Source organism: Patiria miniata, unplaced genomic scaffold (assembly GCF_015706575.1).
Source record: "Patiria miniata isolate m_02_andy unplaced genomic scaffold, ASM1570657v1 HiC_scaffold_8, whole genome shotgun sequence".
NCBI lineage: Eukaryota > Metazoa > Echinodermata > Asteroidea > Valvatida > Asterinidae > Patiria > Patiria miniata.
This window is the reverse complement of record NW_024037075.1, coordinates 7,004,499-7,132,243: the sequence shown is the minus strand read 5'-3', so window position 1 is coordinate 7,132,243 and position 127,745 is coordinate 7,004,499. Positions and strand designations below refer to the sequence as shown.

Below are 127,745 nucleotides of genomic sequence, written 5' to 3'. Positions count from 1 at the left end.
TTTATGGAATTATGGATTTCTCGAAATTTCTATGCCTTGACCGTGGGCTCAGGTTTTTGTCAGTCTTACATTTGAAGGCCGAGGGAAAAAAAACTCATTTGGGCGTGCTGTCTGCGCACATAAAAATTATACAGCTTGACGCCAGTTGTCTTTTGAATTGACCTTGGCGCGCAAATGGCGACAGTAAAAAGTTAATGAGACCTTGGTTTGAACTTGACACGGCACATGCAAGGCCTTGTCTCATTACGTCTTTTATAATGTACAATGACTACAATATATTCCAGGAAATATGGCGGCCCAGATCTTTGCAAATATTGACAAAATCAATTATCCCCTGTACGCCCTTGCACAAGGGAGAGCGTTCCTACTAATCACTGGAACTATACAAGTTCGTTCAACTTTTCCGATATTTGTATCTTTATTAAACTCTGATAATTTTTAGTCCTACTGCCTCTGCCGTTCATATAGTCTTCTCTTTAACGACCCGTGCTTATACTAGTCGCTATTAATACCGTCAGACCGTCATACTATCCTCAAACACAAGATAACATGTTAGCAAATGGAAAATGTCTGATTTCTCACTTCTTGAAATTTGCTCTGGTTTCAGAACACCATTAGGCCTAATATGATCCAAGTGTTGGCCATTATTCCTACTACAAACGTTCACTTACTTAAAAAAAAAAAAAAAAAAAAAAGTTACAATTTTCCAGTGAATTTGCTCTCTGATTTTGGGTCTTATTTTTTTTTATCAAGCTTCAACTTTTTCCGATGGATTAAAGTCCGAAATCGTTTTAGGTCTGATACCCATCTCTTCTGAATACGAAGGCGTAGACCTATAACGATGATGTAAGCGCGACACCAGACGACTATATATCGATGTCTTAATGTATATATGCATGTATTCGCGGGGTGTTTAATCCTTGAAATGTACCTTTGTGTTCCATTTAATTAACGTAATTCTTAACCTTCATATTGCCATTGTAAGGGCGTTTTGGTGCATTGTTGGTTTTAATGCTGATGCAAATTTCCATTTGCAAAGCTGTCATGTCGTTCAAGGCTTCAGTTTCACATCTGCTTCAGCATAAAACGTCAGCAGAATTTCAGGGGTTTGCTGTGGTTATTTTTCTGCTTTCATTGGTTTATTGTTGTTCAGTACTCAGACAATGAGAAAAGTTGATGTGGAATTTTTTTAATAAAGCAGAATTGGGTTTTACAATTTGAAGAGAAAAACCTTAATCTAAACAGTGTGTTCCTAAAGTGACACTACAGCAAGGGCGCCATCAGCTGTCAGGGAAACCATGAAGAATTTTGAATGTTTTAAAAAGTGCATTTTGCAACAATAATCACCAAAAAAGGTTGTCTTTACAGTTTTTACATATTTTAGAGAAATGGGTATTTGCTGCATTTATTTGGACTCTTTAAAATAACAATGAATAGAACAATGCATAAAATAACAATGAAAAGAACAATGCATAAGGTAAATACGACCATTCATTCAGCAGTAATTATTCTCTTTTGCTCCATGGGCTAAGGTACCCTTTCACTTGTAAATCCACTGGGGCATGTTTCGGTGTCACATTCGGTCATCGGGGGCTGTGCAGAGTTCGCCCGTCCGGGTCCTAAAATAGACCGGCCGTGGATTGAGCCTCTCTGGAGGTGACACGGATGGCAGATGGAAATGGGCTAAAAGCCGTACTTGGCATGGCTGTTGCGAGCTGGAGATGCTACACATGAATATGATGCATACAAACCGGGTGCTGCCATTTGCGCTCCCATCCTGTTCTTGCAGGTTTGAACCAACAAGAGGGGTGACTGTCACGCGAAGGGAATGCGACCCACTATAATGCTATCACGTTATGCTAGAAACTTGACCCCTAGTTGCCACTTCATGCTGTACAGGTTTTCGACCTTTCTGAACCTCATACCCGCTTTATACACGGGGATGCGTAACCATAGCAACCACAGCCCACATTTAGATTTTTTTACAGTGATAAATGCACTGCCCCACTGCCGTTTGTTTCCTGAAAGCAAACTGAAGATGCGACTTTAGGTGATGTCGCGTAGCTCTTGCAGGTGTCTCACAAAGCACGGGTCCTATTATCGAGGGCCTGATAGGGTATAGATCGTTGTCATTTGTGCTTTTTTTGTCGTTAAAAGCAACAAAAGTGCTCAAAATCTAAAGACGGATGCTTAACAACTAACACGATGACGTTTTAGCTCAGTGAATTCTGTATATTCCGAGAAAACAATTTAGGATCTCGATTTAAATTCAAACGTTGCCAAGTCATGCTTTGAATTGTGCACAAAATCAGCATCCGGGACACAATCGTTCAGCCGGCGTGTGCGTCGTCTCAACGCTTGCGCGCATCCATTCACAAATTCGCCGAATTACAAACCAACTACTAATTGAAATTTCCAAAAATGTGTCACTTGACGCATCTTTGGAAATGGCCTTCTTTTATTGTTTTGTTCAAAATGTCAGCATGCCGGAAGGAATAATTTAACAGGGAGTTTAGTGCAAATGATCTACTCTATTAATGCGCTCACAGCAGCGTCTGTGGAAAGTCTATGAAAACTTTCTGTTGGGTCCGGGTATTCTTAATTGGTCCGTTCTTTGGGGTCATTGGTTCGACCTAAAGTGAACAATAAACTATACAGTCATTATCATTTTAATAAATACAAAAGATTTATTTTCGGTTCATTTTGTTGTTGTTAAAGACGAATACATTGGTCGTTTGACGGAATATCCAAATGTATCAGCGTCACAAATAATTCGTGCAATTATCTTCAAACGCGTCAATGGAAAATGTGTCTTAATTTACGCTTAAATGGGTTTTATCGTCATTATCCATACGTCGTAATTTCGTGAGACAGTTTCCCGGGGGGGGGGGGGGGGAGCGGGGAGAGGCACATAGCGGTGGTTAGGTGATGACGCCCATACAGAGCCCAGTCAATCTGCTTGAAATGTTTACAAATACCAACTTGAAATTTGCATTCCTGCATCAACGTTATCCACTTTTCATTATACACGTATTCTGCTCCCTATGACGTCTGCAGTGTCGTGCCGATTGGCCTGGTTTTTAGATCCATAACAATAATGTGTACCGTTTTCCCTGCGGGTTATTTATGTAACAGCGGAGGCTCTTGCGAATCTCGGTAGCCTCAATGCTGGCTCAAGACCGGTGATGAGGGGGTCATACATGACTTGCAGTACACACAAAAACATCCGATGTAGGGCAAGAAACCCTAGCACTGGCTTTATCCAATCCATTACCATGATTACGCAGAACGCATCGCTCTAAAGGCGCATCGATGGACGCTTTTTACTAAAACACAATCAAAGAACTTTTTGTGAAATATAGTTCAGGTCCGTTTTAAAACTAGTCAGAACATGATATCCCTCTAAACGGGAGAGAGTTTTTTTCACATCAAAGTCCCTTTTTACACAAAATGCTGAAAATAGCAATTGTGGGCAATATATGCTGATTATCAATGACTATATTCTGAATATATACATGGGCTTCGGTCATCTGGTTCCGTTAGAATAATCAATCATTGTTAAAAGCCACAACATTCTCTTCATGGAAGATTTAACATTTTGAACTACCAACGAGATGATTCTTGCCAATTTCTTGCTGTGGAGGGTTTAATTTTGCAAAAAGAATTACACTTAAATAAAAGTCAAAAACAACAATAATAACACAATTCATTATAATTTGTATTTGACGAATAAGTTTTGAAGGTTGACCATCAAATTTGGAATCGCATGCATAGGCCTAAACAAAAACCCAGGGGAAATGCAATAAGATAATAATGTGTCTTGATTTAGATTCCTGGGAAAACACTTTTTGGGGAATAAAGGGAAACTGCATGAAAATAAAAGAGGCCGACAAAGCGGAAGGGTCCCGGAAAAACGGTTTTAGATTGGGTCCCTTGGCATCGTAATATGCGCTCGACGAAGGACGGATAAACGAGGCGTTGACGGAAGATGACCCGACCCGCATGACCTCCTGACCCGAGGTGTGACACGTTACGAAGAATATTTGGATACTTGATTGGGCAAAGGTTTCCATTGTTTGAGGTAGGTGTAGATGGATGGAAAAGCCAATAAATTGGGCCAGGATATCAGGATGGTGTTTCTATTTGAAGAAATCAGTTAATGAAGATGTCTTGATCCATTATGATCAGCTTTTCCTTCCTTTAAAGATTACTTGAAACAGAAACTGGAACTGGAGTATCAACACGCGTCTAAAATTGAACCACAGAGGTTTGGTTACATTAAAATTAAAAAAGAGAGCAAAAAGTAGGCCTACCCGCCAGTTGAAAGCAAAGTGTACGCCTATTATGGGTATAATCTGCAGTATGGACATCAACCTCCAAAATTAAACTATACCCGAATGTACGTATAACTTTGCTTTTTAATATAAAAAACCAAATACTCCTCTGAGACTTATGAAACAAAACGGGAAATGGTGTGAGTGCCCGCAAGGGAAACATCCTGCGAACGAACACTAAAATGAATTCAGAACACAATTTATACACATACCAATCAAAACAGACAAGGCAGGTTGAGTAAAGCAGGTCCCATGGCGTTAACAAAATCTGTTTGATTGATTCACAATGGATATTCAATTGTCTTGTCATGCATCTGGTCTACAAAATGGGCCCGGTTTGGCCTGCCGCCCATTCATTAGATCCTAAACGATAGCACTACAGCCAGTTAATCACAAGTGACAGTCAGTGGGGGAGTAAGTCCGTCATCAGTCAGTGAGTCAGTCATCAGTCAGTGAGTCAGCCAAAGACGACACCAGGTTTGGCCATCGATCTGCGACCATCAGGAATCGATTACAGGAATTGAACTTTAAAGCACTAAATAATCGTACATAGTCAAGAGTGAATCTAACTCAACAAACTTAGTCACAAAAGTCCGTAAAACGTAATTGTTCATGTAAATGACAAATCTAGTTATCCTCACTTGAATAAGCTTCTTGTGTGCGTCGATGACGTCAGTAGTAACGAAGCGTAGCACGTCGTTACAATAGTCTGGTAATATGTCATGAATAATGCTGGAAACAAGTTTGCATTTGCAGAGTCAGCAATGCTAGGGGCCATTTTATCTATATACCGCGTCGCCGAACTGTTCAGGTGTTGTCTCTCTGAACATGTAGATAGCAGTCTTGAAGCAGAATTGCGATTGTATCATTAAACAATGACGCTGCACCGAGATGCTATCGCTGCAGAAATGAGATACGAAGATAGCCTGGAAAGATGGTCAACAGTGACAGACAGACATTATGTGCATTGAGGTATCGCTATGAGGGTTCTTATGTGCCAAGAAAAAAACTCTCGAAACTTAATTAGTTTTGTTTTATTTATATTTTAAGAACTAAAGATCAACCACTTCACGAGGTAAATTTGATTGTCTTTCGAGCACAGTCTTCAGGTCCCATAGTATAACTCCATAGATTCCACATCCGAAGCTTTGGCTAGGTTTGTACAGGTGGCTTATTCTATCTTGACAAAAAATCGTCAAAAGAATAACAAGTGTTTTTCGTCACTCGACACGTGGTTAGATCCGGCGTTTACTTCCACTTCCAACTTTCTGAGCAGGATCTCCATGTGTTTTTGTTTTAGGCAGATGGTTATTTTGGAGTCCGGATATTGGAAGCCCAAGCTACGGTTGACAGAAACCTTGCTCCCCCTCTCTCGCAGGCGGCGAACGCCTCGGGCCGAATTATCGTAACATAATCCGCGTTTTAATTTTTCATTGATTACACAATTCGGCTGCCATGTATTCCCATGGCAATAACTGCTGCCATAACTTGATTAAGCTATCAGTTTCGGGATAACCAAGGGTTTTCTTGAGAGTGAGCGAGCCCAAACTCTGAATGCACTTCACCGATATATGCTAGAACCGTGGATGAGGATGCACGGATGAGGGAAATAAAAGGAAAACGTTCTGGATGTCACCACTCATCACGGGTTTTCTTAAAATCTAAACGTTATCAAGTTATATCTGCTCCGTAGTTACCCCGGCTATAGGCAAGAGAGTCAACTATTAAGATTTGATAAAAAAAAAGACAAGACTTTTATACATGTCTGTCACACAAAAAGACACATTGTTAGTAGTAGAAGTACTGTCGAACTTTTGCAGAATGTTAAAACTACACAACACTTGCTTCATCATTTCTTGGGAATGATGAAATGCACAAAAGGTTCTTAAAACATTATCTTATCTCTGTAAAAAGTTATCCTCATCAAGAACTTATACACATAATGTTTTATCACAGACGTAACTTTACACTGGTGAACTTAATCGTGTATTCCGAACGCGGGGACAAACACTTGTCAAACACTTGTGACAAACTCTAAACATGTAAAGATGTTGCATCGAACAGACCAATTTATTAAGCATAAAGGGGAATCGGAAGTGACACATCCCTGCACCGTGATATTACAGAGAAGTGTACACAATGATCTACGACTCGGCTGAAATCGCAAAGACGAGAAAACACACTGTAGCTTGTTTAGACAGCATCACTAGGCCAAGCTATCTCTGATTGATCGAGAAATATAACCCCTTTGTAAAACGGAACACTAAAACAAAATACGGTCCTCTTTTTTGCATTTTGCTGAGCACGTGCTCACCGATTGCATAAATATTTATCGTGGTTTATGGGGCGATATATGTCACACGCTTAAATGCCTGAGTGATATTTGATTAATAGTATGTTATAACTCAACCAAACCCTATTAATAGAATCGCTGCTATCGGGGGTAGATAGTCATAAATAATGGTACCACGTTCGTATACGAGGAGTTTGCTCTACATCCTTGAAGTCGACCGTAGCTTTAGAAAAGGTCAAAATAATAAAAGCGCCATTCGTGTGAGATGGACCGTAGAGTTTAGGAAATTTCATACATGTTGACAAAGGGTTAATAATTACGACAAAGAGTGTCGGGGAAAAGATTTGTTTCGGCAATTTGATTTCTCTTACAATTTGCGATGTTTGCTAAAAAATACAGCCAATTTAAAGCACAAACCTCGAATATATAAGATTATTCTGCTTCCGCAATTGCACTTAATTATGCAGTGAAATATTTAATGTCGCCACGATGGTATACCTTATAGAAGATACGATAGAATATAAGAAATCCATATTTTCCCGTATCATAGTGTCATATCACATATGTGCATCAAATACTCCCATAACCATGCTTCTGGCATTTCTACGCATTTCCTGGGCCGATGACCCAACTTAATCAGATTGTGGACAGATTTTGTAACTTGCGTTGGAATAAGATGGTACGTTACGTCAACAAGGCAATCACTTTACGAGGAGAATCTTCGAAGGGAATATGTACATCAAATACCCTAGCCTAAATATATTCTTTTATAGTCTAGTTTATCAGATTAAAAATGTGATTGTTTTCAAGATTGGGACCAAACGATTGCCCCAAAAGTTAACAAGACTATAGTCAAGCCTAATAAATTAAGTTGGCCCATTTGGTCTAGGGACCAAGGTAGTCATCTCAGTTGTGGTTCAAGGCGAGGCTTAAGCACGTCTAAATCAGAATAAGGAGTTTCAGGTTGGCCCTGTGGGACCAGCAAAATGCCTAAGGGTTAATGTGACAGACGTTAGTATGTGCTTCAAAGTTGTAACGAGTCACTGATTTTTGTGACTCGAGTCGAGTCGAGTCATTTTAAAGAAGTGACTCGAGTCGAGTCGAGTCATTAGGTCAAGAAGGTCGAGTCGAGCCGAGTCGAGTCACAGTGTGTAGTCGAGTCGAGTCGAGTCGAGTCAAATGCTTAGAGTCAATTCGAGTAACTAATGTTTGAACACTATATAACAAATAAAGACAACAGTTAACAGGAAGTGAAACATCGGTCTTATAGGCTTGGCTTCGGGTCTACAATCCTGGCCAAATCTCGCTGGGCCCCCAACCCCCCGGCCGCCGTTCAATGTTGTCTCTCATTCCGCGATGTGTGCTCCATCAGCTGGAGAGAACAACATTGACCGGGGAGCGGGGGAGTTGGTGACCGTGGCAGGCTCAGGAAGTGTCCCAACCATTTTGGCCAGGGTTGTAGAATTGTTTTCGCTGATCCCTGACGTAAACCCAAATTGCATTATACAAAACTTATGCTTATTTAAAAGTGGGCATGTTTCAATTTAATTTTTTAAAGGAAAGCATAAATTTAGCCGGCGTTCGAATCCAAGAGCTTAATAAGAAGTCACCCAAATACAATGATGAAACAACGAATTGGAAAATGTGTTTAAAGTCCAGTTCCTGAATAGTATTTTGTTCGTTCCAGAACCACAAGGTGGAAGTCTGTGAATATGTTTATACACGACAAGTGGCCGCTGTACCGTATTGTATTCGCAAAGCGACGTTTAAGTCATTGCAGATATTTTTTTGGAAAGGTCGGCTTTTATTTTTGGGACTCGGGTCTTATTAGCCTTCGCTCGAGTCGAGTCGACTTATTTTTGCTCACAGTGACTCGAGTCGAGTCGAGTCATTCACCCATAGGAACTAAAGTCGAGTCTAGTCACCAAAAATTGTGATTCGAGTCGGACTCGAGTCGAGTCATTGACTCGAGTCATTACAACTCTGATGTGCTCTCCCCAAGAGTATCTTGTTTGGCATGTACGTACCTCTGTCCATAACACACCGCAGGAGGGTGATGGATAAATAATAGATTAACCTTCAAATGTTTTGATTTCCAGTACCCTGACCTTTCATTTAATGTTATCACTGGACATGGTTGAGTAGGGAATGGAGAAATAGCACCTCCTACCATATAGTCAAGTCCTTGCTCCATCCTCCTACGGGCGTAGATAGAAGGTCTTCCCTTGTCCTTTACTTTAGTCTAACTTAATTAAGCTTACATGCACTTTCCTGTGCATCAGACAATGAAAACAAATTAGAGGAACATGACACTAATGGGCTTATTATCTCTACCTTTAAAGACGTGGGGCGGAGCTTAGATTAAACGTTTTCCTTCTAACCTTTCATTCTATAACTAAATTCCCACCTGTTTGCGAGCGTGTATGGAACTAACTCAAGCTTTTAATCAAAGATTTTAGTGCGTGTATATAGGGGACTTATACCATTCACCACCATCACTTCTCTCAAATGGGTATACAAGTTTGCTTCCTTATTTCTCACCAAAGATTTTAGGGACCTGTGCCCTCTGCCCCCAATAGTTTGGCTACGCCACTAGCACACGTACCTCGCAAACCACATGTAAAATGTTGTTTAGCTTCGATGAAACATGACTAATTTGTTTGTATAAACACGATTCCGACAACAATATTTTCTGATCTGGTGATATAACAAGTTAAGTGGTTATACATCATGACCGACTGAATAACTGGCCTTCCCGAAAACGGTGCATGTTCTGCTTAGAAAGTGTTAAAAGATCTTGCATATTGCCAGTGACGTAGTTTACATGCAAACATAATTCAGACAGGAAGGCTGGGGGCGGTGTTCATCGAAACACCAAACAATCTCCCTGAAATCCAAAGAGACAACGCGAAACCACCGCAATTAAAAGCAATTTTGCTTCCATACACAAATTTTTTTGAGGGGGGAGAGAGAACAACAAATAGTAAAAGTGCCAAAGTGAAAAACATAATTGACAACTCTCGGAATTTGGTCGGACGTAGGGCTGATATTTTATTTGTCAAAAGCGGTGAAGAATGGGCTGGCGATCCCGACCCCCGCGAACTGGCTGAATGCCGCGCGACTCGGGGAGAAAAAGGCGGCGTTACACGGGGCCGACGTTTGCGGGGTACGCCGTGGCAAGAGGGGTAAGGACTGCCTATATTAATGTCATGCCGAGCTGATGACTGGAGGCGTTTTATCTGTTAACCTTGACGTGTGTGGTGATATCTTCATTGATTCGGACTTTTTTTGTTCACACGAGCGGGGCTATATCGCTGTATAAGTGCAGTTGCTGGGTTTACTGTACAGAACACTAGTAGGAACATCCCAGGTCGGACAACAAAGCGTTAAAGCGGTAAGTCGAACTATTTATTTTACTATAAAGACAGTAGAATCAATTTTAATTTCTTACTTACAGAATAATTCAAAAACAAAAAAATGTGCTATGTTCAGAAGAGGATAATGAAATAATTATAATTCTGTTTGTCAGAAAAACATCGCTGTTAAACAACTCACCTTTTTCAAGTAATGTTTAAGCAGGAATCAGTGAAAGCTGCCATTCACAATGACATTGCAAAATTATACATGATTGTCAACAATAGCTTAACCGATTCCTGACGCGATGATATTAGCGAATGTGAGTGAAAGAATACGTATACATGATCACACAGTGTTATCTCTTCCGAGACAGGCTCCGCCACCTGTTGTTAATCACTTCTTACATTAAATTCAAATTTCGATGAGATATGCGGTTGCACAGTTCTCTACTCAGTATATCGGTCCAAATTATTTTAGTCCAGCTTATAAGAATTATTACGGAGCTGTGGCCCTACAGCAAGACACTTTACTTCAATTCTCGATAATCGATTGCGGAAACCGCTGCTTAATCGAAAACGCACCTGTCACTCGATAAGCTCGGTGTCCGAGTTGTGAAGACGTGTATGATAGTCGCGGGTTCGATTCCCACCAAAGTGTGCTTGTGGATTATTCTCACCAGCTCAATTAAAGCAGTAAGCATTGAGTGCTTTATAACATGACGTCGGGGAAAGGGAAAACCAAAATCTGTTGTATTTAATGTCACACATGCACTAAGGCTTTCCCAATGGCATGCGATTTGACCAATTTAATAAAACTATGCGTAATTCAATTTTGGTGTTACATCTTAAATACAAGTAGCGATATGTAGCCGAAGGGGTTCTTGTTGAACCAGTTGTCTGAATACATTTCTCCAGGGATGTGTTCAACTGCGAAGAGCGCAAATGTGGACAAAGTGAACGATTTACTTTAGATGTTCACCTAATAGATCGCGAACGTGGGCAGCATCTGCGCACGTTGTTCGCGTACAAATGGAACTCGCCCTCAATTTGTCTTACTTGCTCGAAAGGTGAAGGAAATACCCAAAGCTCGCGCATAGGCGTTTGTAATGTTTTAGTCCTAACACCCAAGTGTGTCTTGTCGGATGAATTATCCGCGAGCGTTCACTAGGGGTCTGTGATGCAAGTGTGTATACTATTTGTTAAGAGGAGAAACACTGGTACGCCTTATCACATTATGTCACTGCTGCACAGCAGGTGCTACGCTTAAGGCTAAGATTTGACAAGGAAATATGGTGTGGTCTCTGTAGAATCATCTACAGCCGAAGTCACTTCAGATCATGTAAGGACCCACATACGCGTGGCTTGCTGCCAGGCAGGATGTATGGTTTGCCTCGATTGTCAGGTCTTAATAAATGAGATTTGAGTCGTGATGCTGTGAATTCAGAGCAGTGGATTCCGTGCTCGGGACACTGTATAAACAAGCTCAATCAATTATATAAACGGATGAATTATGAAAAACGGAATAGCTAAAATATTCAAACTCAAGCGTTAAAAAAAAAAAAATTGGGGGAGGGTATACAGCTTTCGACACAAATGTATCAAATAATATTTTGTCTGTTTCTATAGGAGTTTGCCAAAAAATCAAAACTAAAGTGCCTTCTAAACAAAATATGGTTAAAATGTGGATAACACCCTTTTCATCGTGACATTATTCCCAAGTTTATCAACCGGCTTTCGGTTCCAATGGATCTATGAATTACAACGATCGTTAACAATCAATAAACTTTTTTTTAAAAATCATTGTCAACACGCGTTAACCCGAACTAACAGGCACATTGCTGTTGAAGTGCACGGGGAATTCGAACCAGCAATCTTTAACCAAAAACCCACAATATTATGGGAGGTAAGATGAGAGATTTCTGTCGTTTCTTCAGAAATTATGCGATCTTAAATTTGTGTTAAAACTAAAGATTGTATTAAAAATAAAAGTTAAAAAGTTACAAACCAATGTATCTGAGATAAATGTGTTTTGCAGAAATTGGCGTGGCTGATTTTCCTCATGTAAAAGGCGAATAGGTGCAACGTCATCTTTCAGTGAAATTATCAGATTGAAGCATCTCTAGACATCCGTCCACTTGAAAGTGTATTTTCATCTCATTGAGTCACTGACCTGAAAGTTATCTCAAACTCCACGCACTTCCCCCGCTCTGGGGCTAATCTACGAGACTTGTCGTTCTAAACCAAAGTACGACCATCTGCAATAATGTAACATTTTCAGAGACAGTCGCAACAAACATGACGGCACCGGCTTTTGAACCCCACCCATGGGCGTCGCAAGGGGGGGGGGCAAGGGGGGCGCTTTGCCCCCCCCCCCCGGAAAGGCCAAAAAAAAAAAAGAGAGAGAAAAAAAGAAAAGAAAAAGAGGTGCGAAGTCATAGTGGTGTAAATGTAATGAGTTGGGGGAGCAAAATGTCCCTGCCCCCCTCCAAAAACTGAGAAATCGAGAATATGTTGAGAAATACAGGATTTTTTGCGGAAAAATATGTTTTGCCCCCCTCTAGAAGAAATCCTGGCGACGCCCATGACCCCACCCCCCCACCCCCACCCGACATGCAGACAGCCATGTACTGTGAAACTTGACAGCACTTTGCAACTTTGATGACAAGTTTCGCACCAAAATTTGTCAAAGACGTCGATGAGGCCACGAAATGAAGATGACTCGCTTATCCATTTATGGCAATCCTGCAGGTATTTTTATCTGGGATGTACTTTAAACCAACAGGGCAAATGTTCCATTTTAACCATGTTCCATTTATCAAGGTTCTATTATTTTTTTCTATTTCGCTCGGGGTACAGACTGTCTCTATGTTCTGTCAGCACATTGGATTCACACCATTTACGAAATTAGTTAAACTCCTAACAGTATTAGCAACATGCACTTACACGAGACTGTCAAATTACTAGCCACACGGAGAGAGGTTAAAGCGGAGTTGCAACGGAGGTTCTAAATAAACTGAAATAAAAGAAATATATATATGAATATTAAAAGAAAAAGAATCTAGCACACCTTTACAGGGATATGGTCATCAACACACCCAACGAATAGGTAAAAAAACTCTTGACTTCAACTGTTTATTATTGATGTAGCTGTGGTGAGTTTGAACATCTATGGGATTCTGCAAGTGCAATAGTAAGGCCATTGATATACTTTCTGTTGCGAAGATCTACCATATCATTCTCCCATTTGCATGTGAACATTTGTTATTCCGTCCAAGCATCTCAAATCAAGCACGACGTATTCGAGTGCCTCCCCCTCGGAAACAATCCAATCCTTCTAGCCTAGCAATCTAGCCGAGGATCTATGGCACTCCAGACGAAACTCAAGCCAGTCAGGCATAGTACGATCCATCTATCAGTACCATCGATCATCAACAGAGAGGGACAAATGTAGACTGGATCACGGCGCTGCAAAGCCGAAAACATTACTTAGCAAATGTCATTTGTTAAGCGACTAGAACAAGGCAGGACTAGTAAAGCTGGGCCCAGAGCGCTACAAAAGTATTCAATTGAATCAGAATGACTACAAGTACAAGTCTGCACATTAAGCTGTAGTGGTATTACTCCACTTCCGCCGTTCGCGTGAAGACTTGACTTATTTATTACATTTCTTTACCCAGGGTATGCCCGAACAGTTTAACACTACAAATGACTACACACATGTACAAAATACAATACATTACAAATACAATACAACACAATAAAATAAGATAAAAGCATATGGGATTACTGCATGATTGTAAAGCAACTAGTATAAATATTGTTCAACTATTACAAAGAAACATGTACAGTTTGAAACAACACCGCTTACAGACTTTCCTAAAGGCCTTTGGTGAATTAAGTGAACACGAAGAATTTGGACATTTCTTGCGACATCGGAAAAATATATTTCTATAGGCCTACATTCGCTGATTACGGGGGGGGGGGGCGAAAACCCGTGAAAAACCCTTTTGGGAGAAAAACGGGAAGATTCCCATCCGGCTCCTTATTATTGCCTACACATATCATAAAGGAACACGAAATAAGCGGCGCCAGACTTATGCACATGTGGAGTAGATGCTGCATGACACGCAGTGAATGACCACCAGTGTAATTCACAAATGACAGTCACTTAGTAGGTCAGTCCGGTACAAATCGGCGAAGAATTCAAGAAACAGTCGCCAGCAGTATGCCATTTTGGCTAGTAACCTGCAAGTATTTTGCTATGCTAAGTACATTACTGATCCATTTTCTACTGGTACGCGGGATCGTTACTATTTCCTTAGCACTTCAAAACACTATTGCTCGAATTTTCCCACATTCGAACATTAAGTCATAATAATTGTTGCTAGGCATAGTGTACAAAAAAATGGAGTTAGTCACGTTTTACTGCAGAAAACAGTGTTAAGTGCTTTCGTTATATCGAGGAGACGTTGCACTCCCCCCCCCCCGGACGCGAATTTGCTGTCGAGCTCTTTGATGGCTCAGTTGGATAATGCCATGGTTTTGAGATCGGAGGGTGTGAGTTCGAAACCACATTTTTCCAAAGGGAAATAAAGTCCGAATTTCATTTGGTTCGAATTCATTTCTTTTTTTTATATATTTTCCCCTCATGTTTTAGGGAAGTAAAGTCCAAAATCTCATAGCGCACACCCCATTTGCTTAGGGCCTATGTCGTTTGGGGAAGAAAATTCGCCCCTGATAAACATAATGTTCATTATTAACCGGACTAATCACCAATTGCAATCGGCAGGTATGGTTGTTGGAATCAATGTTATATGCTTTACTTTCGATCAGTCACGGTCACCCGTGTACTTGTCTCCCTCTAATATAATGATTTGTCCTCGCCTTTTTCCCTTTTTTGCGCTGATTTAACAGTCACGAATAGAAATTAAATTTTAACTTCTCTGCTCTTAATGTGCCCATTATCAAAGTCGTCGTCTGGCAAATAGAAACTCTCTTGACATCGCCAAACTCTATGAGTGCCGTTAATGCATTTTGAGATGCATTGAGGAATATCTTGAGAATTATTTCAAGATATTTGAAAATCTGCTTCAAGATATATGAAACTCCGCTTTAAGTTCAAGATGCATAAAAATCTGCTCCAAGATATCTTAAAATCTATTTCGAGATATCTTGATACATGTATCTTGAAACGGATTTCAATATGTCTCGATTTGGATTTCGAGATTTCTAATTATGACATGTAGCAGACGATTTCGAAATATTTTGAAACCAATTTCAAGATATCTTGAAGTGGATGTCGAGGTTTCTTGAAAATGGATTTCGAGATATCTTAAAATGGATTTTCGATATATCTTGAAATGCATTTCGAAATATCTTGAAATGGATCTCGAGATATCTGGAAATGAATATGAAGATTTCGGAAAAATGGATTTCGAGATATCTTGAAAACATTTGGAGATATCTTGGAAACCTTGCCAAAATGTTATAGATATCTTGGAATAAATTGAGAAACATTGAAATATTTGGACATATCTTGGGAAATTATTGGAAATATCTTGAAGTACTCAAAAGCTACCGCTTTAATTTGAATAAGTGTCACTAAGCGCGCCATATAGAAATGCTTACATTAGTACATTACAGTTACACTTATAAACTTGTACCTTATGCGTAGTAGCCCTTTTAGACTAGAGGGCAATGCCCTTGTTTTGCTGAGATATGCATGAGTCAACCTTGTGTGCATTCATTGTTACCGAGTTAAAACAACAAGAGATACCCTCTAAGATGGCCGCTGCGAATGATGTCTATAACGTTACGTCAGTGATGACAAATGGAGCTATTCCGTTTGATTTGCTACTCTGTTATCTTATCCGTCCAAATGTTTTGAAGATCATTCCGGGTGAGTGGTAAGATGAATAAAACCGTTACAATTTGAAAGGACGGGTTTAACTGTTTGTTACTGAATGCACTTCTAAAGAGTGCAAAAGTGATCATAAATAATCTACCCTGCGAATCGTCACCACAGCAGTTTGCACCCGCAATTTGACAAGACCCACCCTCTAACAAAACCCACCCTCCCGCTCCCCAAAACCACAAATCCAATGGCACCGCTCCAAAAATAGCAACCCCTGTCAATACCGATCAGGTACCGGTCGCTAATAGGACCCAAATCGCCCACCAAAAAAAACATCGGACCCTGGACCGCCAAGGGGATTTATACTGGGTGTCAGGGAAAGTTCAGCAGGGTGAGGGTCGCATTGAAGTTACTGGTCTTCCTTGCCTGCCAACACAGCGAGGTTGAGTTGTCTTGTAACGGCCGCTGGCAGGTTGTCCAGACACTTTATAAAGTGCAGTACTCCCTCATGGGCGTATCGTTTTTCCCGACGCTTGTCTCACGCTAGGCAACACTCGTTAGTGATGCGTAGCGACGGGACGCAGGTGAAGAGAAGATGATGATAAGCATGAATGATAAAGGCAAAACATACAGGATCATTAGCTTTCATGTATTATGTCCGTTTCCAATAAGAACACTACACAAAATCCAAAGAAGAATGTTCAAAAACCTGACTTGTTGAAGTTTCAGCTCAGTGGATATTTCACTATTCGAGAAAACAGAACAAACATGCACAACCTTTTGATCATGAAACACGATATCGTCAATAGCACTCCTTATTTCAAGAAACAGTCGACTAACTGATCGTTTGAAGTCACCTTCATGTCTTGTTTTTTTTTCTAAATGACGGTAGGCCGGATGGAATAATTTCACGGGATGTTTTGATACCAGTTCGATCTTTAAACGATTTACAACTTATAATCTGAGCTTAGCTGAGGGAATTTTCGGTTTAATAAGAAACAAGTAAGAAAGGGATAGGACCTTTTTAATGGTCCAAGCAGAGGGGGCCAGCATATTGCCCTCTTTGTACCTATCTCACTCGCTTGTGACTACCTTTCACTTGTAGGCCGGGCAGTGCTATTGTATGTGATTACCCCGTAATGCAAACGAATGGGATCAATCCGGCCGTTTGTAAACCACATGCATGAAAACACTTGCAGTATATATGGCCAATCTGTATCAGTTTACAATTATGTGCAATCTTGGACAATCTTTTCTACAATTTCCTTGTCTTCTTCTCCTTCTTTTTTTTTAATTAATCGTCACCGATTTGAAAACATGCCAAAACATGGAGAATATCCGTGACATTAACTAGGGGACCTGCGTATTTTCTAAATAAATATTGTATGAACCTCAGTGATGTCACTCGATGTGCGCATTGGAATGAACAGAAATGCACATCTAAGCCCTGCAGTTACATTACCTTGGTCAGTTACAAAAACCGAGACAACCTGGCGTCCTGCTTACAGTGCCTGAAAAAGTGTGACTTTTACTTAAAGACACGAGTATTATGTACGGTAGAGGCTGTGAAGGCTTCCAGTCACGCTTCCTACGCGCTTTTGTGCGTACATGTGTTTCCCCGCTGGTCTACAGTCTTGCAACAACAGTCATCGCTTCAAAAGCATATCCACTTATTGAAGTCCGTGCAAACCCTGAAAAAGACATGCACAGTTCAATGTCCAGAGCATCAAATCGTACATCTTAGAGAATCACATCGTAATCACACTGTAGCTTACATCCCGAAACACCTTTTTCATGTAACACCTTTTCATTGTCACAAATACGTATTGTACAATAGACTTTACCTGTTCCAAGTACCAAAATGTGAAAGCGTGTAAACCAATGCACATCGTCACCACATTTATAAAATATACAGCGAATTGCGGATGAAATTGTTTCACAATGAGTGTCAAAACACGGGATCATACCAATAAGAGAAAGGCGTGTTTTGTAATTGGCGGCCATAATGAACTGCTTTTGTAAGGTCCCTGGATAAATTTGTGCTGTTTTCAATGGAAAATGGAAATAATTATTAGATTATCCAACGCTTCCTCCTTGCGCTGTTACGAGGGCCCACGGGAACGGGCCGAGGAAATGTTATAAGGACAAGTGGTTTGTGTTACACCGTGTAGGCCATTTTAAAGGGCAGGGATGCTCCTCTGTTAAAAAAAAAAAAAAAATGTGTCCAGAGTTTAAAAACATTTCTAAACACTTAATAATTGTACCCACTTTTTTCACTTGTTTGAATCCACCACATGTTTGGGTTTACGGATGTCTGTGACATGTTTAGGTAGACGACGAAAGCCTATTACTAGTTCAAGTAAAACTAAAGTAAATAAAAATGACTTATCAGGTTGAAGTCGAACAACAGGCTAAACTACACACGTCTATCATTCTTTTGTATGACCTGTCTCAGTAAAACGACACTTAAATAGAAATTTGACTTTTTATATAAGTTATTATAGATGGCACTTAAAGTAACTAGCTTTCATACTTTGCAAACATACTAACCATACCCATGTGCACAAAATTGGTTACAAAAAGTGTTTAAACCCAGGCACCGTTTTTACGGTGTACGTTTTGCACTGTGTCATCAAAGCGGTCAAAAGCGTCAGTGACTATTTAGTTGACAAAACTTTGCAAACTTAGACGATTATTTTGAAATGTTGACGATTTAAAACCGGTGTCTCGCGGAATAACGTGTTGAATGCACGTCCAGTGCTAGGAAGCGTCTCGATATTGCAAATGGATTTACATCTGAGATACAAAGCAATAATTGGTTGTACTGGTATAACGTTAAAAAGGACGAATTATAATTAAAACTGTCCAGGATCATAAAACTTCATTGTCAGAAGTCTCAAAGGTTTGATGTGTGTCTGGCCTCATGTTTTAAAATTATTCTAATTGTGGAAACTATTGCAAATAATGGAGCTAGGCCTATGTTGTGTAAAATTGAATCTGTGTGCGCGAAAACTGTGTATTCGGTTTCGTTATCGAGGGAGTGAAAGGCAAATCCCAAATTGTAAAATTTAGCAATGTTAATAAAACCTCATAGGCGTAGTTGCTTTATTCAATTTATAGGAGGCAATTTAACATATTGATTGCTCAGACAGTAGCAAGTGAACAAACAAAGTGGAACCAGTATCGAAGGGCCATTTTAATCCAAGAGGAAGGTCGGTATTAAAGCCAATAAGATAAACCGTCAATTAGACTTGTTTTCCGATGATGACGATTATTGGCCAATAAACAAAAATACCATCATCGAAAATTAAAAACAAAACCTCTCAGCGTTCAATAAATAACTTTCATCATACAGCTGTAAAACCAGTTATTTTGCGTCTCCTGCAAATTCGAGATAAACTACCCGTTTTTTTCCTGAACCGGAGTGTCTCGTCCACCCCCCCCCCCCAAAAAAGATTATAAACATAGGTTTTCCCGGCTATTTTAAAATGTTTTTCATTCCAATTCACCAATTCTAATATTTAAATTGTGCCACAAGAATTTCAAATGCTTTTAGTGAAATCAATTGAGTCATTTATCATTCAATTTCAATGTTTGGTCGACCTATTCAAGTACTCGATCAATAATATTCGTCAATAGATTGAATTCGTCTCAGCTATTGGCCATTGACATCATTCAGAGATCGAATTCGTCTATGTCAATCAATTTAAAACTTGTGTTAAGTAAATTAGTCTGGTGTGTGCTAATGCACATTCCTTGCGTCCCCAAGCAGAATTCGGCACATTCAGGCGCACGATGTTATCAGATCAAGTAGATGTGCTCAGCTCAGAGAGCAGTTACCAAAAGACAAGTAAATAGATTGCCAAGAACAACAAAACATAAAGTACTTTTACATTTTGAAACGAATAAAACAAGTGTTAAATTGAAAGAAGGAAATGTCACAAACTGCCATCACCCTTAGTTCCCCGTGTAACATGTGTGCCCAAAACTGAGCCTTGCGTATTTTAAGAAGACAAAATCAAAAGAAACAAACAATAGATTTATGAAGAAACAATGAAACACAACAAGTGGAAATTATTCTTATCAGCGGCCTGTATGCCTTCTACTGAAGATGTCACAGTGAAGTATGACGAAATTGAACAAATGATTAGGATTAAATTGCGTGACATGACGGATTTGTTTTTGCAAGAGCAACACTGAAACAACTGCATGCAACGATGTACAGATATCATCTGGTACGCCAAAATAGTACAGGACAAAATGTGATGGAACAAAGGGGAATCGCCTTTGTTCTTGGTTAAGAATGGATTGTTGTGATTCTGAGATAAGTTTTCCCCTACTGATATAGAATTACAATGTTGCAGCCATCTTGGATTTCAAAATGGCCCCACTTTGAGTCATATTTTGCTCAATATAAAATTGGGCTATGGAATCGTATGAGGTTCATTTAAACCCATGTTTTTTTATGAAATTTAAGTGTCAAACTATCAAAAGATGGCTACCATCTTGTATATTTCAAAATGGCCGCCATTTAAAACCTATTTTGCCTAATACATTGGGCCATGACAGTCGTGTGAAGTTTAGTTTGGTGACAAACCCCGTATATTTGAGATAATGAAATAAAAATAAAACACGATGAATGCAGTGCTATACAAATGGATGGCAGCCATCTGGGATATTTCAAAATGGCCGCCACATGGCACATTGAAAAAAATGGAACTAATGCAGTTCCATGTCAGTACAGCCGTGTAGTTGCGAAGGCGAAGCGTGGCCCGTTGATAGGCAAAGTTAATCCGATTACGTACTTAGACGCTATAACGGAGCAGTGAAATTCATGCACCCCCCAAAAACAGGGCTTTTTGAACGTTTTGTTTCTCAGAAAATAGTATGATTTAATTGTTAAATTATAACGGAAGAAGAAATTCTAAACTTCATGTCAGTGAAAAAATCGCCGTCATCGATGCCGAAACCACAATACTGGTTACTGGTTACTGGTTAAAGAGGTTGTGGAATGCTCGAAGACATTTCCGTCATTTTCGGGTATATGTAGCCTAAGGTGTGATGAAATAAAAACGACTATTGTTTCTGTCATAAAATGAGTACAAAAGGTACTTTTGAGAGCTGTTTTTCAAGTCCTGTCATGCCTGTTTCGACTCGAACGTGCAATTTGTGTAAAAGTCGTCGTTGCGGGTAGCAAACAAAACACAGTAAATCGTGACGTAATAAACAGGACTCCCGATGCAGAGTAGCATATACGAGTCCTGTTTATTACGTCACGATTTACTGTGTTTTGTTTGCTGCCCGCAACGACGACTTTTACACAAATTGCACGTTCTGGTCGAAACAGGACCTGAAAAACAGCTCTCAAAAGTACCTTTTGTACTCATTTCATGACAGAAACAATAGTCGTTTTTATTTCATCACACCTTAGGCTACATATACCCAAAAATGACGGAAATGTCTTCGAGCATTCCACAACCTCTTTAAGCTGACCCTCAAGTCGGGAAGAAATCGTTCGAAAACGTAACGAAATCTATTATGTATTTATATCAATGTATTTATATCAATTTCTTTCCGAAAGTTGTTATTTCACGAGTAGTTGAACACTTATATCATCTAAGTAGGCCTATATTTCGAGTTTTACACCTTGAACGATCTCCAAGGAAAATTCGTCGAGGTTTTTGCCGACCAAGCCCTTGTGCATGGTTTTCAACAAAGATTCTATAGCGCCGTAGGCGCTATGGTTTACCGATTTCAACCCTGCAACACAATGACGAAGCGCATATTAGCATATTCATTAACGTCACTCTGCGTGACTTGGCGTGGGTCTCGGTATCGACCAATGGAAGCCGGCAAGGGGCATATTTACTAATTAATAACTCGTGAAGGAGGCTTTTCTGCAATGATTTTTACTGCACACTATAATGGATAGGAACCGTATTAATATTCGTGAGGCTTAAAAAGATTGACAGATATTGCAAACACCGATGTAACAACTTTTAAAAATGCACGTAGCCAGGCCTATTGTTCCAATTCCAACGAAAATCAATGAACATATCACAACGATTTTAAGTACATACTTGGATCATTATAAGGGAAATAAATCCTGAAAGTTGCATGAAGATACGGTCTTCCAAACGGGAGAAATTAATTTTCGAAGATTTTGCCCGACAACGTGAACATGTCTGTGTGCACAAGGGCGGATCCAGAACACAATTTTTTTTGGGGGGGGGGGGCCAAACAAATTTTGGTCCCCACAAAAAAGTGGGTCAAAAAAATTACGGCGTGGGGTTCGGGGCCCGCTTAAGGGCCCCGAAAAAAAAAAGATTCTAGATGCTCTGTGGTGCGATCTGAGGCAATTTCTGACCACTTTAATCAATGTTTTTTTGAGGAAAAGATGGTGGTGTACTCATTGCCTGCCTTTATTGCGATGTCACTTAAAAAAAAAAAAATTGGTTTCGTTTGGGGGGGGGGGGAATGGCCCCCTTTGCCCCCCCCCCTGGATCCGCCCTTGTGTGTGCATGTAGTTTCATTCAAAATAAAGTGTTACGTAACCTTTAGAAATCGCCCTCGCAGCCACACGGACGAGTAGGGTTAAATCTATCTCATAATTACAAAAAAAATCCTTTCTTTAGCAAAAAAACATACAAATTTACATTTCGTCTTCTACTAAAATAGCCACCAAGTTTCCATTTTGGCTGGCCCCAGAGGTCAATGGCGAATCTAGGGGGTGGGGTGGGGGGGGGGGTTAATGGGGGTCATGTCCCCAATAGTATTATAGCTAGTACAGGAGTGTACACGAATGTTTTCTTTTTTAATCTATGCCTCATTCCTTTTCTCTCTACGGATATGTGAAATTAATAAAAAGAGAATAAGAAAAAAAGGAGGAAAAAGCGCCCCCGGCGTCAAAGGGCCAGCCTAGTGTTCTCTTTGACTGACTCATTAATCTGGGCAGTGGTATCATATAGGATTACCCCTTAAATGCAAATTACTGAGCTGAATCAAACTAAATTTCGGGTTTGAGTTCTTCCAAATTTTGCAAAAGAACTTGCCAGAACACGAGACGCTTACTGGACACACATTGTCAGGCTCAGAAAAAGGGATCTTCGCCTTTCTCACTTAGCACAGGGAAATGTACATTTAGTGTAATTTCAAGCTCACTAACATCTAATCTCATTGAATACCGGTACTGTCACAAAGAAACGGGGAGGCATGCAATATGAGGCATTATACGCGTCCCCCGGAACCTGTCCGAAAGCACTTAACTAGGCTCGTCAAAAGGCCGCAATCATGTTGCGCATGAGCGGCCGCGGATACCCCTACAAACCCACAGGGAAATAAAAGATGCACTTTGGTAAGCAAAGTGTCTATACAGTTGAGGGAAAAGGGGATGCGACCGTGTAAAACCGCCACCTTCGCGTTTGCTTTTGCTATCAGGCGGGAGAAACAGCAGGTAAGATGAAAAATGGTACTCTTTGGATGAGGGTACAGCCCCTAGAGGATGAATGAAACATATGCGAGAATGACCAAGACGAAAAAGAAATACTTTTCAAACTGCAGTCGTGCAGGATTTGGGGGAAAGGATGTAAAGTTTGCTAGAAAGATGGCATTTGAAGTATGATTTGCAATGTCAACACTGAATAACCGATTGCAATACGTTGCTTATTGGTTCATAAACCCAAATCAAAATCCTGATCAATACTAAAGCTGCTTCTGTAAGAGTGACTACAATTCAAAATATCTCAGCTGCACAAAATCGAATGTAATTTCTGCATAGAAATTGAGACATCCGTTTGTGTAAGATTTGTTTGGGAAATGGCACCCATTCCTTTGTCTCCTTGTCTCCAAAATCATAATCGTTTACAATGGTTTCATAAATTGCCTAGCTTACGTTGCATACTTCGATACCTCAAGCGCGTTAACATTTCAAGTTGACGCCTTTTTTGGACAGACGGTGAATAAATGAATGAGGTTATTATTTTTACCCGAAGTGTTACGGCCCAGCGGTTGCAGCAATTGTCAGACATCCAATGCAGACGATGAATCATTAAGAAAATCTCCTTCCAACCCTAAGGCCTGCCATGGGGCGCATCGACGCAATCACGTGTTCGGTTACGGCAAATCAGTGCGTGGGAAACAGCTAATTAATCAGTGTCTTCCCGCGATACATGATTAAGTCTCGACACCTCCACTGATACGTGTTTATTTATGTTAATGATCCCTGGTGATCAACACCAAAAGTGCAAAGGAACTGTTGAAATGACGAAGGAGAATGTGTGTGTAGGTTGAAAAGAGTATCACGCCAGACTGAGAATGAACAGCTTATGGACATCAGCAGCTAACGAGGAATGAAGATACGCGTATTTTATAGCCAATGTGCAAATGCGCAACTGATAATCATTTGAAAGCAAATACGAAATATATAGATTCAGATCGTTTTTTCAAATCTAACCTTTAGGGGATTTTTTTCGCTGCCATGTAGCGGTGTCGCTGCGTATATGTAAGAAACACAAGACAAATTGGCCACCCAACACTGACAAGTTGCCAGCGGCTGAAGCGGGCCCAGAGTAATGGGTGCAGTGCTCTTACAAGATTGCCAATTTAGCCGGCTCAGTTATTGGGTGATCTTGATCTCTGCAGGAAATATCATATTGCGTGAAGTATTAGACGATGGTGGTGTAACGCGCTCGTATATCAATTTCATTACTTGGCGTTTACTCAGCCCTACCCGTGTGTTTGCGTATGCAATTACTGGGTATCTTTTATCTAGCCTCGGGGTCTATCAGACCCCAACGTCCCCTCTCAGCAGGTACTAGAGACACCACTTCTCTGTCTCACCATCGAGCTATGGTTTTACTAAAGGAGGGAGCGGCGGAGGACTTTTCATCAACTTTCTGTCTTTCACTGTGGGAAACCTTAGTCTGTGTGGTGTGTTAGGCTATATCTCTGCCCGACACGACCAGGGTGCGCCTTTATAAAGTGATGTCAATTTCCGTGGGGACTGGTGCAGGATATCACGTAGGCGCTTCTGCTTTTCCAAGAACTAATGACAGCAGTTTCTTTTCTCCAGAGAACTCTCCCCTTGTTTGGGCAGTCAACACAACTGCAGACTGTGGTTAAATGAAAGGCACCATTTTCATGAGGCATTCTAGTTATTTCATTCTTGCAAATTGAGATCGTTTCGGCGGGACAAATAGGGGGGGGGGGAATAACATGAGTTGGTGTTTTGTGAAATATGTTGATGTCAACTAAAGACTTCATGAAAAGCTGCAACATATAATTTGAAGTTTGTTTGGCGATCACCTCCTACAGACTCGCCTTGTCAAGAGAAGCAACCCCTTTAAGCCCAAAGCGAAACCAACAAAAACAAAAACAATACGCTAACACAGAGCTAAACAAGTATTTGTGGATTGCCTTAGCTTTTGTGCTAATTACTTGCGACCTTCTTGAACAAAGACATTGACTATGGGGAACAGTGGTACATGAAAACATTGCACGGCTTTGGAAAGCTTTACCGTTCAGGAAGCACAAACTGTCGGAACTGACAAGGCTACGCGCTACATCACCACCACGTAGCATGGAAACTAGTTTGTATGGAGTGCAGTCGTATCAGAAAACGAACTATTATATATCAAACAGTTCACCCAGGCACTCCTTTACTTTTCACTTTTTAGTAAACCCAGCTGCTGTCGATACGATATTTTTTACTGCAAAAGCATAGGTTGGCTTTAAAGTTATTTAAACAAGACAAGGCAAGCCTGGTAAAGCTGGTCCCAGAGTACGCAAAATTCAATTAAATTGATGCATAATGGCTATAAACTGGATTGACCCATTCATGGGCGTTACGGGGTAATACCATACGATAGCACTGCCCAGCTCCCAAGTGACAGTGAGTCAGTGAGTTAGCCAGGTACAAAGAGGAATATAGGTTTGCCTGCTGAGTAAGCATCCTAATTCTCGTGAGCTTCGCCTGCATAGTTTCATATGACTAGACAAATAAAAAGAATAAAAAGCTACAGCAACAAAATACAAGAAATGATACAGAGGCGAGGTTTATGCCAAAAACAGCCAAACCGTGAGGACGATTCATACTTGTATTGTTCTTAGCAATATAAAAAAAAGTGAAACTTCAACCACTTGTTTGAAGAAAAAAAATGATGGTATCCGTTATGTGGGCGGGAATTGATGTGTGTGCGTCCGGAACGCATCATCCGGGTATGTGTCTTCGGCTGAATGTATAATATCTATTGGTCATAGGATCTACGTTGCGTGCATACCTTGACGACATTCTCAGTGTCATTCTGGAAACTCTATTTCAGCTCAGGTTCCTTTGGATTAGAAAGACATGCTTGCTCCTAAGATGTGTAGGTGTGTCAGGCTGACCGTTTGGTAATGACATATATGCCTTGGCATGGTGGATTTAGTAGATTTCCCATCGAAGTAAATGTTCTTTTAAAGAAATAATTACTGATGGCACGAATAAAAGTCTACTACGCTGGCCCTAGAGCTGATTTCAGAGTGCACACGATTCTTCTTAATTGATTCAGATGACTAGGTCTTTTCATTCATTTGGTCTTCATAATAGGCCGGGTTTAGCTCTTTGACTTCCTGGCTCACAAGCGTCAGTCAGTCAGTCAGTCAGTCAGATTTGTACAAAGAGGACACTATAGTATGGCCCTCTGGGACTAGCAAACATTCTCTTCGGAGACACTGTCACTCAGCTTGACTGGGCACTTAATCAAGTGCATTAATTAAAATGAACAACCATCTGTATTAATGACGATCGAGTCCATAAATAGGATATCATTCTCAACGAAGAAGGTCGAGGGCAATCAAGCAAAAGAATCACGTCTCCCAACAAAAGAGAAAGTCAACCGATGAAATGATCGGATCCAGGTCCTTTGAATATACCATCGGCGGGCAGGTGTGTCTCGTTCACCAAGGTAAACCGTGTGGGAGTATGCTCGATACGTCTCCGGACACATAACACCTGCAACACGCTAAACTAGATTTCGCCAAAATCATGTCGATTTTTCGTCGGTATCTTCCTCGCCAGCCAGCGAGGTCCTGAACAACACGGAAGGCACGCCTAGAAAGCTGGTACCAGAGCACACGGTTTTATATTCAATTGATTCACAATGTCTTTTCACTTGAAGTCTTTTCTTGTATCTGGCGTACACAATGGACCGACTTATCATATCAAGGGGTAATCATATACAATAGCACTGCTCGGCTCTCCTCACCAGCCAACAGTGACAGTCAGTCAGTCAAGTCAAAGGTTTGGCAAACATATGCGTTGGTTACGGTTTACAAGCACTCAAACTCGTACTCAAAGAGTTAATTAGTTGTTACGTTTCCAATTGTTCGCGTACTGCAAAGACGAAGGTTTGCTATGTAGGGGACATTAAACAAAAAAAAATAGCCTTACTGCGTCACTTGCTCATAATTACTTTTACAAAATTCCGAATGCACTGTATTATTCTTGAATAAATTTTAAAAAACCTGGTTCATGTATGCACTACAACGAAGTAGATACATTTTTATGCATAAGTCATTCATGTCTTGGCACAAAGACAATACAGTGTAACATTTGAATAAAGAAAGAAAAGAAACTGCGCGTGCAGTGTAGGCGCTGGTCAAAGTTCGCGTAGAATCGTCCCACTTAGGCTACAGGTCTGACTCATTTCTGGGGAAGCCCGCCATTTACAGTGATAACATAATGCGCGACACGTACTCGACTCCTGCATTATGCGTGAGACCCTTTACCCTCTTTCTGTCATTCCAGGCCATTCAACCATGAACCAAAATGTATCATTTATCATCATGGTCTACGTGCATGTTGCACCAGTCGGGGGCACTGCCAGTACTTTTTCCGGCTGCTTTGACGAAACTCAAACATATGATTCAGAAGCTTCAAAGCTCTTAAAGTTGGAACCTCGTCGGCTAACTGGCGTGCTCTGACCTCCGTGGAACCATTATTTTCCAACTTTTTTGAGTTGGTGAAGTTAAAATAACAAAGGTTAAGGTTAAACGACAGAAATGTCTTACGTGCACAGATTCCTAGGCATAACACACACAATCACGTAGGTATGAATACATATACAAATACGCAACAGTGAAATTTAATCCAGATTACCAAAAATAAAGTCTACACATTCTTCACGTTTTAAAATGAGTTTGTTTAAATTATTTGAAGGCAGTACGGTAATTCATTTGATAAATTAACTATATTCAGAATAATGGGAGGATTATGCGTTGAATTTGGGCTTCGCTTTGCATGCACTTTAACTTGTAGTATATGGAGTGATTTTTTTTAAGCTCAGGAATGAAAAAAAAAAGGATTTTAAGTAGGATTTCAATAACGACAATTTCTTGCTGAAATGTTTCATCATATTTCTTAATGGTGTTGGAACCCCACGTCGTGACTCACGAGGAAAGCTAAGTTGATTAATATGCACTGAAAAAAATGGGGATAGGCCTAAACATCAGAATTGTGATAGACTAACCGAAAGTCAAAAAGCTATTGTGGTCAATAAGTTCAGCCAACTTATGGTTTATAATACTGGACGCTGATTTTGCGCCAACATGCGACAAGCCAAGTGACACGCGCACACGAAATCTTCGCCAAAAATATCCTGCATGGTTGAACGTGCAATCTAATCTGCCTTGCCGTACACCTGACGGAAACCCTAACCGACATGACATAAAAAGCCGACCGCCAATTAGGATCCCAAGAAGGGAAATATACATTATGGAGGAACTAGGTATGGGTTGCAGTGCCTGGCGCGGTGACGCTATGGTTCCGTATTCGGGGTATGATATCATTGTTTTGCAAGGCGGAAGTGTCAGGAGTCAGCTGACGAAATAATTGAATTAGCCGAAAACAGACCTCGGGAAAAAAAAGGCTGTTGATAAAATAAACATCCGTATCAATTTTTTTTATAAAAACTGGTGCGATGTCACCTTTGCGAATAATCACGGTGTTTTGCAGGATTTGTTTCATTTCGACTTGAGTGGGATCGTTTCGAGCAAAATTGTTTTTTTTTACGGCTTGTTGCGACAACGTTGGTAATACGGTAGGTGTCTATATAGGAGTAACTAACGTTTGGTATAAGTGATTGAAAACCAAACCTGAATTGTAATGCTAACATTTTGTTTTAAAGGTTATAAGAGATATAATTTGTTTGTGAAACGTTAAAATCGCAATGGCTATTTCGATGCATTATGTATGGCATTTGGCGTTAAATACAATTTGAGACCGATACGGTAAAAACACACATTAGCCAGTCAGATGGATAACAGCGCTGGCGCATCTGCATATTGCGCCTTCAGCAGAGAAAAACAAGCGGCAACACTTTGGGACGCTGACATTTCAATATTTGGAGGCAAGGTGTTGGGTTGCAAGTTGCAAGGCACTAAGAAGTAAGCCAGTTTGACATCTCCATTGATTACTGTTGACTTTGATTTTCTCTCCACGTTACCAGGAGCTCCACCTGTTCAACATGGCGCCTACGAATCACACGCTGGCCACCATCTTGCTCTTGTGCTGTGCCCTGTCCGTGGCCCTGCTCCCTAGCAGCGCCGGTAGGCTGCAGAGCACATGCGCAGTGGGGACCACCTCGATCAGGATCCAGGAAGAGTTCGTGGACGAGGATGGCGGGGAAGTGGTCTACTGCAGGGGCACAGCGACGGTCAACAAGTGCGAAGGGACATGTATCTCACAATCGACACCGAGTATTGTGTCACCAACGGGATATTCAAAGGTACACATTCCAAACTTTGATCATAGTCCCAGCGTCCCGATCCCTTTCCAATTTATTATTGGTAATGGACAATACACGGGTGTACTCTAGGAACAAAACTATATAATTTAGCTGAGCGGTGATAATGGAGTGCTCAAAGGGTCACGTGCTTAAAAAGCAAATCTATCTGCAAGGCAATTTGATGAGATTAGTTGTGCTTTACAGGTTGATTGCATAAACCACACCAAAAATGCGGGAAATATCAGTTCGATTAATCTGTTACCGTCCAATATATGTATTCGGCAGAAACGTATACCAAATCGAACCGTTAATTGTTATTGCACATTCAACTGCAAATTGGGCCCAAGACCATTATGTCGTCAAGTACATAGTAATTGCTGAGTGGATTTTTACGAGGGGAACCAGTGACCAGCAATATAAATCACATGACATTTTGGCTGGTAACCTATTTTTCGCTGAGCCAACCTTTTCCGTGCTTTACTGCTCATTTCTTCATTGTGCTTAGTAGCTTTGTGAATTTGCCTCAGGTATCGACGCAAGGTGTCGGCATCACGGCATCGCGTGTGAGACACATACGACCTTGAGCTCGAAAGTGATTCAGTTATTCCGCTGAAGTTCTCGCGCTCTTAAGTCACCCTTACCATTTTGACAAGGTGTTTCCACCTGCGTGGTAGTCATGAGTGTTTATAGCCCTTCATGAGTCTGGAAAGCTTTCAAAGTCTCTTCACGTCTGTAGCGTATACATGTAGATCTTTTCGTTGGCGCCGTGGTACTGTTCTCGCCTTCCACCTTATCCAATCCAATCTATAGATAAGTGGTGTGAGTTTTCAGTCCCAGCCTGACTCCCTGGGTTTCCCCTGGAATCTCATTTCTGGTTGCCTATCCATCCCATCTCTAAAACTGCGCATTTCACCATTGTCATCTCACCGTGACTTTGTTTCAGGTTCTGCGAGCTACTTTGGGGAATCTTGAAGATGAAAAGAAAATCAACTTTTCTTTATCATTCCATCACACATTTCAAATGTCAATTGTCCCTAAAAAGTTTTCGACATCAGACTGAGAAAGAAACAAACCAGAAATTGACGAATTGAAATGCATTCCAATTACAGCAGTTTTTGATTTTGTTTCCTTTAGATATACAAACCGAGGGGCTAGATAAACGATTGAGGGAAATCAGAAACGAATAAAAAAGTCAATACATTTACTCTTGCAAGTACATTCTGAACGCAATGCTGTCTTCTATTCTGCATTGACGCAAGTAAACTAGGCATTACGACGTCAATGACATTAAAAGAAAAGAGAAACGCACACTTCGCACTTTCAGATTCTCCTGAGAAACTATATGAACCTCAGAGACCTATTAGACATGGCGTGGGGATACGAGTAGTGTAGCGAGTCTATGTGACTCATGGAACTTATTATGTAATTAATTTAAGGATGACGTAAAAAGCAAGTGCCATAGGGAGTGTACTGTGTGAAATTTGTTTTTGTATTATGCATGATGTACGCTTCTATAGACCCTTTGTGTTGCGGATGTCTCACAGGGTGTTCTTCGTTAATCTAATTTTTTAGCAATGATGCACATGAATTTACTCATGCCTGACAAAGCGATACAAACCCACTGCCCCTAACACCGCCTTAACGCATATAAGGTCTATTGTAAGTCACAGGTTTGGCGGATTTTTTTTCGGTACTAATGGTAACTGAAGAGTAAAAGCAAGATATCTGAATTTGCTTGCTAAAAAAAATTGATAAATGTCAATGTTGTTGATTGTTCGTTTCTCACGGGTGAATATAGGCCTAATCAGGATGCATGTGTCGTCGACCGGTCTTCAGTCCAAACTAATATGTTTGTATCATGTACTCATATAGGTTTATATATTATCTGCTTTGAAAAAATATCAAATCTGAATAACTGAGATGACAAATCTTGATGTGGGGCAGGTGAGCATGATACTGCAGGTTTGTAAATTTTGGCTTGGGCTTTCGGGGTAAACTATTTCGCGTAAATCGAAAACAAACTCATCCAAACTGAATTACATTATTTTGATATTTCCTTTTTGTGACACACGATTACCGCCAAACTTCCTGATTGTCTCCTGGAGGAGATGATAATCCACTTGATTCTCGGAAGCACGTCCCACCTAAATTGACTGTCTCGAGTCTCTCTTATAAACCATTGCCCATTTGGCGTAAGAGGCGGCACGTGTTCGCGCTGGCTGTACCAACACCTTTGGGTAACAGCGCGAAACCCATATCCACTGACCCACGGATGCCGAATGCGCCCTTAGAGGTATATGGGCTTATTTAGGTTTTTGTGCTTTCTTTTTGTTTGAGACGACAAAATTGCTCAAAATCGTTTTAAAAGGTGTATAACCATTAGTCTGATGGAGTTTCAGCTCAGTGAATACGTTTTTAGAAAACAGAGAAAACGTGTGCACATTTTGAGGGATGTCTTGAACGCGGATTCCGTTGCTAACTATTGTTAAAAGTGTCAGGGGCACCCTATTTTTTGAGGGATGTCTCGAACGCGGATTCCGTTGCTAACTATTGTTAAAAGTGTCAGGGGCACCCTATTTTGTAACCACATTTATTATTAGTTCTCTTCCGCATCATGGCAATGCAGGCAACATCATTTCACAGCGTAATTGATGCCAGTCCTATCTTCACTTTGAGCCTTAGTTTCTGTTATTATAACATTAGGTATAGGCCTACTACGTGGCTTCCAAGGCACGCAGATCGCCCAAAATGTATGCTTTTGATTGTTAACTAACATATCTGAAAGGTCTGGGTTACACCCAAAAATCCACATAGAAATGTTTTACATTTACGTACAGCCTGTACGTATTTCAAGCAATAAATTAGTCATCGATTTGTTTAGGCCAAACCGTCAACATAAGACTGGCGCCGCAAAAAAAATGTGTATCATGTTAGTGAAAATTCAAATGTGATACCAGGTCCCACGCTATAGTATACAAATATTGAATGCTTTATCTCGTGGTGAAGTAAAACTAGCCTCCCGAGGTGATCCATGGACCATTCTATTTTCCCGAGGCGAAGCCGAGGGAAAATAGAATGGTCCATGGATCACCGAGGGAGGCTAGTTTTACTTCACCACGAGATAAAGCATTCAATATTTGTTTTATAACACTTCACCCACAGATTCTGCTTGATTTTAATATTTTACATTATTTAAATCTGAACACAGTTGAAATAAACTTCAATGTCAATACAAAATTGGTGGAAAATGTATTTCTCTCTTAAAAACTAACCCTTCACGAAATGTTTGAACCCAAGTCTGCGGCGCGCTCTCTTTGGAATAATACGCGCTACGCACAACGCGCAACGCGCACACCAACATGCATTTGCACACAAATACCGCGCCGTGGAAATAGTACTTTGGTTGCTAATGGTATAGTACTTTGGTTGCGATGCGCATAGTACTTTTGGCCGTGCACAGAAAGATAGCAAAATTAGAAAGTACCATGTGACTCGCTCTCGGCCAATCAAGACACAGAATCTGTGGGTGAGATGTTATAATAGAGACTTACACACACTGATGATCCTATAACGCACACGCGTTTGAACTCATTTTCGAAAAGAAACGTTGTGTAACAGGAATGACGACTATCGCTCCAAAGGCGGCGGCCCAATGGGGACCAAGATTCTGCATAATCTCTCTAAATATTATACAAATAACGAATGTTTGTGAGTGCGATGGTAAGAATAATTTCATGAGGTGACAGATTGAATGTTCTATTCCACGAGGCGAAGCCGAGTGGAATAGAACATTCAATCTGTCACCGAATGAAATTATTCTTTCCATCGCACGAACGTAAAACATTCGTTATTTGTTTTATACAACACCTGAATAAATTCTCGTCATTTGATTGGTAAATTATAAACTACAATTTATTTTGATTTTAAAGATGTTGAACTACCCCTTCACGAAATGTTTGAACCCAACGCTGTAGCGCTGGCTCTTTGGAACAATACGCGCTACGCTGAACGCGCACACCAGCATGCATTTTGCACGCAAATACCGCGTCATGGAACAAGCGCAAAGTGAAACGGTATAACGCATGGGTATAACGCATGGTCGCACCGTGCATTATACCGAATAATAATATGTCACGTGATCTACAATTCACCAATCAGATGACGGGGATTTATTCAGGTGTTGTATAAATTATTATTTCATGAGAAACGAATTTTAAATCCCAAAAGGACGGATTCTGGACGACAGTGTTCCTTTAGGCATCCATGCACACGCGCGCCGCTCACACTTCTTAGGGTAAACAAAATAGAAAGGCGCTCGTATAGATGCAAATATTTGGATGCAATTTTTGTGACGCAGTCACGCAACTCAGGTCAAACAAATTGCAAAGTTATTTCTTCGTGCTCGGTCTAGTTCGTGACAGTTCGTCTAATTTAGGATTAACTGAATCCTGACCTGTGTACGATCCCGGTTAGAGGTGGGTGTGTCGGCTGTTGGCTTGTCTTCAGTATTATGTTGACAGCGACCATTGACAAAATCTACGTACACTGTATATCACACTGCACGTTTCCAAATTAACTGCATTAAATCTAACGGTATTTACCACACCAAACTAATGCCGCCTTCATATTGGACAAAACAAGAAATTGTTTTGTATGCCAATGTACATACGTGAAAGGTTTATTTCATTGAAGTATTTTCCAAACTCCAACATTTTCAAGGGTAAAACTTTCACTGACATACGAAACGTAAGCAAAAATAGGTCGAATGTAATATGACCTATTGACCTAAGCCACAGATTAAGCCTTTTATATTATGAAAGGTTATCTCAGAACCGAGGCTTCGAACAGAATCACTCTGTATGCCAATGGGAGTTGAAGAGAATTGAACAGAATTGGACTGCATTGAATTTAAAAAAAAAACGTAGTTTTTCAAACTTTTAAAGAGGCTTCGTTTTTCTTATTTCGAAAAACAAAAAGAATGGTGACGTCACCCCTGCGCACCAATGCAAAGCACAGAATAATATTGTTGCAACTTAAACCAAACACCTTGTCCGAGAGCACTAGTGTAATGGCGTTTTGTCCCCGGGTTATGACGTAAATTTGCCAGCCGTAATTGGTGATTGTGATCTGGCCATCTCTAAAGTGGCTATAAGCAATAGTTCCCCGCGGGCATCGAATCGATCCTGCAACTTGAGACTGCGTACGGGTTCAGACCGACCACCACGCACAGTAAAGTACGGGCCAAAGAACTGCGTGCACGGACACTTGGCGAGCAAACAACGTACGTAGCTTGCAACAAGTAATGCTAAATAAACGCAATGTAGTATAGTTCAGGGAACAATTACCAACTATTACAAGATAGTATTTAAGTTGTCATCGGAGTTATAGACGTGGGCAATAAAGGGCAATATATGAAAATACAAAAGCGTGACTTTTTATCGGAATTTTAGTGAAAACACCAAGGACAATTGTAGGCTATACAGTGTATGACGCTTCGCCCATAAAGACACGCAACACACTGAAGAGCAATTCCAGCGCTTTTAGGGTAATGCCCTCGACACAGCCAACTATTATCTAATTAATGATTCAGAGAAATGATCCTAAAACTCCTACATAGTCTGTAATCTCCTTGACCATAATTACAGGGTGAGTAAAAAAAAAACAACCCAAATGTCGGGACCATTGTTTTAGTAAAGTTCTGCTGCATGTAGCACTTTCAAAATCTAGGATATGAAAGCCCAATTCATAAGGTGTTTTTTTTAGTACAAGAATCATTCAAATCACTCATGTACTTTTCAAGTTATGGAGTTTTAAACACAACCGCCGTTTAAGGTTCTGTCCATGGATCAGTGTTCTTTCAGCAAAACGAAAACAAATCACATATTAAAGGATGTGTGTGAATTGTTTTCGTTTTGCTGAAAGAACGCACACCTTTTTTTGATCCGTGGACAGAACTTTAAAACGGTGGTTGTGTTTAAAACTCCGTAACTTGAACACTACACAAGTGATTCGAATGATTATTGTACTAAAAGAAAGCTTATGAATAGGGCTTTCATATCCTAGATTTTGAAAGTGCTACAGGCAGAACTTCACTTAAACAATGGTCCCGACATTTGGGTTTGGGTTTTTTTTTTACTCACCCTGTATATGATGGATGTATAAGATTTGAAAAATACATTTTCCGATTAATTTACTGAGCTCTTAAAAGCTCTGTCATTGGCCTTACATACATGGAATTGCCCAAAACGCCCGTAGGCATTCGCCTGTTACCAGTTACCAGTTAGGCAAAAGGGTAGATTGATTTAGGCGTGGGTGGAATGTTGAGATGAGCGTAAAATGGCCAGAGAACAGGGCAATTAGTGAGCGGTGATTCTTTGAGCACACTTTGCACAAATCGATCGTATTTTCGTCCGGGCGAATGTGGTATAAAAGCGAAACCTACCGGGACACATTACCAACATCATGCTTGTTTGGGGCTTGTGTTTTGACTTGGCTATGGGTAGACCGCATCGCCTAACAGTAACAACGAACATTTTCACCACCTTTGTCCACGGGCAAGCTTCTATGCTCTCACAAAGTGTCGTTGGTTCGCTGTAATAACATCAACCTTTTTGACATGCACATTGCATCCTGCGTATGGATGACAAACATTCAATGCAGTCTTTGCACAAACCTATGGGGACAGTGAACCAGTCAAACTTGAAATAGTTTTTCCTCCAGTATTTTTCCAAAATTAAATGATCAACATTTCACCTGTTTATGCAGAGAATATAAGAAATTCAATTTGTAAATAAACTTCAGTTTTTAAACTTTCAAAATAAAATAAAGAAATCATATTGAGACATCATTCAAGGTACCAGTCATCAGGCCCAGAGGTACGATTCTGATGATTGGTCAGGCGTGCTCGAAATTTTGATTCTGATTGGTCTAGATCGGCACGGACATAGTCCATACGTTATGAAGCTGGTATCTAAAAGGGGATTCCCAAAACTGTCTTTATTCTGCCAAGCTTAAAAATGATTTTTTTTTAATAATTATATTGACCAGATGCATGAAAAGACTTCCAGCAGCTAGCAACCTTTGTACCTGGCTGAATGACTCACTGACTGAATGACTCAATGACTGTCACTTGTGAACCTGGCAGTGCTATCGTATAGGATTACACCCATTGCACCAATGGATGGATTAAATCCAGCCCATTGTGTTGACCAGATGCATGAAAAGACTTCTAGTGAATAGACATTTTGAATCAATTTTTTTTTATTTGTGGGCTCCGGATTGAGGCTTGCCTAGTCTAGAAACCACCCGCTCTCCAACCCGTCACTGGTACCCATGTAGGCCTCCCATGAGGAATATATGCTTCACTTTTGTTTCACTGGTTTCTATTTTACCCACGACAGGATTGCAGCTGCTGTCGGGAGGAGAGACTGGTATCCCAAGACGTAATACTGACGGAATGCTACGACAGCGCTGGTAACGCTCTATTGGGCCGGAGTTACCCAGTACAAGTTCCCGAGCCAGACTCCTGCCGCTGTCAACGATGCTCGCTTTAACGCGGTATTATACCAGAGTGTCGGAGAAAGGCCCATTTAGGAATTGGGGGAAAAATCTGCCCATTTACGAATAATACCGTGCCTGATATTTTGGGGTTCGTCAATTTCCATTATCATTGTCAATTTTTTTTTTTTTAATTATCTCCCAGTTATTATTTTCACCTTTCTTCAACTTGATGAACATTAATATGTCGAAAAGAATTATGTGCTTAAACGCCTCTTAAATGTAGAAATATGGACGAGTTAGCTTACCAAGCAAAGTTAGACTAGGAAATATGACACTCTCTCGAAATATGTATCAAAAGCAAGGAGGTTTTTTCTTTAGTTTATCTCATATGGATGCGTTTTGCTATTTTTGTGAAATTCTAAATGGGTCTGTTCTCCCAATAAAACTTACCGACGATTAACACGACCGAGATACTGAGTTCACCTGTCAAGGTAGAAAGGTGTATAATTTCATCTGTCAATGGTTGATTTCAGAGGGGGCTGTTTGAATAGCTGAACAGCCAACAAAATGGGGTATTGTCTATAAAAAAAAAAAAGTAGGAACTTCAAATCACATCACAGAAAAGGAGAATGTGGCAAATTTTGTCTGAGAATTTTGCCTCTAATTCTCTATCGTCTTTCCTGTAATATTTTTCTAATCATATACCATTATTTATAGCCTATTTATTCACTAGTGATAATGACATACCAAAACTGTAGCTAAGAATAATGATTCAAAGATTTTGATTAAAATGCCTATTTAAGAACTAACTAAGTATATGTACATAAATAAATAGTTGCGTGTTTAGCGACAGGTTTAGTGTGAAATTTTGACTTCTATGAAATACGGACTCATTGGTTGCAATGCGCACGTTCTAGTGAACATAATTGGCACAGTGACAGGTCACGTGTGAGGGTTAAAGTCCATATAAGGTAAATGGACCAGATTTCATAAGAGTCCAAATTTCACATGACACCGGATTAGTTACCTGAATGGCATTGTCAGTTATGGAAACTGCCTGTTGAAGATGATAGAGCATAAAGCAATCTGGACAGGATTGTCCATGTGGTCCCATGTAAGGGTGGGAGCATTGTGCCAACTATTGTACAAAGTAACCACTCCATGGAGATTAGTCTGAGCAGTAAGTTGAGACAATGCTTCCGCCATTACTGGGGGCCACTGTGAGTGTACAGTGACTCTGGGCCCGGATTGCATGGTCCATGGGTACGAACAGAATGGATAAAAAGGTTGGTAGCATAATTGGTTAAGTGCTAGAGTATCATGGTGGAGAATGATTGTTTCTGGGTGCACAGAATGCAGTAGTACAAAATTATAGCCCTGATTATTGTAGTCGCCTCTTAAATCGTTGGAAACGAAATACTTTGCGAGCTAATGTATCACTGTAGACTGCACTGTAGCTGTAAGCTTTGACGTGAACGTGAGGTGATGTTATCAGTGTTTAGTTATGGACTGAGAGAATAATAGAGCTTGACAAAAATACATGATATGACTTTAAAAAACAAACAAAAAGGAAGTCAAACAGAAGAGTTATCCCACGTACCTTAAAGATGACCGATGAGTGATAAGTTTAGTGAATTGATAATTGAGGCGAATGGAAGAGGAAGGGAAGGAACTGAAGGGGAGGATAATTGAAAGAGCTGTTCGAATGAACAAGAGTAAAAAAAAAAAAAAGTGACAAGGGAATGTAAAGGACCGGGCGTGTTTAAAGAAAAAAATGGAGACGGAATGAGATGTATACGAAGCATGCAGAAAGAGAAATTTGGAATGATATAGCAAGACAAGGCAACTTTAGTAAAGCTGGTCCCAGAAAGCACAAAATACTACTGGCTATTCAATGGAAGTGCTTTCATGCATATTTGGCTTGTTCATTTGGGTTACGGGATAATCCTATACGATAGCACTGCCCGGCTTACAAGTGACAGTGAGTCAGTTAGTCAGTGAGATAGGTACAAAAGAGGACACTATAGGCTGCCCCTCTGGGACCAGCAAAAATTGGAGTCTAGAAGGAGGTGTTACAGAGGGAGGAAGTTTGAACGATCAAATAAAGAGAATAAAGATGAGATGGATGTGGAAATGAAAGTAGCACACCACGAGGTTGATCGTGGGAGGAAAAGTGAAAATTATTTTTAAGTAAAGAAGAACACGTTCAATTTGAAGAGTTGTCGTTCATTTGCCAAGCGTTTGCATGGAATTCATCTTTTAGGTCCGAATGGCAGTTTATTGTCTTGTCAGTTACATGTGTATAGATTTTAATGCTGTAATATCTTCCATCTGACAATTAACGACATTTGAAACTAGAAAGCACTCAGAGAGCGCAAACCTCCGCCAAGGCTGAACAATTCCCCGCCATTATAGTATTGTCAGTACACCCAAAAGAAATACTCACATAAATGGTGAAGAATCGTTAAAAAGAATCCTGCATCCAGACCCAGGTCCGGATCACTTCCAAAATCTAATCGATTTGTACTTGTACCAAGGAGCACCCCTAAAAGAAATTTCACGCAAATCCGTCCATAACTTTTTGAGTTATCTTGTTAACAGACAAACCAACCAACCAACAAACTAACCAAATCCGATGAAAACATACCCTCGGCGGAGGTAATGAACGTGTTTGTGATGAACAGTCGAAGGAGAGAACTGGCATACCTCTTTGCTTGGGAGGATACTTATGTGTACAAATATTAAAAATGTGAAAATCGTAGGAAACTGTTGGTTTCTTAGGTGGCTTAAGAAAACAGATATGGTACCACGGTCATTGTTTTAAGGTACCTATAAGAAGGGCCTGACTGTCCTTTCTTAATCACCATAGAAGAATCATAGTTCGTGCATTTTGGAACTATATCGATTTGATCAGATGCCTATTATTTAATTTAATGTCTGTTTCATAGAAACAATTGACGAAGAATTTGTCAGTTTTATTTTGAAAGTACCGATCTTAGACAAAACAAACAAAAGCAAAAGATTACACCAAGGACCTTCCTCAAACAGAAGAAAAAAACAATTAAAATTGCAAATGAAATTGATGACTTAATAATGATGTTATAATGTTCTTTCAAGCTTCATAATAGCAGTTAAAAGCATGTTTTGTTTATTAGAAGCATGTAGTGAAAACAAATAAAGGAAGAAAGAACACATTCATTTAAAACATTTTGTCAAACGTGTCTGCATTAAATTTGTAGCTCATTATAGGTTGAATAATGCACATTGTTAAAAGATTTACATTAAAGCATCAACAAATATTTGAAACCATTGGGTTTTTTGTTCAGGTTATTGCTTGCGTCACGTGTCATTTAAACAGGTGTAACTTGACAGGTTTCTGTTGAGTTTTACAAGTATTCATATTTTTACGTCAAGACGAGCAAAGCTGTCTGCAAATGCAAATCTCACCCGACTTAATTGGACAAGTTAAACTGACATTGGACAGTAACTATTTAATTGCATTAAGATGCTGTCATTGAAATAAATGTCGCGGAGTTTTCGAAAAAGCAACGGCACGATCACACTCGCGGTTGCAGTATTTTCAAATCAAATTATACAATTAATGGAATATTGTCTTTGGGAATAAAAAAAAAAGCAAAATCGACTGCTTGAAGGAAGTTTCCTTGACTTCTTGAACCTAAGAACCCTGTGGGACAAAAACACACAAGGCACAGCGGTTGACGAGGAAACGGCCTGCCGTCAACATTATTCTGTTTGATCCAAGACAATTTTCGACCAATTTCCATTGATCGGTGCACCAATTGCAGGGGCAGCGGTTTCGCAGCTGCCGCGCACAATTGAGTTACACGCGGTCGACTACATTGGCGGTAACGAACCCCATCAAAGTATGACCACACCATTACATGGGTCATTCTAGCAAGTTAGGTCCAACGTGTTTCATTTTTCCTGTTCCTGTCACCTCAGAACTTTGTATAATTTTTCATTCAAGTATCATTAGAAATTACTACAGGGTGAGTAAAAAAACACGGATTACAAAAAAGGTAAGTGAATTGTTTTCGTTTTGCTGAAAGAACACCTACCCTTTTTTGTGATCCGTGGACAGAACTTCAAAACGATGTTTGTGTTTAAAATTCCGTAACTTCAAAAGTACATGTGTGGTTTGATTGATTCTTGTACTAAAAGAAAGCTTATAAATTGGGCTTCATATTCAGATTTTGAAAGTGCTTCATGCAGAACTCTGCTAAAAAAAAAATGGTCCCGACATTTGGGTTTCGTTTTTCTTTTGTATTTACGAAAGTCCCCATTCAATTGCGAAATCACTGCGTTAGCTATTGTACAAAGCAACTGCCCCGTGACGGATTCTCTGAACAATACCTGGCACAATGCTTTCGCCATTGAAGGGGGCCTCAGTGAGTTTACATTGATAATGTGCTTGCTAATGGTCTATAGTCATCCTGTTGTGAAGTACTTTGAGACGTGTATTAAAGCGCTATGATAAGCACCGAATGGGTCTTTTCATATGCTTTCACGCTACCCCGACGCCCTCTCCTCACAACTCTACCAACTGCTCCGCAAACTTTCACATAATAGGTAACCTATACTACAATGCAAATATATACAACTAAATGATTTACAAATACAAGAGAGATACTTGAAGTATGCCTGCTCGAAGCTAGAAGTACCCAAGGCCAAACCAATCTGGTCAGAAGTGAGCTTGAAATGAATGGTTTTGATCGAATCAAATCAGGCTCAGTGAATTCGGATCCGATATCATTGGATTACTTTGAGATCGAATGCTATAAATACTATTACCACATCAAACATGGCTGAGCTGAACAATCGATAAACGGATACACTGCCTCTGTCAAAGTGGCAGCGCAGAGTTAAAACACTGTAGCTGTACAAATAAATGCCATTAAATACCCCAATCATACAAATCAAATCAAATCATAAAGTGTCCAGAGAAGACCGACACTTGACGGAGACATTTCATCAGACGACTCTAAAAACATGGAGAGATAGAGAAAAAAAAAGCCCACTCGAAAAGCTACCCCGTTCAAACAACGGCACTCGAGCAAACAAACTAATTAAACGTGGACAGGACTAGGGAGGTTCGTCAGGGCCTGGCTGGGGCCGCCGTTTATTCACCTGCCCGAGGAGCGATCGGAATGGAATATGACAAACAGACAAGGTGGATTGTGGATCCTGATTCAATTTGGAAAAGGTTGTCAGCCGCCGCCTTTTTCCAAACTGCGGCATCATTTTTGGTACATTATGTGCATTAGCCGTAGAATGTGTTGTGCACAAAGTAATCACCAAGACATGTTAAAATAATTTGAAAAGTGTCAATACTAAACGTATGAAGTACGATAGTGAACCAAATATTTTAGGCAAAAGCAAATGTCTGATAATGGATTTTCAAGACACCTTAGAATCAATTGATTTTCGTCGTTACTTGGTATTATTACACCGCATATTATTTGAAGTCAATTTTGACATTAAAACGCAAACAAATCATTAAATAATATTTGAGGTCATGTGACGACCACTACTTTCACATTTAAAAACCGTTCTATTGTAAGCTAGATGTTAATCACTGTGATCTGGTTTGGTGGTTTTGTTGGTCCAGAGGGGACATTCTATTGTCCTCTATGTACGTCACTGACGCACTACCTGATGGGCAGTGCTATCGTATAGGATGGCCTCATTCCCGGCCCATTGTGCACACACAAATGCATGAAAACACTTTCATATTGAATCAATTGAGTAGAATCTTGTAGAGTTTGGGGCTCACTCTACTAGGCTTTCCTTGTCTGGTTACGGGTACCTGTCGGTAACGTAAAGGCTGGCATGACGTCACAGCTCACAATGTTTAGTTGGTCAAGACCCAACCTCGTCCCCAGGGTGTCGAGCAGTACGCGCCCACCACTACCTGCTCTCTCACCCTGGTATTGGATCATTTGTATGTGCAAAGATTTTTAAACACGTATGCAAATGAGGAACAGTCTGGTGCCTGGATATGCGTTACACATTAGCGTTTGTTTTTGTATGCGGGGTCTGGGGTAAAAACAGAGTCAATTCGTAGCAGAGCGAGCACGGCGTGAGTTACGAAAACACGATTTTGAAATCAAACTGTTACGATCTTATCGAGACAACATGCAGTATCATATTTCATATTAATATGAGCAAATTGTAAAGGAAATTAGTATTTTCGAGAAGGCGTGGACGAATGATCGCGAAAACACGTACTGCACGTTGTGAATAATAGCACCAAGTACACGATAAAAATCCATTACTAGCCAATTGCGGTATCCAATCAGGATAGAGGAAGAAAGTTTCCTATCCAGGCTTTACTATTGGAAACGCGGTTGGAAATAAAGTAAGCACTGGGGACGAGGTTGGTCAAGACCTTTTTGGTAGGAGAAAGTTAAAAGCATTTGTTTTTCTTTTTCATTCCCGTACTTACGGCTTATCAATTTACTGCTCAAGTCGGAGGTAGGTAACTGTCTTGTTACATGACAGTTTGCTTGGGGTGAAGCGTCCGTTTCATTAAAGTGGCACAAAGTCTGCGAACGAGCCAAATATGACGTATGTTTTTTGCATATTCGTGCAGCGAGGTTCCGGCAAGTAAAGCCGTGTCGGAATTACCTGGCTACAGCTTGAAATTACACACGCGCCTATGTAAGCCACTGCACATAATAGACCCGTGTGTGATATCCAGCCGTAGCAGTAGCGTATCCAGCTTTTGATGTCAAGGGGGGCAACCGCACATCCGCGCCGAAATGTAGGCATGTTTTTTTCCTCTGGACACTTGGCCTCCGTGAAATCAAAAAGCAGGGGGGGGGGGGGGGGGGGGGGCTAGGGCTGGTACCCATCTTCCCAATGGGGGCGCTCTTCAAAACTGACCATTATTATGTATACTGGGAAATATATGCCGATTTTCACGGCGCATTGTAATGGTTTTCGACCTGGTTTTCTTTTTGGGGGGTTGATGTCAGAACTCTCTAACCAATTATGTAAATACTTACTGCAAAAACATTATTCAAAAACATCCGCTAGGGGGGCAAGGTGCCCCCCCCCCCCTCTGGATACGCCACGAATGTTGTAATTCGTGTCCCTTCTAGGATAATTCTTCCGCGCTAACTTTGCCGTCCGCACCGTTTTTGTCGGATTGTCGTTGAACGAACTCATGCGCATATGCGATAAATGTAGATGGCGCTGAGTATAGTTTTCCCATGCGCCAAGTGACGGTCGTCATCTCTTGCCAATGCCAACAACCAACGTTCAAAAGGAATTAATTTGCTTACGCTATCGACTACAATTATCCCGTTTTATCGGGCCTACGTGCATTGTCAGATTGGCTTATCGAAACCACATGGCAGAAATGTTTAATAAACACTTTGAAGTAACGCCCACTTTGGAAATTGTTTTTTAAAAGTTCTCTTTTTTTCGCGGAAACTAGATACATCATGTAATGGCCTACGTGATCTATATCATGCCTCAACGACTTGAATGTTTAATGTTTGCACCACCTTATCAACAAACATTATCAAAGACAAGGGCTTTGTAACGACCATTAAATGCGGTTATGGTGAAACTACGTGATGGGTGCATAAAGTATGACAGAGATTTCATGTGACTTTCGGGTTCCTTGTGGGGGGGGGGGCGGGGCTGATATTAAAGGATGTTTCAATTGAGGTGTTGTCAAGCCACTGAATATCCGGAAAATGTGCCGATATCCACGGAATAAATATCATCCCAGGTGCTTAAACTTTACCGAGCACAGTCGGCAAATTTAAGGCTCACTGCAAAATAATACAATCTTGCATCACCTTTCTGGCTAAATGGCACCCTCTCAAAGCTAATTAGCTTTTTGGATTAAAATTGTAAATGTTTTCCAAATTCAAAAAGGTTGTGTAAAACAACCGTGTGCTAACGAAATGTCGGCGTTCCCGTTCAGAATGGATGCAAGATGCATCAACTGAAATATTTGGATGCTACAGCCGGCGTATGCACATGTCACCTGATATGTTTTCGAATAACACATCTGCAAGTTTTTCCTTTCCTTGTTTTATGCCGGAATATCGACGATGTTCGCCTCATCTGTTTCATAAAATACCACGGGGTTGTCTCGCTTGCCCGTCGCGGACGCTGTGTCCGCGTAACGTGTTAGGCGCGCGGGCCACCTGGTTTTTGCGCTGCGGGGCGTAAATCCGATCCCTTTCCCATCGGCGTGTGAGCGGGGAAAAGGGTAGCCTTTATTAGTTGAAATTTCCGACGAGGATCGTCTGTATACGGTCTTTTTGAGTTGGTGCCGGCACATTGTTGGTACATTCGTACGTGGGCGTCTTTGCTGTTCATTTCACGCAATGGGCCCCGCCCACGTCTCACCTGGCTAAATACTAGCGTATTGAAGGTCGGGTGTGGCAACGTATAAGTGGTGATGCGTTGATGTGGTGATAAGGCGATGTGAAGCGAGACAATTCAGATGATGTGACGTCATTAATTTCCAGCAGACTTTTCATGGGAATGCATGCATGCCACTCCCAATTTTCGTTTATTTTAATGACTCTTCAAACCAAAGATAGCATAATCCATGTAGCATATAATTTATATCTTTTGAATACGAAAGTTTCGGAGTGATGAGAATGTAAACCTTAGTGAGATATGCATACCTTTAAGAAAATTTAATAGTGAGGCAATAATACTGGTGGAAAACAATTCCATGTTCTATTTACTCGTGCTTATTCTGATTCAAAATAAACATGAGCCAACTTGTTACGAAAATACACAGCAAATTTAACAAAAATACTCTATTAGTTGCCTGCGTAAACATATAATTGCGGACTCAAACTTTTTTACAAGCGTTATCTATTTTCGAAAGAGACATCGAAGGAAAAAAAAAATCGGCCCCATTTATGAATGGAATAATATTACTTTACAAATTATAGGTATTGTTTGCAGCCCGACAATAATTCAGTACTCGTATGGTAGACTGGTTTCCGCCCCTATCATAACCGAAAATGTAGGGCCGGGAACTAGTCTATTCGCAGAGCGGATCTGTTTTGTTCGTAAAAGCAAATAAATATTAAAGCCTTTTTTCCAGATGGTTGCAGATACCGAAAATATGGGAAAGTAGTGTATTTTTGTTTAAATAAGGTAGAGTGTAATTCATAGTAAGCAGAAAATAAAAATCGAGTTTGTTGAAGCGCACTGACAGTACATCTTAATTTATTTATTTAAAAGTCCTCACACGTTTCAGTCTGAGGGTGTTTATGGCAAAAGGGGAAAAGGTGAAATAGCAAGACATATAAGGTTCTGAAAAAAATCCAAAGCCGAATACTCTTAGTCCGACGTAAAGCGCCATTAATGCACGACTTAACCTCTTGGAAACCATTTGGCCGCTTTCTATGCATGTTAATTTGACGGCGAATCGCGAACAACCTGACCGAAGCATTTATCTTCCTAACTGATTTTATAGGCTTTAGTGGCTTTTGACGTGTAACCAGTCAGTGGACGGTATTAGTGTCTCCAATCTACTCCTCCTAGCTTGGGTTTTCAGCCGTCAAAGCGGGAAAAGCAAAGTGGACATGTGGCTCTTCGCTGTCCAGAGTAATTGGGAAATATATCAAGGCGATGACAATGACACCGTGAAGTGTGAAATTTTTGTTCCGTAAAAGACGGACTCGTTGCTTGCATTGCGCATGTCTTAGTGGACATAATTAGGACAGTGGCAGGTCACGTGTCCATATAAGGTAAAAGAGACCATATTTCATTGGGAGTCCAAATTTCTTATGACACCTGTCTCACAGTCCGCAGCCATGCAGGAACTTAATGAGACCATTTCGAACTCACATCATTAATCGGTATAGTGACACCTTTTACGGGGCATCTTTATTGGTAGGATGTCGATTTGTACATAAAATATTTTGATGTTTTTTGTCACGCGACACAGTATCATTGCCATGTTAATTTCGCATGGCCAAATAAATCAGATTTCTTACAACAAAGTCATAGATTTATAGCTTTATAGTTAAAGATTTATAGCTTTACTATATAATCTTAATTTACAACGTCTCTTTACATGACAGAAGTGAAACATCAAAATTACAAGCAATTTTAAAATTATCTTATTTAAAATAATATATTGACCCTGTAAAACGGTGCGATTGATGAAAATATAAAGCAATAGAACACGTTTCGCGATTAGTTACTCAAGTACTGATTTGGACTGTTATATGAACATTCATATAACATTGACGGAGTACCTTTTTGAATTCAATTTAAACTTACATTTATTTCCATACCAAATGAGAAATATAAGCAGAGAATACACGAATAAGTAAACGAATAAGGTGTAAGAGGCGAACATATAGGTATGGAGGCATCCTCTAGAAGGCTTGTGGCGAGATGCCTTGGACGGACTAACACAAAACAGAAACAAGCACAAGGACACATGGACAGTTGGACCAAGACAAAACCTAAGCATTTTTTTTATTGAAAGGAAAAATAACAATTGCTGAAAAACCAAACGAGAAGCGAGCTATTGTTATATATTTTCGAAATACATTGCTTTAACAAGTTTTAAGAGAGGTATTCGATTATACACTCAACCAAAAAAGAAAGTCCCCCCTTCCATTACTTTTATGTCTAACTTAAAAACTACTGAGCACCTCTCGCTCAAATAACGACTACTCAGTACAGAAATTCCTTAGCAATCCAGCCATACTCTTTATTTGGCCCACAACAGTGATAATGTGTACGAATTTATGCAATTTATGACAAATGATACAAAAATCAGTTGCACTTTTGTATATACGTGCAAGTTGTGGTTCACACTCACCTTGCACGTATACAAAAAAAGGTACCATTTATCATATAGTGCATAATTTTGTACACATTATCAATGTTTTGGGCCAAATAAAGAGAATGGCTGGATTGCTAAGGAATTTCTGTACTGATCAGTCGTAATTTGAGCAATATGTGCCCAGTAGTTTTTGAGTTAGACAAAAAAGTATTAAGGGGGGACTTTCTTTTTGGTTGAGTGTAGCTGAATCCAATTTCGTCAGCCCGGTGGGATTGCAAGTTGAGACATACGTTTGAGGGGGAAAAAAATCGAACTTCTATTAAATATTCTGAACGATATTTACAACACACACTAACGATATTTTTTTATCTGCTATGACTTTTCCAGCTGCAGTTGTAGCGCAAGCTTAGAGGCTTCAAACAAATGAGGTGCACGCCTGTTTTCTTAAAGACAAGTTGGTGTTCATATTTCCCCTCTTTAAAATTTAGGTTCGTTGATATTATAAGAAGCTTAGTTAATATGTACAAGTAGTCCGAAGGCGCCCATATTCAATTTGAAATAGGCATCGTGAACCATTTTGATCGCTATATTCAAAGATAGCACAGACATTTAGGGCTCATCCTGCCAGCAGAAAATTCTTAGTTACGCCAGAATTGTATGATGTATATGATACCCATAGAGCAAGGAACAGTGCGTATTCCTCGCTTAGGATAGGCAGTGACGTCAAATTTGGCCCTGCACTGGTCCTTACTGTGCATATAGAAAAAGTAGCCCACAGCCAAGAATGAGGTTCAGCATTATAGAGGTAACACAGTGGTGGATGCAGGATTTAGAAAGTCGGGTTGCTGGGGTGTTGAAGTACAAGGTGTTTTTTTTTTCAAGGTGGGTGATGAGACGTTGCAGTCAACGAACAACGAACAAAGGCCTGAAGTCATTTGCAAATTGAGTGATAGTGTTATGCAGGGAACTTAAGGAAACGAGATATTTTCTAATATGTAAATTACTTAACATTGGTCAGTCGGGGATGGGGTGGTTAGCAACCCGAATCACCCCCCCCCCTTGACTCCGCCCATGGGTCGTGAGCTTTTTACCAATAAAGGCATTATGTTAGTTTTGGCCTTGGTATCAGTTGGGGAAGTAGTCTGTTAATCGGACCACCTCCGGTACATCCCCAACGCTCATCGTGTTGCACGGCCGGCATCTGCAGTCCCGTACCAGCCGCACCTCCGCGTAGTGATACGGCGGCAGTCGCTGCGGGCAATCGAACCGGACTCTGACGGTGCGGTACCCAACCTCCTGGCAACACTGGCAGGACCGCTCTATGGAGACGTAGTCCCTGGGTGACACGCGGGCGTAGGAGAAGCAGGTGCCCCGACAGCCGTAGAGGGTCAGCCACTTGGGCCGGCAGCCGGGCTTGGCATCCTTGATGAGGTGGCGAACCGTCAGCTTGCGGCACATGCTGGTCGTCGTCTGGGAGACGGAGCAAGCTAGGAGGAGCAGGAGGAATAGGGCGCCCCTTACGACGATTACCATGGAAACGGGTCTCTGATGTGACTTCATGCTCTCTCGGGCTCTGGGCCTGCGAAAGATAGATTTTAGTTACTGCGCGTTGCGAGTAATGCGAGGTACGTAGTTGGGCCAAAAAATGATAGATGCAATGATGGTTTTCAGTTGTGGATCTAGATGGGTAGGCATTGCAACCCCCCCCCCCCCCCCACCCCCAGCGGTTGACTAATGTTACGATACTAGTTATTAAAATGGGACCAAAAATAATAAATTGAATGCTGAAGTTCCTAAATTCATTCTCATCTCAAATTGCCTTAGAAAGCAGGAGAAAACTTATCGTAGATTTCACCATATTCCGTGGGCCAAGCCCCGGACCCCCCTAGCAGAGCTTGCCTTTGGCACTCCTTCACTCATCCTCCCCCTTTCATATAGACACTCCCCCACCCCGTTTCCTGAAAGCTAGATCCATCCCTGATGTTTATATATCTAAAACAACCGAACTTACAGTAAATATTTAAACTTAGAATTGATTTCCTGTGTAACAGTGTAATATATATTCCGATAGTTCACATTACCGTCTATTTATACCAAAACATGAATTTCATAAACAAATCGACGAGCGACACGAGGAAGAATAAAAAGCCTTACCCTCCTTAAGTGCGTAAGACGCGGTCGAAGTCTGAACAAAGGTAGGCAGCTGAAATCCCAGGGTCGCAGTTTGAAACGTCACCTCAGATACGGAGGCTAATAAGAGTATCTTTCAATGTCTATACTCGACTCCCTGCTTCGCTTCGTAGAAAAAAAGCAAGGTGTGTTTATAAGGTGGGTAATTAAGTTGCTACATTATCGATGGTGATGGTGTGGGGCGATCTTTGAAGGAGCAGCTGCCGCTAGCAATAGACGTTACTTCCAGCTAATGCCCGCTCTGTACGCCTCTGCACGGCCGGAGTGGCTGACGCGCATGCTGTACGGACGATCCGATCGCCTCCTTCCGGACGAGTCCAGTTATATGTGCAGGTATCGACGCCGCACGGTTTTCTCTTTAGTCCGTGCAGTCCATATAGACTCGCCCCAAGTCGGTTTCTATAAGTGTCACTTGAAATAATCCGATTCCAAAGGCACTTCGCGCGTTTGAAACTCATGATCATTGTTTTTGGTCAACATGCCACGTGGCCAAAAGTATGATCGGGGAATGGCGTCACACGAATCTGGCAACACAGGGGGGGGGGGATACATCACCGCTACATTTGTACAAGTGTAATCCAGTTCGATCGCAAAAAAGCCACTGCCGAAATTAATTACGTCTGCACCGTCAACAAACGATTACGTATTAATGTTGCGACAATATAATATACCCGAAAGAACCGGGTAGACTGGTCCCAGTGCGCACAAAGTTCTACTCCGTTGATTCAGAATGAAGTCTTTTCGTGCATCGGAAGGACAAACTGCGTCGGATTAAGCCCATTCATTGGCGTAACGGGGTAATCCTATGCAACAGCACTGCCCGACTCATAAGTGTGACGGGGAGTGAGTCAGTGAGTCAGTCAGTCAGTCGGTCAGACAGTCAACGAGATAAGCACAAAGTGAACACTGGCATGGTCCTCTTGGACAAACAAAAATGTATTCAATTCGCAGAGCACGTAAATTTGCTCTCGTCATACACCACATGTAGGATCAAGTTACACAGTTAACAAGTGAACACAGCTCAGATCAATGCTAATTCACTGAAGAATAACCTAAGATCCCATCAACTTTTACAGCTTTCTCAAAAGTTGATATCTATAAAGACGACTATATTGCCATTTAACTGAGCCTTGCCTTGCAGGAAGTGGTCGATCCAGCATAGTTTCAGGGTCAAAATGACACTTCTTGATCTTTTTGACTCGGAAACATTGGCAAAATTGTCGTTTTGACCCAGAAAATGTCATTTTGACCCTGAAAAGCTGACTAGGTCAATATGACCCGGAGGTCGAGGGTTCGAGTCCCGTCAGCACAAGCGTCCGATTGTTTCAAACACCTGGATAGAATGCAGTATTACAGTGCTAATAGAATTATGTCTGTTAAGTGTATTACGACTCTCCGCGCATGGAAAAAAAGAAGAAAATGTCATCAAAACTCATGGATCAAATGGGGTTTTGGCATAGACCAATATGTTACATTAATACGACTCTTTCTAGTTTCTCCAGTTATTGATTTTGTCATTCAACTTTTTTCCCCTGTACCATTTTTAGTTCGCGAAAATATTTACTCTGACTCTACAATGTTTGTTCCGAGAACTAACAGTGATGGGCCGTAGCTTGCGCCGCTGACGCATATATTGTTTGGAAAAAAAATCAAACAAACATCAAATTTTTAGCAAAATATATATGCTTTCAAGACCTTGCGCGGAGACTTGTACATGGGAATTGTCCATTGAAGAACACTGTTCGTGTATTCAATTTAATATAAAGGGGTATAAAAGGGGATGACGTTTCTCTGCAAAACAAACTATATTTGAATTTTTTGTGCTGGTTCCATAAGGGCCAGCATGACTTTATCTTTCTAGCCATCGCATTGACTGGCTGATTCAATGATTGTCATTTGGGACTTAGACTGGTATAGGAGACTGGTGAAGAGAACCGGGCAGTGTTATCGTATAGGAGTACTCCGTACCGCCGATGAATGGGCTAAATCCGGCCCACTGAGTACACCAGATACATGAAAAGGTTTCCAGTGAATACTGAATAGCCACGGTTGTTGAGTAGTATTTTGTGCGCTATGGGATCTGCTTTATAGGACTTGCCTTGTCTTGCTTTGTGATATTACAGAAACAGAAAACTCGATAAACGTTCACGATTGTCACGGGGTTTGGGCTCTACACAAGCAAAATAGCGCCGTCACATAATTTGCTAGGTACGGTCAGGCATTATGGGCAATGTACTGGCTTTGTTTTTGCAAAGTTAAGCAACAGACAAAAAAGGCCAGCGATGCAGGTAGATAGCCAACGTTGAACTGTAACAAAACGTTCCCAGCAAAGCAACCCATTACGGATGTGATTTTGGCTTTTGGAAACTTTTGATCTGGGCCTAATTGCAATCAGTGTCCTTTAATCTTCCTATCTATGTGAACGCATTTAACATTTCTTATAGTGTTACACATGGTTTTTCCATTCGGAAGTTCTTGATAAAGCGAATTATGACCATGTGAAATAATAATCTTCAAAATGGATAAATCATTAGGTATGAAGGTGACAGGGCTTACGTCTTTGACGCTTCGGGTTTTCGTCTCCGTGTTTAAAATGATTATGTATTAATAAGGTTCCATGTGCATTTCGTTATGCTTTTCAGTATCATTTAGACAAACATCATAGCAAAGAGTTTCTAATGATGAAGCTTGAAATTCCATGGACCGGTTTCCATTTGACATTTTGACATTTGACTGAAGATTTTAGCGTCCCAAGGAGCAATACCCAAATTTAAGATATGTAAAATATTGCATTAAAGTAAACGGGGAGAATTGAAGTCGAACAAGACTTTGTGCACAACCCAATGCACGCAACAGTTTGACATTGGTGTGCATGCTTTGTAGGGCGCCACCTTTTGAAATAACACAGGCCAGGCTGAAGGGTCAACCTGAAGCTTTTTTTCCCCTCAAAATCCCGGCTTCGTCCGCGGCTTCACCTCCAGCTTCGAGGTTACTTAGAGGGATTTAGTGACCAAACCATAGACATATAAAACCAAAAGGACAATGAATGATAAACCTTGCTATCATCTAATTGTTATTTCTGAAGTAGAACAAGGAGCCTTGCATATTTAGCGAGAGTCCCTAATCTCAATGCACTCAACTCTCCCGGATCCGCATCTGAAACGAAGTCGAGGTTTCGGGGAAAACACACATAGAAGTGCTTTCAAAGAAAATCACAGGAGAAAAAAATAAAGGCTGGTAATTAAAAAATGGCATGAACTGTTACACCTTAAAGGGAATTTACAACATTTGATTTTGCTGCAATTTTTTAGAAATAAATGGATTTGGAGGATTAGTATGCTATAGCAAATATTGTTAAACTGACTTGTTTCACGTTTTGGGCTTGTAGATGCTGGAAAAACCAAGAAAACTAATCATGTTCTTGTACTCTGGTTCCCTGACCCCACTTAAGATGAAAGAGAGCAATGAATAGACTTTGGGGAATTGTAAGGTCAATGAATCAGTCTAGCAGGCTTGTACCCCTTATCAGGTGTGTAATCAATTGCAAAGGAAATGCAGAATAACTAATGAAAAATTGGGGGCAGTTTTTGAAAAAAGCCAGTTTTCGCCAACACTGGTCGGCCGACCAGCGTTGGAAAAATACAGTTTTTCTTGCAAATGTCAGCACACCAGGAGCCACGATTTTACAGGATGCTTTAGACTGTCAATCCCTAACAATTCAGTAAGGTATTTCGTGATAATTTGATCATTTTGTTTTTTGATGTTTACAAATGTTGTATCTTCCCTTTAATAGTCAGTGGCGTAGCTACGGAGGAGGGGGGGGGGGGCGTGGGGGCGCACATCCGCGCCACCCAAGTTGAACCCCACCCCCCCCCCCCCCCGGAAATTTTGACCCGAAAACCTTGGCAAAAGTGTCATTTTGATCCAGAAAAGTGCCAAGCTTAGCCATGACAAGCGTCAGGTAGTATACAACTCAGATACCGGATCAAAGTTGACCACGGGGCTTTTTGGAGTGTATTTTCCAAAATGAAGGATTGGTTATCAACTGCCTTTTGCCCCATAAAATTTAGAAGAGAGGTGCGGATTGAACAGTACGCCGACAACCTCTTTCTTTTTTGAGGTAGGATCGTTTGCTTTGGGTGCATTTGTTTAATTCGTTTAAAGCAACAAAATTGATCAAGTTTCAGTTTGGAGGTTACTATTCATTTTGAAAAAACAGTGAAAAACATAAGCACGATTTTTGTGTCGTAACTAGCTGGTTTCCGTTGCTGACGTACGCACGTAATAAAGTGTGCCCGCGGTACTTTTTGAAAGCCAATGGTAATTACTTTCTTCCGAACGATAGCTATTCAGGCGGGATAATTCCACAGGTATTTGGTACCAGTCCCATCTTCACTTTCAGCAAGCTTTTTCTCATTAAATTGGTAGGCTCTTTTCCGAGTAATGACCACTGTTCCTATACGTGCATTCAATGCTTCATCCCACAGTAGTCTCGGCAGAACAGCTATAGAGAGCACTCACGGAGATATGTCTCAGGATAAGAATCAGTTACCATAAATAGAAATCAAATCACAACCACACAAATCCAGTTCTGTAATTAGTAGAAATTACCCTTTCAAAAATATCTCAACACAATATAAAAAAACTCCCTGGTGTGTAAGTGTGCACATTCTCCAAAATGTCAAACATTGCAACCTCTGGGAGATCGTTTCCGGTCCAAACCTTAGAGCCGTAGGACCCCATTGCAATTAATAATGGACTGGAGTTCACAATCTGAATAACCATAGAGCAAGGAAGCGCCAGTCCTGGGGCTACATGCTATATGGGTAACAAAGCGAGATGGGGGTGATTAATCTGCATGTGTTCCACCCATGGGAATGTTCTTCCGCTATCGGCCTGTGGATTTTGACGGATATGTCAAATACCCTCAGGCTGTCACAGCCCGACGGATTGATGAGTAAGGTCGGGACTTATGAAATGAGCGATTGCGAAGACGAAATATAACAGTAAGAATTTCTGACTTTTCTGACAACTTAGTTCGAATGTTATAAAACAAAAGCATGAAGGAATTTCACCACTCGTTGAATGTTATTAGTTGGCGATGTTTTACTAGCAGTTTGTCCAATCGTAGTTGGGTGGGAAGAAGGGGGTATCGTGCATCCTCGGAAATCAACTTCTAATCAACGTCTGTAGATAAAAAATAAATGAGTACAAAACGATTTGCTATGTTAAAAAAAATATCCCAGGTATTGTTTTTATGCAAATTAGTGCCGCCATTACCGAAAAATCTATTTTTCACTATATCTTAGCCAATATTGCAGATAACTGAACGAATTAGGTGCCTAAATCCATGTTTTCAAGGTCAGAGATCACAATAAAATTATTCTGGAAGTGACCACATGTGTCTGTGGCATAGGAATATGCAAAATAGTGCCGCTAATACCGGAAAATAATGTTTTTGGCATATCTCGGCCAATATAGCACATAACTACACAAGTAAGGTGTCTAAACCCATGTTTTGAGGGTCAAGTATCATTAGAAGACCATTCACGAAGTAACTACTATGTGTGTCCTAGGCAGGTAAATATGTAAATTCTAAAGTGCCGATTTATCAGAAATTTGATTTTTAGCCAATATCTCGGTCAATATTGCACACAACTACACAAGTAATGTGTCTAAACCCATGTTTTGAGGGTCAGGTATCATTAGAAGACCATTCACGAAGTAACTATGTTATCCTTGGCAGGTGAATATGTAAATTCTAAAGTGCCGATTTTTTTTTAATTTTTAGCCAATATCTCAGCCAATATTGCAGCTTATGTTGACAGATGGTTTTTGATAAGCAGTAATGATCAAAATTGATTTTAAACCATCATATTCAAAATAAACTGTAATATTGGCTGAAATTGAATAAAATATTGGCTGAATATCACATTTGTTATAAATCGGCACTTTAGAATTTACATATTTTCATGCCAAAGACACATATAGTTACTTCGTGAATGGTCTTCTAATGATACATGACCCTCAAAACATGGGTTTAGACACCTTACTTGTGTAGTTTTGTGCTATATTGGCCGATATATGCCAAAACATGATTTTCCGGTATTAGCAGCACTAATTTCCATATTCCTATGCCACAGACACATGTGGTCACTTCCAGAATAGTTTTATTGACACCTTATTCGTTCAGTTATCTGCAATATTGGCTGAGAAATAGTGAAAAATAGGTTTTTCGGTAATGGCGACACTAATTTGCATAAAAACAATACGTGAGGCATTTTTTGAATTGTTTAACATAGCAAATCGTTTTCTACGCATTTTTTTCTGATCTAAGGACGTCAGTTAGAAGTTGATTTTCGAGGGTGCACGATAACCCCTTCTTCCTACTAAACTAATCGGTGATCCGGCGCGAGGGACAGTTTGGGCTCAGAGGCTCATTGTACAACTTATGAATCAGCGATAGGAAACCTGATCCAAACTCGAATAGTTGATTTCAAAAGTCGGCAGTTATTATACAGCAATACGTTACATAGATTAAATATTCATATCATTAATTATTGTACTCGCTGCTTAATATAGTACCCCATTACATCCGATTTTCAATGGTCTATATTTAGTGAATACATGTATATTTTGTTTTTCAAAATTAAAGGGTCCGTGCAATGATTTTTTTCTTAGGAACACATTTTGTGCATCTTTCTATATACTCCTCTTAAATGTATGACAACTATTTGACATCCCTTCTTTATTAATTTTATTAAAAAAGTGCACTTCTTTAAACATTTTAAGTTTGTATCATACGTGCTTTTTCAAAATTTCGATTTTCTTTTCCGAACGAAATTTAAAGAAATATAATGTCCTGTTACAAAAAAAATGCTTCTTTGTTTTTGCAGGCCTTTGTACAGTTTTAAAAAGTGGTTATAAATGGCGCGCTTTGGTTCAGAAATGGCGCACACTATTCAGAACGAATTACGAGCGTCCCGCTCTTCATTCAAAAGTTGAAATTGAATTGATTACTTGTCGTGGCCCGATTTTTTTCGTGCGATGTCTCATTGGAAAGCTCATAACTATAATGTAATGCTAGAAAATCATCGATTTGAAAATCTATTTTCAAGCTGCAACACCCAAAAAGCACTATACACCAACTGTGACCGGCTCCACAAAAAAGGGTATTATGTCGCAAAAAAGAGAAATGGAGTTATATATGTGGTTGGAAAGCCCACAATGTAAGCTTTCATTTGGTGTATAATAGAGCTCCATAGCCCCTCCCGTTCTGGAGATATGACGTATTTGCATATTAATTACTTCCTTAGAGTTTAAATTACACAACTGAGAAAACAGGCTTTGAAATAGCTGGCTTTGTTGTAGAACAACAGAACGATGCACACAAAATGGTTGTTTTTTCCACTTTGTTCATCAAAATCAACATTTGGGAAGGAAATCTGAAACTGTATAGGTATTAAAGATGTCACTTTAAAATTTTTAATTCTTTTCCGGACAACTGAGGGCGCTGTTGCGGTGATGTCATTTCAGGAAGACACTGTTCACTTTGGGGGTTTTCTGTTCAAATTGTGAACCCAAAATGTGTTCATTGAAAACATTTGTGAGAAACCTTTGCGCATTGGCTTGCTGCCGTGTACTAAAACAACAACAAATCACCAAATTTATGACAGCAAATTTCCAAAATTCCAGCAACTTTTTTGTGCTGAAATAGCTGTAACATTGAGGTTTCTGCCTCGAACGACATCACAGTTTTGCTCCGTAAATATGCAAATTATCATTAGCTTAAAACTAAAAGGGCACCAAAATACCTTGAGAATGGCAAAACGAAAATTGAAAATAAGACGATATGGAACACAAAGATGCATTTTCAAGGATTGCATAACAAATAATTACATTGTATCGGCCCTTTAAAGTCGCATAAAAAACTAAATCGTTAATAAATATGCAATTTTTAAATACATCTCTGAAAATCGCCAGTCGAAGTATATCCTTAAAAAGACTAATAACAGATACCCTCCCCCCAAAAAACCCTTCGTGATTGATGGATCCATGGAGGAATACAAATTCCCCCACGATGGCACTAACAGCTTTCGTAGATAATCGTTCAATACTGATAGTTTTACAACTTCCCTGCGCGGTTTGACGTCTTCTTCTCACTAATAATCAACGCCGTTTATACCATCTTCTGCTGCTACTTTGATGTTGCGCAATGTCCAATTGCCAAATGGATTTGTCATATTACGGTCTGTTTACGAAGGCTTCTTCTTTTAAGTACAGTGAGTGAAAGCCAGTTTATTTTTGTTAGTTAAGTGACCAAGAAGGAGGTTAGTAATCACAGCTTTTTTGTTTGTTTGGGTTTTTTTCTCAAGTAAATCGAGTGAGTGGAAAGTGGGCAAGTTTATGTTTGGAAAGTGTCCTGAAGGATGACATAAATCAAACTGTTTGGATTACGAAGGCTAGGTGTATGCTTCTCATTCCTGCTGAACCGCCTGGTCTATAAATCATAAAAGATGCGTACGTGTTGAAAACCATGCGCGTCTTTTTGCAAAGTTACGTCTTGAATAACGTAATTTTAAACTTATGGACGTTGCATGTGAGTAGTTTAGGTCGATAGTTCAAGCTTACATCCCGAGACTAAAAAAAAATCGTATGTAACTGACAAAATTGTCGAGTGATGTAAAGTTAAGCATCGGTGACTTATGTTTTCCGGGAACACTTATAATTCACCAGAGGCTGATAATCTACAGATTAGACTTGGAGTATGCTACCACTGTAAATATGTTTCGATTTAATGGAAATTTTAAACATACAGATAAATTCGTCATGGCGTAGGTGATGAGGGACGCACTGACGGTCCACTGAAGCAGAACTAGAAGGAAGTTATAAAAAAAAAATAAGGCAAGCCTAGTAGTCCCAGAACGTACGAAATTAAAATCATTCAATCGATTGATTGGGAATGTTTTTTTCACTGCAAGTCTTTTCATGCATCTGGTCAACACAATGGGCCGGATTTATCATATCATGGGGTAATCCTATACAATAGCACTGCCCAGCTCTCCTCACCAGCCGGTCACAAGTGACACTTGTGAGTAAGTCAGTCAGTCAGTCAGTCCGTCCGTCAGTCAGGTACAAAGAGGATTATATGCTGGTCCTTCCTGCAACCATGCAGCAAAAAGTACTTCATTTTGAACATTGGTAAACCACACCCTGTCTCTCTGCAAAATTGTGTCTCGCAATAAAACTTAACTGCATTTGTCACGGGACTGGCTGCAAAGTATGCGGCTTCGAAGGTTGCATCATGATGCTAGGCGTTTAGTTACATCCTCAATGAGATTATGACAGCATCTTCAAAAGATGTGCCATAGAAAGCATCGATTCCTGATCGCCCGTTCCTGACATTGTACCTATGTACACATCTTTTTCATAAGTAAAAAAAGAAGAAGCCAATCTTACATGCTTTAAGCTTTTTATTAAGACGGGTAACAAATTATATTTCGTTTTGTATCTTTTATCTCTTCCTAGGGAGTACCAATTGCCACTACCTATTTTCCACAAGCTTAGGGGTTCCTGATAACTATTTTCTATCTTCCTAAGGGGTTTTATGATGCCTATTTTTCATTCTCCTATAGAGGGTTCTTCTCAACAGGAGATTTCAGCAGGGGTTTCTCTAACCACTTTATATTTTGAAAGCTCTGGCAGGAGCTTCTACATGTCACTTGGTGGTCGGTCGGTCGGTCGGATGGTCTGTCTGTCTGTCCCTAAAATTGACCAAAAGTATGGTGTTCCATATGTGCCATCGGCGTCGCATTTTTAAACTCTGGCAGGGATCATTTTGATCGATTTCATGCAAGACTTTCATACAAGACTTCTTTGCAACACGGCCAGAGCTTATTGTCCACTCGCACTTGCGCTGACAACATCTTCGTCGAAGGTGCACGCCATTTTGTGTAGTGGTTGGACGGTATCCAGAAGGAGGAAATGTCCCCATAAGGTGGGCGGGGTGCCATTTTTAAGCTCTTGCAGAAGCTTCTACATATCACTTGGTGGTCGGTCGGTCGGTCGGTCGGATGGTCTGTCTGTCTGTCTGTCCCGAAAATAGACCAAGAGTTTATTATTTCTCTCTTACTTGGCGACAACACTTTTCACAGTAGAAAATAAAACCATTGGAGAAGACACGTCGTGTATTGATACGGGTATTATACGACGGGAACATCTGGAAACTTATTGCCGAGGAAGATCATCCCGACCGGGTGGGTTTCGACCAGGAGTCATCAGACATCAAGATGTCACTCATTTGAAAATCCATGGACAAAAGGCTGTCGACAGAGACAACACCCGGGAGGGGGACAAAACGAATAGAGTGACAACAAATGTTAGGGAATTGCAGGGAATGGGGGAAACATAAACAGGGAAAGAGAGTGCTCTTTGTGAAACTAAAAAATGCTCAACACATTAAGTAGGGGTGCATAACGTCTACAGGGGCAGATCCAAGGATTTTTGCAAAGGGGGAGGGGGTGTCATAAGCATGATCAATGCTGAAATGTAGACAGCTTTTTTCCGGACAATTGGCTCCGTATTAATCGATAGGAGGGGGGGGGGGGGGGGGGGGGGGACTCGTACCATACTTTCAATGGGGGAGCTGTTAAAATCTGACGATTATTAACAGGACTATATTAAAGGATGTACAAATTCCCCGTAATAATTTACATTATTACAATTTGTAATAATGTACAAATTCCCCGTATTACCCGTGCACAAGGCTCTCTCCGTATGTTTTGCACAGGTGTATATTAATACCAGTTTAATTGTTTTTGGGGATCAGAGCGGGGGGGGGGGGAGGGGGGGTAAGAGCCTTATTATTTTTATGAATTTCTATTGAAAAAAAAAAAAATTTGACACAGCTGGGGGCCCAAGGTTCCGCGCCTGGTCTAACTTGACGTTTCAGCTTGAATACTATATGCATTTTTAAAGAAAATACAGGAAATGCACAATTACTGGATTCCGTTGTTAACACACGTAAAAACTGTTGCCGTGAGCACACTTTCTTGAATCAATTCTATTGTTTTCTTCCCAATGATACCATTTCATGTGGAATCATTTCACAGTCCTTTCTTCACTTTGAGCAAAGATTTTCTCGTTAAATCGGTAGCTACGTTTCCGTGTAACTGCAAAATGTTCCTTAAGTCCCGGGTCAGCTTCGACGCAAACAATGGTCAGATTGGACTTGACACTTTTCCGGTTCTAAATGACACTTCGCTGAGTCACTTTTCTGGGCCATCTGACCCGGAAAATGTAATTTTAACACACAAAAATGTGTCGTTTTGACAAAGAACAGTATCAGGTCAAATCTGACCCGGGACTTTTATGAGAATATCAAAGTAGACGACGGTTAAAAATGAAACAGCCCGAACTGAATCCAACAGGTGTTATTGTTTTATAATTGAGGAATTAATTATTTTGTAGAATGTACAGTCCCATTCACAACACAGGCATCTTGAGAACCTGATGCTGATGATATACTACGAAGAGACTCGGGAGGGAAAGTGAACCACACGTGAAATCTAACCCCACCACTCGAGCCTCAAGCGGCCAAAACAAAAACGACATTTGATGGGGGCTCTGCTGGAAGTTCAATGCACGGGGGTCCTCCGACTCCGGCAGAAATAACAAAATGGACAAACAGCAGGGGGTACTTCAGTCGCTTTAGTGATGGGGCCCCCGTTAATGGATTCCCGTGTTTGGGTGAGTTGAAGGAAAAGGGCATTAGTGAACAAGTCCTCGGAGGTTTTTTTCTAGGACAAGAAAGACTATAGGAATGTAATGGACCACTTGAAAAGGGGAAAAAAGATTTTGGGGAAAAAAATATACACTGACTTGTACAAGGCATAAATTATGTATATATACTTAAATCAAAACTCTGGACACAATGTTACCGTTACTTGAGTTGATGACCTTGATAAACAGGCAAATCCTGTTTAAATGTTGTGCATGAAGTGGAAAAGTGTAGACTTCGTATATATACTATATAGTCTGGAATATTTAACAACTGGGTAGGCCTCGGGATTTGTTGCAAAGACATGATATAGGCTATGTGACAGGACTAATAAGGGGAGCCTCCTCAAAAACGTGTACTCCAACCCCCAACTCCCCCCCCCCCCACCCCAAAGCGATTCGAAACCATTGCCCTCTAACTCCGCCTTAACGCATTAGGTCTATGAACCGACATTTTTAAGCTCTGGAGGGGCTTCTACATGTCACTTGGTGGTCGGTCGGTCTGTCTGTCTGTCTGTCTGTCCCCGAAAATTGACCAAAAGTATGGTGTTCCATATGTGCCATCGGCGTCGCATTTTTCGGCGTCGCATTTAGGCTCTGGCAGGGATCATTTTGATCGATTTCATGCAAGACTTTCATGCAAGACTTCTTGCAACACGCCTAGAGCTTATTGTGCACTCGCACTTGCGCTGACAACATCTTCCTCGAACAAGGTGGACGCCATTTTGTGTAGTGGTTGGACGGTATCCAGAAGGAGGAAATGTCCCCAAACGGTGGGCGGGGTGCGATTTTTAAGCTCTGGCAAGAGCTTCCATCACTTGGTGGTCGGTCGGTCGGTCGGTCGGTCGGTCGGTCGGTCGGTCGGATGGTATGTCTGTCTGTCCCGAAAATTGACCAAAAATATAAATCTATATGTGCCATCGGCGTTGCATTTTTTCGCCAGAGCTTATTGTACACTCGCACTTGTTTTTTACAGAGTCACTGTAATCCGGATAATAAGCTACATTGTGTCAAATCAAGTGTGGGGTTATTCAGGGTAACAACGCTTGTCGAGGGAGGAGGATATCTCAGTGAAACTGGGTCGTCCAAGCAACCTTTCACCAGCACAGCAAATACACGTGGCGCGTCTGTGTGCCGCATTTACGCCACACAGAGATCAAGAAGTTGATACCCCAGCGGGCCCGTGGGTAGATGGCCGGCCGATAAGTCACGTCGTCTGACGGTATCATGATGACTGTACATATCCCGGACTGCGGGTGACTGACATCACCCTGTTTTCCAGAAAAATACGAGTCACTTAAAAAGGTGCTTTTTGTATTAGGCCTATTTTGTAAGTGGCTGCAAAACCGCATTATTTTGTGGAACAGAGGGGAGACATACGTGACATTATGAACGTAGCCCAAATGATGCTCATCCTCAGTGGGTTCTATTCATTGTGCATAATGTTTTCCAAGTTGTTGCGATTTAAACCCACTATCAGCGGCATAGCCAGGGTTCCCATCTTAGGGAGCGCTGTTCAAAACCGAATTCTTGGTCATTGTCAGGCACAAGGTATCGCTATCCACGTTCCAGGTGAAGTTCCAATAAACAGCCAACAGCGAAAAACAGGGTTTTCGCCCCCAAAAAAATGAACAATGGGAACAAAGGCACTTTATGCCAAACCCTCTAATCATAGTCTAATTTCAGACTAATTTCTACACGACATAAATGAATAGGCAAGCCCGTAAGAAGCTGCCACCATTGTAAATATCCGAATAGACAGAAAGTCAGTGAGACGTTAATAAGTGTATCAGTTTAATGAGGTGGGCTTAATCTTCTGCAGTGGTGTAAATCCGTGTCGGCAAGTGGTGGTGTGGGGGTGGGGTCCAACCCCCCAACTTGCCCCCCGTTCAAAAAATGTGGGGGCATATTCTCCCCATCCCCGGGATTTACGCCCTTGCCCCTCTGAGTCCAGCAAAAAGTAAACATTCGAAGCTTTTCCCCTTCGCCATAAATGCGAATATACGTATACAACATAATTCATGAGTCTCTCAAGCCTACTATCACGCATTCAATTGATATCAATATTTGTTATTTGCACCTGTTAATGATTGCACCCAAAACCTACTTGCCAAGAAAAACACATGTATTATTTCTTTTTTTTAGTAAAAGTGATTTTTGTTTTATAAACCGAAGTTAACAAGTTCATCTTTATATGTTTTAAGTTGCACATAGTACGCGCTTAGCCATCGTTGACTTTTCAAAAGACAGCAATTTCGAAACAAAACAAATATTTGGCACCATTACACGATTCCACGACTCAAAACGATCATGAAATTTCTGAAAATATTAAATTAATTTAACAAAAAATTGATGTCAGCAAATTCAAAATGAAATCAAATTGAAGGGAGTGGGGATTACTCAACTACGATTCGAAACCAAACTTATTAGCGCACACCCCGAAATAGAAAATCCGGGTAAGTAAACTAGCGGACTGTACCCCAGGAGACGGATACAAACGTCATGTTCTCAGCGCCGTGTCACAGACTCCCACTCGCCTAGTGGCTATTTCCTTGTTAACACGGCGCACACCACGGGCCGCATTGTAAGCGGGAAAGCAAACACCCTCGACTTTGTCACGAGCATCTCACAACTCGTATCATTCTTTTTTTTTCCCCCTACCCGTCTCACTCAAAATTAAAAATCGTCCCGCGTGGTATATTGCACCTGCGCAGATGACGATGCTAGGTGACATCATGTTCCGTGTAAGTGACTCTCGTTCATAAAGTGGCCGCGGTACTCGCAGGGTATAAGAAGCGCTATTGGCCTTGATCGTGATGCTATTGCATTTTTTTCTACCTTCACGCCAAGCGATAAAGTGGTGTATCACCGATTCTACGCAACATCGCCAGCCAACAAGAAGGCCCGTGTGGTGCGCAATCAGTAACAGTCTCCAACACACAGTACATGCGAAGACACACATTCTGACTCGGGGAATGGTTATATCTCCAACGTCGGACTCGGGAACTTGACAGACGACACAAAAGGCATCCCAAGTAGCTTTTCATTTCCAAGACGACCGTAGCATTCTGGGAGGATAACATCGAGTGCTGAGCAGCCGGGCTTTAATTTGAAGAACTTTTGAGGTACGTTAACTCCATTCTAAGTGGCTTCTTTTTTTGTGTCTGTGACAAATTCTTTAGCTGATGATCCCGCAATTAACATGAATATTATTTATTTTTTTTAAGCAAACAAAACACATGGCGGTTTCAAATAGGTAACTACTAGGAAACAATACAATACTAGGAAGGAAACCTTTACTAAACAAATAACGCAATATGTCGAGCATGAAAGTTCGTTTCGACCATGTATCATATATTGCAGATTGTATTGCAATCGAGCAGTAAACTTGAACAATTATTAAATAAAGGAGATATTTTATATATAAAACCAGGTGGATCAAGTTGTGCGTATTCAAGGTCCATCCAGTCGTGATGAGGCAAAGTTTATGAATACACTTGGGTCACCATCTAACGGCTGAGCTTTATCTGGCAAATAAATCTAAACTAAAGGACTAAGCATAAGGCCAAGTAAAAAAAAAAAATCAGAGTCCCCGACCGCTTCCTTTTGGAGGCCCTCTCTATTTTTCTTTTTTCTTTTCTTTTTTTTTTACGAAAAAATGATAACCTTTAAACAGTGACATCATGTTGGCCTCTTTGTCTGTTGCATCTACCCCATATTATGACGGAGGTATGTTATTTCCCGAGTCCAAGTGGCGGCCATTTAAAAAAAAAAAGCTGGCGGCCATCTTGCAAAATAGCCCGGTCGGGCGGTCATTTTGGAGGGAAAAAAGGGCCTCCTCCTTCCTTTTTTCCAAAAAGGCAGGACGCTAAACATTTGTTATTTATTTGGCCTGATATGTACATTCTGGTATGTTTATAACATGTTTTGCAAGCTTTGTTTTTCGAAGTATAAAATTACGCGGTTGATCATTTTTATTTTAAAGAAATCTGCATCGCGAACTAGAGAAATGCTAAATAATATATTTGTGGCAAGCGGAATTTTGTTTGGTGGTCGTTGCATGCATATACTAAGTTTATAAAAAAACACCAGTGGGGAGTTGTTACCTAAAAAGCAGTTTTGTTGTTTTTTTTAGTCGATAATGCGACGGTGAGGAACCGTCGTTCAACTGAAAAAGTCACCTCAATTTGCAAGTGATAAAAGGGTGTCTATAGTCATTGTCATATCAGATAACCGAGCTTGAACCAAAATCCAAGCTGCGATCATATAGCGCGATATGCAAATATCTAAGAATCGTCAATAAGTAAAGCATTTGTTTTTATTTTGCAAACAATTTATGGGCCGTTAGTGCTTCTAGCGTCTCTCGACAAATACGCGGTACCTATATAGCGCAAGCTGCTTTTCCCTCGAAGCGCTGCAAATAATCATGTAAATGTCACCACCAAAAGTGAACTTTTCACGTCACGATAATAACTTCAGGGTCATCCAAAGAAAGACCCTATAGGGCAATTCGGGGTGTTTGTTGGGTATACATAATTGTCCAATAATGTTTATTTTTACGTGTTGATCATTCAAAACAAACTGTTGTTGGGTCACACGTTTAAGGAACCCCCAGGAACCTCAAGGCACATATTGACATTTATTTCTCTCTTGAAATGCTTGTCACAAAACGCGTGCTTGTCAAAATATGCCTGCAAAACATCATAGGTCACTGTTGAGTTCTGCCTTCAACTTAAAGGTCATCTACTACAAATCTGAGCTTTTTTCTCCCTTTTCTCAAACATTCATCGCTTGCAGGCTTTCTCCAACCGTTGACCATGGAGCCGACTTCTCATCAGAGCCCGACAACGGCCTCGACGGTGGTAGTGAAGTGCGCCCTCATCGCGTTGCTGCTTCTGGGCCTGATCAGCCAGTGTTCGGCGGCCACCTGCCAGCGGAGGGGGTTGAGCCATCTCATCTCGCACGAGGGATGCATGCCCCGCCGCGTGCCCTCCTACGGCTGCAGGGGCTCTTGCACCTCCTACTCCCGCGTCTCGCCTACGGACTACACCCAGATGGAGCGGTCCTGCCAGTGCTGTCAGGAGTCTGACCACCAGGTGCGCACGGTATGGCTTAATTGCCCAGCCCTCTTCCCCAACACCCGGATGCAGGTGGAACTCAAGATGGCCATGTCGTGCAACTGTCGACCGTGCCATGGGCTGTCCGGAGTGCCGGCCGAAACCAGGCTAGAGGACCTTCTACAATAAAGATGGACATCGGACAATCCCTGAGGACGATTTCCGTAGAAACTGACTGTACTAAGTGTAGGGTATGACTCCAAGAATTAACCGCCAAGGGCGTCCGAGCCTTGGTATCAGACAAACCCTATAATTTCAAACAAATTAAAATCAAGAGTGTTAGACTGCAAGACACCGCTTAAGATAAAGACAATATGTTTTTAAAATGATGGCCATTTCATGGCTATTTTAATTGTAACTTTTTTGCCCGTTTCTCTCATAGCAGTACTATTTCACCATTTTACTAGCGGTAGTTTATCTGAATACAAAACAAAACCAAAAAAACACCACAAAAAGAGACTTTCCACACCTATTTCAGTCCTTCAAGAACCATGTCCCCTATAATGGTGATATCAAGAGTACAAATATTTGAATGACAAATTCTATATATAATTGTATCACAGCAGAAACTGTTATGAAAAGACAAACATTTTCTTGAAATATAGCAGCTATAGAAACAGGGGGGAAATAATTACTAAGAGTACATAGCTACGTCGGTCAAAAAAATCACTCAGCACCGAACTGAACATGTGCCCACGAACTGAACATGTGCCCACTAAAAAAAAATCAAATTTGTTTTTAAATGAAGTTTAGGCCTATGCCGACTCTGGCCTTTGTGAAGAGCCAGTGGTCATGTGGTCAAGCTGTCTGATGTTTCACAAAACGATTGCCTGTATGATATCAAGTGTAGGTACATAGCGAATTGTTTAGCCTACGACCCATTTGTCAATAAACCATTCTAGTGTTCATACGCTCATTTTCGTGCAATTAAACACACAGCGTGAGACATTATACCGCATTTTCTCAAAGTTACGACTTCACATGCTCAATTGTATGACGAAGATTGCGTATAAAAGTAGACAAATTAAATATTAGTCGTTCCCTTTTTGACGATTATCCAGTTTTCATTATAGCTACTAAAGATTGTAAAAAAAAACAGGCGTTTTCTTGCCAAATACAAATACAAAATATCAGAATACCAATGACTGTGCAATAATGTTAGCCGACACTAAAACGAAATACGAACATAAGCATAGCAAAGAAAGTGTGGAATTGCAAAAGACATGTTGGAAACATGACGAGACTCACAATAATTAGTAAAACCAGACTGAAAGTCTGAAACATGTTTGGTTGAGATGTGGACAGAAGTTCACTTTTACTGCTCCATGATGCGAAGTGTATATTTCGCAGAGGATGTTGAAGATAGCGTCATGGATTGGGGTATTTATTCAAGGACAATTTTTTGAAATGATTACTGGAACTTTGTACTTCACAATATTATTAATTAAGTGCACATTTTGCACTAATGAAGACGCCTGCACAGAGTTTAGCTGCATCTTTTTTGAAACACGACCTGTAAGCTACTAGTTGGTTATGCTATAACGCTCATGCACTTTGCACTGTATATTGCAAAACAATTAACAAACAGCCTGGCAGTATGGATGGAATAACACCGGCAATGACCGTTGGTAGAAGAAAGTACTTTTGAAGGACGTTAAATGTATTATCGAGGTCAGGATGTTTATAACTAGTAATTTAACTAGTAACTAAACTTCAACCTGCTTGATATAGTGCGAATCTATCGCACAATTTTTATCACGACTTTTAAAATTGGCTCTCACTTTGATTAACGCAAGTTTGTCGAAAGATTCCGTTTAAGGTAATCATCGGTAATTGATAGTAATTTAATCAATATATCCGACCTTTTGGCGGATGCGTAGTTTTTAATTTATATGTGAGAAAAAAAATTATATATTTTTGTGGAAATCGTAACATGAACACTGTGCATGCAGTGGGTGCTATTTCAATTGATGTACTATAAATATTGTATAAAAATAAATGAATGAAACGACAATTAATCATTTGACAACGGCAAAATGTACATTGGCAGTTATTGACTTAGTAGTAAAAACAAGCATGGTGGTGGGATCGACCAATCACAAGGACGGAAACTATCTTGTCTGTTTGCTGGTCCCAGAGAGCCAGTCTATAGTCGTCTTTATGACAGACTCATTGACTGACACACTGACTGTAACACTGACTCACTGACTGGCCAGACTTGCTCAAGTCTCTCACTGACTGACTGTCACTTGTGAATTGGACTGGTTACCTATTTCACTTGCTAATTAGACTAGTGCCGCTTGTTTCATCCCTCATGATACATATGAAGGCAATATATATGGGCGGATCCAGAACGCAATTTGGGGAGGGGGGGGGTAAAACAATATTTGGTCCCCCAAAAATTGGGTCAAAAAATTGTGGCAAGGGGTTCGGGGCCGCTTAAGGGCCCCGATTTTTTTGGATTCTAGATGCTACAATCCCGGCCAAAATGGTTGGGACACTTCCTGAGCCTGCCACGGTCGCCCACTCCCCCGCTCCCCCGGTCACCCACTCCCCCGCTCCCCCGGTCAATGTTGTTCTCTCCAGCTGATGGAGCACACACCGCGCAATGAGAGACAACAATGAACGGGGGCCGGGAGGTTGGGGCCCAGCGAGATTTGGCCAGGATTGTAGCTCTGTGGTGCAATCTCCGGCAATTTCTGACCACTTTAACCAATGTTTTAGAGGAAAAGATGATGGTGTATGCAGTGTCTGCCTTCGTTGCGACGTCACTTAAAAAAAAAAAACATAAAAATTGGTTTCCTTTTTTTTCGGGGGGGGGGGGGCATTGGCCCCCGTTGGCCCCCCTGGATCCGCCCTTGATAGTATAAGTCTCAATGCAAATGGTGACAGTGGAGTTTTCATTTCTACCATGTTACCACTGCAGCCATATTCATCGACCTTTTAGCAATTCTGAATCAATTGAATAATGTGGTGGGTTTTTTTTTTGGCACTTTGGGGCAAGCTTTACTAGGCTTACCATGTCTTGTTATGAAAGTTGTTTTCACACAGAGTGCTAAGCCATTCATTAGCCCATCGCCATGCAAGGGCGGACGGGGGGGGGGGGGGCAACGGGGGCCACGCCGCCCCCCCCAAAAAAAAAAAAACGAACCCAATATGTTTTTAAAGTGACGTCGCAATTAAAGCAGACACTGCGTACACCACCATCTTTTCCTCAAAATTTGTTGTTAAAGTGGTCAGAAATTGCCTCAGATCGCACCACAGAACATCAGCAGAATCCAATTATTTTCGGGGCCCTTAATTAAGCGGGCCCCGAACCCCACGCCGTAATTTTTTGGACCCACTTTTTGGGGGCCCCAAATTTTTGTTGGCACCCCCCCCCTCAAAAAAAAAGTGCGTTCTGGATCCGCCCTTGTCGTCATGTGGATGATGTACAAGCCAATTTTCGTTTATTCTTTACCGTAAAAAGGATAAATTATTTATTTTCCGTATAGAGATTTGAGAGATATCTGTCCCTTACAACTTCCGAAAGAATGCAACTAACCCTCAACACCCCCCCCCCCCCCCCCATGGAAGTCTACAAAAGAGGGGGCACCTCTATAGAATATACAAAAAATAACTGGGAAAAGTAAGGGGAAAGTAAGATTGGTATTCGCTCTTTTCACGCTTCCGCCATGGGCATGCAGAGCCTCAATCTGGCAAATTTACACAATAAATATAGCCGGTTCCGTGATTCCCGTGGCGGGGTTCAGATCACTGAACCAGCTATTTTTTATTGTGTACAGTTGCCAGATCGAGGCTGTGCATGCCCAATGGCGGAGCGTGAACTTCACGGGCTCATACTAGTCTTTTTTTATATAATACATGTAATTAGGTACTTGACACAAGAGGGGACCACTGCACTCGTGATGACTTGTGAAGAATGGACTGCAATTAGGCCATCAGCCTCGGTCCAAAGTTTTGGCCACCGGTATCAAATGAGGGGAATAATCGTCATAGCGATTTTGGCAAGGTATACACCTCCAGAGTTGGAAAATATGTGATAGCATTTAAGCGGTGGCAGCTTTTTGGGTGTTTAATATCACCTTTTTTTCCCCAAAATGTCCATCAAAATGCTTGTTACTACTCTAGGGGCGGTATTCCTTGCGCATGCGAACTTTAATCATGTATGCCTGATTTGATACTGGCCAAACCCCCAGGCTGATGGCCTAAAATGTAATCCTGTCATTGGGTAGCTACAGTGTAGCACAATGAATCATACTCCACATTATGGTGATAAAAATACGACCGCTACTCTTAAACATCTTTACATCCTCTCATTTCATTTCGACTCTTATAACAAACTACTTTTTAAAGAAAACAATTCGACCGGTTCCAACAACCTCGGTTGACTGTAAATACAGCTTTACAAAAAAATATCATAACATTAATCCTTGCCTAAAAAAACCGCAATAATCGCCAAGAATACAGACCAACAGGGAATATCAGAAATAACATGGCGACGGGCGACGGGCGAACTACCGTCTCGGACCCAACCAAGCGAGGAAAACCGCCAGAAACAAAAAAAAAGATTTGCATCCGGACTCCGGAGAGACGAAGCGGCGTGAAGAGCGACTCTTTGCCGGCGTCTAGCGCGACTGGCCCCCGGTGAGCCGACGGCCGGAAGCCCCAGTGGCTGTGGTTGCTCGTAATTAACCAAAAAGTCTATTGGTACACGCATAAACCAGGCAGAAACCGTGCTTGCTAATTCGATTTTAATGAGGTATTATGGACAACCTCTAATGGATTCCGTGTAAATCAACTTGGACAGCCTTCCTGTCTGCTTCAAATGATGTCTTGGATTGCGCATATAGCAGCAACTATCAAATACCCTTGAGGCGTGGTTTCACTCCACGATACTCCCAACTTTAACACACTCAAGAAAAAGGTTAAGTTAAGTATTTCAATTTGATTCAAGTCACTCACTGTATATCACACAACCTATGAAACACAACCCAGTCTCCTGACGACAGATAAAGTATGCTGTCCGAAACGTTGAGTTCAAACCGTTTCTTCTCAGAACCATCAGTCACAAACTCACAAATTGATAAAAGAAAGAAAATTTCACATGGGGGTCTCTGCAAACGGACCTTAATTGATGTTATACCCTCACCGTGCAAACGTTCCATTCTTAAAATCTGAACACAACCCAACTTCAGCCACTTGCATGATAAGACAAAACATGTTACATGTAGGGTATGCTGGCATGACGAGGAGCGGGTCCAGAAATCAGATTGATCGAAGGTACGTAGGAATATTGATAAATACCCGGAAAGGGACCTATCGATTTGATGAAAAGCCTTGCTCGTAGCTCAAAGCATAGGATAGGACTGGTACCAAATGCCCTGTAAGATTATTCCGCCTGAAATGGTATTGTTCGGAAGAAAACAACCATTGAAGGTGGTTTGAGAAGTGTGCCTACTTTTCACGAGCGTTAGAAACGGAATCCAGTTACAAGACCCTAAAATAATGTTGCATATGATTTGTTTTCTCAAAATGTGTCATCTGAGCTGAAACTTCATCAGATTAGTAATGAACCCTACTTAGGAGTTTGAGCAATTTTCTTGCTCCATACGAACAAAAATGCACATAAAGCAAATGATCCAAGGTACCCATAGGGATACGAGGGACACCATAGTTCTTCCTAGTGATATACAGACATAATTTGTGAGTGTAAAAGTCCATACTTTTGTGAAAGGAAACTTAGGCAACTAACACTAGGCCTAGTATCAGTTCAAACCTTCCATTGGTTGATGGGAACACAAAATAAGTTAAAGAACCGCCCACCAGCTAAAGGCTGTCCACCAAGTTACCAACAATGCACAATCATTAGCTGTAGGCCTATATGGGGGCTATTGCAACGTTTTTGAAATAACCGATTTACCGAAATAGGTAAAATACCAACACGGGCATAAACTTCGCAATCTATCCGCCAGGTTTCTTACGATGCAATTGATATAAGTTGTACCCCATCCTACAATTAAAGGGAATATACATCATTTGCTTTTGCTGTAATTTTCAGAAATGGATGGAATTGGGGGTTTGGAAATATAAAGCAAATATAGCTACACTGAATTTTTGGAGGTTTTGGGTTCGAAAATGCTATAAAAACCAAGAAAAACGATCATTTTCCTGTAGTCTGGTTCCCTGACTCCATATAAGAAGAAACAGAGCAGTTTACATACATTGGGGAATTGTAAGGTCAGGGAACCAGTCTAGCTGGCTCGTACCCGTTCATAGGTTTGTAATCGATTGCAAACAAGTGCAATGGTCAATTGGGGCCAGTATTTGAAAAAAAAGCCAGTTGTTTCCAACGCTGATCGGCCGATCAGCGTTGGAAATTGATACAAAAATAACACTTTTCTTGAAAATGACAGTATACCAGGTGCCATAATTTTACAGGATGCTTTAGACTGTCATTTACCAACATCCTATTAAGGTATTTCGCAAAAACTTGGTAGCTTTATTTTTCGATGTTTGCAAATGTTGTATATTCCCTTTAACTACTGTATTACGCCTATAATATACATGTATCTTCATTTTTTTTCATTTTAAAAGTGTGCCATATTAAAATACCCAACTAGGGTCATAATGCAACTTCGCTAAATCCTCTGGCATTTTTCTCATTAGGGAACTTGGTGGAGCTGCCAAGGTTTTCAGTAATATATACATCCATCATTTTCTCTTACCCCCACACTCCAAATGTTAGCACAACATCCCGAAGCAGTGAGTGGGTGCGTATAAATACCTTGATTACTACAATACCCTTCAGTAAAATTACTTAGTTTGTTTTTAATAAGAAATGTGTTTTTAAAGGTAAACCTTTTCGCTTTATATTTATGAATATGACGTTTGGCGCTGACGTTCGATGGTTCTAATCTGAAAATAAAAGCCCGTAGCCTTGTTGTGTTCCAACCATAGACATATAATAAAACCTAGACACGACATTTGCTATTGCGCCTGTGAGCAAATTGCTGCGCGTATAGAATAACTAAGAAGTATGCGCGTAAATCGAAGCCATATGCATGACATTCGCACATCGCGTAATTAAGCCGCGTGACGCAGCCCGTTTTGCTCACAGAATTTACAACGTAAAAGCAGATATAATGTCGTGTCTTGGTTTTATTATGTCTATGGTTCCAACTCTTCGACCGCGCACAGACAGTCATTGTTGAAGGTAATATAATAGGATCATTTCCTTTTTGTGTACTTGTAAACACAATTACTAAAAATCGCAGGATACATCTGACCCATCATAAAAACCTGGGCCGAATTTCTTGAGTCTGCTTACCATTAGCGAAAGATCCCTGCTTACCGTAGCAGAAAATTCTGTACTTACGGTAAGTGTGTTTCACGGGTCAGCGAGGAATTTTGGCTTCTGCCCATGTGTACATCCCGTAACTAAGGATTCTGTACTAATGCTACAGGGTTAGCACAAAATGTTTATGCTAGCGCGGTTCGGCACAAAATGGTGACCGTAAGCGCGGAATTTTGTGGTTAGCAGAGCCATCATTGGGTCGCAATGCATGACAATTTATTCGTCCAATGAAGTAACCATTCTGAATCAATGGAATGGAATTGTGTGCGCACATGGGGCCAGATTTACTACGCTTACCTTGTCCCCCCCCCCCCCCCCCCATTTCCCCTCTGCAAGATTCTAGGAACAGACAACGTAACTCAGACGAATGTTAATGAGATACAGCACAGAATGAAGAGTCAGGATTTATTCCACATTGCCGGAACGATCAGTTTCACTTTCAATTAAAAACTGCGACACCGAGAACTTCCGAACGCACTCGACGGGAGAGGAGAGAGCTAGATCAAGAACGGGCGATACACCGGCCAATAACCCCGTCAAAAAAGAACGACTGATCTCGGAAATGAATGCAACTTGAGTCTTTGCTTCGTCCTTTTTAACTTCCAGAGAGAAAAACACGTAAAGCTAAGTAAAGCTGGTGCCAGAGCGCACCAAAAATCCATGCAATTGATTCAAAATCGCTGAAAAGTTCGCAGAATAAGCTGTAGTGATAACTTGACGGAAACGAAAAACACAGTCTCTGTTCGCAAGAGACTTTACGCAATGTACATGTATCATGAAAGTACATAGGCCGAAACAATTTTTTAAAAAGCGGTGCCCGACTAATGGACATTTGGTGTAGTGTTAGTGCTACATGGCATACATGGATAGCCTTGTAAATCTGTCAGTGAGATAACAGCCTCGACTCCATAGGCGCGCGCGGGTTCTTCACTAACCCCTGCTGCACCCAATTTCACGAAGCGCTGCGACGCGTCGCAACTAAAGTTACGACGTGTACAGCCTCGACCCCAGGGGCGCGTGCTCGCTCCTTACACTAACCCCTGGCTGTGATGATGACGTAAATGACACTGAATGGCTATTCACAGCGTACTGCGCGGGCATTTCGAAGATTGCACGCCGGGCGCGCCCATAATGCGCTCGCGCTCGCGTGCTTAGCTTTGCACGTAACATCACGTACGAAAAAACAATTATGATTCAAAAGTCGCGAAGCCTGTACGATATGGATTATGTCAGCCGCGTTAATCGCTAAAAAAAACACCTGTATCTGTGGTTGTAAAGGCACGAAAGGGGTACGTACATTTAATACAAATCTTTGCTAATTAACACAACGTCCAAACGTTGTGTTTGAAAGGATTGATTCTTCAAAATCAAAACTTTTAACATTTTAAAGATGGCGCCGGCACGTAAAACGGATAAACTGCAGCCCTAATTATAATGTACCGTATTTTGGTATATTTAAATTACACAATTCCAGGGGTTACGATCGCGCAAGCCGCAAGGCATGATGGGAAACAACATGGCGCTGTAAGATCGTACCCACAGGGCACGAGGTTGCGACGTGTAACACGTCGCAACTCGCAACATGTCGTATCATCCATTTCACGAAAGTTGCGATGTGTTGAACGCGTCGTAAGTTCCTTGACAACGGCTTAAAACACATCGCACAACACAGGTGATTAAGTAGGGATCGACAACCCACAACGTATGAAACAAAAACCATACTGGTCCAAACAACAATAATATGAACAAGTTCATTTGTAGTGCAATTCCATCTTTGCACAGCAGGCGAAATTCGATTCGAGGAATTTAACAATACGTGTATCTGACCACACCAAAAACACTTTCTAGACCCTACATCCATTACCACTGCGACATTATACCATAAATTAAATTCATATCAAACTCACTATGATCACCACAGGTGATTTTGAGGGTTAATATGCGACAATTTCCTTTGTCTGTTCCTTTGATTTGCTGGTCACGAAGGGGCCAACCTATAGTACTCTTGATACCTGAATGACTCTCTGACTGACTCAAGGACTTTCACTTGAAAATTAGACTTGCTTAAGTCTCACTTTCGCCCTTAAGTTTGAAACGCAAGTGGATGGGCTAATTCCAGCCCCTTTGGTATGCCACATTAAGAAAGATTTGTAGTGAATAGCCGATCTTAGTCGAGTGAAGAGAATCTTAGCTTTACAAGACTTGCCTTGTCTTGTTTTGATATTCCGATAGTTTCACATCACATCAACGGAACCAGGTAAATACAGGGCGAGTCAAAAACACAAAACCCAAATGTCGGGACTATTGTTTTATTGAAGCTCTGCATGTAGTACTTTCAAAGTCTAGGATGTGAAAGCCCAATTCATAAGCTTTATTTTAGTACAAGAATCATTCAAATCACTTACGTACTTTTTTAAGTTACGAAATTTTAAACACATCAACCACCGTTTTAAAGTTCTGTCCACGGATCACACAAAAGGCGTGCGTTCTTTCAGCAATCCGAAAACAATTCACACACATCCAAGTGTGATTTGTTTTCGTTTTGCTGAAAGAACACTCACCTTTTAGTTGCAGAACTTCAATAAAACAATGGTCCCGACATTTGGGTTTCTTTTTTTTTCACTCAACCTGTACATAGCTTTACCATTACATATCTTTTTGACTACAAGTACAGTTAATAAAGTCACGGGATGCCAAGTAGCGGCCTCGCTTTGTCTTGAGGAAAGAGTGGTGCACGCTTCCAAACAACTTTTTAAGTTTCTCGGTATAGTACAGTTATTGATTAAAGCAGTTCTGCAGTCTTCTCTAATGACATAAACAAAAAATGATAATTGTTTCTTATTATTAAGAAATAACTGGAAATATTGCAAAACGGAATACACATGCCGATCTTAGCTTTTGACTTGATTCCCAAGTTGGACTTTTTTCATTAAATCTGACATTTCGTTCAAGAGTTTATTTTGTGCAATATCACAAATACACGTACAAACTGGCAAACCTATTTTCTTAGCTAGATTGATCTATATCAGAACGATCTGTTTTCCCCATCTTCGTATTCCTCGAAACTGCTCAGTTGTTATAATCAAATCAATTGTGACATTTAGACCTTATTAGCCCAAATAACCACTTGCTTTATTGCCTCGCTGTAATGCATATCATATAAAAGCTTATTAGCGTAATTGCCCGGCACTACCCATTATTACGTTTTTGTGCATCTTGTTACTAGAAAAGAACTGACATCTACTCCATTGCAAGAGAGCTTTCCTCAGAAAGAGAGCAACGGAAGTTCATCAATAATTTTCAATTGACTGAAGACGACATTTCAGTAGTCTAAGCACCCGAATGCAGGGCACAGTACTCATCGAGATGCTAGGATGCAATGCGGATATTTTCAACACGACCTGTCATCCCATATAATTCAAATTTGAACACCACAAGGCAAATCTAGTGAAACTGGCCCCAAGGCACACAGAATTCTATTCAATTGATTCCGAATGGCTATTCACTTGTATGAAGTCTTTTCTACATCTGGTTTACACAATGGGCCGGACTTCGCCCATTACGGGGTAATCATAAATGATAGCACTGCCCGGCTCTATTCAACAGCCAACAATCTAGGCTAATAATAGTTACAAGTGACAGTCAGTCGTGTGTCGGTCAGTTACAAAGAGGGCTACAGGCTGACCCTTCTGGCCAGCAAAAAGACTGCTCTAGATTTTGCAAGAAGTAGAACATTACACGTTGGGAAATTCCTGTCATTACGACAGGCTTGTAAATTTCGTTCAAGGACGGGGTAGGTGCATGAACAATCTTTTTTTGCTGAGGAAATAACTATATCGAGCTGCGCAAAAATGATTAAGGTCTGAAAACATTACCGTATTGGGTTTTATTATTATTATTATTTATTCGACCAAAACAATACACAATGAACAAACCCGGTATGAAAAACAAAAACTAAACAAGAATGTATGAAAGCTACGAAATACAAAATAAAACAAAATAAACACAAAAGACGACACTGTATAAGTGTAAGTGTAGGGGCCAAAAAAACAACGCATAATATGAAATGAAAACATCCGAAAACAATATATAAAAAGAATATATGTGGGTCAGGGGTCACAAAAGTAAATTCAATTACTATTACCCACAGGTATGTAACCCCGCACATATTAAGCAGACAAACGCAGACAAGAACAAAACAAGGTACAAGAAAACTTTATGCATGAGTGGCAGCGATTCTAACAAGTCAGCCTATAGTGCTTGTCCAAGAACGCACAGAATTCTACTCAATCGATTCAAAATGGTTGTAGTGGTCCACGAGATGCATGGATATCAAAAATCCACCTTCACAGTCCGCATGGAGACTTGACTTAATTATTGCCCCCACATGAATCATGAAGGTACATGAAACAAGCGGCGCCAGACTAACACAGATGTGGTGTAGATGCTACATCACTTATGCAAGCCTCTTCGAGCTGGTCCTATAGACAAGTCTATAAAACTGTAAGTCGCAAGTGACCGTCGGGGAGTGAGATAGGTAACCAATTCACAAGTGATATTGAGTCAGTCGGGGAGCAGGTCAGTCAGTCAGTCAGTGAGATAGGTATAGAGGCTATAGGCTGGCCCTCTGGGACCAGCAATAACCACCACTGTGTATACATGATTTTGCCAATTCTGCTCATGCAGTAAGCGGAAGAACTCAGCAAAGCATCAAAAGTTTGTGTCACAAATCCGACCCCCACCACCACCCTCGGTAAATTTAATCTCTAACTAGCCTAGTTATTTTGGCGAGCCAAGCGTCAACAATCTTCAACTTACGAACAAGTTGGAGGTGACGACGTTCGGCAGGGTTTAAGAATGACGTCAAAAATAATACTAATAACACGCCAACGAAGAAAACATCCTTCCCGTTTGAGGAAGTTGCCACACGCCGTCGCGTTCGCTAATTGCAAGAAGCGCCTCGGGGGTGGAGGCTACGTCATAGTCTCCACCTCGTGTCTGAAACTGCACTGCACCCCACAGCAAATCAATCGCGGCAGTGATTTATTTATAGCTCTGCATTTGATAACGAGGAGAGAAAAATTAAACGTGAGTTGGCACGAACAACAACTTATCGGGCCAAGCCAATTCGGGATATTTTCGCAAAAGTTATCCGGGATTGATTTCAATCAAGTTCATATTCTACGAAACAGTCTACGGAAAAACAGAGGACGGGAAAACAAGGTGACTGTTGTCACTGTTCAAAATGTTATCTCATGAATTTCCATATAGAAAAACAACAAATTCGCCTACTAAGAAGAAAATGACTCTTTAAAATAATGGTGGCCCAGATCTTTGCAAAGAAAGAGAAATGTACAGCTCGATATAGGAAATCTGCTCCAACGACAAATACCCTTTGAATATTAACAAAACAGGGTGCAGATAAGGACGTTTCTGGGAAACATCTCGGACAATTATTCTGATCAGATAACCTGACAACAGATAACAGGGTGAGGGGAGACTGGCAGCGACAAAAATACCGCCAGTGTAGGTGTAAGAAACAATTGATGAAAGACCACAGATACAATAGATAGAATTAAATGAGGGAACAAATTATTATTGATCTATAGCCAAGCCCTCTCATATATCCTTCAAAATCTACCGGGAAGTCTTGGAGGATTTTGTAGGATTTAGAAAGCTGGGTCCCAGTAACTGTCATACATACTTTCATAAGCCAAACAAAAAGGGCCTATGGCCTTTATCTTATCTTTGTAGACTTTCCCTTGAAAATTTATTCCAAACTTTGCCTGTCACTTCTTGTAGTTTGGTGAATTTAGTATGCTAAATGCAAGAATGTTTTCACTTTTGAACGTTTGGTACTTCCCTTAATAATCATGCAAACGCATTATAGTGTATACGACATTTAAAAGAGATGTACAAGCGGTCAGTCACCCCATATTTTAATGGTTTGTGCACCTTATTTTTTGTATGCCCCTTTTCATAGTGCTTTTCATACGCTGAAATGCCTGATACATCACTAGAATTTTTCTTGATTTCATTAAGCGTAATTGACATCGACCCATGATTGTTAGTTCTTCAGCTAGACGGGGACGTGACAAGCTGGCTGTCGCCAGTTATTTTACAACTTTCTCCCCTCTCTGTCCTTCACTCGACCGAGAGGCAAATTAATTTTACGCAAACAAAGAGACGGAATCGAAGCTTTGCGTTTTCTGTTGTTGAAACGGATCGTCCTCAAGGCGATCTCAAGGGAGGAGAGGCGCTATCGTTTCTTTGTGCTGATTGGAAAGTTGAAAATGTCATCAGTACACGAGGAAATACCAAACGGTTTTTGTGGAGAAAAATATTTTTTTTCACAAAGAGCAGAGTTTTTTGATGAGAATTAAGACGGAGAAAATTGTTCTCAGATAAATCAATTAGTTCTCGCAGGGTAGAGTAGTTGCCGCCTCCCTATCACAATTAATAATGTAGTGACTGGAAACCAGCCTACTCGTAGGCAGCGCATGTTTGTGTGCATTACAGTAAACCAAAGTAAAAACGTATTTTCAGAGGGTTGAAAACGTCTTAAATGGAAGGAAAAAACCAAAACGTTTAAATAAAATATATATCATTTGAAAATTCGTTAGAACAATAATCGAGTATGTTGAAGAGCACGATCACAGCAACTTTACCGTTTCAAGGCAAAAACTATCGGGCCCCTGGCCTCCCCCGCATCGCCATAGATTATTCATGGATGGCTTCTTTACACTCACGAAATGTCAAGCAAGTGAGCAACAACGATCTTGTAACTTCACACCAATTGTCATTGATTATTTATGAAATGAAATTAATAAAAAAAAAAAACCGGCGCAGAATAGCCTTGAAATCCGAGCGGACCGGTTTAGGTTTCCGGGAATGTGTTTGTATAAATGGCTGCACCTAAAGATCAAGTGCTTATTAAACCACGCTGTCAGCCCTCTTGCGGCCTACAATATCAGACAAATTTGAGTTTGGATCACCTGGGGAAAAAAGGTCGCCTTTATACCATTCCGAGAACCTTATCACCATACACCCACGGAGGTCCCCTTTACTGGCGAAAGCATTGTGCCAGCGCCACAAGGCTATGCAGTTGCTTTGAATAATAGCTTGATTTCGCCATTGAAGGGCCTCACTTTGTTCAGTGATATATGATCGGAATTCGCTCTTTGCACGCTTACGTCACAAGCATGCAAAGCCTCGATCTAGCAACTTTACACAATAAATAAAGCCGGTTCAGTCAGTCATGTGGTTGCGAAGGGCAATTTCTAAAGGTTACGTAAACCTTCATTTTGAATGAAACTACATGTGCACACACATGTTCACGTTGGCGGGCCAAATTTGTTGAAAATTAATTTCTCCCGTTTGGAAGACCGTATCTTCATGCAACTTTCAGGATTTACTTTCTTCATAATGGTCCGAGTATGTGCTAAAAAGTTGTGATGTGTTCATTACTTTCGTTGAAATTGGAAAAATAGGCCTGGCTACGTACATCATTGAAAGTTGTAACAGTAACGTTTGCAACAGCTGTCAATCTTTTGAAGCCTCACCAATATTAATAAGATTCCTATCCATTATGGCGTGCAGTAAAACTTTTGAGAAAAGCCTCATTCACGAGTTATTAAACGATTAATATCACCCTTTTTGCCGGCTTCCATTGGTCGATACCGAGACCCACGCCAAACACGCTGAGTGACGCTAATGAACATGCTAATCTCCAATAGGCCAACCGTAGCGCCTAAGGCGCTATGCTGAACAATGCATGTGACTTGGGTCGGCAGAAATCATCGTCGAAATTTTCCATATGGAGATAGTTCAAATTGTAGCACTAGCGTTTGCAACAACATATTAAGCTGAAATTCGGAGTATACCTAGATGACATAAGTGTTCAACTACTCGTGAAATAACAATGTTGAGAAATAAATATAAATACAGAGATTTGGGGAAATTTTCGAACGATTTCTTCCCGACTTGAATGTCAGCTATACCAGTAACCAGTATTGACGTTTCGGCATCGATGACGGCGATTTTTTTCACTGACATAAAACTAAGAATTTCTTCTTCCGTTATAATTTAACTTTTCAATCATACTGTGCATATTGTCTGAGAAACACAACATTCAAAAGGCCATGTTTTTTTGTGGTGCATGAATTTCACTGCTCTGCTATAGCGTGTAAGTACGTAATCGGATTGAGCTTTGCTTAACAACGGCTAACGCTTTGCCTTAGCAACCACATGACTGCAGTGATTCCCGTGTATACACGGGAATCGCTGAACCGGCTATATTTGTGTACAGTTGCCAGAACGAGGCTCTGCGTGCTTATGGCGTAAGCGTACCAAGAGCGAATGGTCTTCATGTACACCCTCACTTTGTTCAGTGATACTATGTGATTGGGATAGTCGGTGGTCTACATGTATATATGTACATGTATTATGTAATATACCAAGTCACTGACATTTCCAACAATCCCCAATGCTATATTACAGACACGCAAAGGTACTGTAAGAGTTATTGCGGTAGCCCAGATAGAGGTAAGCTCTACGGTGCATATGAAATTTAAACACAGAATAAATGTGAGATCCACAAGGCCACTGGATCACAAAGTCTCAAAATGCAATTCTCGGTTAAACTCGGGTAAACTACAATAGACCCTGAAGTGTAATGGCATGATAAAAAAATCCCTTCAATGGCCCACCCTACAGCAATGTAGGAAGATCAGCAGACTCACACTGTTTTACCGCTCTATTCATCAGGAAATTGCAGTTGATATCCCCACTACAGTAACCCGGTAGAAAGAACCCAAAAGAAACGACCAGCGGACTGGAGTGAACTTCCCAATGAACTACAACCAAGTAGTCAGCCAAACATCTTCAGCCAAATTCAATACAGCCCAAGATAGGCAACTATCTTCAGATTTAGTGCTTTCAGTTTTTCATCCCTGCACGGTACTGGCATGAATGTCAACTGGACACTGATGCCTAGTAGTCAAGATGTCTGTCTGGCCAACTTTCTGCGATTCTGAGACAGTACATCACCATACCAAACGTCACAATTTTCGACCACACAATCAGCAAGAAAATAGGCTTTCAAGCAGACCCAGGTGACAAAGTAGAACAGTACGATCAAAAATTTAAAAATTTAAAAAAGACAATAGTAGGACATAGGACGACAAAATCAAGATACATGTACAAGTTTTGCAGGCTTTCAGGAGTAGTTTTTTTGTGGATACTCACCCATGTCCACAGCATCACAAGACTCATGTGGCATACTCACAACACTTGTGCTCCATCCTCAACTAAGCTCTTGGAAGTACAGTTGCAGTACTCCTGCGCCCGAGCCCTTCATTGTGGGATTTATATACGACAGTATGTAACACTGTTATGAAAAATATTCAATGAGATTTCATTTTTCGAAGTTGTGGGACACAAAAAAAAACTAGGAAAAAGAAGAAAAAAGTAGGAATTTCAAGAAAAAAGTAGGAAATGTAGGAACAAGGTGAAACAAAAATAGGAGAAAAGTAGGAAAAGTAGGAATACTTGACAGCCTGAGAAAGTGACACACGGCGTGATCAGCCAAAGTTCCATTAAGGGCACTAAACAGGCTAGAATTTAAAATGCTTATAATCACTCATTTAATATAAAGAGCCTAGATCTTCTACTCTTTGGAAGCTAACTGTCTTGTCTAATCAACTGAATTGTTAATCTCTTTCGTTTCCAACTATTTTCTACTCTATGGGAAGTCGGACATGGAGAATTTTATTATCATAAAATAATGGTCGGTTTTGTTTTCTACGCGTACATTTTTGCTAAGTGCACATAAATGTAAAGAAAGCATTTTAATTGTAGCAACATATCTTATTTAGAGGTCACAGACAAACAAAACATCACAAAACAATAAACTTAATATGAATATTGATCTAAATACAAATAAAAGGCAAGTAACAGCCAAGCAACTCAGGGAAACAAATTTCAACAAATGGAAATTTAATGACATTTTCTCAACAAAGTATAGTAGTACAAAAAAATAAAAATCATATAAACATGAATAAAATCATAAGATATCTTTAACAAAATAACAAGTACCATATAAATGTTGATCAAAATGAATACATGTGAAAAATAGCAACAAGAAACATGGAAAACAAAGTAGTTTGAAGAAATTCCTCTATTAAAAAGTGGAAGATAACTATAATCAAATGTGATCCAAGTTACTTTGGAAATAACAGTTGCAAAATGACTTTCGTAGATGATTACAGAAGCCAATTAACCTAAGAGGTTTCATGTTCATGTAATTCAAATGTCTGTGACTGTATGATTCAAAATAGAGAGAAATCATTGTTTCTGATAAAATTGAAAACTGTCTTGACAGTGAGCAGTGATACCATTGGGTAACCAGGAAAACAAATCTACATGTAGATGCTCCTTAATCTCACGTAGACCTCAAAGCTAAGGTACACGTATATTTCTGCCAAGAGTCAGTTTACTCCAACTGGTTATTTCAGAATCAGGGTACATGTTATCATGTAACAAAACATAACTAAATTAACAACTAGGTTGCAGGTTGAAACCCTGCTCCAGTCAATTTCTTTGTTTATATTTGAATTTTATTCTATTTTAATGCACCTAGTTGTTTCCCTTTGTGGTGTATTTGAAAAAAAAACTACAAAGTCTGTTACAAAATAAACTATGCTTTGGTATTTCTTTTTATCAAACCAATATACCCTGAAAATGAATGAAGAGGAATATATTTCAAATACGAGGAATGAAGATTAAGGCACTTCTTTGGCAATCAAAAGAACAATTGCAATGTGAATAATTAAATCCAGCAACAACTTGAACAAGTACTTCATTCCTAGGGGCGGGACAAAAAGATGACTATTTAATGTTATTTTTTATGGTAAAAGCAACAATAACCAAAGCTCTGTTATAATGTAATGCTGGGCGGAATGTTTTTAACCATCAATTGGCTGAATGGTGATCTGCAAAATTATTACTAAACTGTTTACCTCTAATTAAACTTTTAAAAAAATATTTAAGGCAAGCATAAAACTGAACAATGCATAATACACAGAACTTGGTCATCCTTGGCTTTGTTAAATACTGTATAGATTTTACATCGGACAAATGCAGCAAATTCAGGACTCAATCACTTGTGAACATAGACCTAGATTCAACCATGGATCCTTTACACAAGGATAAACAAATTCGGTGAGACTCGGCGCGCGACTGCAGTCAAATTTCTGATGGGTTTCAACGAGATTTCATGTAGGCCGGCGCCAGCTGTGGGGATTCATGTCGGGATTAATTGTTCTACATGTTCTATTTGTTGTTCTATGCGCGGATGCGGCATATCACGCATGTAGACAATCTGTTCCGTACATTTTGTACACGAGCTCAGATGAGTCGTTTATCCCTGTAGAGGATCCGTGTTTCAATCAGAGTAACTTGTAGAAGTAACACATCAATGGCAGATCCAGGATTTTCCAAAGAGAGATGGTTAAGGTGTCAAAGTAAAAGATTTTTAAAGGGGGTGCGGCAGTCAACACATGTAAGACCGAAGGCCTGAAGCAGTGAATCAAGATTTGCTACAATGACGTTATACATGGAACTTCAAGAAAACAGGGGTTCTTCTGTTATGCATCTTATTCACTTTGGTCAGTTAGAGGGAAGGGAGATGGATGGTTGGCCACCCCAACCAGCCCCCTTGGATCAGGGCCCAATTTCATAGCACTGCTTAACAGTAAGCACAAAAGTTGTGCTTAACAGAAAATCACGCTGCTGCCTAAGCACTATTTCATGCTAACGGTTGCGCGCGCCTGGAGATTTGTATTGTTACGTCACAGATTTAAGCAAAGTTTTCTTCTGGGGTTAAGCGTGCTTTTGCTGTGCCTACTGCTTAACAGTACCTATGAAATAGATGGAGGCTCGGTAAGCACAAAGTCGGCTGTTAAGCAGTGCTATGAAATTGGGCCCTGTCCTGACATTCCTGTTCCAGGCTTCATTGGCAGTCCCCGTCCTCAACACAACAACTACTGCTCACCTTGTGTGTCCAATCCAGGTCTTTCACTCTCTTCATCCCACTGCATCCATCCCCTCTACTTGGCTGAAGTGCCTGGCACCATGCCAGACAGGTCCATCAGTGTCTTGATGTCGTTGATGCGAGCTTGCTGTCTCTCCTCCGTGGTTAGCTTCTTGCTGAAGGCCCTGGCCATCAGCTTGCGTTTCTTATCCTGGAGCTCCAGCATGCGCTCCTCTACGGAGTCCTTCACGACAAACTAGGGTTGCAGATGAAGAAACAAGTAACTATTATACACAGACACAACGGCTTTTCAAAACTATAAAGTTTTCATGCTTATCAGTTCATTTAGCCATTTGATAGCCACATAACTTTTACTTCTGTCTGTACCTGTTGTACTTTCTTCAGAGGGCCAGCCTAAATCTTCTTTGTATCTAACTGACCGACCGACTTACCGACTGACCCACTGTCATTTGTGAGTCAGGCAGTGCTATCTTGTAGGATTATACAGTAACGCCAATGAACGTGCTGAATTGTCACTGTGTAGACCAGATGCATGAAAAGGCTTCCAGTGAATAGCCATTAATTCTGAATCAAATGAATAGAAACTGTGTACTCTACAACCAACATCACTAAATAAAATTAAATCAAATATCTGAAATTATCAAATTATTGAAGCCTTCTTTTTTTTCATTTGCCTCAGGTGCCATCGGCTTTCTCAGTGATAAAAAAAAATGCTGCGATAAAAATGCCACAGGCCAGTTGTATAATGGTGCAGCATCTATCACTGTGCTGAATGATCACCATTTTCTCAAAGGGCTCTTAGCATGTATAATGATATCCATATAAACTGGCCTTAATTCTTATCAAAGCAGTTCATCTACCACTTTAATACAAGAGTGTAGTCAGCCTGTGTAATGGTTCTGACCTTAGTGATGATAACATCTTTGGTTTGTCCCAGCCGATGACAACGATCAAAGCACTGATCTTCAGATGCAGGATTCCAGGCCTGAAAGAGTCATATCAAACACGACAAGACTCAAATAGTCAAATTACCCTGAAAATGGGACAAGAGCAGCATCATTTATTCGTTGAGTCTTTTTTGCGAACAGTTCTGTTTATTTGACCTTAAAAACGTGCATGCCAAATCTTAATCAATTGTACTTTTCTGGCAAAGAGTGCTTTCTAGAATTTCCTGCTGTAAAATCGGGGGCCTTCAAATAAGAATTTTAAGTAAAAAATGCCACAAGAAATAGTTAACTAATAGAGTCTTTTATATTAACTTCCGGAGACCCAAAGTTTTACTCAATAATATCACAGTCATATTTCTTCTGTATTTGGCACCTTTCTATTTCAAAATTTATAACGACCTTCATGGTGATATGCGTCAACTAAATAAAAGTGGCAAATTTCTTTGAAAAAAAACCCTGCATAACTGGCAGCTGAAATATTGTCTTAGAATAAGACCACGATGTCTTGAAAGGTGCCGATGTCTTTGACCAAACAAAGCAATGCATTAAATGTTGCCCCTTTTAAGTTAAGCAATGTGGCATGGGAGAGTAAAACCTGTTATTGCCCAAGTGCCCAGTTGGGGGGGGGGGGATGCTTAATGCATCAGCCTATTGTGTACATGTGTTTATCACATAAGGGGCTTACGGGATCTAGCAGATACAATCTGGATGCTGCGGTCAGGTTGATGCCAACGCCACCTGCCTTGAGCGACAGCAGAATGACGGTGGGTGAGCCAGGCTTGGGATTGCAGAATCCCTCCATTGACTCCGTACGACGCTTGGCATTCATGGTACCGTCAAGACGCACAAAATTGAAACCGCTGTCTCTGTTTTGACAACCAGACATGGATAAGGCATTACTGAAACGGCATTATGTTTGTTGAAGTGTTTTTTTAAATGACAGACTCTACTGCAACATATTTATATAATATTGGATGGCTTTGAGGTGGATACAAGAATATATTGCATGAGCTATGACAATATTTTTGACGAGGGCAATATTGTCATAGCGAGTGCAATATATTCTTGTATCCACCGAAAACAAGCCATCCAATATTATTATTATTATTTATATCAGGCTGACTTGATCCGCAAGTAGCACAATTCAAGACACTGTCTTCATTACATCTTTATGTTTACATCAAACGTTTTGAAGCTGCCACTGTAATTGTTGACAACAGTGCGCGTATACCTGGCCTTCTGCGCGCTGCGTGTTCCGTGTTCGACGGTACGAGCGTGCTACGCTCTGTTGAGTGGTTGACAACTGTGACTTTCTATGCTCTTGATCAAGCGGGAACCAGCTAAAATGCCCGGATGATAATATTGTTATTGTAGTCAACCGGTTACTTTAGTCATCCGGGAACTTTTTATGACAGCATACAATACGCTGATTTATTTTTACCACTGGAAGCCTGATATAAATAATAACGCATGATATCGATACCATACAACTGTTTCAACTTAGGATGCTGAATTTTTATATTTTTTTTTATTTCTTTGTTTTATTTTATTTGTGTTTTTCTGTAAATTGGTCATGACTTTCAACGGAATAACAAAGTTCTGAGTTTATATCCCAAAGTACAGGAGATAAGGTTGGTAATGTGGTACTTCCAACAAAGACCTGGAACCAATTTCATAAGGCTGCAAGCACATATTTTTGCCAACAAAAAAAACTAATTTACTCAGCAAAACCACTTTCCTACGCCCACATCTCTTTGTAATTCTCTTTGTAACTAGCTTTTTTTTCCTTTTCTGCTCAGCATGCCAACAAAACTGGGTACTTGTGTTCCTAGCAGATGCCTCACCTTAGAGGCTTCTCGACAAGGTCTAGCAAGCTGGTGAACTGTGAGACCACTATACTCTTAGTGGACGGGTCCTTCTTTCGTTCTTTGATCAGGCACTCCATCATGGCATCAACCTGCACAAATAACAGGTGGTAAACAAGACGGGATAAGGGGTCATCTCACTGAATATCTGAGATCAGTTGCTGACAACTTTAACTGTAATAGTCTCATTGCTTCAGGAATCGGTTGCAGGATTTGGGAAAATTTCCTTGGAATGTTCTCCCAATGATGTGGTAGCATTGTTTACAAGCTGACTCATTGTGAGATGATTCCAGCAAAGTTGGTCAGAATCCTGCAACTAATACTCGATGTTATCGGCCTACTGCGGATTACTTGTCCTCAACTCGTCCCAGATACTTCTTCAGATGAAACCTATGCAATGGACCAATGCAACGGCCAGTGATTCATGTCTGACATCAGTGGACAAATGCCGAGGAAAGAACCGCTGCGCCAACCTGACTCCCCTAATGGCTGACTGGATAGCAGCTGAAGACACACACAAGCACGATACCTTAGCACTGGAGTGCCAGTCAGCATCTACAGCCTGTTTCTTGTCTTGCTGGACCTCTCTGGGTACCTCCACCAAGGTCTCTTTGCTGATGTTGCCACGGCATAGAGGACACTTGCCACCAACCTGAACATCAGTCAGAAAGGGAAAAACATAATAATTGGAGGTGTCCAGTGTTAAAATAATAGACTGATTCATTAACCCTGCACCATGGTGTTTGATCAATGTGTGGCACTTTTAAAATGAGGAACCGGACAATGTTCTTGAGTAGATATCGGCAACAAATTTATTCTGTATTGGCGAAGACAGAAAATGACAAGACAATGTTAGCTGGTCTTCGACAATGAGTGAATGACTTTTAAATATTTACAAAGCATTAATAAAACTAAACGAAAGGTAAATAAAGTGCTTATTACATTAACTTGACTACTTAATGATCGTTCTGGACAAAAAATGATAACGATATGTCTAAACAATTACTTCATATTTCCCGCCAAAACTTTCGCGGGCTCCGCCATATTGGATTTTTTCCCGTTGACAAATCCAAGTTTCAAAACATCGTAAAATTAAATGAATGCATCATCTACACTATAACTAGATCTAGTAAATGAAAGTTTGACGTCAGTGCCGATGATTAAAGACTATGGATCCGCTAAGTTTTGGGCTTTAACTTATAAGCCAATCTACTGGAATTAGAAAATACAACATTTACGACCTTTTAGGCAATGGAAATATTAATCAAAAATAATAATGAAATACTAATGAAAAAGCCATGATTCTTGTCCGATATGCATGTACAAAAGTCTGACATGCCTGCATGTATGTGCGGGACTAGAACATGCAGTGTGGCATTGATAGGGCCCATGTAATGCTGCACATGTGCACAGTAGGCAGGGTTTAATCCATTAGCAACTGGACTACACAGTATTACACTTATTTACTGAAAAATCAATAAAACCATAGAGTGCTCAAGCAGTTTCGAACTATTAGGGTTAATGTGACTAAAGGGTTAATGGATCAGTCTATTTCAAGCTAATCACCAAGTTTGTTTTGTTTACTTTTAAACAGTTCACGTCGGAAGACGTGTATACATGCAAACGTTTTGCGGTATTCGGAACGGATGATGGATAAACACACAACGAGCGAGGCCGGAAATATCTGTCAGCGACCCGCTTGCAGCGAGCGAGGCCGGAAATATCAGGGTGTGCTACCCGCAGATGACTGCCTGCACACGTCTGGCATCGAGGTTCGTAAAACAAAACAATCCCGCGCCTTGGTCCGGTCAATCAAAATAATAGCGGCACGAAGTGGTTAAAACCAATTCACTTAATGAAAAACAAAACGACCTTCAAAATGCCATTTTGTAAGTTCAGGTCAAGGTTCAGGGACAAGATTGCAAAATTACAACTGACAATTTTAGAGGAATTTGGCATGCCAAGGGAAGATAAAGCTCAGCCCCATTACTTTCAATGGGGCTCGATTGCCTTAAAACAGTTAGCACAAAGAATGTAAAAATTGGTTTCCTACACGGCATTTCAGAGGATATCTGACTGTTCCACAGAAAAACGCTTTCAGAGTTGGGTTAACTGGCAAGAAAGGAGACGGCTGCAAATGAAAAAAATCTCTTACCCCAGCAGTAATGACTTCATTGATGCAACGCATGCAGAAGACATGTGCACAGGGCGTGATGACTGGTCCACAAAGAGAATCCAGGCAGATACAGCATTCCTAATCAACCGTAAAACAAAAACCACCAATTCACAACTGTTTTAAAAACAGAAACCACTCATTCATTCAAGGTACATAACCGGATCACTTGCTCTCTATGCATTGTTTTCATTTGAAGCAACAAAAAGGCTCAACATTAAATAGTAGGGTGCATAACAACTAACCTGTTGAAGGTTTAGCTCAGTAGCTACTATACATTTTAAGAAAACAGAGAAAACGTATGCACATTTTTTGAGGTCATGTAACTGGCCTCTATTGCTAATTCATTCCATCAATAATTGTTTATTTTTGAGCAAAACCATTTGGTATTTGGAAACCTGGTGGAATAAATCCACAGGGTATTTGCGTATCAGCCCCATCTTCACTTTCAGCAGGATTTTTCACATTACATTAGTACATGTAGGTGCTTTTCTGGGTAATTACTAATGGAGAAATGACGTAGTTGCTGGTTAAAGGAGAATGTATGTGGGCTTTACTCATGAAATGAAGCATATTTTGGCACCTACATGTGAAGTAGCAGTGCCTTCTGTTCATGACTTTTGCAGGCCTCGACATTTAGGAAAAATGGGGCAGGCCACATTGGCCTAAGTGTTATCAGAATTTCTTATTTATTTTTTTTCCGTAAATTTTGCGTGTGTTGATTTTAGTGGATTGTGCAAACCATTTTCCGCCAAAATTAATTTCATTTGCACTTTGAAAGCTATCAAAACGCCCCTGAAAAAGTGATGAAAACTTGCCTTAATTAATGTAAAAATATTTAACCCTAAAGGGGCCGGGTTATTTTGACCATCTCTCAGCCGGGGGGGGGGGGGGGGGGGGCGGATTCCGCCCCCCCCTAAGATCTCGGCCATCGAGTGACGAAAAATTTTGAAACTCCACACATGCATAGAGCAACTCTTCCTAAACATGCCCAAGAAATTTCATGACTATAGGTCAAAGGGTTTTGGAATTATGGCTAATTAATTATTCATATGTATGAATGGCAATTCTGCTCGATGTACACGATGTATATGCGAAAATTCAGTTTTCACGGCGCGTAGCGCCGGAAAATTTTTCGCTACGGGCCAACCCGTGGTCCGATTTTTATGTTTTTGGTATCAAAAGATGCGCAAAGCTCGAGGCTAAAAAGTCATAACAGCTTGGGTCGCGAAAAAATTTTTTTTAGAAGCTATCGCGGAAAATGTTGAGGGGGGGGCGGATTCCGCCCCCCCCCCCGGCCCTTTTAGGGTTAAGGTGGATGATTCTTTAAACACACCACACTATGCAAAACGTTAGTCACGGGCAACGATTGTATAACGCCACGCCAACTGGCCAACACAGTAACACTGTATATCGCGCAGAATCAGCCAGCAATGAACCACATGCTGTGGGAGAAAATTTTGAGGAAACCCGCAATGCTGTATCGCTTCAAGTACAAGCGGTACAACCTCAAAATAAATACATGAAAACGGAAAATATTTATACAGAAAAGAGAGATCAAGTTCTGTTAAGAAACTTGCAGATATCTTCTGTCTGTACCAATGTTTGCTTGCGATTTTTATGTCGAATTCAACCGTGATTGACACTATTATGTCGGTCGTACACTGTTCCTGGTCTTTTCATCATCACTTTGTTCTAGTGCGCAGCGGAAACCAGTCTATACTGATTGCACTGTAGTACTGATCAGCATGCATGCTGCTGATGCAAAGGTAAGTAAGTAACTTGCTGATCACGTCAGTCAACAAGCGCGATAGAGGAAAAAACAATTTTTCCTTCCACATTTAGCAATTGTAAATGTTTTGTACCGTTAAGTTTTGGGGTCTGTTAATGTTTATTAATCAATGGTACATAGTGTCGTGAATAAAAAAAGCATGCTGGCCAAATTGGTCATAAAATGTGCTTATTTTGAAGGGGCATTGCGGCCTACTCAGAAGGGCATGCGGTCAATGGCCGCGGTGGCTGTGGTTAATGTCGAGGCCTGCTTTTGCATTTGTGTCCTCGAGCAAGACACTTTACTGCAATAACTAAGGCGCATATCTCCCTATCTCACCTCATCTGCTCCCTGACTGAGCACAGCCAGTAAGGTCTCAACAAGCTTCTTCTTCAACTCGTCCTGCCCTTCCCCTCCCTCAGAATTCTCAGCTAAAAACATGGAGAAAGAGATTTTGATTTTCAGTGCCTGTACCCACAACTATGTTTCAATATTTGCATAGAATGCTCAACACTGAGACCATATTTTAAGAAATTTAAGGAGTCTCACAGTTTGAGATTAGAAGACCTTTTTCACGATTTACAAAGAATCGACAAAGACAGGCGAGGAAGTCCATAAAAAGTTTAACAAGGATTTCTCTCACACACATTTCTCTTGTTTGGACTTATAAAACTACTGAAACAGTATACAAATAGTGAATGTTTGTGAGTGCAATGGCAAGAATAATTTCATGAGGTGACAGATGGAATGTTCCATACCACAAGACGAGGTTGAATGGAACATTCCAACCGTCACCAAATGAAATTATTCTTTCCATTGTACAAATGTGAAACATTCATTATTTGATTTATACACCACCTGAACAAATCCTCGTAATCTGATTGGTCAGAACCGCCGAAACTGTGACTGTGCAATGGAACTTTCATTTACCTTGAAATGGAACTTCTATTTTTGCTGTGCGGCCAGGCTGTGCATTGGGATGAATAATTTGATCAATGACCAATCAGATGATGGGGATTTATTCAGATGTTGTATATTATCCACATATAGACTGGCAATGAGGTCACTAGTGCATGTCTATGCGCCCCGAGGGACTGTGAGTGACCAGAAGCGGGTCCTATTTCCGGAGGCCTTCGGACCCTCTTCTGGTCACTCACAGACCCGAGGGGGGCATAGACGTGCACTAGGGACCGAATTATGCCAGTCCATATGTGTTTTATAACTCAACTCTGTCCAAAATATAACATAAGAAAAGAAACCTTTCAGGGTTTTATTATTGAACTGTTTTAATTCAACAATTAATTCAAGCAATTAAACTGTAAGCAATTCAACAATTGAAGGAACGCTTTTAGTTTCCCTAGATTACATTTTTGAGTTTGAGTTTTGTCAGAGGGCGCTGTTACCAGTCAAAAATTTGTGAGTATAGTGCCTGATCAGGCACTATACTCTGAAAAATACGCGCACGCGATGTCTCGACGCATGTCTAGTTCACGCTGATGCAAGTTTCATACACTAGCCCATATTAGTGAATCACACGTGACCGTGTTTCAGCCAACCAGGATAAAGAACAAGCAAGAGGTGTGTTATAATGATCATTATACAACTGTCATTTTTAGGCTGTTATCTGCACACATTTCAACAATTCTACATAGCAAGTACAAAATTCAAGCAGGAAAAAATGACTGCTCTAATTCCTAATATTGCTGGAAGTTCATTGGGTGTAACTTGAAAAGGGCTGAAACACTTAACGATGAAACACGCATGTCTAGTTCACGCTGATGCAAGTTTCATACACTAGCCCATATTAGTGAATCACACGTGACCGTGTTTCAGCCAACCAGGATAAAGAACAAGCAAGAGGTGTGTTATAATGATCATTATACAACTGTCATTTTTAGGCTGTTATCTGCACACATTTCAACAATTCTACATAGCAAGTACAAAATTCAAGCAGGAAAAAATGACTGCTCTAATTCCTAATATTGCTGGAAGTTCATTGGGTGTAACTTGAAAAGGGCTGAAACACTTAACGATGAAACCAGAGTGCAAGTACCTTCCTTGAGAGCAACGGCTGCTGCAATGAGAGCTGGATGACAACACAACTGACGCAGGCGCAACAGGATGGCCAAGACATTGCCATAATTGGTCAACAACGTTCCTGTCTTAAAATATCTGCCAAGAAAGTAAAAGTAGCATTTCAGAAGCATCCATGTGATGTGTTTTTGCAAAATCAGACAAGACTGAAACTCCATTATTACTGCAAAAATCCCCCTCTTTTTAATAAATTGAAAAAAACTTGTCCTGAGTCCTATGGATGATTTGTATCCAGCAATGTGAAGATTCAACGACAATAGGCAATAAAGAGACATGAAAAGGACACTTGAGTGGCTGTTGTGCTCGTCAGCAACTGACAAAGCATGATGTCAGTGGTGACAAGGAGTATACCACAATTAAATAGGTCAAGCTTCAGGGGCCTTTTGCATTGTTTTTAATTATAACATAGGAATTATTAAAATATTTACATGACTTAGGTTATAATATTGAGACTGATATCTTAGGGAGATATTCCCAATGACTTGTGCACAAATAAAAACTCAAAAGCAAATAAGAAAATGTCAAAACAAAAACCCTTCCCATGGCCCCCATTTCTAAATACTGTGTGCCGGTTATATTTATGAGCGTCAATTGATATGGGGCGCTGGTGTGTTTTGCGGTAAGTATATTTTTTTTAACTGTAAAAGGCTTTTAACCTGCTAAAAGGATGTGAACAATGAACCGTCATCAACAAAAAAAGTTAAAGTCAACAAAAAAGTGGCACCTGACAATAAAGCGCCGCAACTTTACGATAAAATAACATCACAGTTGTGTGTGTATGTGCGAAATTTTTTCTTCAAAATATTCAAACTGGCAAAAAGCTATTTGAATATTTGGTTGATAATCGAATATTTGACTATTTGGTAGATACGGGAAAGCAATCTTGTGCAGAGAAATGTTTAAATAATCAAATAAACCACAAAAGGAAATCGACTAGGTACATTTAAATAATTTAAAATTTGAATACAGAAATTGCTTAGAGTATGGTTTGAACCTGCAACCTCCAGATTACCATTCTACCAACCATCCATTCAGCCCTATGTTGGCGGTTCCTGTTTTGTTAATGTATTTGTTCATGGGAAGTAGTCAGAAGCACTTAATGCATATATACCATGTAGCTTGGGAGCATGCCCAAAATCAAGATGCTAGCAATGTTAGCAATGCTGCAAACCTGGGAAATGGCAAACAGGGATCACTCAGAGTGGATACAGTTTTTTAAAGGCATGTAGGATTATTTGCTTTTCACGCATGTTGTTCGTTTCCAATTATGATACCACTCAAAATCCAAAGAAGAGTGTTCAAAACCTAACGTGATGACATTTCAGCTCAGTGGATATTATACCTTTCGAGAAAACGGTGAAAAACCATGCACAACCATTTGATCACGAAACACAATTTTGTCTGCATATCTATTTCAAATGATCGGTCAATTGAGTGATTGTTGGAAATCACCGACATTTCTTGATTTCTTCTAAATGACAGCAATCCAGAAGGAATAATTTCACAGGGTGTTTAGTACCAGTACGATGTTTAAGTAAGATTTTTGATACTAACTTGGTTGGTTACTTTTGGGATGAATGCAAATGATCCTATATGCCTTTAAAGACATTTGAAAGGTAGAATGCTGAGAACTTACTTGCCAATGGCCAGCTTTCCTTCCTTTGCCATGCTGTCATACACGGCTCTCTCCTCTGCAGATAGCTCCACTTTCTGGATGAAGACTGTCTTGGCTGGGAGGTCAACCAGTAGCTGACCTTTGACCTTCTGGGTCTTGGTGCGTCGCAGGGCAAGCTGTTCCATCAACTGGGAGATTCGTCTGTCATTTACATATACAAGGAATTTTGATATATTAAGGCTCATTAAACCCTGCAATTTGTGCCTGATGAGACTTCTTTTAAATTTAAATTCTTCAAAAGGTGAGCCCAAAAAAACGAGAATTTGTTTTTTGAGTTTTCTCCCTTGAAAATTTATGGAAAAGTGACAATTTTTTGAAGATGAACTTGAAAAATACAGAGTTGTAATCAAGTCAATCACAAGTCAGTCAGTCACAAGTCAGTCACAAGTCAGTCACAAGTCAATCACAAGTCAATCACAAGTCAATCACAAGTCAATCACAAGTCAATCACAAGTCAGTCACAAGTCAGTCACAAGTCAATCACAAGTCAGTCACAATTCAGTCACAATTCAGTCACAAGTCAGTCACAAGTCAATCACAAGTCAGTCACAAGTCAGTCAGTCACAAGTCAGTCACAAGTCAGTCACAAGTCAATCACAAGTCAATCACAAGTCAATCGCAAGTCAATCACAGCTTAATCACAAGTCAATCACAACTTCACAAGTCAATCACAAGTCAAATCACCAGTCAAATCACAAGGCCAAAGTCAAATCATACGTAACAGAAGAATGCCTTTGTAGTAGTTCATTTGAATAGGTTGTTGGTTGACTTGTGATTGACTAATGGTGAACCTGTTATGATTCGTAATTGACATGTAGTGACTTGATACAACTGTTTTTGTCAACTTTTCCAATACATGCTGTTGCCAACCAAACTGAACGGAAACGGCTATGAGAGTACAAGCACATGTCACAGGATGAGAACACAAGAGTAATGTAAAAAATAATGTCAATATTTGTCATTCTATTTAGTTAGATATCAATGGGTCTTGATGGATAGTAAAGATGAACACATGAAAGAACCCATCACATATTTATTTGTTGGTTAAAGGAGATGAAAAACAGCTTACGCCACAGCGGCTTTGTCGCCCTGGTTGATAGGTCGGACGATGGTTCGCTGCCACCACATCTTGTTGGACTTGAATGGTTCCAGGCCGAGGAAGGATATCAAGGCCCACAGGTCCTTGATGCTGTTCTGAATGGGGGTTCCTGTCAAAACATGATTACGTAATAGACTGACATGATACTGCGTTTGTGTCTTTGAGCAAAACACTTTACTGTAGAGTTTCTTTTAAATTTTTCAAACAGTGAGATATTGATAAAAAAAAGAACTTCTGGAAAAAACTATGAAAAAAAGAGAAAACTTTCATCATATGAACTTGGTAAATACAGAGTTTAATCAAGTCAATGACGATTCAATCAGAAATAAAAAAAAGCCAGTCAAATCATAAAGTCAGGTTACAAATTAAGGGGATGAAGAATGACAGAGGAATGCCTTTGTCACGGTTCATTTGAGTAGGCTACATGTAACTGGATATGGACTAGTGATGGAACTGTTATGACTTCCGTCTTGAGGCAAAGTAAAAATGAACACAATTCAGAGAGAAACAAGACTCCTGAAGCACTATTACTTTTCAGGCAAATTGGGAAGGAGAGTTGTACTATTTTTTGGGAAGTTTTAAACGTACCTAGCATACGACCTTGCATGAATTTAGCTAAAATATTGCTAACATACCTTCGATTGTTTTTATGAACCTGTTCACACATGTCACAATAACTAGGCAAATATGCTTAGGAATGGTTTTCTATAAAAAAAAAAAAGGCAAAGTTTGTAAATGTTCCCACCTGTCAGTATCCACTTGCGCTGTGCTTTCAGGTCCAGCACGGCCTTAGTCTGGAGAGCGCTGGGGTTGCGTATGATGTGACCCTCATCCAAGACAATTCTCAACCATTCGACTTTGTGAAGGGGACTGTTGCCCTACCAAATAGAAAAAGAAGAAGTAATATCAGCTTCAAATTTATTGGCTTTATGCAGCCATTCAGGTAAGGTCTTGGGTACGAACTCTGGAGTATTCTTCAGAGATTTTGAGAAAGAAAAACCTCGATCCGACAAACAAATGCAACAATCATCATGTACTTTACAACAGCGGCATGCACTTTGCTATGGAGAATGGCGTGTTTCTTGATGTTTGATACCTGCTATAGGTCACGTGACTTCGTGAGCGCAATCGGTCAATTACACTTGTTTAAGTCTCAGCTTGGCTCAAAACTTTGACTCAGATCTGAACGTAAATTGGTCTGGCACCAAATTGGTCTAGAACCAGCTATTTCCTCTAAGGTACATGGGATCACTTGCTTTTTGTGCCTTTTATTCACTTATGTCTGCATTTACTTTCATTTGAAGGAACAAAAATTGCACAAAATCTTGAGCAGGGTGCATAACAATTAACCCGTTGAAGTCTCAGTTGAGCAGATACTATATGTTTAAAGAACAAATGGAAAACCTATGCACAATTTTTTGATCCAAAAGTAGATTCTGTTGCAAGCACTTTTGATTAAGAAAAGTTGACATTTTATGTTGAATTGCGTCATAATTCTCATTCAACTGACTAGTGCATGTCATGTCAAAGTCCCAGTGGATGGGTAATATTGCAGTATGTGTATCACCCACTAGAGCTCTAGAAAATGGTCACGAAACACCATCTACATAGAGGCCATGGTCTAAACCAAACAGCGTCTTACCTTCTTGGTTTTATACTCATGTGCCAGGGTGTTATAGGTGGTGATGACTACATCTTCACTGACCAGCTTAGTATGGCTCTTGGCTCTGTCTGCGCCGTAGTGAGTGTACACATTCAGGTCAACGTCAGGTCTAACATGTTCCTCGAATTGATTCTATTTGATAATAAGGGAATAACAGTGTGAGGAGCCGGTCTTCACTGCGTGATAATGACCAGGTGTGGGCGTGACCGCTGTTAATGGACCGAGACGAAGTCGAGGTCCATTAACAGGTGTGGGCGTGACCGCTGTTAATGGACCGAGACGAAGTCGAGGTCCATTAACAGCGGTCACCCCCACACCCGGTCATTATCACGCAGTGAAGACCGGATCCTCACACTGTTATTCCCATTAATAAATACCTTTTTAACGAAATAAACAGTTAAAATGCTCCAATTTTGTGACTTTCTTTCGGCGATATTTCCAGACTTTTTGTGTTCATGTTCATGGGCCATATTTTAGCTTAACAGCTATAACGACGTAAACTCAACAGAAACTGCTGCCGTAGCGAAACAAATTACAACAATGTTTTCATATCTTTACCTGATGGAGGAAGCTGAAATCTCGTTTACACAGTCCTTGTGTCCGGAATTACAAAGATGCTTGGTTTAGGAAAGGTAAATATGTCGGTGGGTGAAGTGTTCAAAGAAAATAAATCGTAGATCTACACTTTCGTCGTAAACATCCTCAGTATATACTGCACTGCTGTACGATGTCGTTTCAAAACTTCCTTACGCGCGCGCGCGCACGCATCCCTAGCAACTGTGTTGCGTACGCGCGTCAGTCTCACGCGATGGGGGTTGAGCGCATGTGCAGTGCTCTATTGTTACAAGCTACCGCAGGACTGTTACTATATTTTGACCAATCATTGGCTTGCATGGGGCTGAACGGGGCTGGATCAATGCTGGTTCAGGGGCCATTTATTCGCTTGATCTTTGAAGCCGGTCCATTATCACCGTTAATGCCCGGCCACGTGATCGAGTCTCGACCAATCAGAAACGATCAACTCCCCAAGGTATTTATTAATTGTCAATACGAAAAACCATTAGATTAGCCTTCAAGGCTGTCGAGCTAAACTGTAGTACGCCAGTAACACTTCAGATACACATACACAAGTGTATGAGTGACGTGGTTGTCTTCATTTTCCATGCAATCGAAAAGGTTCCCACGAAGTCGGCGAGTAAAAAATACGGTAAGAAACTTTGTAGGTTCCCTCTTTGATTTTGCACACATACAAAAAATTGATTATCCTAAAAAGGAAATGGTCAAATCTTACTGTACATACAGAGTTAGAAAACCAAACTGGCGCAATGTGCACAAGTACCCCCTTTGTAATTACAAAAGAAATGGGGAAGTCCACTGGGAGGGACAAATGAACACCCTGTTGACGACACCTGACGCTCACACACAATCAGTATAAAATTAGTTGTGCATACTTAGCAATGGTTTATACACACATAAACCATTGTGCGAACGGGGTTTGTTCCCCCTCCCCCGCCCCCCTCTCCAGTTGGTCTCCAAAGTGATCACAAGGCACCATCTACGGTTCAAACATGGGAACATAGTCAGGGACTCGGAAAAGGACTTGGCTACAACACTGCAAAGGATGTACTGAAGTCCAGACTCACCAACCAGTTACTGATCACAGACAGCGGACATAGGATAAGGGTAGGCCTGGGCCCCTTGGGAGCAAACCTACTGCCATGACTTGAGGTCCCAGTCAGGGGCTGAGGTTGGAGTGCTGCCAGGGGACCATCGCAGGTGGTGACGGTGCAGGTTGATGCCACAGCGGGCACATGTTGGCCCAGGCCTGGTAGAGTTGGCAACTTGGGAAGACTTGGGAGTTGCATGTCTGAGAAAATAACATACAGCAAATACCAGTGTCAAGACATCAGTATTGATCCCCAATAAACCCCTTTTTTGTACAATTGTGGGTTTTTTTCTGCAACTTTTCTTCTTTACAGTACACAGCATGAACTTGAACTTGGAACAAACATCAACCCTTATCTCGGGGTGTGCAAATAACTGTCATCATGATGTCATCAGGTATCGCATTACAAGCACTGGTATCGCAGTGTTAATAATCCTTGACTTTGGAATTCTCGTTAAAGGGAAAATACAACATTTGCAAACATCAAAAAATAAAACTACCAAATCATTTTGAAATACCCTGCTGGACTGTTAGTGAATGACAGTGTAAAGCATCCTGTAAAATCATGGCACCTGGTATACTGTCATTTTCAAGAAAAGTGGTATTTTTGTATCAATTTCCAACGCTGATCGGCCGACCAGCGTTTGAAAAAAACTGGCTTTTTTTCAAATACTGGCCCCAGTTGACCATCGCACTTGTTTGCAATCAATTACACACCTATGAATGGGTACAAGCCAGCTAGACTGGTTCCCTGACCTTACAATTCCCCAGTGTATGTAAACTGCTCTGTTTCTTCCTAAATGGAGTCAGGGAACCAGACTACAGGAAAATGATTGTTTTTCTTGGTTTTTATAGCATTTTCGAACCCAAAACCTCAAAAAAGTCAGTGTAACTATATTTGCTATATATTTCCAACCCCCCAATTCCATGCATTTCTGAAAATTACAGCAAAAGCAAATGATGTATATTCCCTTTAAAATCTCAGCATATCCCCCAGTTCAGATTCACTTAAGCTAAATCAGTTGGACATAGGCTGGCAGCCTGGCTCGATTAGGTTGGTGTACTATCATGACTATAGCTACCCAGCCATCCCTATATAAAGTTTTATAACAATGAAAAGCAGTCTGTCACAGGCCGAGAGGTAAGTTAGATAATTTTGTTGCCTAAATTCTGTTGGCAGTTTAAAGCCTGTCCTAGAGAACGAGTTGAAACATTGCCTTTAGTACTACAAAGAGGTATTGTATCTGAAAAAATCCGTTGTGAGAGTTTTTTTTTTCCGAAGTTTCAGACAGTTTGCTCCATGTGTCTTCAGGCCCATTCTCTTGAGAACGGACAAAGTGTGGAGTCCGTGCATGAACAGTTCATGGCGCTTCATGACCACGCATATGGTACAAAGAACACAAGATTTATTTTTATTCTAAGTGCGCACAAATCCATAGCATGTTTGTGTGAGCACGAGGCATTAGACAACAACTGCGATCACAAGCCTGTCCAACTCTCTCTTTGTCACACAAAATGATTAGAAAACTATCACAACCCGGGCCCAATTTCATAGCACTTTTGAACAGTTAGCAGAAAGGTTGTGCTTACTGTAGCAGAAAATGGTGCTAACCATTAAGCATTATTTCATGGTGTGGATTAATTCATTTCATTAATAAAAATGTGGTGCTTACAAGGCACTTTATACCAGGGCCCAATTTCGTGGCGCTGCTAAGCACACGGTTATCTGCTAACAGAGCTTCCATCTATTTCATGAAGACCGTAAGGCAGTTAGCACAGCAAAAGCACACCCAAACCCAGAGGAAAAAGTTGCTGAAATCAGCGATGTAACAATAAAAATCTCCATGCGCGCACAACCATTAGCACAACCCCGACATGAAATAGTGCTTAAGGTTAGCACACAATTCTGCTATGGTAAACACAACTTTTCTGCTAAACGTGTTAAGCAGCGGCAAGGTATTGGGCCATGGAATCAAATCACTTACATTTATAACCCCTGATCATCAGGCCATGAGACCACTGTTCTGCAGCAGCTCTCAGAAGAGCTTGATATTGATATGGTGTCACCAACAGACCTCAAACTTTTATTATATAACTTGCAATTAAACCCGTAAAATAAGTAAGCACAGAATTTTCTGCTACAGTAAGCAGAGAGTTGTTACTCACATTAAGCAGAGCCATAAAATTAGGCCCTGTCCTTAACTGTGGATATCTTTTACCTGGCAAGACTTTTCCTTTGGCTTTAGCACCACCTTTCTTCTTCTGTTGAGTTTTCTTTGGTTCTTTGGGTTTAGCAGCTGCTTTGGACTTGAGTACTACTTTCTGGCTTCCTTCTTCCTCATCACCTTCCTGGCTGGCTCGCGGAGTCCTGACTTCATCCTTCTTTGACTTTGTCTTTGCTGTACACAATTAAAACAAAACCTGAAAATAAGTCTCAAACCGCATCCTGTTTGTTTGAACCCCAAATGCCATTTTTCAGATTTGCAGCATTGCTCATGTCACTAGCATCGTGATTCCGGGAGTGATCACTGGCTTGTGTTTAAATATGTTGACAAATTGGGAAACTACCAAAATAGAATGGGATATCTAAGTTCAGTTGGTGGAGCATCAGCACAGTGTTCTGGTGGTTCCAGCTCAAAATCCTGCACCAGCAAATTTATATTTGTTCTACCTCGTTTTGAATACAATAAGATAATAAACGCAGTAAAAATACATTTTATGCAATAGCCTTAAAAAAAAAGAAATTAAAAACAAGCAAACAATCAAAAAAGCCAAAAACTTAATTAAGGAAGACCTTTCTGTTAAGGGAATACACGAGAAAGTGTGGAATCGTAATTTAAGAATGCACGAGGCGCGAAGCACCGAGTGAATTCGTAAAATAAGAATCCACACTTGCGAGTGTATTCTTCGACTTGAACCATTGCGTCAACAGAAGTATTGGAAAGAATGTTGCAACCTGACGCCACTTTTTTCTTCATATATCATCTCAATGAAGGTCATTCGTTGCAAAAATGACGATAAGACATGAATCTGGGACTGAGAAATGTTTCAAATTTCGTTAGGAAATACTTGAAATGACTCTCCATAGACTTTGTACACAAGCGTGGAAGTGGTGCAGGTTGCAACATTTTTCCTGGCGTGTTTAGCAAGTGTATCGCCACACCCGTACAACCAAGTCATTTTGTGTGTATAGGCTCCTTACATCAAAATGTACAGTTCAGACAACGATTTCTTTCTGACTAAAGTAGATTTTGCAGTGACGGCAGAGAATCTGACAGTGAAGATGCATTGGTAATTTTCGGAAAGCAAGTTTTCACGCAGACGGTCCTATTCATGCTCGTTATGATGGAGAATAATAGTCTGACATGTTCAAAGTGTGGATTCGTAATTCCGAATTACGAAATCCACACTTTACTAAAGATTCGTAGTTCCGAATCCACACTTTGTGACCAATGTTAAGAGATTCGTAGATCCGAATCCACACTTTTAACAATAGTGTGACGTCAATAGCAATGGTTTAATCACGGATAAAACCCTCTTTTCAAAGTAGACAATCCTCAAAAATGTTTTTTTTTTTCCCAGTGATTAAATTGGGGCAGCGACGTTGATTATATTTTTAAAACGAAAGTGCAAAGCAGAAATTGTGCAATTGTGGAGGGCTTGACTGAATACCCACATTTCTTCTTAGGTACTTCCTCATCAGACTCGAGTTCAGCATCCGAGCCACTGAATACATAACGCACAGGTTTCTTGCTGGCTCTGTTGAAACATGTTCAAAAGAAACACATACAAGTGTTGGGTGCACCACAAACGCAGCACGAAATACCTAAAAGGGGACGCAATACTTCAGTCTAAGAGCGCATCAAATTGCCAAGTGAAAACAGTTATATTAATTAAACGGCTTGAAAGGGTATCCCAGAGAAAAAACAAGTCAGGTGTGTTTACAAACACAAATGCCCCGCAACCGTGACTGTTTCCATGACATAACACCACTCTAACATCAACTTACATGTACCTTGGTCAAATGGAACGTTCATTGACAGCATTAGTGTCTTCTGTAGGTTTTATATGAATTAATCCCTAATCCCTATGATCTCAGAATAAATACAAGATTTCTATTGTTTTAGCCACTGTGACCTTGACCCTTGACCTTTTGACCCCCAATGCGATAGGCTTCTTAGGATTGCCAAGGACAATCCACAAACCAAATTTGAAATTCATATGTAAAGTATTTCTCAAGTTATCGCGCTGACAAAATTTCTATTGTTTCAGCCACTGTGACCTTGACCCTTGACCTTTTGGCCCCAAATGCAAAAGGCTTCTTAGAATTGCCAAGGACAATCCACAAACCAAATTTGAAGTTCATATGTAAAGTATTTCTCAAGTTATCGCGCTGACAAAATTTCTATTGTTTCAGCCACTGTGACCTTGACCCTTGACCTTTTGGCCCCAAATGCAAAAGGCTTCTTAGGATTACCAAGGACAATCCACAAACCAAATTTGAAGTTCATATGTAAAGTATTTCTCAAGTTATCGCGCTGACAAAATTTCTATTGTTTCAGCCACTGTGACCTTGACCCTTGACCTTTTGGCCCCAAATGCAAAAGGCTTCTTAGAATTGCCAAGGACAATCCACAAACCAAATTTGAAGTTCATATGTAAAGTATTTCTCAAGTTATCGCGCTGACAAAATTTCTATTGTTTCAGCCACTGTGACCTTGACCCTTGACCTTTCGGCCCCAAATGCAAAAGGCTTCTTGGGATTACCAAGGACAATCCACAAACCAAATTTGAAGTTCATATGTAAAGTATTTCTCAAGTTATCGCGCTGACAAGATTTGTCCGGACACACACACCCACACACCCACCCACCCACACACACACCCACACACCCACCCACCCACGGAAGGACAAGGCGGAAACAGTATGCCCCTTCGGCTTCGCCGCGGGGCATAAAAATATTCTGAAGGTTAATATGTCTCTCTCAAATGACGTCATTTCCTACAGACCAGACACGGGCATCAGCATTTTGAGCAACAGCTTGCATAATGGCCCTCGGGCTGTTCTCACCCACGAACGGCATGCGCTCCTCATGTATTATCCATAACTGAAAAAAATTAGGATAACCTGATTCTGAAAACTCCATTTTCTCCCACCACTACTTAATGGATATAACTGGTCATGCACTTCACAGTGAGCTGACATGAGAGAGAGAGTTAACTTCACAGTATCTGGCATACAAATCTAACATTTCCAGTTTGTTGGGTGTGTTCATTCCTTCCAATACATGATTCAAATGCATACCTTTTAGGCCGAGCACTTCCTGTCACAATCTGAACCTCTGGCTCAGGTGCTGGTTCTTCCACTTTCTCTTTTTCTTCCTCGTCATCCAGAACACTGATTAAAAAAAAAACAGCCACAAAAATTGAAACTTGTTTTATTCACTGCCCCAGAATAAAGTTTGAAATTTGTGGAGGTTTTATCCTTTCTTTGGAAACGGGACTTCTTGGAATGAAATAACATCAAAATAGCGATAATTTCATATTAAATAGACGAGGTTTCATGTCCCCGCTTTGCAAAAAAATCATGTGCTTGGCACGCGATCAATCGTGACTGTGAAGAAGTCATGATCATACACACACACTCACTTATACACACCCTTTCTGTTTTATAGTATAGTGGTGATGGAAGAGTATGTATTCAAATAATCTGCAGACATGTTTGTCCACAACATGCTCATTGTGTAAAGTATAATTGAATTACCTCAAAATGAGTTAAACACTATGTATAAGACTGGTTGGAGTCTGGAATGCTTCGCCTCCGGTAATTATCAGCATTCCGGACTCCAACCAGTCTGAAACATAGTGTTTAATACCAACCAAGCAGATTTTTATTCCCATTCATAAATACCTTTTCGGTCAAAAAATCAAAACTTTTCGATCCAAAAGTCAAAAGTTGAAATATTCCAACAATTCTGTTCAACAATTTTACATTCTGTTTTTTGAAACACCCCTCTAGCTATATAATGGAGTGCCCAGCTCGCAAGTAAGATGTAAACAACTCCTTTTATGGAGATTGGCGCGCGTCGCGCATCGCGCGTACTGCTCGATGACGCGCAGATGCAGCTGTGGTGAGTGCGTTGTGAATTTAGGACTTTGAAATACTGACTTACTGGTAGTATTGCGCATGCCTATGACAGGATTGAGAACATTCAGCCAATAAAATGGTAAAAGGCGCTGGATTTCATAGAGTCCAAATTTCATGTGACAATGGAAAAGTGCTTAAGACCAGCCAGCCATGTCTTTATCATCCGTTTAAGACTGGACACGTGACGGGCTCTCGGCCATTACAGATTGGGTAAACTGTCTTAGGTATTTATGAATATCACATATATCTGATATTGGAGTGCCATATATTATCATATCATATATAAGAGAGTCTCTAGGAGACCACTTCTAACTTACATGACCACCTCATTGTCCGGAACACTTTCCAATATTATCGTATCATCTTTTCGTAGTTGTGGGATTTGCCCTGTCTCCACAACAACCACGGGATCATCTATCACTACAGGCTCAACTGATTTCTCCAACTCTGTTTCTAACTTGGACTGGGTATTCTGGACTACCAGGGCACTTTCCAGAACTTCTTTTTCTGTGACGGTCGTGGCATTGCCATCACAGGCATCAGAATCCGAGTCAGAATCAAGGCACTCAACATCCTGAAAAGATGAGATTTGGACCGTGAAAATCTGGTAATCAATCATAACAAACAAATATAGAAACAGTCACCTTTACTAAATACAGAATATATTGTCCATTAATATTGTAACAAAATTCTGTCACTAGGGGGCGCTGCACGCAGCAACCTTGAAAGAGCGTGCGCCGCATTGCTTATTTTTAGGTTAGATGTATATTTGTATTACATTTTGGCGCGCAGAATGCACACCGTTCTTTAGTTAGACAAAGCCTGGGCAGCGTTTGAGTAGGATCACACGAATACAATACCGTTGGACTTGTACATGTAAGTGATTGTTTTATAGATTTTGCAGAGTTATTTCAGAATAAATAAGCAGAGAGTACCAAGACAGAATTTCCAGTTTCCTAACCCGATCCTTTTATTTTGCCTGTAGTCCAATAAGTTGGTACATAAATATGGCTGTCATTTTTACTGTTTCTGTCACTGTTTCTTTGGTTTAGGGCAAAACTTGCCTAAAATTAGATGGATTACTTGCCATGTCATTAAAAATCCTTAAAAACTTCATGGTGGCAGCGGTGGTGAAAAAGGCCAGAGAACACCCATCACTCTCAACCAAGAAGAGTAACTGAAAACTACCGGAAAGCAGCAGAAATTGTCTTCGCGACAACAACGTTTCCGCTGTGATTGCCTGAGTGTGAACTGTACATCGCTGCGTGCATAGATCCAGCGCACCACACCACACACTGTATGCCGCACACCCACCGTCGCCAAGCCCACTGCACACCGCACGCAACGTAACTGAAACTCAGCTGCGTGCGTAGCCTAGCCCGGAGTCATCGCCGGACTGAGGCCAAGCCTAAGCCATCACCGAGCCAACGCTGATAAGCGGACCGCTACACCGTGCTGTGGACAGCACGGACAAGAGAAAACCCCTCGCCACGAGTCGACCATCGGCATCATAGCGACAGAGGACTTTTTCGTCTTTTTCGTGGAGCTGAGTGAAAGCTGATCGAGCTCCGATTTGACGCGACCGCACCGGGACTCGACCGAGCTTACTCGACCGGTACACACGGTCGACCGACCGGTCAGGGACCAGCCCGTCGCACCATCGCGTGACCAAGGCAAGTCACTACAATAACTTTGTCAAAAGTTTGATCTACGGGAGTGATCATCAGTCCCCCCCCCCCACCCAGCCAGTTCACGTAACAATGTACACCTTTGAATCACCTTCATATTGTTAAACATTGTTTCGCTATCGTGCACACATTCTTGTAGCTGTGCGTATGAACAAATAGTTCCGTGAACATCACAAGCCCTGCGAACCGCTTCACGCATCTTTACGTCAAGTGTGACCTTTGACCCTATCACTCCGCATCATCGCCGGAACTGTGCGCTTCCCGCTCATTACAGTGAACATTCGCCGTATTCATCCGCCAGTGCCGGAACTGTGCATCAATCATATCTACGGAGGCCTGTACGGGACATCAAGTCAAGTTGGAAATCTGACAGTACATCGCTCATTTCTGTGGAACAGCAGGACAAACTGTGTTTGGACATTCTTGGAGAAAGGACTGCTCACCAAAAGAACTCTGGACATTTCATATATGAACAATAATATGTGTTTTGACAAATATATTGTTGAATAGTCAAAATTATTATTGAAATAATTATATTGTTGTGATTTATTGTGATCACTAATCGTAGCACTTACCTTTAAGCTACATTGCAGTTGCTATTGTTTACAATTTCGTGTGCTGTAGCATATTGAATTGTATCCCAGAGATTTCTATCCCACAGCCCTGCATCATGGCCAAGTTCCCAGAAATGAACTGGGGTGCCACAGACATCGCAGAAGAGTTTAAGCTTTTTAAACAACGGATGGACCTGAGCTTCAGGGACCAGGAAATCACCGATCCTGCCAAGCGTGCTGTTAAGATACAAATAGCAGTCGGAACTGGAGGCCTCAAAATGATAAATTCTTCAAGCCTGTCAGCAGAAGAACAACTGATCCCCAACCAGTTATGGGAGTTGTTCGAGAAGCAGCTACACATCAAAGTGAACTTCCGCATACATCGCCTGGAGCTTATGCGGTATCGCCAGAAACCAGATGAATCCCTGGACAACTTCGTCAACAGATGCCGAGCAAAGGCACACGAATGTAACTTCGGACCAGAGGAAATGACGGAACGCATCATCGAATTAGTGATTGCGTCTACCACATCTGAATCTTTCCAGAAAGATCTTCTAGACAAACCCATTGGTTTTAGCATCGATGACATGCTACAAGAGGGACGGAAGTACGAAGCCATCCTTGCTGGCAAAAAGTGCCTTGAGACGTTGGAGGCGTCACATACAGCTGTCCATGCTTTCCGACCCACTGGCAGAACCTGTGGCAACTGTGGTCTATCCCACCCACCAAGACGGTGTCCTGCCTACCGGGACACATGTAAATCATGTGGTTCCAAGGGCCATTGGGCCAAATTCTGCAGAAAGACCCGAAGCCAGGGTAAACGCAAGGGCAAATCTCCGTCCAGACGTGGCCGCAGCCCATCGCGAGGAAATACAACTCGCAGACCAAGATCCAAAAGTCGATCCAATGCCGGCAAACAGAAGCCAAATGACACCAACAGAGATGAACAACCCATCCATTCAGCAGAAGCTTCAGAGGAATATGAAACAGTATTCCACACAGTTACTGTCTCGAACCTCTGCATGAGCTCGATAGACAACAACAGGGAGGCATACACAACGCTTGACGTTATCTGCCCCGACCTCATCGGCAAACACCGACTAATCACAAAAGTTGACACTGGAGCCGGAGGAAACACGTTGCCACTCCGTACGATCAAACAGATGTATGGAAGTCGATGGAAGTCTTTCGTCCAGCCTGTGAAGACCAAGCTGACGGCATACAATGGTACAGAGATTGTATGCCTAGGGTGCATTGAGCTTTTATGCCGCTACAAGACACCGAAGTGGACAAAGAACAGATTCTACGTCGTAGATGTCCCCGGACCAGCCATAGCCGGCCTGCCCATGTGCAGCGAGCTTGAAGTGGTCACCATCCACTCCACTGAATCGTCACCTCAACCCCCTGCATCACCCAAACAACCAGGAGTAGGTGAACCCCAAAATCTGTCACATGACACCATCAAGTCAGTCCACGACCTCGTGAGGTTGTACCCCAACCAATTTGACACAATTGGAAACTTCAAAGCCAGAGCAACTCTTCATCTAAAGGAGGATGCTAAACCGAGCATTGACGCGCCCAGGAAGTGTAGCATACACCTGAAGCCGAAGCTCAAAATAGAGATCGACAAGATGGAACAGCAAGGTGTAATTAGAAAGGTCACCCATCACACCGACTGGTGTAGTTCGATAACCACGAGCTTGAAACAAGATGGGACACTTAGGGTCTGTCTGGATCCTAAGCGGCTGAACCAGAGCCTCAAGAGATGTCCACACAAAATACCCACACTGGAGGAACTCAACCCAGCATTTTCTCAAGCCAAATTCTTCTCGAAGCTTGATGCTAAAGCTGGGTATTGGGCCGTCAAGCTCGAGGAAGAATCCCAAGAGCTGACCACCTTTCGAACGCCATTTGGCCGGTACTGTTTCCAGCGCCTTCCATTTGGTCTCTCCATCAGCCAAGACATCTTCCAGCAGTGCATGGACGACATCATAGAACAGGTTCCAGGATGCGTCGGCATTGCTGACGATGTTGCTGTATATGGCCGTACTGAGGATGAACATGATGCCAACCTCCTGAATCTACTTCAAACAGCCAGCCGTGAAGGCTTAGTTTTCAACAGCAACAAATGCCACATCAAGACCAACCAAATCAACTTCTTTGGGTCACTGTACTCCGACACCGGCATCCGGCCGGACCCAGGCAGAATTGAGGACATCCACAGCATTCCAACACCTCAGGACAAGGAAGACCTGCAAAAATTCCTAGGCCTGATCACATACGTCTCTGCATATATCCCTAACCTGGCAGACAAAGCAGCGACCCTCAGGGATCTCCTGAAGAAGAATGTGCCATATCTGTGGCAGGATGACCATCAAGCAGCATTCGAAGCCTTGAAATATTCCATCACCACTGAAGCGTGTCTCCAGTACTACAACCCAGAGATACACACTGTGCTGGAAGTCGACGCATCACAGAAGGGTCTGGGAGCCTGCCTCCTTCAAAACAACAGGCCGATAGCATTTGCGTCGAAGAGTCTTTCCCCGGCACAAGCCAACTACTCTAACATAGAGAGAGAAACACTAGCCCTAGTGTTCGGCATCACCAGGTTCCATAGCTATCTCTTCGGGAAAGAGTTTACACTCCACACTGATCACAAGCCACTTGAGATGATCTGGAAGAAACCCCTCTCGAGTGCACCACCTCGTCTGCAACGCTTGCTAATTAAGGTGCAAGGATACAACTTTGACGTACAGTACAGACCAGGGAAAACAATGACGCTATCAGATGCCCTGAGCAGATTGCCAAACCCGACAAAGAGTGATGACATACCCCTAGACAGACTGGTCGGCAGTTTTGATGTCTATGAAGGCCAAGACGCCATGTGCATGGACCTTGTGCATTTTGGGCAGTCTAAGCAAGAGCAACTGCAGAGAGAAACAGCAAGAGACCCTGTACTAAGTGCACTGTGTCAGATAATATACAGTGGCTGGCCAGAGTCCGTCAAGGAACTACCTCGAGACCTACGGGTCTACTGGCCATACAGGGATGAGCTTGGTATCTCCTGGGGAATAATCTTCAAAGGAAGACAGGTCATCATTCCAGACTCACTTCAGACGGATATCTTACAACAGCTCCATACAGGACATATGGGTATAGAGAAGACAAGACGTCTAGCCAGAGAGTCGGTCTACTGGCCCAACATCAATCGCCATATTGATGAACTTGTCAAAGCGTGTTCCTACTGCCAGGAATCCCAACCCAAACAGCAAAAGGAACCATTGGAGCCACATCAAGTACCTTCGACCCCCTGGACCAAACTTGGCACTGATCTGTTTGAAATCCACGGAGACAACTATCTACTGATAGTTGACTATCATTCGAAGTACCCTGTCGTTCACAAGTTGAACAGCACAACCAGTGCAGCAGTTGCTGGCATCACCTCACACACATTCAGCCTCCTTGGAGCACCAGCTGAGGTTATGTCAGACAACGGCCCCCAATTCGTAGGCAAACACTACGAAGACATGTGTAACACATGGGGCATCAAGCACACAACTTCGTCTCCACGTTATCCACGTTCAAACGGTTTCGTGGAACGTTCAGTCAGAACCGTCAAGTCAGTGATCAAGAAATGCCAGAAGTCTGGACAAAATGTCGACATAGCACTCTTGAACCTCCGTGCAACCCCTGTGGACTCCAAACTACCGTCACCAGCTGAAATTCTCTTCGGCAGACCGATACAAACTACCTTGCCAAACAACCACCTGCAAGCAAACCCCCAGAAAGCTGAGGATATCAGAGACCAGCTAGAGGCAAGACGACAAAAGATGAAGACCGACCATGATGCCAAACAAGCAGTAAAAGAACTCCCACAACTCTATGTTGGCCAACGAGTGCGAATCCTGGACCAGCAGAACCACACTTGGTTGCCTGGTGAAGTCACAACAGTCTGTAAGGAACCTAGATCATATGAAGTCACCACACCCAATGGACACAGACTACGTCGCAACCGTTCGCACCTACGTGAGATGCCCAGCCAGATGAAATCCCTGGCTACGCCCAAACGAGTTCGATTCGCTGATGAATCACTTCCACTGTCCAACAAGAAGCTAGACACAGAAGCTGTGAAACAAACAGACCGAAACAAAACAGACCGAAACAACACAGATCGAAACATGTCTCCGACTGTCACTCGCAAAACAAAATCTGGACGCACAATCCGTAAACCAGCCAGATACACTGAATAATATCACACACCCAGATTATACATAGCAGATACTTCAAACAATTTGGTTCAGAAACGATATTTCACATTTAATTTCATATGGAAACAAAAAATAACCCACACGATTTGAAACAGAACTCAAAGTTTCATATGTTTATTAAACCCGTTTCAGTACATTTATTGTTGTTTAAAGTTAAATTTGTTAACAGTTCAAAAAGGAAGAAAGCAAGAAAGTACCAAAGTCAAATTTCAAAAGAAAGAAAGTACTAAAGTTCACTTTGTTACTGTTCAAGTTAACTTGTTACTGTTAAAGTTAAATTTGTTAACAGTTCAAAAAGGAAGAAAGCAAGAAAGTACCAAAGTCAAATTTCAAAAGAAAGAAAGTACAAAAGTTCACTTTGTTACTGTTCAAGTTAACTTGTTACTGTTAAAGTTAAATTTGTTACCGTTCGAAAAGAAGGTACTAAGACTGTGTGCCACATATTGCAGAGAAACTATTGCAGAGAAACAAAAGTTGTAGTTGTCAGTAAGATATGACCACCAATGTTTCATATGTCTGTCAATTGAAAAGCCATCACTACACATTTCATGTAAATGCTTGCTAATTAAGTAAATTCCAGTTTTATGTGTACACCAATAATTATTCCTGAAATTGTACTTTCAAAAGGGGAGGGATGTTGTGATACTTCATGAGCACTACTTTGTATGCGCGCAAGCACATTAGGTGAACAGTTCGCCCGCGCTCTCTCTTACACTATGTCTGATGAATAAAGCTGCAGTGGCACAGAACCTGAGAATAATCTCCTCTGAGTTCTTCATTGATTCATCTCACTTCAGTGGTCTCCAACCGCTGCAAAATCATCATGAACCATTCCTAATTGGGTGCTTTCTGGATTGGGCACAGCAAAGAGTTTACAAAGAGAGTGTTGGGAAGGCCACTGGAAAGGACTCGAACAGGATCAGGGCGAACAAGTAATTTGGCTCCAGCCACTGTAAAATGAATTCTTACTTGGGTACTTTCTGGATTGGGCACAGCCAGGGGTTGGCCTCCTTGGAAGTTGGTCAGGATCAGTGCGATCATCTCTAAAGTCTTTCCGAGTCCCATCTCGTCAGCAAGGATCCCTCCCCGCACCGTGGGTGGTCTGGTCGGGTTGATGAAGTTGGTGACCGTGTTGAGGAAGCTGCGACCCTGGCTCTTCCAGAATGGAGGCAGGTCGTCTGAGTTCTCACGAGCACACATCCAATTCAGAGCTTGCTTCTGGTGTGGGTATAGGGTGCTGGCTATTGCCTATAGTAGTTAATGAGATTGAAAGTAAATGCATTAACAGTTTTAATACATAAGTCAATTTTTGGCCTTGAAATTGAACTGTTGATCCTTCTTAAATATATGTGGCAATATCACGTTAAACCAATACTCAACACTGTGTGACAAGAACAAAGTGACAATCTTGATAATATACAAATCTCCACATTAATTTCTGCTAGGATTGGTAATACGTGAATGTGGGTATGACAATTTGTTATAACATAGAAATCGAAATTTCTATTTTCAATTGAGCTTTAATTAAAAACCTCAATTTCATCAACATGAATGTTACTTTTTTGTTTATAGTGAGGTACCTTAGTGACAAAAATGCCAAGGATCGTGACACGGTGGACAAAAGCACCATTTTTTCACCAAAGTATCTCCATGGTATACCTTTTCGAAAAAAAGACGGACGCAAAAAATTGGATGATGGGAAGGGCATGTATGACGTCATTATGACGTCATCAGCTAATTATTACATGAAATATATATAAATTGATTATATCTTCTGAACTACAAACATCACAACAACAAAAGTTGCATCAAATGAAAGGGAACAACAAGATCTTTCATTTAAGTGGTATGTCAGGGGCGTGGAATGTAGTAAAGGGTGGTTTTGGGGGGCCAAAAAGCACTTTTTTGGTCAAAAAACCTGATTTTTGGCTAAAATCATGTAGTTTTGTTTGGCACCTTGTTTAACATGCAAACCGTATGTGTTATTGTGAGATTTTGTTTTTAAGTCGGAGAAAAAGGTTCAAATTCAATGCCAAAAGAGTTTTTGCAATTGATTATTATTTTTTGTTATTGATTATTAGTATCTTAAATGCTTACACTTGAAAAACATATAAATTGATAATATCTTCAGAACGACAAGCATCACAACAACAAATGTGGTATCAAATTAAAGGGAACAACAAGATCTTTCATTTGAGTGGTATGTCAGTGGGATGGATTTGGGGTAATCATTTTGGCACCTTGTTTTAAAATGCAAACCGTAAGTGGTATTGTGAGTTTTGGTTCTTAAGTCAGAGAGAATGGTTCAAATACTATGCCAAAAGAGTTTTCGTAATTGATTATTGGTATCTTAAATGTTTAAACTTATTCCAAAAATAGGCGGACAAAAAATGTAACATAAGTTACAGTCGGGTGCCCATATCCCAGTGGATCTCAGTTACAGATTCATCACATGTCTCGTTGTCGAGCTTGGAGGGGTTGGGCAATGTTTGTAGACATCGTCGAAGTTGTATCCTTGTAGCTTAAGACGCTGCAAGCGGTGTGGTGTACTGGCTAGGATTTTGCGCCAGATCGTAACCAATGATTTTAATGGTCAGTGACAACAATGAAGTTGGAGCCAAATGAAGTTGCAGCAGTGCCACAGGTTTCCTCTCGGTATTCGAGAATATGCTCTGGGAAGAGGATCTATAGGCTCTTTGAGGAAAATGCGATGGGTTTAACTTCATGGGTGTTGCCCAATCCTCTTTCAGATGCATCTACTTTGAGGATGGTTTCTATACCTGTGTGTCGGAGAATCGTAGCCAGGACTGAGTTCAGATGGAGTGTTTAAGGGTTATAAAACAAGCTTGATGGTCCTCTTCCCAGAGAAATGGTACTTCTTTTCGAAGAAGATCGCTGTAGGGAGCAACTTTGTCTGCGCAATTTGGGGTGTACAGTGTAATGAGACATTGTTTACTATGCTAAGGAACCAGCAGTTTCTATCAGGGCGATGAGACATTCGGCCGCTCGTCATGCTCTTCAAGGGAGACCGAATACTGCAATGTCGTCACGGTGATTGTTCCAACGCATCAAGGCATCTAGCGTATTTTGCCATCAATATTTTTGGGACCATTATCTTGGCTTACTGATAAGTAGATGAATGGGCGACGAAAGCTGTTAACAACCAAATTGTATGTTGTCAGTTTTTCAGACTGCCCTAGATGAGCAGACAATACCCTGTTTTTGACGTCTAGCTTGGAGGAGAACCTTTCCAGTGCAAATTCTGGCTTGAGCTCCTCAAGAGTGGGGATCTTTAGAAAACAAAATAAAGTGTTTAGCTGCTTGGGATCCGGACACATCCTGAACGGGCCGTCTTTTTGGCAGTTGCTGTGATAGAGCTGCACCCGTCCGTGTGATGGGAGACTTTTCGTACGACCCAGCCTGTCTCAGTCTTTTTCAGCTCGGCCTGCGGTTTTGGTTTGGCATGAAAGCTGCACCTATGTGGCGGATTTATGTGGGACTGAGTATCTGGCTTGAGGTGTAGGAGAGCGCGTATCTAAGTCGTCGAAAGTATCAAACTGCGTTGGGAGCCGATCCTTCAGGTCTTGTATGTCTCTCACCGGAGTGGAAGTGGTCAGCCCTTTGGTTCCTGTGGGGGCCTGAGGCTTTGGGGCAGTGTGCCAGTGTAGGTTTTGACCAAGTGTAGGGTGCGGCTCGTAGGGTACGTGCGGCTCGTATAGTAGGGAGCCCATTGATATCTGGTCCTGGCACATTGACTACTTGGAACTTCTCACGTTGCCAGTCATTCTGCTGGTATACCCATAAGGTGTATCGAACCATGGCAGATGATTCCGGAAACATTATATGCCTTCATTGGGAGGGTTGTTTCTCCAATTGTCTCCGTATTTTTGACGCATCAACGAACTGGTAAGGTATTTGCACTCGAGTTTGTGTTAACCTCGTTGCAGACATGTTGCTAGAGATGATCCGGACAGATCACATCCAGTGTTCGGCGGTGCTCAGCTGTTGTGCACATCATATGTCCGATGCTGATAAGGTAATGGAGTTGAATGTTTTGATGACTTGGAGACATCCAATCTTCTGCAGTAGCCTGAAGAGGCCTTTAATTTCTACTGACGAAGGTCAAAGGGTTTCATTGGCTAGGTCCGCGGTCAGTACATCGGTCTTCGCTACTCTCGGCACTTCTCCTGGAGCTGCCGTAAGTCGAAGACAATGGAGAAGATAATGTCGATCTTTAATCTTTCAGCTCTGAAACCGCACTGCCTCTCAGGGTATATGCACTCAGCTAGCAGCTGCGATCTGTTCAGCACTACAAGGGCGAAGGCCTTCTTAACGATACCGAGGAGGGAGATTCCTCGTGTTGCACAGATCTGGGATTGACGTCCTGGCGATGTTTGAAATGTGGGCGTCTTTTTTGCCTTGAGCGGTGGATCTGTTTATTTGGGAGTGGTCTGTATTACAGTCAGCGCTGCGTGTGATGAGAACGCAGTTTCGTGAGGGTCTTCCTGTGATGATGAGATGAAGCTGAAGCAAGTGACGGGATCTGAGGTGCTTCTGCAGCCTCTGCCCATTCTCAGTTAGCTTGCCAACGCCAACGTGAGCAATGCAGCTGGGCCAGGAGTTGTGGTCAGATCCCACTCGGGCGTTGAATTCGCCAAGGAGGTACAGTTGTTCTACGACAGGGATACCTCTGATGGTGGTGTTGAGTTCCTCGTAGAACTGGTCCTTAGAATTTTATTGGAAGAGGCTAATGTTTAGACGCTGTGCTCCGTAATGGAATATTTCAGTGGAGATAGGGCTGCTCATTTCTCCATTTCATCCCAGCACATCCTAACCGATTTGACCCCAAATGGATTAGGCTTACTCCTGACATATTCTGATTGTTTATGGGCCATTCCACGACAACTTTACATTTTCAGGCACTTTGAGACGCAAAAAGGAGTCTCACCACTAATTGCATTGGTTTCAAAAATCAATTTCAACATAATGAATACAAAGTGGTAAGCTTTTATTTGTGGGCTGTTGCACAACAGTTTAAGCTTTTTTACTCTCGATATATAAAAAGAACGTAGGCCTATGCATGATTTGTTGGAGGTCTTGATTCAAAAGTCTCCTCAAACTGGGCATGCATTGATAAAAGTAATGCACACCATCTATTTGCTGGTAACTAAACTATGTATTAGGCCCCCCCCCCAAAAAAATGATAGTAAACTGTTCTGCTTCCGGTTTCCCTACCTACCCTATTCTGACAGCCCCTACCCTAATTTGTTATATGGGAAAAATGAGAAAAAAGAACCCCAAACAATCAATTTCTCCCTTTCACCCTTGACTACACGCAGACGCCTCCATATATGATTGTACACAAACAAAAAATCCTTACCTTCCAACCCTGTTTTCAAATGCCATGTAATGGGAGGCAGAACTATTTTTTGGGCCTTATCAAGGTTATACAGGACATCTTAAGTCCCATTTTGGCCCATACCCTAAAATGGTGATAATTTTCCTTACGGTAACTGCAGTTTTTCCACCTATCTAAGGAACAAGTGTAAGCATTTAAGATACTAATAATCAATTATAAAAAATAATAATCAATTGCAAAAACTCTTTTGGTATAGAATTTGAACCTTTTTCTCTGACTTAAAAACAAAATCTAACAATAACAAATACGGTTTGCATGTTAAACAAGGTGCCAAAAAATCAGGTTTTTTGACCAAAAAAGTGCTTTTTGGCCCCCAAAAAACACCCTTTACTACATTCCACGCCCCTGACATACCACTTAAATGAAAGATCTTGTTGTTCCCTTTCATTTGATGTGACTTTTGTTGTTGTGATGTTTGTAGTTCAGAAGATATTATCAATTTATATATATTTCATGTAATAATTAGCTGATGACGTCATAATGACGTCATACATGCCCTTCCCATCATCCAATTGTTTGCGTCCGTCTATTTTTCGAAAAGGTATACCATGGAGATGCTTTGGTGAAAAAATGGTGCTTTTGTCCACTGTGTCACGATATTTTCACTAAGGTACCTCACTATTACTTAGAAGATAAAATACACATTCTTTATGTGTGTCCTTATACTGCTATTCCATTTGACATCATATTTATTTATTCCTATTTGATAGCTAATAATTGATGACGATTCATTTTTTGTATGAAGTAATTCAAATGTTTTGTTATATTTGTACTTAACTGTAAATCATTCACAATTCAGGCTTTGGGCTGTGACTAATCAATAATAAAACCCTTGAATTGAATTGAAAAAGGATTGGGCAAAAAAATCATACTGAACACGAAAACAGGGAATACACGTCCAAAATGCACGTTGCAAATAAAATCATGAAATACAGATATAAATCTGTAATTTACTACGTGTATTGTGAGATCCCTCGCAGGGTCTACTATATCGTCTTGAGATTGAAAGCAGAACCTAGGGAGGTTGCAGTGGGTGCAGCTTTGCTTACCTCTGCTGGCTCCATCATGACCGTTTTTTCCACTTGTTTGAGGTCATCAAACAGTTGGTCCAGTTCATTGTGCATCTGGAAGTCAAAACCATAGATTGAAATTCCAAATTAAACTGATAGGCTTCAATAGTCTGCTTACTATTCTAACCAGTTTAAAGACTTGGTTTTGTTTTGCCAAACAAGAGAATTTGATTATTTGACATATGGCATGATTTCAATGGAAAATATTGCTTGTATGTTTTAAATTACATTTATTTATTTATTTATTTATTTATTCGATACCCAACAGCGGAGACCTGCCATTTACAGTCATCACAAAGATATATAAATATACATATATTTATTTAAAATTACAATCAAAATTTAACAAATATACATGGCCCACTTAATAATCAACAGGAAAATTAACCATTACTGATTAAAAAACAAACAAGCAAACAGACGACCCAACAACAAATATATATAACCATGAAAACAGAAGAAAAAAAATTAAATTAAAAATAAATAAAAAATAATTTAAAACTGGCAAAATTAAAAATAATGGCAGATTCCGAGACCTTAAAGGTAATGTACATCATTTGCAGCTATCCAAAAAGTAACTGACGAAATTATTGTTGAAAAGCATGCTTGGTTGAAAGATAGTAATGGTACTAAACTCCCTGTGAAATTATTCTTTCTGGCATGCAGTCATTTTGAAGAAAACAATAAAAGAAGGCATTTTTCTACTAACGGAAATTTCCAAGAAGTCTTTTCGTGCATCTGGTCTTGAATATGAGCTGGATTTTGCAATCTGATATGATAGCACTGCCCAGCTCACAAGTGACAGTGAGTTAGGCCGAAAAAAAAAACAACTTCTGCTTCCGATTACATGCCTTTCAAAAATAGGGTCGGTCGGTCGGAATTTTAATTTTTTGGGGGGCCAATTTTTTTTATGCAGATTGAATGGGGTATTCAATTATATGCTAAGTTTTAGCCTGGACTATTTCCATTGCACTACGAAAGCTATACATAAAATGGCCACAAAAAGTGAATAAAACCTACCTTAATTATTGCCAATATACTTACGTTCGATAATTCTTAAAAATAATAAAATTCAGGTCGTTCGCACCATATGCACAACACTAGTCAAGACGGGAAGCTGGCCAAAACTCCAAAGTGTGTGATGCATTGTGCATGTGTGGCCCGCGGCCGATAGACCTCGTTTTTACGGTCAAAAGTTTTGGGAAACACGCTGCATTGTATCACTCCAAATACGAGTAGTGCGATCACAAAATGAACTCTTGAACACGGAAAATACATACACAGACAAGCTAGATCAATTCTGTGGTTTAACTCTGTGGGACCAGCAAAAACAAAACAAAAAACTGAGGGGAAAAAAATCACCCCACCTCTGCCTTCGTGAGCTCCATAGGGGCTGCAGCCGAGGCTCTTGGCTTGTAGACCTTAGTGGGACCGGACTGTGACATGCCCCCTCTCCACGGCTCTGACCGAGTGCGTGGGGGATCAAACCTCACTCCCCGGTACTCCAACATGTCAACAACCCGGGGTTTGTTGTCACCTTGCCCCCAGACTGAAATGTCCACAGGAATGCGGAACTGGTTGTTCTTGCCAAAGGGCACAACACTGTCAAAGAAAAAAACAAGGGCGAGTCAATTTGAATAATTCCATACTCGAAAATTAAATTACAGGGTGGTTAAAAAAAAAACGAAACCAACATATTATTGCTAATTGGAACAGAAGTAGGGCATATGTAAATCAAAGGGAGATATCCTCTGTTAGGGTTGATAGCCTCTGTTAGGGCTCAATTGTGGTGTTTGTGGTGTCATTTGTCACAGAGTGAAAGGCTATGGTTGCCAATCAAGGCAGGTGGGGAAAAAAGAGATTTCACCATGACAAGTGGCGCCATTCTCTAAATAGACCCTTTCATAAAATTGGTCACCGCTCAGTCAACCGTGAATTTAAGGACATGATCAGGGTGTCCTTCGATTCACAAGTGCCCTACTTCTGTTCCAATTAGCAATAATATCTCAGTTTCATATTTTTATCCACCCTGTTTATACTGCATCTAGTAGAAGAATTTCCGAAAGTGCTGACTTGAAACTATTAGTGAGGCCAGAAGATTCCATGCATCTTTTGAGGACTGCAAACAAGCTGGAGTTTTTTTAGCGACACAAGCACCAGGAACTAATTTCTTTTCTATTAAAGGTGATTAAAACAAAAGGAGAAAAATAAGTTTTGAGTCACAGCAATTACACTGTAACAAAACAGGTCCACCAGTCATTGTGTTCTGTAACCATTCAGTATGCATAAGGAGTCAACTGACAGAACCCAGAGTTCCTATCCACTTTGTCACATCTACCAAACTGTTGGACTGAGTCCAATAAGTGCCACTGAACATGTGAATCACATTAACATTAATACTGGCCTGTCACATGAATAGTTATAAATATATGAATCTGTAGGCCATATTTTGTGCAACTGAGGCGCTGAAACAATGCCATTTCCCCCTGACCAAAATCAGAAATATCACATTTATTACAGCAATTTTGCACCCTTTCTTCAATCTAAAAATTGTAGACTGAAAAAAAAACCCAGTCGTTTTGATCAATCATTGCGAATAAAAATAAGTCAATAACTAGTTCTGTGAGAACTCAGATATTAAAAAATCTGGTTGTTCTAATTTTTCAAACAGAATAACAGTTTTCCGGTTTTACCAAAAAAAGGTGATGCGTGGGGGTGTCGTATGCAATGCCATCCACAATGAGTGGGTATAGTTTGTAGGATTCAATGAACACTGGGTCTTTACGAAAAACACCTCGGAGCTGTCATGTCGAAAAAATGGGTGGGAACTCTCTGATCAGTCAAATACGGGCAGGTTATTCATGAAACCACGAAGACCGCTGGTGAGTGAAAGGGGTTACAATAACAAGCAACCATGAAGATGTTCCAGTTGTTTTCTTTAAAGCTATAGTCCATCATTTGCAGCCATCCGAAAAGTAACTGGCGTAATTATTGTTGAAAAACATACTTGGTTGAAAGACAGTAAAGGAACTAAACTCCCTGTGAAATTACTCTTTCTGGCAAGCTATCATTTTGAAGTAATCAACGAAAGAAGGCATTTCCAACGGTGATTCTTAAGAAGCACCGTAGGAAAATTTAAATTAGTAGTTCGTTTTGTTATTCAGCGCAGCGCGCACAAGTATTAGAACGACGCACACGCGCGCGCGGTTGTTATAATTCGTCGGATCAGTGCGCGACGCCGCGTATAGCTGCAATTCAAAACATGATTCAGTAACTTTTGATTTGAAATTGAGATCTTAGAATGCTGCTTTTCTCGGAATGTACAGCTGAAGCTTAGCTGAAACTTCATCAGGTTAGTTGCTCAGTATCCTTCATTAGATTTTGAACACTTTTGTTGCTTCAAACGAACAAAATGCACTAATTACAAATGATGGACTATAGCTTTAAATAGCTTGTGTTACAAAAAATGGAAGGCTTAATGTTTTTTAACCTTAACCTTCTCAAATCCCCCAAAATCCCCAACATAAAATGGAGGATTTAGCAGGATTGAGGCTATATGGCAAAAAAATGTGTGGCTGATTTTCTAGGATGCACTGTGTCAAGGTCTTAGGCTGGACCCTATGTTGTTTATGCTCAGCCGTGCATAAACCTCCGCACTGCTCCAGAATGTCACTGGCTCTGCCCCAACATTATTGACAGTGATAGCTGGAGGATTTTGTAGGACTGAGGCAGTGGTCACCCCTCCAAGGACCAAATCAAGAAACAACGGATGATCCTGGAGGAATGAGGCTGTATGCAATTTTACATGGAGGCAGTTGGAGGATTTTGCAGGATTGAGGTTGTATCCTAGCAAAACTGCCTAGGGATCGAGTAAGGGTTAAGGAAGGATTCGGATATCCGGTTTCCAAAATTCAAACAGAATAGTGGAAGTCGAACCAAATTTTTAAAAATTTTGATTTTAATCCCACCACTATCAATAACCTTGGATTAACATCTGTTTGTATCTTTAAATGGCGTCATAATAGCGCCCTCACTCGCTCACGGATACACTCTATTATTCTTTACCCTTCAATACGAGCCAGTTTGCCATCAACAATTGGAGCCAAGGCTGAAGCCATTTCTCGTTTGATGTGGCCGACTTGCTGACCCCAAATATTGACCACCTTGATAGCGTTTGGGTCGTAGTTATTCTCAGGCTCTCTCACCATGGCAACCATCTCGTTGTTGTTGACCTAGGGAGACAAACACTTTAGCATTCTGAAATTACCACTTGGCTTCTCATGACTTTCCTTTGGCCCTAGCTCTACGTGTATGTTTGAAAAGTACAAAGATTCCTGCTTTTCCCTACTATTTTCTCATGTCCTCAATTATATCTACATGTAAGCATGGCATTACCGAGCCCATAGAAAACTTCCAAGAATTCCTCCCACAATTTAAAAAAAGAAAAGAAATGGTAGGTCGTGCTGTAAAACCAACATAAAACTGACTTGTGTGAGTGGTATTTTTTAGGTTTTTGGCTCGAGAATTTTTTTGAGGGGCAGTTGCTCCAGCACCATCTGAAAGTAATCCTTCATTTTTACACAAATCAGTTTTGATTAATTGAACCGAGAAACCAAGTAACTAACGTAAACATTGATTAGTCAAGTAACTGTTGCTGGTGTAACATTCAAATGAAAATATGTATGCACCAAACCAATGCACAGTTCTTATGAGTATTAAGCCATAATATGCCATAAAATGTCCCTGCACAGACTCTGTAATGATATTGCTATGCCCAAACTATAGCATCAGCCCACATGTAGTTGGGATCATCCCAAAGTTGGGACTGACCCAACTGTAGTTGAGACTGCCCCATTAGTAGTTCGGACTGCCCCAATTGACCTGTCGCTGTTTGCGAGTTAGCCAAGCCCCTTAGACAACACTATGAAATTGTGTACGTCAAGTTTTGTTTGTCTCAAATATTGCGCGTTCCCCGTCCATTTGTATATCATGTAATTGGACAATATTGAGGCTATTCTACATAACAGCGATAGGTTAACTGTAGTTGGGACTTCCTCAACTATAGTGGGTACTGCCCAAGCTGTAGTTTGGTTCACTGCTATAGTTGGGGCATATTTGCATAATACCACACCTCTCCTTTGTAGTACTGAATGCCTACGATGGCACCACGTATTGTTCCAAACAGCATGCCATCCTCATGATCATCGCTGCCGTCCCCGCTGGTGTTCAGACGGCCTGACGCAGCCATCGTCCGGTCCAACACATCCACTAAATCACTGTCGTCATAGTCATCTGTGGCCCAAGTGTTACGGGTCAGTGACTCAAGGTCAAAGGTTGGATAGTAGGCCTTTCCTTTCCCTAATATGAAGAACACAACATTTTTACAAATAAATGCTTGGGTACTGAAAATGAAAGATTGTTTCAAAGTTTTATTCTGTGAGTATGAATAATAATTAGTATGGTTAAATCATAATTTCAAGTTGTCATCAATGGTTTAAGTATCTCCTAATCAAGATCAAGATTATAATGTCTTGTCTTTGCTTTTTCGGTGTGGCACACTAGTAAATATAATTTTCAGTTTGAATAAGGCGGATCAATCTTTGCATTAGCACGCAATTTATAGCCTGTTACATATTTTTTTGTAAGACCAAAAAGAATGCAATGTCAAGGTTAGCGGTAGTTCGCTCGCCAAATGCGATTAAAAACAGCAGCAGACTAGTCAAAACCATTCCCTTTGTAGTCCGCCTGGCGAATCGAAATTATTGTAAATACCACCGTTGTGTATGACATTCTGGTGCAAAACTTTTAAAATGCTATTGCAGACGAAAAGGCCTTTGGAAAATGCCTTTAGTGAAAATGCCTTTGGACTAGGTTACGGTAAGAGTCTGGTTCACTAGTCTGCAGCTGACTAGTGAAAAAAAAAATTACGGACGAACCCTGAATGTGTAAATAAACCTTAATGTTTTATGGTTCAAACTTCACAGCTACATGTAAAATCAATAACAAAACAACATGGCTCAAAAACCAAAGCAAAAGAAACCAACACAATGACCAAAACAAAACATGCCCCAAAAAAAATGGTGTTTAGGCCAAATAAAAAAAAAACATCTTTAGCGTCCCTGCCCGCTTCATTTTTGGATGCCTCAATTTTTTGGTTTTGTTTTTTTAACCGAAAAATTATAAATTTGAAAGAGTGTCATCATTTTGGCCTCTTTGTCTGTTGCATCTAGCCCATATAAAGCTGCTATGTCATTTCCTGAGTCCATTGGCGGCCATTTAAAAAAAAAACCTGGCGGCCATCTTGACAAAAAGCCCGGTGGGGCGGCCATTTTGGAGGGGAAAAAAGGGCCTTCCCGCTTCCTTTTTTTCAAAAAGGCAGGATGCTAAACATTGGTTTTGTTTTTTTACTTGGCCTTACACAGAAAAAAAAATAACTGCAGTTAGGCCAATTAAAAAAACACACATTTTCTTGTCAGGGCTTTTTTTTTTGGAAATGGGAGGATTTTCTAAGATTTTGAAATTGGTATAACACTAGATATTAGATAGGACTACAATTTCAATGGAAACACATAAAAAAAGACAAAATATATTGCAAAGGACAAGGTAAGAAAAAAAGATGCAGCTGGCAAGGCTGGTAGGAAGTGGGCAGAGACGAGAACCGGGTTTATTTTTTTCTATATATATATAGAAAAATAAATAAAATAAATAAATATGTATATATTTATAAGCATGTCATACTAGCCAGATATTTACAAGTGAAGTACAAATACACGGTGTTTTACATGTTTCAGCAGACGCTCACTGATTTTTTGTGTCCGTAATTTCTTTACCATTTTTACTTTAAAAGTTTAAAAATTCTTACATTTACTTTTGCCCTTCCATGAGCTACGTCCTCCACTTTGACTTCATTTGTAATTGTAGCTGTAGGAATTGTTCCATCTCCTGTATCGGGGCATTCTGGAGTTACTTTATCCTTCCTTCACAATCGTTAATCTGAAAAATAAAGGAAAAAAACGTTCAGACTTTCCACATTGATTGACCGTTGACCATGCGCATGCCGACCGACCAAAAAGCCGTGCCGGCTACACCGCTCATCAGCGTAAATCATGCATGTCACTGGGGTTTATTCGTCCGGTGCCCCAAATTCGCGCTGCCCAATATTCGCGCAACCAACTTTCTCGGCTCGTATCTTTTTTCACACAACACGGACCGACTTCAAATCACCGTTGATGATCAGTCGTCACA

At 40.9% G+C, this 127,745-nt stretch overlaps 4 protein-coding genes across 4 annotated transcripts; 2 read left to right on the top strand and 2 right to left on the bottom strand.

Moving 5' to 3' along the window:
- Positions 1-9,593: 9,593 nt before the first annotated feature.
- On the top strand, positions 9,594-37,695 carry LOC119719737 (partner of bursicon-like). The gene is made up of 3 exons (XM_038189233.1): positions 9,594-10,021; positions 29,322-29,600; positions 37,001-37,695. Exons 2-3 carry the CDS (start codon positions 29,340-29,342, stop codon positions 37,151-37,153), a joined length of 414 nt encoding a protein of 137 aa, XP_038045161.1. The 5' UTR covers positions 9,594-10,021; positions 29,322-29,339; the 3' UTR covers positions 37,154-37,695.
- A 10,435-nt stretch (positions 37,696-48,130) lies between these two features.
- LOC119719778 (bursicon-like) lies at positions 48,131-50,404 on the bottom strand. The gene is made up of 2 exons (XM_038189266.1): positions 50,062-50,404; positions 48,131-49,486 (listed from the first exon to the last, which is right to left on the bottom strand). The coding sequence occupies exon 2, from the start codon at positions 49,465-49,467 to the stop codon at positions 49,033-49,035; it is 435 nt and encodes a 144-aa protein (XP_038045194.1). The 5' UTR covers positions 49,468-49,486; positions 50,062-50,404; the 3' UTR covers positions 48,131-49,032.
- A 13,706-nt stretch (positions 50,405-64,110) lies between these two features.
- LOC119719781 (bursicon-like) lies at positions 64,111-69,021 on the top strand. The gene is made up of 2 exons (XM_038189270.1): positions 64,111-65,000; positions 66,673-69,021. Exon 2 carries the CDS (start codon positions 66,693-66,695, stop codon positions 67,119-67,121), a length of 429 nt encoding a protein of 142 aa, XP_038045198.1. The 5' UTR covers positions 64,111-65,000; positions 66,673-66,692; the 3' UTR covers positions 67,122-69,021.
- A 15,294-nt stretch (positions 69,022-84,315) lies between these two features.
- Positions 84,316-127,479, bottom strand: LOC119719694 (helicase-like transcription factor; the record flags this gene model as incomplete). The annotated part of the gene is made up of 23 exons (XM_038189190.1): positions 84,316-86,636; positions 87,306-87,386; positions 88,034-88,214; positions 89,193-89,305; positions 89,743-89,865; positions 91,369-91,467; positions 93,497-93,588; positions 95,211-95,329; positions 96,888-97,067; positions 97,996-98,134; positions 98,771-98,903; positions 99,668-99,820; positions 101,332-101,555; positions 103,574-103,753; positions 105,031-105,113; positions 106,659-106,751; positions 107,819-108,075; positions 114,981-115,259; positions 120,480-120,554; positions 121,868-122,102; positions 124,566-124,732; positions 125,632-125,866; positions 127,364-127,479. Coding segments are annotated over 23 exons (3,537 nt in total), but the record flags the coding sequence as incomplete, so codon positions are not given.
- Positions 127,480-127,745: the final 266 nt, after the last annotated feature.

Bases quoted from the DNA above. Each gene is read 5' to 3' on its own strand.
- LOC119719737 (XM_038189233.1), top strand. From the start codon at position 29,340: ATGGCGCCTACGAATCACACGCTGGCCACCATCTTGCTCTTGTGCTGT. The intron at 29,601-37,000 runs GTACACATTCCA...TACCCACGACAG, and splicing joins CACCAACGGGATATTCAAAG to GATTGCAGCTGCTGTCGGGA.
- LOC119719778 (XM_038189266.1), bottom strand. From the start codon at position 49,467: ATGAAGTCACATCAGAGACCCGTTTCCATGGTAATCGTCGTAAGGGGC.
- LOC119719781 (XM_038189270.1), top strand. From the start codon at position 66,693: ATGGAGCCGACTTCTCATCAGAGCCCGACAACGGCCTCGACGGTGGTA.